The following is a 109,811-nucleotide window of genomic DNA, read 5'->3' on the forward strand; positions in this document are numbered from 1 at the left end:
CGCAACATCGCCCCCACGCAGCATCGCCCCCGCGCAGCATCACCCCCCCGCAGCATCGCCCCTCGCAGCATCGCCCCCTCGCAGCATCGCCCCCCGCAGCATCGCCCCCGCAGCATCGCCCCCGCGCAGCATCACCCCCCCGCAGCATCGCCCTCGCAGCATCACCCCCCCGCAGCATCGCCCCCGCGCAGCATCACCCCCCCGCAGCATCGCCCCTCGCAGCATCGCCCCCGCGCAGCATCGCCCCCACATTAAGCACATCTGGAAATTTGGAATAAACACTGTCGCCTCTTAATACCTTCATCTGTGTGATTCATGTGTTTCCACTCCAGAGTGTGTTTGTTTGTTTGTTTGTTTGTTTGTTTGTGGCTGACCCTTGAAATGCTCCATCAGAATCTTCTGAAATTCCGTAGAGAGCATCTTGGGATGGAGCGCTACCAGCCTGGGACCGTCGAGTGATAACTGGGCCCAAATAATTGGCCCAAAATCTGAGATATGAATGTCACCAACATGTTTTCATCCTTCCCAAAATTGCTTGTTACCAAAGTCTTTTTTCACGTTAATACACCATGAAGAGTTCCACGAGTACTGAGGGAGTCTCGATCATCCAGGTCAGAGTCGTCAAGGTCGGTTTTCTGTGTCAACTGGACGGTTTTTCTTCTCTTGAAGACGTTTTGCCTCCTCTCCAGAATGACCATGCTTTTATTTTGAAGGTCTCTGGGGGAGTTTGCACTACAATAGTGATTTAATAGTGATTTACTGTTCTGCTTGTTTTTTGTGCTGCGTGATGATTCTTTGGTAAAACATCTGTATTTATGTAGAACTCAAATCTAAAAATGATGACAGACAAATCCACCTTTGGGGTGATCAGACATTTATTTGAGATTTTTAGTATAGCACAAAAATGAGAGCGAGGGAGGGGGGGGGGTGTTCAGAGGCAGCAGGGCACCACCTGAGTCCCACGACTCCTCTGTGTGACAGCAGGACACATCTGGGGGATCCTCTCCGACCCCACCCTCAGCTCAGGGATCCCTGCAGGTTCATGCTAGTAGATCACCGCTGAGCTCAGGTGACAAGCTCAGCAACCACTTTACGGGTCGTGACGTTCTGATCCCCGACGTCAGGATTCAACCAGCCCCCGTTTAAAAACAGGATCTTTGAAGGCGGAAGAAAAGATAGTTTGAATATAAGTCGGTCGGCCTGTTCCAATCATTCTTACTTTGGTTGGTGATTAAGGCCAACGATGACGGGAGCCACTACGAGGGCGCCGTGACACAGGTGACATTATTGCACATCCACAGTCAACAGAAGGTCGGACAGTTATTGATAAGGCGTTCGCTGACAGGATAACCAGTCCAACCACCAGCCATACCTTGGCCTCCAGAATTAAAACCAAGCAGAAGTGTGTGTATGTGTGTGTCTAGATAGTGTTTCAGGTCACAGCCTGATATTCTCTTTATATGACAGATATATGATAAGCACAACAAAACCTATGCAATCACAACTATCCGGTCCTTTCCTTTCTTCTCTCCTGGCAGCCTCCAACAAGCAGGACGGTCCTGCAGGAAAGTGTTGGGAGTGTTTCTGCAGGTGCCGACATCTACGTGATGGCGCGACACCTGACCGCGTCCTCACATGACTTTTATAAGGCTGACTAAGGTCACATGACAGTCCCCACTCACAGCCATCAGCTGAGCAGTTCACCAGCTTGGGGTTCCAGGTGGGTGTCGACTGGGACTCCCCTGGGGTTCCCAGCCTCTGAAGCACGCCGGACCAAGCAAATATTGATTACAACGAAGATGAAGGAGGATCGGCCGACTGCCACACTCGGGCGCTCTGCCACTACGGCGCCATGATGACGTCACGCAGGTTCTAGAGGGCGGAGTTCTGCTCTCCTGCTGTGGAGTCCAGTTCTGTCGGGGAACTCTGCGATGGGGGGCAGTGTGTGTGAAGCAGCCCTGCTTCCTCCGACGGGAGCCCGCTGATTGGATGACAGTTTCCTGCTGCGGAGGCGACGTCGTTTGGCTCGTTCCCCGCTCCTCCGCTAACCTCTGCTGCGCCCGGACCTCCGGAGACCTCCTCAGGGGAGTCTGAAGGTGCCTGCTGATTGGACAGGGCTTCAGCGATGATGGCTGCCGTCTGAGCGACCCAGTTCAGCTCTGACCTCATCTCCCCTCCTTCAGGTGGGGCCCCCGGTGAGGCAGCGGGCAGGGGGTCAGTCTGAGCCCTCGGCTGCGAGCTGCTGGCGGGTCCTGTCCCGGGTGGAGGAGCCACGGCAGCGCTGTGGTTGTTGTTGAGGTTGTCTTGCAGGGCGGTCTGGTTCGCCTGGCCCGCTTGCTGGTTCTGCAGGAGCATCTCCTGGATCCTGATTTGTTGCAGGATGGCAGGGAGCTCGTAGTGATGAAAAAAGTAGATCATGGAGTGCTGGATGAAGAGCCAGGAGGTCACCAGGGCCAGGCTGCTGTACTGACCATTGAAGCGGTAGTGGTAGGCATAGAAGGCAAAGTGGTACAAGTAGAAGAACCTGAAACAGAGGGTGGTTCTTTCAGTCCATGGCCACCGAGGCTTCCAGTCCGGACGCCGACGGTAAAATCCCCGTACGGTTCCCGACATGACTCACCTCAACCAGTGGCGTTTGCTGGTGTTGGTGTGGCAGCAGATGGCGTCGTACTGATCGGCGAGCCACACGATGAGGATGATGTAGAAGGCTGTGGTGGTGTCGTTGAAAAACTCCGACATGATGGCCTCCATGCCTGAGAAACAGCAGCCGATGTCAGCAGCGCTCAGGAAAACACGCAAAGGAAACCAGGGGCTGGAAGCCGAGAGACCTTCTAGAACAATGCTCATTACGTCCGTCCAGACACTTAATTAAACACTGAACTGAAGACACGTCAGCGAAGGGAGGTCTTCAATCACACACCTGGCTTATGGTGTGCAGGTGCAAACAGTAATTAAAACAGTAATTAAATACATCAACAACCAGAACTCAATAAATAGAACACTAACATTGGAAGTTGCAAAAGATAAAATTTACAACGAACAAAAACAGGGTTAACACCAACCTCAACCCACAAAGGCTGCTACCACAAAGCATGCTGGGAAATTCCCACACTTATTTTGGTGGGTGGATCACTTTGACTTTGACATTTTGTAAGTAGCTCACGTGCTGAAAACATGAGCTAGTCTGTTCTAGAACAACCTGTTGTGTTTATTTAGAGGATTCTTGCAGTTTCTGCTGTATGTTGCATCACTTCCTGTCTCTCAGGTAGAAACGCTGCTCAGCATTTCCTTTCATGGTATTGCGATGGCAGACTGGCAGCTGAGGCAACTGCACTTTCGGATGTGCGACCACACCAGAATACCACTGTGGTCAGAAAGATCCGCCTCATATTCTGTATGAAAGTGATACGTTTTATTACTCGGTCCAGCTCATTTTAATACTCTTTCTTAAGTTTGAGAGAAAAAAACAAGAGCACAAAATTAGCGGTAACAAACTGACTAGCTTGTTAGCATTGCTGCACGTAGAGCCGCTGTTTGCACGTGTCACCATAATTCAGATGTCATGTGACTGGCTGCCCTGTAGATCCCTCTAGTGACGGGACGGAGACATGCGATCTACCACAGCACCTTGGCGATGGGCCAATCAGGCACCCTGTTCTAGAACCTCAGTGTAGGAGTCTGACGGTGGACAGTCTGAAACCATCCACAGCAGCGTTGCCTAAGCAACGGGGCACAAACCGGCTTTGACTGAGGGGCCAGATGAGTAAAACAGAATTACAGAGTGGACGTTTGGCTGAGCGCCATTTATCTCAGGCACCACATCTGGCCGCCACATCTGGCCGCCACATCTGTCCTTCTGGAACATGGAGGCATTTGTGAAGGTTCACACCTTCAGAATATGAGCTTACCAACAAGGGCGAGGATGACAGTGAGCAGCGGTGCTGCTGGAAAGGCGATGGTCATGTTCATCTCCAACATCTGCAGGAGATCCACTGAGGGAGCAGATGGAGATCAGGTCAACGTACAGCTGATCCAAATGAAGCAAAGCACAATTAAACTCAGCCAAATTTAGGCAAAACCATGCGAAGCTTGACGGTCTACAGATATCCGCTTTAGACCTTCTGGGGGCGTGAGCAACTAGAGAGGCCCCAGATGTTTCCCAAAGTCCAAACGGAGGACGGGAACGTGGCATTTCTGTCTGTGGTCACTGTACAAACCAAAATGCTTTCATCTTCATCACCTCGGGTTTTGAAAATCTGCTTAAAAATTTAAACCAGCCTAAAGTCCAAGACCAGGACAAAGTACCAGCTGGAATGTTCTCTTTTGGTCTTTGGGACCTGAACACAAATGGTTCTGAGCTGTGTTGGTCTGGACTGGTGTTGGGGTGAATACTGACCAATGAAGACGAAGATCTGGTGGTGAGAATATCTGAGGAGCATGGAGACCGAGAGCGTCTGAAAGACAAGACAGCAAAGTGAAAACAGCAGCCGAAGGAACATCTGGAGAACTTTCAGTCAAAGGTTCTTCATGCGAGCATCCGCTTTCAGTACGTACGAATATAACCATGATGACAAAGGCAGCCAGGTACGAGGTTCTGGCCATCCACATGCTGACGAAGCGGTAATGTTCTCCAGAGACCACATTTCTTAGGAAGCCTGGAAAAGACACCAAAAGCAGATAAAAGCTTTTTGATCTGGTCCTCGCTCTGGCTGGTGCCATGACCAGGAACCTCTGATTTTAGCAGCATTTATGCTTGCAATATATTTTTCCAAATCCAAACTGTCACAACTCGACTCCTCTACTGCATTTGAACACCTCCGAGGTTTAAACCCAAACAGGGCCCGAGCCAAACCTTTGTTCTCCTCGTTCTCGGCGAGGGCTTTAACGCTGGACATCAGGATGTCATCGTAGCCCAGAAACTCGTCCAGCAGAAAGCGACTGAAGCTGTCGCCGAAGCACTCATCCTTCACAGGATCTGAATGCACAGAGAGACGCGTCAGAGCGGCACGGACGCGGCGCCGCACACACCGGCGCTCGTCTCACCTAGCGTGACCACCATGACGGGGATGTTGAGCCTCTGACGGGTGCTCTGAGACAAGCGCAGGAAGCCGTACTCCAGGGAATATTCCACGATGTATTCCTCATGAGGCCACACTGTCAACAGCAGATGTGATGTTGGAGAAGATCAGAGCGGCGCATCCGTGTCACACGTTAGACAGTCTCAGTCACGCCTGGAGCTACTGGTGAAGTATTCAGGTTTTATAACAGTTCTGACTCTATGTAGCGGAATACTGCACATTCCAAATGGCTGATTCCAAAAACGTTATTGTGCATAGTGACGGAGCTCAAAACAAAAACACCACCAAGGTGTAAAAAACACATTTAAACCCATGAGGTGTCTATTTTCTTCTGTTTGTTTAAAGCAAAGACAATCACGTCTCATCCACATTGACACATCTACAAAGAAATCTACGTTCCTGGAGAAAATGCACGCGCATGTACACACACACGCCATTCAAACGCCACATACAGCAGGATATCATATCAGCAAAACCACACTAAAGGCGAAAAATTTGGGCTTTTTGAAAACTGACCCTCAACTGTCTATAGAATTGAGAAAATACTGGATTAATTTAGTAAATCTAAATATCTCAGATGTCCAGAAGAGCCTCTCCTGGACGAGAAGAGACCAGGCGGTGAAGACCTCCACAAAAGGGATCATTTTAGCTCAGGCACTGAGCGACCGCCTACCTTTTGTGGTCTGAGTAAAGGAGACGTCCCGGCTGTCATTAACCCCCCCACCTCCTCTCCCCGATCCGCCCTCTCGTCCAACATTTTGTCTGAGCGGCGGCTTTAGGCGAGGCTCAAAGTCCAGCTCAAACTGCAGCAGAGAGACAGAAACAAGATTATTTCTCACTTTCTCCCTCAGAATTCCGGCTCAGCACCGACGCCTCACCTGCACCGAGCTGTTGTCGAACACTTCCAGGGTCAACTCCTCCTCATTCTCCTCTTCATCCCATAATGCAGCCAAGCTAATCCCCGCCCCACTACCTCCTTCTCCCCCTTCCGGCCCCATCTCCTCCCCGAGCTGCGTGGAGTCGTAGTACTGCATGAAGATGGCAGCTCGGCTTGAGTTCTTCTGGATCTCCACCCGCAGGATCCCGTCACGAGGCCACCGCTCTCTCACTACTTCCAGACAGTTTATGGGCGAGCGAGAGAAGGCGATGTGAATGTAGGCCAGGATGAAGAGAACAAAGAGCGCCTGTGGAGACCAGTGGGAACAGAGTCCAGTTCACAGGGCAAATCCACAAAATGGTCACTAAAACATCCAGCAGGTGTCAGAAATGCTGATGGAGAAAGTTTAACACATTTTCCTTTAGATGAGTTCTCACCTTGAGCAGGACAAAGAACTCAAAGACTCTCCTGAAGGAAGGTGGAAAGAGGCGGGCATACGTCACAGCCATCTTGAAGAACAAAGCGTGGAAGAGGCGGTCGCGGACATTGATGAGGGGGTTCTGGTTCATGTTGGGGTTTCGGATCCTGTTGGGGCCCATGTTGTTGTTGACTGGAATGTTGTCATTTGCCTGGTTCTCAGACATGATCTCCAGATTAGCTGGCTCAGACTGCACACACTCACGGCTGATTCTAGGTCAGCATGTCTGTTCAGAGGGCAGGAAAATCTGACCTCAGGTCAGCTGGAGGTGGACCACTGTTAGACAGAATCAGAACCTTCATTAATGACAGTGGCTGATTAAAACCAACAGCCAACATCAGCTTCAACTTAAACAAACAGCTCCGGGAGAAAAAAAATCACCTCAAACAAGCATTTTAATTTGTTTTTAATTACCTGTAATATTTGCAACTAAAAGTTTCCCAAGTAATTCTATCAAAGGGAGATGGAGTTTATCTCAGTTGCTGAATTGGACATTTGGCAGTTGGAGCTACAACATTGGCTCAAACAAACACCTCCTGATCTCATCATGATCCTCGTGTAATTCAGTATAACACACAAAAGCTTCATCCCAGAATACGGATCAAACATGGGAACAGCTGGATCCGCCTGGTCAGACCAGATCTCTGGATCAAAAGTAACAATAGTAGGCTGAATTTTAAAACAACTTTTAGTGAGAGTCCTGAGCTGTTTCCCTGCAGGAGACAGATGTGAGCTGGGGGCACCTGAGCCAACCAGACCGAGGGGGGGGCTGGATTCAGTCTGCAATAGCAGATCACAGGTGAGCCTCAGGACTGGACAATAAAGCGAGGGAAGGTGGCCCTTGGTGCAGATTCCTTTTATTTACAGCACAGCTGCGTATCTCTAACGTGGGGAGCACATGGAACCGGTACTGAAGGTTCGGGGCTCTGTCTGGGATGTTTTGGCAGCCAAAGGGGGACCCGCACAATGACGGTGCACTCATAAATCCGATTAACCCCACTGAAGATTACTTTTTACTATGATTTTTGATAGTCTCGATTAAAAGTAGCAAATGATTGTAGATGCTCTTTGTGTCTACTGCAAATATGAATAATCTCGTCTACTACAGCTACAAAAACTCTTCGTCTCTACAGTGTGAAAATCTTCAGTCTATTACAATCGTGAAAATTCCCCGTGACAACTATGACTGTGAATAGTCCTGGCGTGAACGTCTAAATAAAACAATTGTCTATTATGATCAGTAAATACAAACCATATTGGTGACAGTAGCTAGTGCGAGGCCTATGGCTCCGTACGCAAACATTCTTCAGCTAAAGCGGCTTATATCTTTCCTAATGAAGCCGAAGCTAACTAAGTTTAACCGGCAGCTGTCTTACCTGTCGTTTAGTCCACCGGTGTGTTCATGCTAAAGTCTTGGTATTGTTGTTTTCATCAGACAACAAACATTCATAAACGCTGAGCTAGCTGGTTAGCAGCTTGTCGTCGATAATATTGGAAGATTACACCAAAGGGGGGTAGCAATTAACCTTGGTTAAACTGTTAACTAGCTAAACAGCCATTAGACGGTCTCTGACGACTACAATTAAAACAGAACATTCCGTTTCAATTCTTTAGATAAAATCAAGATAGCAAAGGCTAATGCAAACTTAGAGCAATAAGCTACTGTACAGGGCGGAAGTACAACCAAAGCGGAAATAGGGGTCACGTGCCAACAGGGGTTTGGCCGCCTGTTGTCTGTTGACCATACAGTCGTCCAATTACCGCCGTCTACTGGAACATGTTACTGGAACATGCAAATAATAATTCTAACTCCAACAAGCAGTTCGTACAACTTACATGCCTTACAACTACAAGACGCCCCAGTTTACAAAAATAAGCAGGAAAGACTACATGCAAATATTTCTCTCTATTTCTCTAACTGGTATTTACTCTATAATAATAATAATTATCATTATTAATATTCTTATTATTGTTATTATTAGTAGTAGTAGTAGCAGTAGTAGTAGTAGTAGTAGTAGTAGTAGTAGTAGTTGTATTAACGGGCTTCTGGACTTTTAGACAGGCATATAAAAAGACAGCTGTGATGCTTTCGAGGTCCTGACATAAGTTGGATATGAATGAAATCAAGAAAGGTGTTCAAGACCTGGATGACTGAAAGTCTACACATTTTAGGGGTTTGTTAATATCACTACTTATCTAAGACTTTTTAATGTTCTAAGCCGTGACTTATTTTAAACATTAAAATTTGCAGTTTTCGAGAGTTTTTGTATGTAGTGTTCGGAAAGCTAATACCGGCTAACAAGCTAACACAACAACAGTGGAAGCACAGAACGAGATTCTGTGATCATATAATAAGCACACGTCTCAAATGTTATATGTAGTTACGTTGCACTTTTGAAGCATATATTCATCTTCCCACAAACTTTGAGACATTTTTGAGGTCATTTTTTACTAATATCACAAATTGATATGTTAAAATAGGTGGTTTGTGAACGGGTGTGACGTGAACGATATATAATGGGGTGACTGTATATCATTTAGACTTGAGTTAATATTGTTTTAATTGCAATTAAAGATCTTTGTAATTTTCAGAAACCACTCCATCAATGCACACACTTGCTTATAAAACGTCTCTGTTCACTGTATTCTTAAATCTGTGCAGTATAATAATTGGTGTCTGTAATTTCTTGCTTCTTTTTAAGGTGTCATTTTTGACTCCACTTCTGTGGTTTCATCATGGAACTGGCTTATGTGTGTGAGTGGGAGAAACGCCCAAAGTGTACACACTGCCCATCCATCCCACTTGTCTGTTCCTGGTCCTGCAGGAATTTGGTGGCCTTCACCACAGACCTGAAGAATGATGATGAAGACAAAGGTAAATGGCAGCACGGAGTCACTAATGTCTCCTGTTTCAGGCTGCACTCACACCAGTGCTGGTGTTCCGATACCACGTGCTGTCTCCTCGCCTTTGACACCTCGTTGATGTGTCACATACACGTGGCACAACAGTGTCATTAAAACTGTTTGTGTGCGATTGCAGCAGAGGGGAAATATGGCTCACAGTTTAAAGAGTTGGGTTTTTTTTCTATTTTACTTAAATTTCCAGAACAGGTCACCCTCGCATGCATCAAGTTTTGTCAACTGTGAAAGGCGGGGATTCAAGTGGTTCAAAAGTAACAACCACACTTTGTGTGTTGGGTACGTGACTGTGCTTGTGTGTATGTGAGACCACCTGCACGCCTGGTACCCACACTAGCCAAATAATCAGGACTTTCAGGGGCAAATATGCAAGAGCACAATATGATTGCCTCCTGTGAGTGAGGCTTCAGTCTGTGTGCAGGAAGTAATTTACCTAAAAGTGATCAATCACCAGAAGAATCTACTAACCTGTGTTGCTGAAATACCACGTCTCTCTCTCTGTTTATGTCTCTCTCAGAAATTAGTCACATGATCCACATCATTGACACTGAGCACCCCTGGGATGTTTACTGCATCAGTTCTGGACACACTGAGGTCATTTCCTGTCTAGAGTGGGACCAGTCCGGTAAGCCTTTTCTAGTTCTGCTGTTTGCCTGTTCTGTTGGTTTGCTGTTGTGTACATTTCTGTCATTCACGTGTTTTCTTGGCTTTTTCTCTCTTTGTGCAGGATCACGACTGTTGTCGGCAGACGGCGATGGCCAGATTAAATGTTGGTCCATGTCAGATCACCTGGTGAACAGCTGGGAGAACATCCTGTTGAGTTCTGTGGACGGAGATCCGATTGTAGCTCTGACCTGGTTGCACAACGGCGTGAAGCTCGCTCTGCATGTGGAGATGGTAATGCTGACTGAACATGCGGCGTCTCACCTGAGTTCACTAGCGGAAGGTGTGACGTCAACAGTCCACTTTGTCTCTCTTCTCATCCGCTTTAGTCTGGCTCTACAAATTTCGGGGAGAAGTTTTCTCGGGTAAAATTCTCGCCATCTTTGACTTTGTTCGGTGGTAAACCCATGGAGGGCTGGCTGGCTGTGACGGTGAGCGGTTTGGTCACTGTGTCACTGCTGAAACCAGGCGGCACTCTGCTAACGGCCAGCGAGAGTCTGTGCCGCCTGCGAGGACGTGTGGCCTTAGCTGATATCGCCTTCACGGGAGGAGGGAACATTGTGGTGGCAGCTTCAGATGGAAGCAGCTCATCCCCGGTCCAGTTCTACAAGGTCAGACCCTTGCCTGATCACCGCTGCTGCACTGCTTCCAACACCGGACTCACGTGTCTTGTGTATCCAGGTGGTTGTAAGTGTGGTGAATGAGAAATGTCGCATCGACACAGAACTGTTGCCCTCGCTGTTTCTGCGCTGCACCACTGACCCCCTGAGAAGAGACAAGTACCCCGCTGTGACCCACCTCAAGTTTCTCACCAGAGAGAACTCTGAGCAGGTAACTATGACAACCGAGTAGCTCCAGTAGGGGCAGCTGTAGAGCAATAACATGTAAAATGCAGAACAGTCTGAAAGTTTTACTGAACTGTTAGTAGAACTGTAGAGATCCGCGAGAGGGTTCGAGTAGAAGCAGAACCATAACAGAACCTGTGTGTTGTAGGTCCTCCTGTGTGCGTCCAATCAGAATGGCAGCATTGTGGAGTGCTGGTCTCTAAGAAAGGAAGGGCTTCCTGTCAACAATATCTTCCAGCACCGCTCACCAGTTGGTAAGAGCTTGGACTCGCCGGACTGGGTCAAGCTGTGACACGTTGCTGCCTTTAAGTGTTCCATTACACTTTTGTGCAGTTGGGGAGAAGCAGCCGACCATCCTGAAGTGGAGGATCCTGACAACCACCAGTGATCTGGAACGAGTGTCCGCTGTAGCTCTGCCCAAATTACCCATCTCCATCTCCAACACCGACCTAAAGGTGGCGACAGACACCAAGTTTTGCCCCGGACTTGGTGAGAACCGCTGCAGGGTGGAGGGTCAAACAGCTGGGAGTGTTATGGTCCAGATTAAGGACCGGGCTAACAAACAGCCAGTCTGAGGAACCTTCAGGGGCTCGAGGACCGTGTACATCCCAAAATGCACCGTGATTGAGAAACAGTCTGAGCAACACGCTCAGCTAAATAAACAACACGCGTCTTGACCAAGTTGCACCTCTGTCAGATCGTGCTGCTTTTGAGAATTATGCTGTTTCTCCAGTGCAGTGTCCAGCTGTGTGATTATGATGGGATGTTACAGCAGTGATAGTGCAGTCCTGACACCTTGTTTGGATCAATCCTTGTATTGACAGACTGCAGCTGGTTGACTTGTCAGGCATCAGTCCGATGGTTTCTGAGTTGGGGGTGTGTATGAACAATGTCGTTGCTGCATGTTTTGGTACTGACGGCAGATTTTGACCTGTGTTTTTAGGTCTTGCTCTGGCGTTTAACGATGGGAGCATTCAGATCCTTCACCGCCTCTCCCTGCACACTATGGGGGTCTTTTATGGCTCCTCCACTGCCTCAACAGGTCAGCGACCTGGAGACGAATCTGCCATCAAACGACAAAGAACTGGAAGTCCAGCTGTCCACTTCAAGGCTCTGCAGTTCTCTTGGACCTCGCTGGCTCTGGCTGGAATTGACAACCACGGCAAGGTGACATTTTCGTTTGGAATTTTCTACTCAAAACAACTTCTCCAGCACATGATCGAGGTTGAGCCTTTGCTTCATCTTATTGTGTTGTCTTTAGCTTTACATGTTGCGAGTGTCGCCATCTATGGGCCAGGTGCTGGAAATGAATACCACATTACGCCATCTACTGTTTTTGCTGGAGTACTGCATGGTGACGGGTTACGACTGGTGGGACGTTCTTCTACACGTGCAGCCCACCATGGTCCACAATCTAGTGGAGAAGCTGCACGAGGAATACATGAGGCAGAACCTGGCGTTACAACAGGTCAGCAAGGCATGATGGGAAACGGCAGGCTGATCTCTGTAATGCAGTGAAAGGCCAACATCTTTGCAGTGCCCCTCTTTTGAAAGTAAACTAATTTTCAGCCTCCCTCTCACAGTTCTCAGTTAAATAAACTCTCAGACTTGAGCTTTGCTTGTTGGAAATATCCAAAAGTTCACTATATTTGAAGTAGGCTCATCTTAACTGAGCAACATGAACCAGCATATCGCCTCCTGTTCAGTGCACCCTGATGTACCTACATCCCAGATAATGCTGTTGCCATTATTTATAGTATCCACATTCTGTGAAATATCTTATTTTCTCCCCCCAAAAAACAGGAAATGTGTCACTTTTACTGAAGATTTGCTGTATTTTTACAAATAGTTGGACTTGAACTACACTTCCCATGATGCTTAGCCTTTGCTGTCCCCATTGTTGTGTCTGTCTCAGGTTTTGGCCACACGTATTTTGGCTGTGAAGGCATCCCTCTGCAAACTTTCCACGGCAACAGCGGCTCGCGCCTGTGACTTCTACGCCAAGCTGCTGCTCATCGCCATCAGCTCCACACTAAAGTCTCTGCTGAGACCTCATGTCCTCAACACACCTGACAAGAGTCCAGGTGACCGACTGAGTGAGATCTGTGCTAAGAACACAGACACAGGTGAGATCCTGGGAGGACGTGTCCGATTTGCTCGACGTTATTACGCCAGCTGGGTTTTTGCAGGTTCCCCGTCTGAATCATTCATGGTTGCTTCTTCCCCAGAGATCGATAAGGTGATGATCAATCTAAAGACGGAGGAGTTTGTCTTGGACGGACCCCCGCTTCAGTCCCTGCAGCAGCTTATCCAGTGGGTGGGAGACTTTGTTCTGTACTTGCTGGCCAACCTGCCAAACCAGGCAAGCTCTTCTCACACTTAAGGTCTCCAAAAACCTGAGGGGGTTGAGGAACAACTGGGGGAAACACACGAAGAGGCAGCGACGCCTGACGTGTGAAGGGTTTCAGGATAATGTGACACACCTGTGTTCTCCTGCGCCACAGGGTTCGATGGTCCGGCCCGGGTTCGGCTTCATGAGAGACGGGGCGTCTCTGGGGATGCTGAGGGAGATGCTGGTGATGATCAGGATCTGGGGTCTGCTCAAGCCCGGCTGCCTGCCCACCTTCACCGCCATGTCAGACAACCAGGACAGCATGCAGCTGCTCTTCAGGCTGCTCACCAAGCTGTGGCTCTGCTGTAAGATGCCGCTCCGCACCCTGCTGCTCCCACATGCACACGCACTCACCCTCTGCTCTCGCGCAGCTCGGGAAGATGGACCCCCCCAGGATCCAGACGAGAGTCTGATAGACGAGTGCTGCCTGTTGCCCAGTCAGCTGCTGGTTCCCAGTATGGACTGGCTGCCGGTTAATGACGGCATCATCGGCAAGCTGCAGGGAAAACACCCGCTCAGGCTGCAGTTTGGCAAGGCTTCGTCTTTGTCAGGAGGAGGCGCCACTGCCCCGCTGGAGCTCTTCAACAGGTAATTGGAATTTGCACCCGGAATCAGCTCAGGTGAACCAAACCTATGAGGTGTGTGTGTGTGTGTGTGTGTGTGTAGGAGTCCTGGCTCTCAGAAGATGGATAACCTGCGTTGTGTTCATATGGGGGTGTGTCCCACGGAGGAGAGCAAAGCCTGCACCAGGTGAGTCCACAGGAGCTGCTCAGCTGTGGGCTGTTGGTTTATTACTTCCCGCTTCATTGAGTGTAGGAGTCACATGACTTTGGCAGGTGTTGATGATGTGGTGTGTTCAGGTGCGGCTGCGTGACGATGCTCCGTTCTCCAAACAAAACAAATGCCATGAAACAGTGGGAGCAGCGCTGGATCAAAAACTGTCTGTGTGGAGGACTGTGGAGGCGGATTCCTCCAACAGTCGCCTGAAGGCATCGCCGCAACAGTCGCCTGAAGGCATCGCGCGCAGTCGCCTGAAGGCATCGCCGCAACACTCGCCTGAAGGCATCGCCGTAACAGTCGCCTGAAGGCATCGCCGCAACAGTCACCTGAAGGCATCGCCGCAACAGTCACCTGAAGGCATCGCCGCAACAGTCACCTGAAGGCATCGCCGCAACAGTCACCTGAAGGCATCGCCGCAACAGTCACCTGAAGGCATCGCCGCAACAGTCACCTGAAGGCATCACATTCCAGAGACAGTTTAGACCTGATGCCAGTCCTGAGTGTGGTTCATGTGTGACAATTAAAGTTTTACTGTATTTTTCCTGTATTTCAGTTTGTAATAAAACTATAAACAAGCCATAACTTTGGTGGTTTTTGACAGAACCCATTTGATGCTGATGCTAGGTAACCTCCTGAATCACCACATCCAGCACCGATTGGCAAATCAAGCTACAAACGTCCGTCGGGGCGCGCTCGCTGTCACCAACAGGCGGCGCTTTGACAGTTCGTTATAATCTATAGACTCAGCATCTGGATGCCTTTTGTAGGTACAGGGACATTATCCCATAGATGTCATAAATTTAGGTACAGGGACGTTATCCTATAGATGTCATAAATTTAGGTACAGGGAGGTTATCCTATAGATGCCATACGTGTAGGTACAGGGACGTTATCCTATAGATGTCATAATTTAGGTACAGGGAGGTTATCCTATAGATGCCATACGTGTAGGTGCAGGGAGGTTATCCTATAGATGCCATACGTGTAGGTGCAGGGAGGTTATCCTATAGGAGTCATACATACATTCAGAAGCCTGCTTCTGCGTCAGCGACATTACCGTACTGCAGAGATTATTGGCGCACTGAAAAGGAAAAGCGGCTGATTTGAGAGGGGCGCTGCCGAGACCGCAGTGCGCCCGCGATGTGTCTGGCAGGACGAAGCTTCATCCCGAACTAACGGAACCAGAACACGAAGTAGCAGTGGGCCGCTCCATTCGCTGGACTTTGTTTAGTGGGGACAGGCCCGCTGCTGGAGGAGCCTGAAAACCGGACAGGAATCAGAGCGCGTGCACGACCGTCCGCACGCACCTGCATCCAGCAGATCCACTGCAGGTCTGATTCAGCTTCGCTTTTATGGAGCGGAACCGGAGCCCCTGTGCTCTATAGGTCGGTATAAGGTCGGTGACGTGTTTTTCTCCGCATCATATGGCCATACTGACTTTTAATTTGTGCACGCTTCAGTTGCCATGGTGACAGAGAAAGGCGATCGGGTCGGAACTTTCGAGCTCCATCAGTGTTTTGATGTCCTTCCAACTTTTCGTGGCCGAAATGTTCAGCTTCCTAAATGGAAGATTAAATGTGAAGATTTGAGTTTTGGGGGTGTCGGGGCAACTATTTATCATAAATATGTGCAAATTAATGTAGCTACCTGCGCGTGCGCTTGCATGTGTGCGCGTGCGTGCACAGGAACCAGTCAGGATGATGATGATCAGCTCCTCAAAGATGATGAAGAGCGAACCTTCTGAGCACAGCCTGACTCTGCTGCCATGTTTTTATTTCGTGGAGGTGAGATGATAATAAACCAAGTTTAAATCCACCTAAAATGTGTCAGTGCTTCAGTGTGTGTGTGTGTGTGTGTGTGTGTGTGTGTGTGTGTGTGCGTGTGTGTGCAGCTTCCCATCGTTGCCTCTTCGATGGTATCTCTGTACTTCCTGGAGCTGACGGACCTCCTCCAACCGGCTCAGGTTGGTTTTCGTTGCCACGACAGGGACCTCAGTCTTCCGTATGTGGATGGAGGAGAGGAGCTGATCCCGCTGCTGATGCTGCTGAGCTTAGCGTTCTCTGGACCTGCTGCTGCTGTAACACGCACACACACACGCACACGCACACACACACGCACACACACACACAGAGCTGTAAGAGTGTGTTTGTTTTATGCACCAGATCATGCTGGTTGAAGGTCTCACCTACTGTCTGCGATACAGACTGAAGCTCCGCCCCCCGACAGGAAGTGTCACTGCAGCCAGCGGCTGCGGCTTCAACTCCTTCCTGCGGAGGACGGTGCACTTCGTAGGTGCGAGTTCGCCCAAGAACGCGGGTGCGTGCCAGGCGAGCGCCAGCCTGACTCTCACCCGTCCGTCTGTGCAGGCGTGCACGTGTTCGGCCTGTGTGCGACGGCGCTGGTCACTGACATCATCCAGCTGTCGACGGGTCATCACGCGCCGTTCTTCCTGACGGTCTGTAAACCCAACTACACGCTCGCCGGCGCCTCCTGCGACAGCAACGCTTACATCACAAAGGACATCTGCTCGGGCCACGACCAGCACGCCATCATGGCCGCCAGGTCAGTCGGGCGCCGCCTGGGGCCGCCGACATTCGCCGCTCGCCGTCGAGACTGACTGATGTTTCTGTCCCGACAGGAAGAGCTTCCCTTCCCAGCATGCAACGCTGTCGGCCTTCGCAGCCGTGTTTGTTTCCGTAAGAGCCTCATCTCTCGTGGCTTCGCTCGGCGCCAGCGTGACCGCCGTCTGTCTCCCCTCAGATCTACCTGGACGCCAGCATCTCCGACAGCACCAAACTGCTGAAGCCCGTCCTGGTGTTCGCCTTCGCCATCGCCGCCGTGCTGACGGGCCTGACCCAGATCACGCAGCACCGCAGCCACCCGGCGGACGTGTACGTGGGCTTCCTGATCGGAGCGCTGATCGCCGTCTACCTGGTGAGCTGCACGAGGCGGCGGCGGCGCTCTGACGTGGGCGGAGCCTCACAGATACGGTCTTTTTTCAGGCTCGTCACGCTGTCGCCAACTTCAAGTCCTCAGACGACGTCGTTCTCGCTCCCCCGAGTCCGCTGGTCAAAGAAGACCCGCTGCGGGCGCTAACGGAGCGGGGACACGAGTCCGTGTACCACAAAGGGCCCCCCTCCCCTGCAGGGAGCAGTGAGGAGATAGCAGGGGCCCCGGCACACAGGGACCAGCTGGAGGTTCTGGGGCCGCTCCACAGAGAAGAGGACTCCGTGGAGAGCCTGAAGAGAGCCAGCCTGGACGTGGAGCTGCTGGCTCCCCGCAGCCCAATGGCGAAGGAGACCATGTTGACCTTCAGCAACACGCTGCCGAGGGCCAACGCGGCCGTGGGCGGGGCCGTGGGCGGGGCCGACGCTCCGCCGGGCGAGCTGGCCCGACCCTCCCAGCCGGCCCAGCGGCGCCTGCGAGTGGTGCAGGTTCCTCTGGAACCTTTCGAGCCACAGCAGCTTCTCCCGGACTGGAAGCGGAAGCCGGCGAAGGCGCCGGAGCACAGCGGCGGTTGGGAGTCTGTGGAGACGGATAAGGGGGGGTCACCAACCCCCACGTTCCAACCCTCAGCTCAGTTTCGGGGGGCGCCGTCGAACTGTAACAAAGCTGCCCCTCACGGTGGTGCCAAGGCTGTGGCGACTCCCAGACCCCCCCAGCTGCCTGAAGCGGGGCCCCCCCCCGTGTCTCCAAAGAGCGCCCTCACCCGGGCCAAGTGGCTCCAGATCCGGGAGAAGACGCAGGGGACGGCGGAGCCGCGCCTGGTGCAGGTGGTCGCCGTGGCTAAACTGGAGGGCCGCCTCTCTTCCCAGTCCTCGGGGGAGAACCCGGAGCCCACCCCCTCCCGTTACGAGCTGCGTAAAGGGTGGGGGGACGCCCAGGGCCCGCACCACCCTGCTGCCCCCCCGCAACAATCTGCACTGACCCCAGTTCCCACTGGGATCCCCAGGGAGTCCGTGGGGGCGTGTAGAAGGGGCGGCAGCTCCCTGAAGGGGCCCCACCCCAACTGATGGAGGCGGATTCAGGCAGACCTGAACAAACCTGCAGCACCTGGCCGGGACCAGCCTCACGTCCCAGTCCGTGTCCACTAGGACGGGTCATGTGGGACTGGACTCCATTCAGGGGCCACTGGTTTAACTGGGATGTAAAGGTGAATCACAGGAAGCTCAGCTGTCTGTCTGAGATTAGGCTCCTCCCCCTCCTCATGGTCGCGTCGAACCCATGAACAGTTGCTTCTGGTCTGTTCTGTATTGCAGAGCCATTGAGAGCATACAGTTGCCATGGCGATCCCCCGCATGCTTGTGCGTTGCTTTCATGACTGTTTGCTCGTTGGTGTATTTCAGATTGACACGTTTCGTGATCATTGTTGTGAGATATTTAACGGAATCAAGTCTAAATCTTTTTTAAATTAAAAATATTGATATATAATCAACTTAAATTTTTGTGAAGATGACAAACTTCTCATGTTGTTTTCCTGATGGTTGTTGCATGTCACTGTGTTTGATAGGGTTTTTTTTGGTGCTGTTTGTAACAGGAAATGATTCGCGGATGCTTCCGTCATCAGAACAGACTGGACTATTAACCCCCCCCCCCACACACACACACACACACACCTGTTTTTTTAGGAAGAAAAATCTAAAATGTGTTTCAGTTTGTCTGGTTTGACATTTGACAAATGCTAACTAGCATGCTAACGCAGCAGCAGCTCTGCAAATGTTCGCTCTTCACTGCCGTTTCTGTGGTAACAGTGACGACTGATCTGGAGCCAGCCACACACACACACACTCACACACACACACGCACATAATCTTCTTTAGCCATAAGGTTGCCCTGGAAACACGTACCAGGTGTGCACGTCTGTGTGTGATCTGATTGGTTGACAGACTGTTTGAAAATCTTTATTTGTGTTATATTGAAAAACATGATGTTGGAATGAGTTCATCAAATAAAATATCTGATCCTGATGGTTTTTTACATTGTCCATAATCATAAACGATCACCTAAAGACACGCGCGCACACACACACACCCACACACACTCACACACACACCCACTCACACGCACACCCACACACACGCACACTCACACACACACCCACTCACACGCACACACACTCACACGCACACACACACACATTCACACGCACACTCACACACACACACACCCTGCTGCTGTCGGGACCTCGTCTGCCCGTGAGTTTTAGTGTTTCCTTTCTGGTCCTGGTGGGCGGAGTCTGGTGGTCTGGGGTCACCTGGCCAGTCCCCAGGTTGGCAAAGAGCTGGTGCCACCAGACCGTCTCTCCCCCTCCAGCTGGCAGCACGAACCCTCTTGGCCTTCAGTTATTCATCATTTTATTCGGGTCATAAAACATTTTGTTAAACATTGTTTTCACGTCTCCTCCTGTCAGTCTTATTGATCCGCCTGATTGGCGAAGACGCCGGCCTCCCAGAGCAGAGCGCGCTGGTTCTTATGTCGAGCCACACGCGTGGACTCCACCACCTGAAGACACACACACACACACACACACCACACACACACACAGGCAGAGAGGGGGGTGAGGGGCCGCTCGGTGGACAGAAGCTGAAGCACAACAACTGGGGGTCTGTTGCAGCGCCCCCTGGAGGGGGAACAGGATGTTTACCTCATGGTTGACGTGATCCAGTCGGAGGATTCCGGCGTACTGAAGAGGAAAAAAGGGTTTAGCAGCAGATCGGAAGGAGCTGGAGAACTTTCCTGACTTACTGAAGTCTCCTCCAGCTTCTGCTGGGCCCGTCTCTCCTCAAAGTCCTGCAGCAGCGTGTCGGTTAGACCTCCGACAGGAGGGGGCGCCGGCCGCACCCCGCCGATGCTGGTTACCGTTGGAGGGGAGGAGGTCCAGGGCTGAGCGGTGATCAAGGAGATGGAGGACATGCGCTTGGGGGGACGATGGGACGCGCTGAGAGTCACCTGACCTGAGACCGAACAGGTGAGAAGGTGACGCGACTCAAACCTGCCCGAGGTGTCGTTACCGCTTTATTACTGAATGACAGCGAAGGTGCAGCTGAACTTTGGACCTCAGCGAGTAACTCATTCGCTGTGATTCATGTGACACAGACGCGACACAGGAAACGCAGCAACTGATTGGTTAATCAATCACGGATTGACCGATCATCACTGGTGTGACCCGTGGCCGCAGCCTCGTTAGCAACTCTTAGCTTTGAGCAGCGTTAGCTTGTAGCATCGACGACATTCACTCGTTTCAACTGACGTGAGAATAAATGAAGTTTGCAGGACTTCGGTGTACCTGTTGGCTGTAGAGGACCCTCAGTTATTCTGGGATTCACCAGGGGGGCTGGAGAAAAGACCTGTGGGGGGGAGCTGTCCCTCAGCTCCTGCAGTTCCTCCTCTCGTTTCAGAACCTCCTCGATCTCCTGTTCAATGAAGTTTGGAGCTCCTGCGTTTCTGGACTGCAAACCATTGAGCTCCAGGTGTTCCCTCCAGGAACGAGGTGTGTCCATGGCTTGCATGGGTGGTGAAGAGCTGTGAGAAGCTACAGAACCTGGGTGGAAGCTTCTTGTATCCTGGACCTCAGGGACAGAGCGAGGAGATCCTGAGGTCCTGATGTTAAATTCTGTGTCTTCAGTGTGTAGATGAGGACAGCAGGGTGATGAGACGTCTGTGGTGTCTCCAGATTGAGCTCCTTCTCCTCTTCTCTTGTCTTCAGCATTTAGGTCCACCCTGCTTTCTGGATCTCCTGGATCTAGATCTTGCCGTTTCTGCTCGTTCAGCTCTGGCTTGTCGTGCCCCTGCAGGACTTGGACGCCCTGATGGAGACCTGGAAGGGCTTTGGTGGGGGTTAGTGGCGACTGTAAACGTTTCGTTTTGATCTCAACTATTTCTTCAGTGCTGATCTTCAGCCCTCGAGACCGTCGCAGGTTCTCTTCACGTTCTTGACTTAACCGTATCTCCCTTTCAATCGGCGTCTCATATTTGGCTGTTAAACCGCCGGCGCCCGCGCTCCTCGTGCTGGAGGAGTCGCCTTCGGCCTCCATGGAAAGCCCCTTCAGACCAGAGTCCGGTCCATCCACCACATTGCTCTGCTGGCATCGAGGTTCTTCAGCCCGGACCGAGTTCTCCTGGTTCTCCTTTGGCTGAGGCGGTGGAGACGCGTATGTTGTACAGAAGCTGACAGGGCTCAGGAGGGAGGTTTTCCGGTCCTGCTCGAACTTCAGGAACTGCTGCCGGGCGGCGGTAAAACTGATGGACTCCCTGTCGATGGTGCTGGGTTCAGCAGGACTGAGCTGTTGGGTTCTGGAGGTGACACCAGAACCTTCGAGCGGCCTCAAGCTTCTTTTGGGTGCTTGGTTGCGGATGATCTCTTTCCTCAGATGTTTGTCCTCTTCTTCTTGAAGCGCTTCGACACCAGCGTAGCGATCCACTCGGTACTGAGAGTCTCCATTGCTCTCTGAGAAGAGACTCTGAGGCTTTCTGTAGTTGGCATAGGTCTGTAGTTTGAATCCCTTCTCCATCTTTAGAGTGGCCAACTGAGCGTGGCGCTGTGGCGACACCATCCAGGCTTCGTTAAGCTCTGCCTCGGGGCTCGTTGGATCTTCTACAAAGGAGTAGAAGCCACATTGGGAACCGAGCTGCTGCTGGGGCTGCTGGGGCTGCTGGGGGGGCACTCGTCGCTGGTATTTACTGCATCTTGATAAACTGTGATGTGCCGGGCCTGAAACACCACCTCTGGTGAGCTGGGGTCCTGTTGTGAGGAAGCCACCTCTGAGGATCCACCTGCAGAGAAGCCCAGATGGTCCAGACTGGAGTCGGGACCAGTGGAAAGGGTGCGCAGGTCTGAGGGCTGCAGCACCGGAGACAGAGGTTTCAACACCCACCTCCTCGGGGGGGCGTCCATGACGGCAGAGGGTGCCGACCTGCTGAGGAGGAGGAGAGTTGGTGACGGGTTTAAGAGGTCAACATGACTCCGCTCTCGCAGCAGAACCTACTAACTGAGCAATCAAAGGGCAGTTAAGGTCAGTTAGATGCCAGGAACCAATCAGTGCGGAGCACCTGAGGCCCAAAGGTCCGTTTCCCAGAGTTTATGGCGCCTGTCTTGCTTTACTGTCTCGTCTCAAACTATTTTATGAGGTTTTATTTGTTTGTGGCATCCTTATTTACCAATGTGAAGGAGATGGAGTGAGTTTCACCTCCACCAGCCTTCAAAGATATTTCATTCTTTCACCCGTTGTGACCTTTGACCCCAAGGTCACCATTTTCTCCAGAATCGATCATTGTGTTAGTTTCATTTTTGTGCGTTTTTCAGTATTAGTTGCATTTCAGGTTGGGTCTTTCAAGAGCGTTTTTAAGGCTCATCTGCTGGCTGGAATCCCGGTATCTGTGCGTTGCTGATAAGCCCCGCCCACCACTGTCAAAAGATAACAGTGTTTACCACACGGGCAGCACAGTCAGACGGGCTTCACAAATGAAGTTAACATTGAAATGGCTCCCAGCCGTCGGCAGCTCAGCTCATTTGAACATGTTTATTCTGAAATCAGGCAACTTTCATTAATGTTCAACTCTTCTGACCAACCTAACAGACCATAATTCTGTCAATATAACGGAAACGATCTCACAGAAGTCGTGTTTGCTCATGTTGTTGATCTAAATACTGACTGAAGCTCTATAAATGAAAGGTTGGACTCACCTCAGGTCTGTTCCTGGACCGCAGCAACACCGCTGCTCACACGACAGACTGACGGACGCTCTGACAAAGTTCAACCACTTTTAGGCTCCGCCCACGCGCTGCCGCGGAGACCTTTGAATCAGGAACTTTATCCTCCTGATCTAGCAGGTCCTCAGGCTCCATCGTGACAGTTCGCCCCAGTAGGCCAGTCTACTGCTGGTCTCACGGCCGTTACCAGTAGCACGGCGGACGAGAAACAACAAACACAAACGAGCGTTTGATTTCATATCAGTGGTGATAATCGTCTTTCTAATGTGAAAAGGTCCAGACCAGCTCAGCATCGGTTACCATGACAACCCGGCATCCTCACTGCGTCCACCCGTGTCTGAGACTCCCTTGACTCTTTCTTCTTTAGCTGATTGACAGGAACCAGACAGAAAGTGCAAACAGGAAGTGGCACACACAGCAACAAACACACAAACAAACACACAAACAAGCAGACAGAGAGACAAACGCACAGACTCACACACACTTGAATAGTTTTTTATTGGAGGAACCTTGTGAAAACTGATCATTTGATTTCCTGTCGTTCCGTATTTTGTTGGTCGTCTCTGAATGAAGCTGCATATAGATTCTGTACATTAATGTGGGACCTTCTGAAGGATGTTTGACGCGGAGCTGAAGGAACATCAGTCGACCCCTGATCCCCCGTGTCAGGAGGTCGGGTCCCCGTGTGGCTAATGCTAATGCTAACGTGAGGAAAGAGCCAAAAGGCCTCCTGAGGTAACAGAGGAGAAAGAATTTAAACTTAAACCGGCTGACTGCTGCGGCAGCTTTGCTCTTGTGGAAATGCGAGGACCTCGTTTATTTCTAATCAACCTCTTTAAAACATGTTTAAAACAAACGGTGGGTGTAAATACAGCAATAGAATCTGGTGAAAACAGGATTAAACTGGCCAAACATTGGTCCGGGCAGAGGCGGAGCTGAAGGCATTGCGTGGTTAGAGCTCTTTAGCGCCCCCTGCAGGATCACATGATGCTGCAGCAGATGCACAACCGCTTCTCCTTCTTCAGCTCCGTTGCTCCTGCTCGCGGCTGCTCTGGTTCCGGCGCGGCCTGGGCTGGCGGCTCCGCCTCCACAGGTTTGGGAGGACGTGGCAGCGCCGGAGGGAGCAGAGAGATCTCCTCCTTCCCTTCATCCGAAGGCGTTGTGGCGTCATTGATGAGCACCAGCTCAGCCTTCACCATCTCCTGCAGCCCCAGGACCTTCTTGGTCTCATCTTCATCCTCCACATTCTGGTATCCCATGAACACCATGGTGACAGGATTCTCGTCGCTGGCCTCTGCTGCACTCAGCTGCAGGTCCACGCTGGTCTCCAGCCTGGTGGCCTCCACTGGAACTGGTGGCATCAGCTGAGGAGCTGCCTCTTCCTGGACCTCCACGGTTGGAGGAGAGGCAGCCATGGAGCTGGTGGGGGACATCATGAAGGCCTCGTCAGCTTTGTGGATGAGCTGCTCGACCTCAGAGGAGCTGAGAGGCTGGACGCCATCTTCACCGTTCATCTCATGAACCACTGACAGGAGCAGAAGAGCAGGTGGAACCGCGACATTTCAGCTACTCGACTCGTGCGTTTACGAACGAGAATAATTAAAGTTTCACACACACACACACACACACACACACACACGTTAAACTGACGTCACCTTTCCGTTCATCCTCATAGACTACGACCCCCTGGTGGGAGAGGTCAACAGGAAGTATGGTGTTTGTGGACAGAACCCTCGTTTCCCCGGTAACTCTGTCCCGTTCCACTGTGATCTCCACCGAGTACATCGCTGCAGGAGGGAAGAGTCACAACCCAGGTCAGCAACAGTGGGGGACGGAGGGACGGAGGGACAGAGGGACGGGGGGACGGACGGAGGGACGGACGGACGGGGGGACGGACGGAGGGACGGACGGACGGGGGGACGGAGGGACGGACGGAGGGACAGAGGGACGGGGGGACGGACGGAGGGACGGAGGGACGGGGGGACGGGGGGACGGACGGAGGGAGGACGGACGGAGGGACGGACGGACGGGGGGACGGAGGGACGGACGGAGGGACAGAGGGACGGGGGGACGGACGAGGGACGGACGGAGGGACGGACGGAGGGACAGAGGGACGGACGGGGGGACGGAGGGATGGACGGATGGAGGGACAGAGGGACGGAGGGAGGGATGGAGGGACAGAGGGACGGAGGGACGGACGGACGAACGGAGGGACGGACGGAGGGACAGAGGGACGGACAGAGGGACGGGGGGACGGATGGAGGGACGGACGGAGGGACGGATGGAGGGACGGGGGGACGGACGGAGGGACGGACGGGGGGACGGATGGAGGGACGGACGAACGGAGGGACGGACGGAGGGACGAGGGACGGGGGGACGGATGGAGGGACGGGGGGACGGACGGAGGGACGGACAGAGGGACGGGGGGACGGATGGAGGGACGGGGGGACGGACGGAGGGAGGGACGGATGGAGGGAGGGACGGGGGGACGGATGGAGGGACGGGGGGACGGACGGAGGGACGGATGGAGGGACGGATGGATGGACAGAGGGATGGAGGGACGGACACCAGTACTGAGTTTTGGGAACCAATGAGAAAAAACTGGAATTTGTCCCGAGGGATGGAACTCTCCTGTAACCTAGCAACACTGGGTCACTGGACATGAAAAAGAGGCCGTAGAGTTAATTAGATTTTTTGAGTTCATGACCACAGAAGACGGGAACATGGTGGAATCAATGAAAAATGCTCCAACAACAGCAGCCAATCAGAACCCAGTCTGGACCCGTGAGGCAGAACATGGAGGACCGGACCGAACACCTGTGGACTGTCCCTCACCTCGTTTCAGCTGCTCCACCTCGTTGGGCGTTTTCATCATCAGACTTTTGTTAACGTTGACCTCTGCAAAGCCTCATGGGAAAGAAATGTAGAGACGCATTAAGCACGACATCATCCAAAATGTGCACCTTCTTCCAAATGTACGTGTGCTGTAATTAGACTGGATTAACAATCTAAACTAGTCATAAATAGGGCTTAAACCACCAAGTATAAACCTCTATATCCAAATACACAACAAAATAATACAGGGACATTGTGCTTCAAATACATTCCGACATTTGTGTTTAATTGTCTTACAGCGGTTGAGGACACCCTCTTCTCTACCTGAGGACACTCTTGTGTCTACCTGAGGACACTCTTGTGTCTACCTGAGGACACCCTCTTCTCTACCCGAGGACACCCTCGTGTCTACCTGAGGACACCCTCTTCTCTACCTGAGGACACCCCCGTGTCTACCTGAGGACAGGAGGGAAAGCAGTTTGCTGAAGGGGTGCGAGGTGTCCCTGGACCTCCAGCGCTGCCCCAGAACCTTCCCAGAACCTTCCCAGAACCGTCCTGTCTGCTGGGCAGCAAAGCTTCTTCTCCAGGTTCAGGATCGGACTGTGACACCAGTCGGGGAAGGGTGACTCTCTTGTGAGGGTCATGAGGGCGAAGAGCAGGTAACGTTTGTCAATGGGTGGTAAAAACTGAACTAAGCTCCACCAACAGCAGGTGGACCATGGACAGGTGGACACCGGTGGATAAGGCGTCCTCAACGGAGCGGCTTGGTCAGGGAACCGGAGCGGGTCGAGTCTAACTGTGAGGACCAGTGAGGTCAAAGGCTGATAGAACATCTCCAAAAAGACGCTAAACGTCTCCTCTACGTGCTTGTATGATGTCATGTGATGACGCTCGAACTCACCGGGTAACAGAGGTGTAATCTGATTACAAATGGAGACTCACCTGGAATCGGAGCGTCATCCTCGAAGTCATCACGACCTTTGACCTCTACGGCTGATCACACAGACAAACGGTGAAGCAACAACTTAAAATCAAACAGAGAACAAGTTGTTTACCTGGAAGCGTCCCTGAAGACACCTGCAGGGACAAAAAGACAGGCAGGGACTGAGCCAACAGCAAGCAGGTGTGTGTGTGTGTGTGTGTGTGTGTGTGTGTGTGTGTGTGCGAGTGTGTGTGTGGGTGTGTGTGTGTGTGGTGGGGCGACATACTCCTCCAGCTTCCAGATGGAGCAACTCATTCTCTAGTCTGCAATGCGAACACACACACACACACACACACACACACACACCACACACACACACACACACACACACACACACACACACACACACACACACACACGTATTAACCTACAGTGATGTGAGTGAGTTTTTACTCTCCAGGCTCTTAATCTGACCTGGTAATGGTCTCTTCCAGACTCCTGGTCCTGGCCTGGTCCTGGTCCAGGGCCCCAGAAGAGGCCGCCCCGTCCAGCAGCCACTGCTCCCTCACAGCCTTCATCTGCACAGACACCAGGACCGGCTGTTGATGGAGGGTGATACTGGAGCTTTGTTGCCCCCAGGATGCTTAAAAACCACTTGTTTCTGCCCATCAGCGCTGACCTGAGATCAGCTGACCTTTGAACCCGGGCGGGCGGCCCACGAATCTCTCACCTTCATGTGCTGCAGCGCTCGCCTGTCATCCTCCAGCTGGCGTCTCTTGTTCTCCAGCTCACTCTGCCACTTCCTCTTTTCCTGGAGCATCATGGGAAATGTGAATGAAACACACTGTAGTAGTTAGTTATTACCGTGGTAATAACCGTGACAGTGGTGCAGGGGTGAAACTCACAGAGAGCAGATGCAGCCGGTCCTGTGGACAGACAGTCTCACCCACCCTGGCGGACAGACAGACAGACAGAGAGGGGGGGGGGGGGGGACGTGCTTCTGTCAGGACTGATCGATAGTAAAGAGTGAAAAGACGGGTGTGTAACCGAGTGGGTTCCGTAGGTAAAATGGTCGCTAGTGAACAGAAAACAAGGATCAGCACTCTATCGATGGTCAGGTTTAATGGATTGGTTGGACCACGCCTCACACACAGACGGGATAGGCTCCACCCCCCCCCCCCCCACACACACACACACACACACACACACACGACAGCCAGGAGATGGACGGACGAGGTTGGAATCTGCAGATCTGATTTCCTAATTTAGTGCACCACAGATTTTACTGCAGGTTTATTGATCCGTGTTTCATCCGTGTCCTCGTCACACACTCGTAAGGATGTGTGTGCCTCCGCCCCGTATAGTAGTGCAGGGATGTAACGCCCACATTTACACAGTTAACCAGTGACGTGCCGGCGGTGCAGCGTGTTCCACGGCACGGACACAGGCGTGACTCGGCAGTCTCACAAGGACACATGACGTGCACACAAAGTCAAAGTGCACGTTACATCGTTAATGTAAAGACTAACAAAGAGGGACAAGGAAGAAAGTGGAAATGATACTCACTGCATGATCAGACCTCCGCTGCAACACACACCTACTGGACATCAGACAGAAATGAGCCCTGCCCACCCAGGAGGGGGGGAGGGGGGAGGGGAGGAGGGCGAGAGAGGGGGGAGATGAAAGAGAGGGATGAAAGGGAGAGATGGAAGTGAGTGGGAGAAAGGAGGGTGAAAGGGGGTGGAGTGAAAGGGGGAGAGAGAGGGGGAGAGAGAGGTGGATGGAAGGCAGAGAGCATGTGAGGAGGGGGAGAGAGGGGGGAGATGGAAGAGAGGGGGGAGATGGAAGAGAGGGGGAGAGGGGGGAGAGGGGGAGATGGAAGAGAGGGGGAGAGGGGGGGGGGTGGAAGAGAGGGGGGGGAGGGGGGAGATGGAAGAGAGGGGGAGAGAGGGGGGGTGGAAGAGAGGGGGAGAGAGGGGGGGTGAAGAGAGGGGGAGAGAGGGGGGAGAGAGGGGGGGTGGAAGAGAGGGGGGAGATGGAAGAGAGGGGGGAGAGAGGGGGGAGATGGAAGAGAGGGGGAGAGAGGGGGGGTGGAAGAGAGGGGGGAGATGGAAGAGAGGGGGAGAGGGGGAGATGGAAGAGAGGGGGAGAGAAAGGAGGATGGAAGAGAGGGGGAGAGAGGGGGAGAGAAAGGAGGATGGAAGAGAGGGGGAGAGAGGGGGGAGATGGAAGAGAGGGGGAGAGAGAGGGGGAGAGAGAGATGGATGGAAGGCAGAGATGCATGTGAGGAGGGGGAGAGAGGGGGGAGATGGAAGAGAGGGGGAGAGAGAGGGGGAGATGGAAGAGAGGGGGAGAGAGAGGGGGAGAGGGGGGGTGGAAGAGAGGGGGAGAGGGGGGGTGGAAGAGGGGGGAGAGAGGGGGAGAGAGAGGTGGATGGAAGGCAGAGAGCATGTGAGGAGGGGGAGAGAGGGGGAGATGGAAGAGAGGGGGAGAGAGGGGGGGGGGGGGGAAGAGAGGGGGAGAGGGGGGGGGGTGGAAGAGAGGGGGAGAGAGAGGTGGATGGAAGGCAGAGATGCATGTGAGGAGGGGGAGAGAGGGGGGGTGAAAGGGGGTGGAGTGAAAGGGGGAGAGAGGGGGAGAGAGGGGGGAGATGGAAGAGAGGGGGGAGAGAGGGGGAGAGAGGGGGGGTGGAAGAGGGGGGGTGGAAGAGGGGGGAGAGAGGGGGGGGGGATGGAAGTGAGACATGGAGGGGTGGAACTGAGGGAGGTGAATGTGAGAAAGAGGAAAGAACAGAAAACACAGATGAAAGTCAGAGAAAAGGGAGAAAAGGAGTGAAAGATCAGATAGTGAGAATGAGATGAGTGTGAGTGTGTGTGTGTGTGTGTGTGTGTGGGGAGCGGATCAATGACGTTAACTGAGGCTGCGCAGTGCTGCCCCCTGTTGGAGGAAACTAGACCAAACATTCATGAACGTCACAAACGTAATCCAGAGCTTTTATTTTGAAACAATTACTAAAGTTAGTGTTTAAGAACAGACTTTCTGTGAATGTGCCTGTAAATGCACTAAGGTATCGAATCTTTGGAACTTTTCCTGCAGTTTCACAAACATCAACGAAATAAAAGCCAATATTTGAGGAAGACCAAGGCAAAGGAGGCCTGTGAGAGGTCTGTCGCCAGCACCTCAGCGTGAACATTTACGCCGTCAAACACGACTAAAGGCTCAATATAAATAAAGTTCATTCACCGTACGGAACGCGTACCAAAGGCGATTATTCAAGGCTTCACAATATCACATTCCTTCACGTCTCAGTCAACGCAACAGTTTTCACACAGATTTGGCAAATATGAAAGTCATCCTCTACTGGTCCAGCTGAGGCTCATGGGTAATGTAGTGCAGGAGGGAGTGCTATGACCTGACATCTGAAGGGAACTCTGCTGGGGACCAGGATGGATGCAGCAACATCTACAATGCTGATTATTGTTGGACCGATTGAAACGACCTTCGGGTCAATAAAAACATGGACATAACGCGGCACAGTGAGAAGACCTGGTCCGTGAGACAGGAAGTAGGACCCTGTGGCAGGTGGGAACGGAAGTCACACGAAAATGAGACCCATCAACATTCTGCCGTCCGCACGGGTAGAAGGCAGCGAGCTGCCACGGCTCACGGGCAAAATTCCACCGAGGCGGCGCCATTCAGAATTCAACCTTGCAGGCGGGGAAGGTCTCCTCCTGCATGGCGACGGTGCTGTTGCTGCCCAGCACAGTGATCAGCAACTCCTTCAAACGGCTGTGGGCGTCTTGGTACCAGTCGTGCATGGGCAGCGAATCGAACGTTGGTATGAGAGTCACCTGCAGAAGGTCCAGCAACACCAGCCAATCAGAAAACAGGCGCTCAGAAGCATCGCTCATCTTGATCTCACCGACCTGAACCTCCGGCCAACTGGACTTCCCTTCCAGGAGAGCGTCCAGGATGCTCCGCATGGCCACGGGCTTCACGTCATCGTCTCCACTGATGATGTAATGGAGTGAGCGGAGACATCTGAAGAACTCTGCATCCACAGTGGCAGCAGCACGGCCGGACGGCAGGTAGGCCAGGTCCACATGGATCACAGAACCCCCCGGATCCGTCAGCCTGGAAGCTATGAAACGGTCCAAAAGCATTAGAGCAAGCTCAGATGTCGGGAGTTGCACCGAGCCTCGGGACTCTGCAGGCCTACCTGAGGATGAAGCTCTGGCAGCTGTCCTGGCTGCTGCCGGCGTGCTGGTGCTGGAGGACCCGGTGGGCCCGCCTGCTCTGCTCTTCCCATTGTGGAAGGTGGCGCCGGATGAGTTCAGCTTCGGGGCCGAGCCTGTTGGTCTTTTGTTCTTGGCCGCCGCCGACTTGATGTTCCTGTTCACGCCCTCCGACTCTGCGTCAGCCATGCAAGCTCCAGGCTGAGAAGGTAAAGGGGGGAGATCCTTGATGGGGGCTGGCGGTGGGTCAAAGGCCAGCTGGACGCCGGCGTGGGAGTACGACGGGAGCGGGTGGCGAGAGGGCGAAAGGCTGTCGGAGTCATCAGAGTCCTCCGTGCTCAGGAGAAGGTCAGAGTCTGACCGGGGCTGCTGAGGAGGCGCTGCTGGACGGTCGCCTTCAGAGGAGGGCGTGGAAGAGGGATCCTCGGGACACTGAAGGCTCTCGGGGGTCCTGGGGTGATGGAACTCACAGGGGGACACCAGACAAAGATCCACGTCGTGGGCAGCAGCTGACTCGAGGTGTGACAGCTCAGCCACCCCGTTCGCTTTGGGGTGGGACCCGAGCGGCGAGGCGGGCCCAGAGACATGTCCATTCGAGGTGGACGCGTGCCCCCCCACTGCTGCCGAGTCGCCAGATTCCCCACCTTCTGTTAAATGTGCCGCACCATCAACCTTCTCTGAACTCTCTCTGGTCGAGCCCCCGTTGCTCTTTGGGCCATTGGCAGAAGGTTCTGTGGTCTCACAGGACGGGTCAGGCTCCAGTCTTCCAGTTTGGGGGGGTAACCGCTTCAGGAGAGGGGCCTCCTTCTGATTCTTTGATCCGGCAGGAGCTTTCTTGGGAAGGCTCACGTCTCTCTTCAGGCTGGCAGACTTCCCCAGAGCCTTTCGGACCTCGGTACTGGCCGTGGCCACACCTGAGGCCTTCTTCAGGTCCTTCGTCCCTGCTTTGGTACTTTTGCTGCCGTCTGCTTTCACGTCCTTCTTACCGTCTCTTCTGGGTTCTGGTTTGGTATCCTTCTTCAGTTTGGCAGCAGGAGCTTCTTTCTTTGCTGCTTCTTGTGTTTTGTCTCCACCCTCTGCGACACTCGTCTTTTCCTCCTTTACTTCTTTTAGGAACTCCTTCTTTGGGGCAGTTTTTCTGACAGGTTTGATTAATTTGGATTTGAGGTCAGCGTCCTTTATTCTGGGCTTGTCGCCTCCATCCTTCTTTTCTTTGGGTGCAGCCTCACTCGTTCCTTTGGGCTTCAGTTTCACGTCCTTTTTCTTTAGATCCGCAGGTCCAAGCTCCTCTTTCCTGGAGGAACCACCTGCTCTGATGTCTTTGCCCTTCATCTGAATACTTTCGCTGCTCTCTGTTTTTTTAACTTGCTTCTCATTCTTGGGTTTTTCCAGGTCCTTCAGACACACGACCGGATGTTTCAGAAAACCCAGGTTGTTGATTTTCCGGAGTCCCTCCAGGATTTTGGCCTGCGGTGTGCATCCTGGAAAAAGGACACGGATGATCTTCTCCTGGGGGCTGAAAGGGTGCCAGACCAGCAAGGCACAGATGGAAACGAGGCACGGAAGTGGTGGGTCTGCGACCGGGCCGCTGGTGTTCGGCCACATCTCCATTAAAGTCTCAAGATCTTTGCTCCCACTCAGAGGGTTGAGGACATACAGCTCCAGACGGCCAACCCCCATCTTTTGAAACAAGATCATTGGTTCTATGCCAGCCCCTGCACGTGCACTGAGGGTTTGTGCTTGGATCTCTAGTCTTTGTAAGTGCTGCAGAGTGAGTGCTAATTCATCACAGCTCCGCAGCAGGCTGGGGTTCTCCTTCGGGAACCCGAGTCTGTCCGGAGCGTTGAGGAAAACCACCCCGATCTCAGGCGAGATCAGGTTTCTCATCTGGGCTTCTTCAGCGTGCGACTCAACAGAGAGCTCCTGCTCCACGGTCTTCCTCAGCAGCAGGCTGTTGAGCCCGGGGAGGTTGTCCACGCCGATGTGGGTCAGCAGCACAGAGTCGATTCTGTCCAGGTGTCGGACCAGTTTCCAGAAGCAGGACCGAGGATCAGAGCCGCCATTGACCAAAATGTTGAAACCGTTGACGGAGAAAAAGGCCGAGTCTCCCCTCCCACCGGGGAAGATGTAGCAACAGGGTCGGGACAACTTCAGAAACCCCACCGTGGAGGCGGGTTCCAGGAGGTCGAAGGGCGACTCTGGCTCCAGGGACTCAGAGAGGTACTCTGTAAACTCATGTAGACCCTCCATTTGTGGGAAGCATGGCGGAGGATTGACCTGGAGGTCAACAAAGCCTTGCAGGTTCTTCCTCAGACCAGGATCCTGCCACAGACCGAAGGCCGGACAGCTGAGGGTTAGGCTGGTCTTTGCTGCAGGATGGTCAGAGGCCTTCTCCTGGCAGAGTGGAGGAAACATGCCGATAAAGAACCTTCTGCTGAGAACATCAATGCAAATCACCATTCCTTGGAAAATTCCCCGGGACAACATGGACCGATCGGCTGCCCTGTCGACGGTGGAGGCCGAGAACCCGGGTGGACCGTGCTCATGACCCTGCCTTTGGCTCAATGCCCCCAGCCCCCCTCAGAGTATGGCAGCTGGGGGCAGGAGACCTCCCTGACCGAGGACGTTCCTGAAAATATGTTTGGGTCCACACGAGTGTTGAAGTCCCCGACCCGAAGGTGCAGGGAGCGACCCTAACGGACCCCTCCACCACAGTGAGGTGGAGCTCCACGGAGGGGTGGAACAGACGGTATCTACTGTAAATAAGCTTCTGCTGACTAACAAACCAAATTAGTGAAGGGCTGAAGCTCCGATTTACTTTATATTCTCACCTATTGAAAAGCTACATCATGAGATGTTAAACCACTAAACTGGCTCGACCATTTTGGGGTTCTGGGGAGGGAAAGCGCTCGTATCAGCAGGCTAATGTTGGCTGAGCACCATCTCACCTCTTCCTCGTTGAAGATGTGCAGCAAGTGGTTGAGAGAGAAGCGTCCCGTCTGGAGGACAAGATCTCCGCTGTCCTCCTCAAACTGACCAGCCAGAATCAACAGCTTGTGTCTGGAGGGACTGGAGACCAGCTGCTGGACCTAGGACCAGGAATCAGATGTTAGATGGTTCCGAAAGTGTCGTCCACAGACCATGTTGGTCCATCCCGAGGTCACCTCAGAGCAGACAAAGTCAAGAGCTGGATTCAGCACAACTTGAGTGTCCAGAACGTCTCCATTGTGATGCAGAGTCCGCTGTCCTGTGGGACACAAGAGGACATCATCACCTCCTGTCTAACCCAGCACCCATCGCGGGTCGAGAACATCCGCACGTGAACACTTGCTCATCAGGACGAAAGATTTGACTCTTCGCATAAATGTAGGTGTGCTCAGGTTTGTGGGCGGAGTCTTCTCACCTGGGACGTGTTCTGAGAGGAAGGCCGAGTGTCTGGAGACAAAGAGCTTCAGTTGCTGATCCAGAACGGAAACGTCCAGATCTGCAGCCCAGCACCGCACACCTGCACCGGTAATTAACGCCCATTAAGACATGCACCCACACAACGAGGGCCAAACGGCCAATCAGCACCCAGAATATACAAAATAAAGAAAACTGAATATTTAAAAGAGGAACACAAAGTAGAAACTTGTTACCAGCAACAGGAGTAACGATGACAGAAGAGCAGAGATGAAACAGGATTATAAAAGTAAGGTCACGTGACATTAGGAGGCGCTAACGGACACATAACGGTTACATTAAGGACGTGAAAACAATCTTCCAACTGTTTTGGATCTGCGCTGAACTCGGACACAAGTTGGTCTTTGGATGCGACCGAAATGTTAATCTGACTACGTGTTCTTACGCCATGTGGTCCAGGGTGGCCAGATCACCTGTGGCGGGGATTTCCTGGACCAGTTAAGACCCACTGGGTCAGCGACGGTGCAGTGTTGCCGCCACCTGAAGATTCTCAGCTAAAGCTACAGAACTTGAGGTGTTTTCAGAGTTGTTTTCAGTAGTTTTACTCTTGTATTTTGCGTGGAAACTCAACGGCGTCTCCCGACTCTTACTTAGGATTACAGCGTTATATAGAGGGGATCAGAGGCTGAGCTAAAGCTACATTCTGTTAGCCTTTTTTAACTCTTAGTCGTGGTGGTGGGTTCCAGAGGCAGACCCGTTCAGCTTTATCAGCACCAGTAAAGGAAGCTGAACATCTCTAAAGCTAATGCTAACATTAGAATTGCACACGCGAATAAAACCAAAAGGAGCCAGACAGTAACCTTTAAATGTTGTTCAGTGAGGCCACACAAGGAAATCAGAACAGGAAGTGAGGGTCAGAGCTGCGGGTTCCACGATTCCAACTGGACCACACAGAACCAGACCTGAAGCAGCTGAAGAGAGACTCTAAACGGACCGTCGGGGTGTGTGTGTGTGTGTGTGTGTGTGTGTGTGTGTGTGTGTGTTTCAGCACGCGTGCAGGATTCGTAGAACCAGACCAAAGGTCAGGGTAAGAATTTCTTTCATTTTGTCGCATGGACGTTTGTTCCTGATTGAAGAGAAACATCGTGCTGTGTTAAAGGGTGTAAAAGCAGGAAGATGAGTCAGATGGACACGAGCATCATGTGGGTTTGGAACACGTGATGTTCTGATGTGAGGCTTCATCTGTTGACCCAAACCCAGAATCACAAGCAGGTCCGGGGGATGAAACGTTCAGGAAAATGACCTTCCAAAACCTCAGAAACCTCAGAATAAAGACATTGATGATCAAATGGTCATTGATTTAACACAGATCTGAATGTTGTGGCCGAGAACCAATAAAACAACGTCATGACATGATGGTCAGAACATCTTCGGCAACATTTAATGCTGTCATACAACTTTAAAGTCGTGATATTTCAGAGACACGCCGAACTTGACCAAGAAACATCAAAACCTGAGGCAATCTGCCGGAGTTTCCATCTAAATTCGCCGCGTAGCGGGGCAGAAACGGGAGGAGGAAGCTAACCTCGTTAGCCCGATGGGTTCGAGGCTCGGAGTTTGAAAAAGTTGTCAGTGGCGTGAAGCGGACCCGGAGGAACTCATCGAGCCACATCGATGGTCCCGGAAAAACTCGAACAAACTGAAGAACTTTTCCCGACCCCGTAGCGGCGGTTCCGCTTCTGCTCCCGTTAACTTCCAAACTCACCGGCATCTATCTGCAGCAGCAGCCGCTCCAACAGGTCGACCGACCGCAGCGCCCCGACCACCACCAGTATCGAGTAATCGGTCACAGCGGGTAGAACCGAGCCGTATGTGGCGGAACCGGGACCGCCGCCCAATTCTGTTGCTGGTGTCGCAGCTGCCACCGCCGCCATCGTGGTCAGGACAGTCGGCCGATGACGTCACAGGACATAAACACCGACAAACTCACCAAAGGCGGGAAAACGACTTAACTGGCGTACAAACCGACCAATCAGAAAGAGAGTAGAGCACCACGTGGTTGCTAGTGGGAACAGCTGGTGCGTTCAGGAGCTACCAAAAACCGGGGAAAAGTTTTCAAAGAGCGAATACAAATAACTCAAAAATGATTTGGCGTCAAATATATATATATGTGTGTATACGTTAAATGTGTTCTCTGTATCTAACTCCTCTACATTGGTGAGGTAGCGTAAAACCACATGCTTGACTATAAAGACGATTCTTACTTAAGAAACTCAACCCGAACCTCACAAAGACTCTGAATGGTGCTCAGTGCGGCTCAGCCCTCGAAGAGGCGTGTTGAGACCTCAAGGCCTCCGGATCATTTCACTCTGAATCCAGACAGCGGAGGAGGATGTTGGAGTCTGGATTAAGAACCTTTGAAGAAGCACATCAGGCTGCACTCATGCGTCCAGACTCCCTCCTACAGGTGTCTGGATTCTAGGAGCAGAGGTGTCCTGGCTCTGACGAAAGCCCGAGTTCTAGGCTCCTCGAGACACAACGAGGAGCTGAAGCATGTGCAGAGACAGCTGAGAGGACAGAGAGGACTGTTGGAACCTGCAGAGAGGCCTCCTCTGGCATAGGGCGGTAGAACACCTGCTGGACATAAAGAGACGTGGCCTTTGGTCCAGAGGAGATGTCCTCAGCTTTGACACGTAGCTTACGGTAAAGAGGTGGCAGCCATGGAAACATGTCTGTTGCCTGTTGCTCAGTGCAACCTTCTCCAGGTGTGAAGGCAGCTGGAGCGTTACCGAGAACCAACGTCCTCGTGGCGGCGTGACGGGCCCACGTTCACGGGCTCCACACGCTGATTCTGATCAGGTGACCAGCATCGAGGACGGCTCGCTTGGTAAATATGCGGGTTGTGAAAAAGCTCAAACTCAAGCAAAAGGGCCCGGACTGAAGTCCTGTAAACGGGAATAACTTGGTGTCATGTGGCCCAACTCAAGTGTCCAGTAGGTCTGCACCAATTACACATTATAACCGTGTTATAACAGACGCTGACCTACGAAGCTTTTTAGCCCAACACAAGATGTCATGAATGGGGCAACATGTTCAAAGACATGTAGCATATAGAGAGAGCATGTTCTATTAGTCACCGACTCCCCTCTCTCCCTCCCCCATCTCTCCCTCTCTCCCCCTTCTCTCTCTCTCCCTCCTCTCTTTCCCTCCCTCCCTCTCTCTTCCTCCCCATCTCTCTCTCCCTCCTCTCTTCCCTCCCTCCCTCCCTCTCTCTTCCTCCCCATCTCTCTCTCCCTCCTCTCTTTCCCTCCCTCCCTCTCTCTTCCTCCCCATCTCTCCCTCTCTCCCCCTTCTCTCTCTCCCCCTCTCTTCCTCAACCATCTCCATCTCCTCTCTTTCCCTCCCTCCCTCTCTCTTCCTCCCCCTCTCTCTCTCCCTCCTCTCTTTCCCTCTCCCACCTCCCCCCATCTCTCTCTCTTGGAATAAAAAGGATTTCAACTCCCCTGACGTATGGTGGTCACGTGGCTGCCGGCTCTCGCGACACTTCCGCTTCAAAGAACAAGCGCAAACGAGCTCGTGCAGCGCATCAGCTGGGATCAGAACGGCTTTTTGCCACGTTTCGGATTTAAACTTGTTTGAAATTGGCGTCATGTCCCAAACGGGGGCCCCGTCGTCAAACAGCTGCGGATTCTTTGTGAAGAAAAAGAAACGTTTTTGTAAAATGATCGCTGCAAGTGGGAAAATCTACTGTGGCGAGCACGCGACTATGGTGAGTTTAGGGACACTAAGGTTGTAGGAAAATAAAACATCCGTTTTTAGCCGTTTATAAACTAGAGGCTGCAGTATAAGTGTTACATAGTAACAAAATCATAACACGTTTGGTAAGTTATGTTTTGGTTAGATTCATTCACTCTACGGGCGTTCACACACACACACACACACACACACACACACACAAGCTTTCCAAGAACTCTTATGAGCTAGAATTCAGCTGTGTTTCATGAAACTGTTTGCATGGATGACCTTTGGATCTGACCCACTGTCCAACTTTGAACGGTTTCTTCAGCTTCTCTAGGATCTGTTGGGACATTTGTGAGTCTTCTACAAACTCGGCTGAATTCCTATGCAGAAGGGATCCACGACCTCCTACGTCCTCTTCCTCTGCTCCATTTTCAAAATAACTATAATTAGGAAAAACTCCCCTTTAACAGGAAGAAACCTTGAGCAGGACCAGGCTCATGTAGGGGGACCCTCCTGCTGATGGGGGGGGGTAGAGAGGGAGGAGAAGGGGGAGGACTGGTAGAGGATAGAATAGGTAGGAGAGGAGGAGAGGAGGGAAGGGGAGAGGAGAGGAGACCATGACCCAATGGGGTGACAGAGGCCTGTCAGGTGATCATGGTTCTGGACCCCGGCAGCCTCGGCCTCTAGCAGCACAGCTAAGATGTGACCTAATGATTAGATAATTATTTCTATATTATTCTATATAATTATTATATAACCTAATGATTAGACGACCCCCTAAGGATGATAATCTGTCTGATTCCTGGTTGAAGGAAACCAACTGACTCAAGTAATGACATGAAGCCATTTCTGAAGCCGTCATTTACAACATCTACAATCTGGTGGTTTATTTTGAGTTTTATTGTTTCTACATCATAGATCCAAACATAGAACATAAACAATGATGATACTGTAAAATAAAACTGATGAAGACAGTTGTGGAGGTCAGGATGTAGAGGAGGAGGAGGAGGGCTTTGGGAGCTCTGGAATTGTTGTTTACTTCTTTTTCCAGAACCTCATCTTTTTCCAGAACCATCTACAGAAGCTTTTTTTCTTCTGCTTCTTTGATAACTGAAGCTGCAGAAATGAGAGATTGTGTTTTAGATTTCACTGAACATCATCTGAAATCTTCTGGAAGAGGAACAAAGGCGAAAGCATCTCACCTCAAGTTGGAGGATTGCTTCAGAGAGCCTCTGGAGATCCTCTTTAGTCCTCTCCTGCTCCTCTTGCCTCAAGCGTTGGCTCTCCTGGAACTTGTGCTCCAGCTCTTCGTTCATCTGGACCCATTTTTGAGAAGTCCTCTCCCACCGCTGATGAACATCAGCCAGCATCTTGTTATACGTCTCCTCTTTAGTCAACAGCTGCTGCTTCATTGACTCCTCTTTTTCCATGATCTTCTCATTATATTTGCGTTGCTCTTCATCAAGTAGTTTATTGAACTTTTCTTCTTGTTGAAGGAGCTGCTGCCTTAAGGCCTCTTTCTCTTCATTAGATCTTTGCCTTTCTTCCTCCAGCTTTGTCTCAAACTCCTCCTCAATCACAAGGAGCTTCTGATTCAGGCCTTCCTCCTGCTCCATCAGCTCTCTCCTGTGTGTCTCCTCGTTCTCCTGCTGCTGACTGTGGAGGGTTTCCTCCAGAGAAGCACATTTCAGGTTGCTCTCCTTCAGAGCAGCTTGTGTGCTGTTCAGCTGGGTCAGGGTCTCCACATGGGCCACAGTCCTCATCTGTTGCCTCTTCACTGCCCTGCTGAGCTGCTCCTCCTTCTCTGCCAGGGCTTCTCTGAGCTGCTGGACCTCTTCCCTCCAAGTCTCCATTGATGATTCCAGTGGTTCCTGCTCTGCCTTCAGCTGCTGAGTTCCTCTCTGTGCCATTGATGCGTCTGCTGGTCACCAGTGTGGTACAAGAGTGTTGAGCTCCTCAGGCGTGTGCTGATGAGGTAGAGCTGATGGGTTTGATACAAAGGAGATCAAAGACTAAAAGGCCAACTTAAGATCAAAGAGAAAAATGACAACTTAAGATAAAGTTGGAGGGTTCTGTTCCCTCAGCTGAAGGTTCACTCAATCAATCAATCAATCAATCAATCAATCAATCAACCAATCAATCAATCAATCTTTATTTATATAGCGTCTGTTACTGGGTAGAGAGAGGAGAAGGGGGAGGACAGGTAGAGGAGAGAATATAGAGACCATAGAAATACATTAATTATAATAAACTGCAGGTAGAGTTGAGTGGGTCAGCGGGGTCGGAGGTCAGGAGGTCAGTATTTCTAAAGCTGTCATTTACAACGTCTACATGCATATTAAAGTCTCCAATTCCATCAGAGAAGGGCTGAAAACACACAAACACACACTTTTCTCACTCCCCCCAGTTTTTAGACTTAAAACACTGAAGCCGGTTTTTGCAGTGGGAATTTCTGTGGCGTCACAACACTCTTCCTGTTTTCAGGAGGAAGCAGGAAGTAGGATCGTGTGTCCTCTGGACCCCAAACAGTGAGTCAGCATCAATCATTCGTCTTATTGATCAACTCGCTGTGAATCTATATCAGTTTCATTTGTGTAGAATTGTGATGAGATAATCAGACATTTGTCATTGTTGAAATCATTACTGTATTTGGTGTGTGTGTGTGTGTGTGTGTGTGTGTGTGTGTGTGTGTGTCGTTAGCACAGTAGATGCTGAAAAACTAAGTAAACACTTGAAGAAATGCAACTCCAGGCAGAAACCCACACCGGTCAGTCTGAGCTCTCTGAATTATCACTGATTTGGTGGGAAAGGGGCCATAAATGTTTGAGTTGTGTGTTTGTAGGTTTATTATGTGGAGAACATCAACTCGGGGTCGGCTGACGTGGATGAGGAGGTCCAGCAGGTAAATCATTAACTTCATGCATTAGAAAAGGAGGCAGAGATCAAGACACCCCACCAAAGAACAAAGAAAACGTCCGTGCACAACAGATGTGTGGCTAACAGGTGTGTTTGACCCAGGTGAGTCTGAGTGAACTCAGCTGGTCACAGGTGGAGACGCTGTTGGAGCGCCTGAAGGTTGCGTGCACAGGTGAGGCCACGATGTGTTCCTCCTGAAGTGTTGATCCAGCAGCGAGGTCCAGAGCGGCCCCCTGAGGTGACTCCTGTTGGTTTGCTTCAGGATTACAGTGTGATGTGGAAGAGCAGCTCCTGTCCCACCCGGTCCTGCAGGGTGAACTCCACAATCCCAAGAATGGAGACTCCGCCCACAAACACCTGAAGCAGCAGGTGTTGGTTAAACTTTGAAGTCTTTTTCCATCGAGTGTTAAATGGGAGTCATGTGACCATTTTAGTGATGACTTACTATCTTCCTGATGGGAACCCTGAAGATGTTCCTCCCCAAACATCATGAAACGTCCCTGTTTGTTGGCTCATGTGTGTCCATCAAGCAGATTCTGATCCAGGTCTTCTTACCAGCCGGGTTTGTCCAGTCCTCTATCTTAGGTCACTTGGAGTCTTTGGGGCTTCTGGGACGAGGTCGCTGCTTTGTGGAGTTTGGAGCTGGTCGAGGGAAATTATCCCACTGGATTCATGAAGCACTGAAGACCCCCGAGCACCTGGAGACCCAGGAGGACCTGCAGCTGCTGCTGGTGGAGCGCTGCACAACACGATTCAAGGCAGGAACCCCCAGATCCAGCTGGTGGCCTGAGCTGGTCCTGCTAGATTAACCCGCTCTCTGATCTGTTCTGGTCCAGGTAGACGGGAAGCACCAGGACAGCAGCGCTACATTTGAGCGGCTGCATGTGGACATAGAACATCTGGACTTAAGTAAGAGGCCGCGTGGACCGTCTGGTTCCAGGCTGAGGGTTCTGCTCTGAAGTGACTCTGATGTTCGCAGGCAAGGTTCCTTTGCTGCAGCGCTGTAAACTGCCCCTGGTTGGTGTTGGGAAGCACCTGTGTGGAGCAGCAACAGGTGAGTCCTCATGCTGGCTCCTTACTCGGAGCGAGGGAAACCTTCACCCACAATCCTCTAAAATATGGGGCCTGTGTGTCTGACGTCAGATCTGGCTCTACGCTGTTTGCTGGAACCAGCAGGATGGCGAGACGAGGCTGGAGCGAGCCTCAAACGTCCCACGAACGAACCCACCGGTCCTGCAGCTCCTGGTCCGGTTCTGGGCCTGGCCGTGGCGCTGTGCTGCCACCATCGCTGCGAGTGGCGCCATTACGTTGGGCAGCGGTTCTTTGCTCAGCGAGGACTCGGAGCCGCAGAGTTTTCAGCATTCTGTCGGATGTCCAGTTGGGCCACGTGTGGACTCAGGGGAAGCAAACCGGACGGAACCGGAGAGCACGAGGGACAGGAAGTGACAGGAGAGCACGAAGGACAGGAAGTGACAGGAGAGCACGAAGGACAGGAAGTGACAGAGGAGACGGAATCTGTGAGCCGGTAAACGTCTCACACAGGAAAATCTGTTGACTTATTTATTGATTCAGCCTGGTGACAAGTCAATAATCAGCCCATAAAAGTCCAACTGAGTCAGAGACACATTAAAGAAGGGAAATACCAAAATATCTCAGTTCCTGTTTCCTGTGCAGCTTCCTGTCGGCTGAGGAGCGCCTGCGGATCGGCCGTCTGTGCAAGCGCCTGATCGACAGCGGCAGACTTCACTTCCTGAACGCCAGAGGCTTCGATGGGAAACTCAACTATTATGTCAGCAGCCAGGTGACCCTGGAGAACGTCCTGCTCGTCGCCTCGTCCTCGTCTTCGTCCTCGTCCTCCTCGCCCTTGTGACCAGAGTTCAGCTGCACCCTTTCTGTTGCCTAAATGTTTAAAAATAACGTTCTAAACGTCCAGTTGAGATTAAAGTCTGTGTTCAGGCCTGACTGGTGACTGTAACTTGAGTAAAAACAACAACTGACAAATGTTCAGAATGAAAACACTCTGGCGGTCGCAGATGCTGACAGATGTGAGTTCACGTGCTGATGCTGTCAACAGGTGCCGCTGACACGGCTGTCGCCGTGGCGACGCGGTGCATGTGGAGGATGGCGTGCGATCTCTTCCTGGCCTCCTGGATGTACGTCAGCATGAACTCCCGTCCAAACATCTCCCGGTCATCTTCCTCCTGAGTCTCCGTCTTCTCCGACACCAGCGTCACGTTCAGGGTCAAAGGGTTGTCCCGGAAATTCACAAACCTGCTCCGACATAAAAACAAACTGTTTATTGGTGACACCGAGATGAGACCCGTGTGGACCCGAGGCGGGTCGGCGGGTCAGCCCGTGGGCTGCTGGTGAGGCTCGCTGGCCTCCAGCCAACCTCCAAGCTCATCAGGTGACCTGGTGAACTTCTCACCACCTCCAACATTTCAGGGTCATTGTGACTAGGATCACTGGTTGAACCTCCTCAAAGCCCAATCAAACCTTGAACATCTCAGCTGAGAACCCAGGCCAGTTCCATAGTTCTTCATAAAGCACCCCCCCACCCTCACACGTGTTGCTGTGCTGTCATGATGTTTGGATCTGTGGGGGTGTTTAATGATACGCATCATTCACATCTAATAAAGGTGAATAAACCCAGGCTGGCAGTGGAAGGGACACACCTGAGGTTGGACATGTCCTCCATCAGCTGAGGGATGTCCGTCAGTTTGTTGCTGCTGAGGACCAGAGTGTCCAAACTGGCCATCCTGCTGATGTTCTCTGGAAGGGTCTCCAGTTGGTTCCTCTGCAGCCACAGCGTGTGCAGCTTCTCCATCCTGAGAGGGAACAGAAGAGCGTGATGGGCTGGCGGCAGGCCAGAGCAGGTGGCGGCGCTCCCCTCACACCTGTGGATGTCCTCAGGGAGGTGCTGCAGGTGGTTTCCACCCATGTCCAGCCACTCCAGCATCGGCATCCCAACTACACAGTCTGGCACACGGGTGAAGTTGTTCATGGACAGATCCAGGTGCTGCAGTTTCTTCAGGTTCCTCAGCTGATGATCGGGACACAGAGCAGGTCTCAGGTCAGAGGTCTGGTTCAGGCTTTGATCTGGGAGCTGGTTCGTGTTGTTTCGTCGTGTTTTATTCTGGCTCCACTCATTTTCATGAGTTGAGCGTAGGGTCGTAGGTTCACCTGGTTTGGGAGCTGGTCGAGGTTTCGGTTCATGGCCAGCTCCAGTCTCTCCAGACTCTGACAGCAGCCCAGTTCTTCAGGAACCAGCTGGATCCTGTTGTAGCTCAGCAGCAGCTCTTTGAGCTGAGGCAGCTCCCCTGAAAGCAGAACTAAAGGTCTGACTGCTTCGCCAACATCTGCACAGAGGAGAACACAGTCTGTAACCCAAGCAATGACTGACCAATCTGCCGGGGGATGTTTGAGATCCCATTGCGGGAAAGATCAAGAACCAGGAGGTTCTGAAATCTGGAGATAAATGAAGGAATCGTTTGCAGGCCGGTTCGATGAATCTGCCACTCCTGGACATGTGGAAGCTGGACAAGACAGTCCGGCAAAGACTGTTTGGAGAGCAGAGGAAGGTGAGACGATAGATACCGAGATCCTCTTCCTCCGCTCAGGTCCATCCACCTGGGAAAACGACTTTATGTGAGGACTTCACCTTCCAGTCCTCCTGCTCGATTCGAAGGATGAGACGTCCTTCTTCTGACTGCAGCTTCTCTTTGAGCTTGGCCAGAGTTAGCCGGTCCTCCCAAACACTCGTGTCCAGCCTGAAAGGACAAGATGAAGCTGAGCTGGTTGGACGTGATGTGACAAAGCTCACAAACCCCCGATGGAGGAGAATCCCAAAGACATCTAATTCCACTGCTGGAGGGCTGTCGTCAGGAGCTGAATTGGATTTTCGTTACTGTTTGTGCTCGTGGTCCTTTCTGATGTGTCCCCATGTGACCGATCAATAACGACTCAGTACTGGGTCCAGGGTGGACGCCGCCTCTGCCCTGAAGCCAGCTGAGATATGTCACAGTGTCATCACTGACGACCTCCTACTGTGGTCCAGGAGCTGCACCGGAGGGGGTCGCCGTGGCAACACAGGACCGGAGCAGACGCCCCTGTTTCGCTGCCTTCTGACAGACACATCAAGGTCCACACGTCCCTTTTTATTAGCTTTTATTCCATCAGGGAACCTAATGCCTGAATCTAGCTATCATGAGATAGTTTGCTATAGTTTATAGTTTAATAGTTGGTTAACTGGTGGGTTGTTGCACTTTACACTGACGATAAAAGCTCGTCATCCTCATCTTCGTCTTCTGTTTGAAGCTGTCAGATCAGCTGTGACCGATGGAGAGCGTTTGAGTCTGACCTGCCAGTGACGCCACCCTTGGTCTTTCTCCTCCTCGCCTCTTCTTTTTCCTCCTCCTGGACTTTCCTGATCCTCGTCTCCCACAGGGCTTTTATGGAGTTGACCGTCCCGCACGCTGCCACGCCCACCATGATGACCACTTCCTGGCGTCACAAAAAGTAGGAGGAGCTCTGAGCTGCGGCCTTCGGGTGCATCCTGTCAGGAATGACATCAGAGAGTGATCGTGCCAGTGCACGTGTACGGTGCATGTTACGCTGCTTAGATTGCCAACACAAAGTCTATTTATTCCAGTAATTGAGTTCATCGTGGTAACAGTTTCATCACATCGTGGTCAGAACACAACTCACTGGTTAATGGGGGAGGGGGGGGTAGAGCGAGGCGCTGTGCTGTGACGTGCACGTCAGCACATGGATGTCCTAATAAAGTCACATGGTCCACTAACACACACACACACACACACACACACACACACACACACACACACACACACACACACATGCCCCAGAAGCGCCGGTCTTTGTGTAAGAAACACGACCTTTTTTGGTCACTAACCTTCACAAATCATTTCCTGTCACATGACACAGAAGTGATGTGAACGATCAGAAATCAGATCAATAGTATCCTCACCCCGCGACAGTGCCGCCGTCCTCCATGTCTGTTCATGAAACCCGACCTCAGACGTGTTTGGTAAATTTAGCCTGGGGTCATGTGACCCCTTCAAAGACTCGCCCCAAGGCCTGATGGGAACTGGTGTTCAGATAACAGAATGACATCATCAGGTACCAAAACCATCAGGCTGATTATCGCCACATTTTCAACGAACCCTTTTCTTTAATTCTGTTTTGGAGTTTTTAGTCGTTGGCGTTCGGGAAGCGGTTGATGACGGATGAACAGTTACACACGTAAAGACTTATTTATATTGTTATTTACCAGCAGAAGCAACAGTCTTCAGTCACTCCAACTTTATTCATTTCATAAACTTTTACCCAAATAATACAAAAAACATACTAGAGAAAACTCCGGACAAATAATGAATGTAACGTAACCAGCATCACCAGTCCAAACTGGAGCAGTTCGGATCCCCTCGGACGACAGGGCAGGTCCACTCCGAATCATTAGCAGCTCATTATTGATCCAAAGTAATCATCCATTTAACTAAGAGAAACAAAAATCTAAAAAGTCTAAAACTGTCATCAGGAAGTTTCACAACTTCACCGTGTCAAACGTTTCTGGTTGTGATGGAAACGGTGTGACGAGCCTCCTCCTGGCGTCTTTCTCAAAGGCAACTATGAGGCAAAGAACCACGGCAGACAGGGAACCCAGGGTGTCGGGACAAGGGGCACTTTACAGCGTGACGCAGCATCTTCACCACCCCAGGGGCTGATGGGAAACATCCCTTGGACCTTTTACTTGAGGTCCAGCACCATACAGGCTGGGTTCTCCAGGTACTCCTTCCACAGGTTGGAGAAGCGACACATGGTAGCACCATCAATGATGCGATGGTCCGCCGACCAGCTGACGTTCATGATGTGCGCCCGGACCACCTGACCGCTAGTGTCAAAACGAGGGAGGATCTGTGGAGAGACGGGCTCGTGCTCAGGACAGCAGCGTTTCATTCTGTCCAATCTACACACTTGTACGTTTGCTGATTTCTCCCTGTAAATGTTCAGTAAGCTGTAACTGTTGGAGCCACGTTACAGCCTGGAGCTCCCGCGGCCTGGATCTCAGGCAGCCTGGAGCTCAGGCGGCCTGGAGCTCCCACAGCCTGGAGCTCCCACAGCCTGGAGCTCCCGCGGCCTGGAGCTCCCGCGGCCTGGAGCTCCGCGGCCTGGAGCTCCCGCGGCCTGGAGCTCCCGCGGCCTGGAGCTCCCGCGGCCTGGAAGCTTTGGACCCACCTGGATTTTTCCAAGAGCTCCGATAGCAACTTCAGGAGGAAGAATCACCGGCTTGGCGTATGTTCCTCCGATCTATGAGACACGGACACACACAGTCGTCACCACACATCTGCTAACGTGTCTCAGCTTTATTCCTGCTCTGACTCACAGATCCGATGTTGGACAGCGTGAAGGTTCCTCCACTCAGGTCAGCTGATCCCAGCTGTCCAGCAGCCCCGAGCACCTGCAGACGGTTGAGTTCCTGAGCGATCTGGAGCACACTGAGCACCTGCACATTCTTCACGTTGGGCACCAGGAGACCCTGGGTGGTGTCCATCGCCAGACCAATGTTATGGGATGCCTGAACCAAGTCAGAGAAACAAGCTAAGTTCTACTGCTCCTCTCAAAGGGAACCCAGCCCATAACGCGGGGCCTCGAGTTCAGCTCAGGTTCTGTCACCTTGTACGTGATGTTCTGGCAGGCCTCGTCCACAGATGCATTAAGAATGGGAAAGTGCATCAAACCAAGAGAGGCGGCCTGAGCCAATCAGAGCAGAGCATTAGCATCAGCAGCAACAATCGTCATGACAGTCTACTGGTGTACCTTGATAAAAAATGGCATATAACTCAGCTTGACCCCCCGAAACTCAGCAACGGGTTTCAGATCTTTTCTCAGAGCCACCAGACGGGACAGGTCCACTTCATCACAGTACCCAAAGTGAGGGATCTTCAGAGCTGCTGTCATAGTCTTCACCATGGCCTTGTGGAACCCTGCACACAGGGACACTACATTTACAGCAGCCCACAGAACATCACTGGTGCGGTACCGGTACCGGTAAAAGCTTCTGGGTGAGAGGAGGTTCAGGAGGGACGCTGCCCAAATGACACTTGATCACGGTGTAAAGGGAAGCAAAGCAAAGTTAGAGAGGTTTTAGTCCCCACAAAATCACTAAAATAGGTAAATGGGAAGAGGTTTGGTAGGAGTAAATATATTAAACATGATAATGGATGCCCTCTGTTTATTTTATCATGTTCCAGGTGTAAGAAACATTAAATTAGCCTTGTCCGAGACATAGCTGCAGACTAGAACGTGCTCAGGGTAAAGTTGGTCAGTGTTAGGGCGCCACCTTGTGTTCGTACATGTCTAGTGTTCCCGCTGGGCTTTAGACTCAGCAATTTCTCTTTTAATGTACAAAACCCAAATATTCCTCCTACTGCTAATTTGATGAGTGTGTCGACGTCGTGGTTTGACGCTCATTTCGTGAGCACGCGCTGCGCTCAGGCAGAATTAGAAAATCATCGCACAAACTTCCATGGAGAGGGATTCGTTTCGATGAAAACACATCACAATTCTGCCTGAAAGCTTCATTAGCAGGTCCAGGACACTCGGACGCTGAAATAATCCTAATGTGAAAAAAATGCTGTAGCAAATCTAAAAATGTCAACATGCTAACGTGCTAACTCACGATACACTGATTCCACTGTTTGGTTGAATGATCGTGATTCAATAGATTTAGTCTCTGGAGATATGATGTCAGACCTTTGAGCGGCTCTGTGACATCTTTGCCAGTAAAGACAGGTTTGGGCGATGTGGGCGGAGCCTGGAGCATGGCTGCAGGGCTCACGGCGGTGGCCGGGGGTGGGGGTGGGGTCGGCGCTGGGCTGGGAGCCGGAGGTAAGATGGCTCCTGTCTGCTTTGCCAGGTAGTTGAGGATATCCTCCTTCAGGATGCGTCCGTCCTTCCCCGTCCCAACCACTTCACTCAGCTTAATCTGAAAAGATGTCAAAACCGTGGCCGTGTTACAAAACCTTCAGAGGCTAAACAAACACTTTTAACAGACGGTGCAGGCGAAGAAAGAGTGAGGCTGAAATCACTCCTCCTCACGAAATAGTGCACCAACCACTGATCAACATTCCCCAGTTGAAAGCAGGTTTTGGGTTCATCAGTGGTCGGTCAACAGTCACATGACCTGCTGCCTGTGGGTGAGCGTGTGATTCCTCACATTGTTCTCCATGGCCAGGCGGCGGACAGCAGGTGTGGCCTGCGTCTTTTGGCCTTTGATCTCCTGGTGGGTGTGTTCCTCTCGAGCCATGGCGGGAGTTTCCACCACGTCCTCCTCCTGGATGACCTCTGAATGGCAACAAGAACTGTCAGAGCTGAACCAGAGCTCCAGGTCACAGAGGACAACCACTGGTGGCCTCACCTGAACTGGACTCTGTCTCAATGTCCACGAGCGGTTTGCCCACCAAAGCGGTGGCTTCCACGTCATAGTAGAGTTTTGTGATGACGCCATCATAGCGGCTGGTGATGGTGACCGATGCTTTGTCACTCTGGACTTCACAAATGCTGTCAAACTGCGACACGCGGTCACCCTCCTTTACATACCTGAAACACACACCAGCACCCTTAGTCACTGGAACTGTGCGTGAGTGTGTGTGTGTGTGTGTGTTAGGACATACCACTCCTTCACTGTCACCTCCATGATACCCTCGCCAATGTCCGACAGCTTGAACTGGATGATGGGTCCTCGATTGACTTTGAGGGGAAAAAGAAGATGACGTCATTACCGTGACCTTTTGACCTGTAGGAATGGATACGTAGACAGACAGACAGACACACCCACAGACAGACAGACAGACAGACAGAACCCCATTTTGAGGAACGCTGGTTTACAGCTTCTCATATTATGCTAACATCATGAAAATGAAGCTAGTTCCAGCAATTCTCTCTCAGACTGTTTTGACAGAATAGCAGCGCAGGAGCTCTGATCTGTGCCCTGATACGCGTCTCTGGGACATTAAAGAAAGGAGGACGTGGATTCTGCTCTTCTGGACTCACCAATGGCAGCATGCAATGACCTGCTGTTCAGGATCTTCGGGCTTCGTTTACAGGCGACGCTGAGCGACGGCACCGGTCGGAAACATCTGACATGTTGCATCCGGAAACACTGACAGCGATACTGCTGAGTCACCTGACAGAGGGAGATGGACAACACATCAGCAGACGTGCGGAAAAAACAATCCCTCGATGCGTCTGTACCACCGCGATACTGTCGTGCACTCGGTGTATCCCACAATGCATTGCAAAAGTAGCAGACAACCAGTGCTCCCTCACTGTTGCTTGTCTGGGGTCAGGCCCTGGGATTCTGGAAACAATTTTGATTGTATAAGACGCTATATAAATAAGGATTGATTTGATTTGATTTGACCAAGCAGTACATCCCATCATCCTTTGCGCTCACACAAGAAAATCTGGACATGATGCTCATCATCAATTACCAATTAAGATACATTTTAATGACACTGAATATCAACAAAGAGACGACAAGAAGATGTTTGACCACATTTAAGATTGGTCAAAATCAGGTCCCCTGACCCGACCCAATCCTTTCAGGTTCTGGACTTAACCAGAGAGAGAGGACAGGCGGAGAGAGGGAGACAGATAGAGGAAGAGAAGGCAGACAGAAGAAGACAGAGAGGGGTAGACAGGAAAAGAGAGGGAGAAAGGTGGCTAGAGACATCTGACCTCCCTGACCTGGACCTGGATGCGTGGATATTCTGAGAATAAGAAAAACATGTTACTGTTGTCAAAGTGTCGAAGACTCTCTGGCATTTCCGCTTAAGTACTTTAAATCAAGCTCAAACGGTGGATTTTTGGCTGCTCTCAAGAAACGGACACAGTTTTGCTGTTAGCTTCTTTTGCTAACAGAAGTAAGAGTCTGTCTCTGGACAGAATTAGCGTTACAGTGTGTTAGAGGAGCTCCGCTGCCAGTGACGCGGCACAGCGATACTTTCACGCAGAACCCGACGCCTGCAAGGCTGCTGTAGAATGAAACTCCTTTTCTCACCAGTCGCCTAAACACACTGAAGGAGCTTCTCGTCAGCGCCGCCATCTTTTTTCTGCCGTCGCTTCCGTCTACGTCACAGACACGCGCCCCCCTGAGCAGCCAATCACGTGCGGTCCCTGCTGGGCCGAAGCTCTCACCAAAACTACTCCCGACTAGAGAAATGTAAACGAATTAATCTCACTTCAGCGCTACATTTAAACCCTGTAATTTATCTTAAAGGACTTGTATGCCCGTCTGTGGACAAGGCTGGTACTGCGACCGCAACCAAAACACTGCGACCCGCCCACCCCCAGGTTGCCAGTTAGGTTCCAGCAAGAACTTGTACATTTTGTCCAATTCGAGGAGCCACCTGCATTTGTTCTATGAACAATCATACACAACGTTATTCGACCGTAGTGAATGTTTGAAATGTTCGTCCCTACAATGTTGGGAATCACAACTTTAGCTTTTAGCTCCAGAAATGTCAGACATTTGTGATAAGAAACCTTCGTAGCTGCAGCTCAGTGGTAACTGGCAACCTTGACGCTGAAGCGCTCCTCACTTCCTGATTGGTAGATCAGCGGGGGCGTGGACATGGGGGCGGGGCCACAGAGCAAAACACTAAACATAAACAACCTTATTTCTGACACTTTTTCAATCAGAATATTCTGGCTGGACGACTGTTGTCATGGCCACCAGCAGTTCAAATGAACATCAATCTTTAATGTATGTCTAATTATCAGGGCCATTTTAGGATAATTTGTAAATTTCCCCGTGTGGGACAATGAAGGACCTGAATCTGAATCTAATTTTAAATAAAGTCCTTACATACCGCTCCATTGTTATCTGTGCACAGACTTCAGGAACGATGTCGTGTCACTTAAATCCATCTGCAGCCGGCTGCTTCATTTCTAGGCGTGTGCACGTCGCATAAAGAAAACTTCCATATTATATTCCTGCCTCTTCATTTTGAAGCAGGATCTGGAGCTGAGGGCGATGTTCTTCTGACACCTTCTGAAAACACATGACTGGGGTTTCTTTGGCCTCTGTGTTGACATAAATGGCGACTTTGATTTCAGGGTGACATACTTTGCTATTGACCCTGTAATGGAGTATGAATGAATGAATGAATGAATTTTATGAGGTCACAGCAGTGGGGAATGGCTGTTCTCTCTGGGTTCTGGGATGAGGCTCTGCACCCTTGTGGCCTCTGAACATGACAGACATCCTTCTGTCTCACAGAATGGTGAGTTAACCAGCTTTGTCCCATTCATGTGTTCATTTCACCCCCTGGATTTGAGGATGGGTTTGACCCATGGTGGAATAGCAGCAATGACCAGCAGATGTTTCTGAGGACGCAAACTCCCAAACTGTGGAATGAATCAGGCTCCAAACATGTGAGACTAATAAAATAAACAATAAAATGCTGCCAAACCCGTGGCTCATCCATCAGGATCTTGCTCCAGTAATTAAAAGGCTTCATCTGTGGACCCTAAAAAGACGTGAGACAGTCCGACTACAGAAGCTACGAGCACATTGTTAGTGCAAATGCTGTCGCTCTAGTGACCTAAAGGCTTCACGTATCATCCATCACAGTCGGGTTTGGAGCAGCCACGAAACAGGACAAACACAGATTACACTGTTTTGCACTGTTACTTTGCACTTATGTCCTTCACATGTACTTTGACTTCAATATTTTGTCTTATTTGTGTGTTATGTACAGTAGATATGTGTCTTATATGTATATTTGTGTCTCTATTGCACAGTATGTGTCTACATATTACTACTTCATTCATTGTCTAAAACTACATGTCTATGTTTTAATGTCTCACAACCACAAATCTTACAGTAGACAACTACACCACACACAGACAGACAATGCCAAAACAAACATCTTTATGTAACATTTTGAGCCTAAATTACAGGAGCACTTAAAGCTTTTAAAACAAGATGGGCAGCTGTTTAGGTCAGGAATATTAACCTTTTTAAAAAAAATGACAATAATGAAAAGGAAGGTTATCTTCTTAAAGACTGACTTCATATAAAATATTTGTCTTAGGGTTTACGCCTATTTGTTCATCAGTTTAAACCTGACAGTTTAGACTTTAGAAACAGGTATTGACGAATAAATAAGGTGACAAACGCGTCGTGAACATCGACAAGCATCTATAGAAACATTTCAGTTTATTCCTTTATAATAAAAAAAATACACTGAAAGGATCAGAAAACACCGGAAATTCGCTTTACATCGTTCTAACATCCAATGTAACGATTCGAGTCGAACCTTCAGTCACTAAGACACAGTTGATTTTGTTTCCCTTAGATTAATCCTAAATGTGGAGACGTCAGTCTTGTAATTAAAATTCTGTTTTTTGTTTCTAAGCGCAAAAACAGTGATTTAACTTTGAAGGCAACCGGAAGTCCTTGTAGTTAATCGGTCGCTACCTTGACGTGGTAAAGTTAAGGACGAAGACTTTAAAGTACTACAGTGTAAAATATCTGCTCGGTTCTGTTCGGCGCACCTGGTTCGGTTTGAAGATGGACTCAGCAGCAGTGGACATAGACGGCAGCATCATGGAGGGAGTAAGCGCTTGTATAAAGGAGCAACGATGATAAACGCTGTTGTTCTCCTCTGCTAACATGCTAAGCTAATAAGTGTGCAGCGGCTGAAAGTGAGCCGGCCGGTGTCTCATCTGCCTCCCGCTACTTTCTCCGCACAGGGCGGACAGATTCTGAGAGTATCTGCGGCGCTCAGTTGCATCACAGGGTCCTCGATCAAAATCACCAAAATCCGAGCCGGCAGAAGCTCTCCGGGACTCAGGTGGGTTGCTGGCTAGCAGGCTAACGTTAGCCTATTCATTCAGTTTTAGTCGGCAAACAACAAAGCGCTCAATGTTTGTCAATATTGCCGCGAGCGGACCGTTACCTTTAAAAAGAGGACGGAAACATCGCGATATTTAAGCGCGCTGCTTCCTCCACATATGTGTTTATATATTTACACGGATGTTTTTAGGCTACACGAGTATGAAAATGACCGATAAAGGTAAGAATTTTAAAATCAGTGCTGCGTTATTTAGCTGGTAACATCACACACATCAAAGTGACGATACAGGAGTGTCCAGAAGTTAGAAGGTATTCAGCTCATATCATGGCCAAAAGTTTCCAAAAGTGGGAAAGAACTTGCATATTCTGCCCCCCCACACGTGTATAAATAAGCATGATGTGGTTTCAGACCGCAGCACCTGAGCGGCCTGCAGCTGGTCTCGGATCTGTGTTCTGGTAATCTGCAGGGAGCTGCCATCGGATCCAGTGACATCAGCCTGACCCCAGGAAAGATCCGCTCAGGAAACCACGTGGCCGACACACAGACGGCAGGGTGAGAGCGTGATGGAGAGTTTACTAGCAATGGTTTTATTCTCCAGATCGTTACGTGAGGGGGAAATCGTGGGTCTCTGGCACAACTGGAGCGCCCAAGGATGCAGTCTGGACTTCACACTCACCATATTCCTGTGTGTGTGTGTGTGTGTCAGGAGTGTGTGTTTGCTGCTGCAGGTGGCTCTGCCATGCTCTGTGTTTGCCGACGCCTCATCACAGCTCACGTTGAAGGGAGGAACTAACGCAGAGATGGCCCCTCAGATCGACTACACAGTCAAGGTACTTCTTCGCTATACTGGAAACACACTGGTGCTGCTCGGCAACGGAACCTGCAGCCTTGAGTCTGGAAATGTTTCTTTTAATGAGTGAAATAAACATTTGATGCCCTAAAAGTGTGTGTGTGTGTGTACAGGTGTTTAAACCCATCGTGGAGAGGTTTGGGGTCCACTTTGACTGTGACATCAGAATGAGGTTAGTTTGGTCTTAGCTTTGTTCACATGTTCCAGCTCCGTGTGACGGTGTTCGTGCTTGTTGTCAGGGGTTACTACCCTAAAGGTGGCGGTGAAGTGGTGGTGACGGTGAACCCGGTCAAAGAGCTGCTGCCCGTCCTGATGACGGAGAGAGGAACCATCACTAAAATCTACGGCCGGGCCTTCGTCGCTGGAGTCCTGCCTTTCAAAGTAAAAGCCTAAAAAGTTCCTTCCCATCAGATGCTTCATGATCTGTCATCTTGATCGTGTTGTGTACGAATGTGTACGAAAATCCCAGTTATCCCAGTCGGAACGCTGCCGTGCCTGTGACATTGTCGTCTTTACTGACGTTTGCTGATGTTCAAACCACCGCTCAGGTGCTGATCATTGATCTGTGTTCAGTTAGCTAAAGATATGTCAGCTGCTGCGGTCCGAACCATCAGGAAGGAAATCAAAGAGCTTTACATCAACATCCAGCCGCTGCAGGAGAAAGAGAAGGCCCGCGGCAACGGCAACGGCATCATGTAAGCCCCGCCCCCTCCTGTCCCGGGCCCCGGCGCCGCTGCTGACGGCTGCAGCCTGATCGCTCCGTTTCTCTCTTTTAGAATCATCGCTGAATCTTCGACAGGCTGCGTGTTTGCAGGTTCAGCTCTCGGGAAAAAAGGTGATGGACATGCGCACACACACACACACACACACACACACACACACACACACACACACACACACACACAGAACAGCCTACATGTGCTACTGTAGGCAGGTTAGAGTTATCAAGTGTCACCCCACAACACACAATAGAAATAAACGCACATGGCTACAGAAGGATTAGATAAATGCACTAAATTCTCCCTCGACAAGATTGGAAGCGACGTGACTGCAGTGTCCTTCGCTCTCACCATGACAACAAAATGGCAGACAAAAACCATTTTAATGAACGAGCTCATGATGGACCATCTTCTGTTTTTGGCAGCATCTTCCATCAACACGAGCATTAAAATGTGTTATGATGTAGTTTGGGTTCTGTCTTAAACGGGCAGTAAGTGTAATATTACTACAATAAAGTGGCGTTTAAACAGGCAAAGGTTGCATAAACATGGTGTGTGTGTGTGTTTCAGGTGTGTATGCAGACAAAACGGGTATTGAAGCTGCTGAGATGTTGCTGAGAAACATCAGACACAACGGTTGTGTGGACGAGTTCCTGCAGGACCAGGTGAGACGTCCCCGCTGACCTCGTAGAACTGCGGCAGTACCGCCGCTGCCCACCAGGGCGGCGAGGTCCCGTTACTAACGCACCGGACCTTCTCGTCCTCAGCTCATCATTTTCATGGCGTTGGCAAAAGGACGGTCTCGGATTCGAACTGGGGCGGTGACGCTGCACACGCAGACGGCCATCCACATCGCAGAACAGCTGACTCAGGTGTGTGTGTGTGTGTGTGTGTGTGTCAACGGGCTGAACTGGTGGTGAACTGGTCGGCCGCTCGAGTAACACTTTGTTTCATTTCAGGCCAAGTTCACGATAACAAAGTGTGAGGATGAGCAGAGCAGCAACATTACCTTCATCATCGAGTGTGAAGGATCAGGTGTCACTAACCCTAACCTGTGACCCCCACGCACACACACACACACACACACACACACACACCGTCACGGCCAACCCTCTCTGCTTGTGTCTCTCAGGGTGTTTCTGTTTCTTGAATAAATAAATCCAATTATTCAGCTGTCGACGTCGTCCTTCCAATGTTCCCATATTTCATCACTCTGATCTGTAGCTTCTTCAGCTTTGTGTCCTGTCACATGAACAGACAGGTGAGGTTAGAGGTGGCGGCGTGGGCGTGGTCTGTCCTCACCTGTGTGTGAGGAGGTGAAGGGTGCTAATTCACTTGATTTCTCCTCTTTGTCCACATTAAAAGGTCGTTTTGCCACCAGATGTGATGTTCAGAGACTGGCAGCAGCTTCTGAACTATCTGACACGAGTGTCGTCTGGCAGCATCATCAGAATTAAAACGCCACGGCGGTGTGCACCTGCCACGGAGCTGTAACTAGTGCCGTGACTGATTCAGCTCGATTCCGGTCGATTCATTCCACTCTGTGTAAATCTTGTATATGTGAATTTATCCTATTGAAAATTAGGCCACGCCCCCAGAACTGCCTTCATTTCCTATGACGTAATAGATAATGAACAAACATACTGTTCACATATGAAGAGTTTAGAATCGATCCGGTTGACCTTTTCGGCACTGGCCTGCTGTCGGCGGCGTCTTGTGGAGATCCTGGCGTTTCCGTGATGTCATTGTTGCGTTGTTGCTCGATTGGTCCGCGGTAGCAGGAAGTCCAGCTTAGAGCTGAATGTGGGCTGAAACCCAAGACGGACGTAAACTCACACCTGTGTCCCCTCTGGATGCGGAGGTAACCCAAACCAGGTCACCTGACACCGCCTCCTCTCCGCCTGCCCTCCTCGCCACAGTCAGCTCGCCACTCTGCGGTATGGCAGAGAGCTCGGTCTGGATAATGCCCCAGGATGGGTCTCAGACCCGCCCCACGGGACCGGGACCATCTCCAAACTGTGTGTGGATCTCTCTGATTGCAGGTGAGCTGACATAGGTCCGGGGTGTCGGGTGGGAACGCTGTTGGTTCAGGTCTGGTCTGGATCAGGTCTGGTCTGGATCAGGTGTACAGGTGATGCTCCTGTATGTTCCCGGGCCGGTCCAAGTCAACTGTTGACCACTCATCTGCTGACAAAGGGGAGGGGTGAAGCCCCTGTAAACGGCCAGATGGGTGGGCGGGTGTCCCGAGAGGGTTCTGTGGGGGCTGAAGGCGTTGTCCTCGGGATCGACCAAACCTCCACCTCCTGTTGCAGCACCAAACGTGTGGAACCTTCACCGTGCGTCACACTCTTGACCCCCTTGTTGTTCTGCTGCCAAATGATTCAAACCTCGATCCATCCGTCCACCACACCCGCTGCCCGTAGATGCTCGTACCTGGGGCCCGCTGGGTTCTGCCAGAGTCGGTGGCACTGCTTGACCTCTCCTGATGTTGAAGGGAAATAAGCTTGATGTGTTTTCCACCTCCTGCAGGTTCTCGGCCGACCGCAGCAGCCTCGATCCTCCGTGTTGCTGCTCTTTGTGCTTCTTCAAAAGGGCTTGAGGGGCCTCATTATAATCTCCAGACTACCTCTTATCTTGTCGGGTTAAAGATGGCCTTGCCAAGATCCTGGTACAATGAAAAGCATACAGATCTTTACGTTGGCGAGACCAAAGAGCCGCTGCACAGACGCATGGGCCAACACAGGAGGCCACCTCCTCAGGACAGGAACCAGCTACTGTAAAAGCCCTCACTGAACAGAGGAGGAGGCTACGACACCAGTTGCTGCTTCCAAAGCTGCCCTGGGATCAGGCCCCAGAAAGTTTCACAGTCGTCCACACCCAACCTCACACGCCCTGGTGACCCGGACGATCCACTCCTCTAATAATGACAGCAGTCAGTAAAAATCTGGGATTCCTACTGGTTCATTCTGAAGAAGCTTCCTGGATAAACTGAAATTCCTTCAAATAACTAAAGGAAATCCAGTTGAGTTTCCTCAAGACCAGAATTCTCCTCGACCCGAGAATATTTGTGGATCTAGCCACGTGAAGCCCCTACAGCCCCACCTTGGTAGCAGAGTTCAGTCCTCGCCTCTTCTGGTTGTTATTGTTACCCTCCATTCAAGCTTGGCTTCTGTACCTGAGGCCCAGTTCTGCTCAGGTCCACTCACCACTGCCGCCTTCATATCTGCTCCAGCTCCTCCTTCAGTTGGATCCTGGTTCTTTTGTCCTGATAGTGTCACTAGTCTCTTTTCTTGTCTTCTAACCAGTTATTACACCTGCTGGGACCGGTAGTGGCTCTAATCCTGTCCTGACAGTGCAGGTTTGGGTCAAGCCCCACTCTCTGTTGGTGACTGGTTCTGGGTGACATTTACCTGTCGTTCCAGGTGAGCTGTACTGGAGTTCCACAATCTTCTCTCGGTTCAATCGAACAGTCACTAACTTGAATTTTGACTGGAAACTTGTTTTTCTTCTTGACTCCCCGACTACAACATGACTGACTACAACATGACTGACTACAACATGACTGCCTGACTACACATGACTGCCTGACTACAACATGACTGTCTGGCTACAACATGACTGTCTGACTACAACATGACTGACTGACTACAACATGACTGCCTGACTACAACATGACTGACTACAACATGACTGCCTGACTACAACATGACTGCCTGACTACAACATGATTGCTTGACTACAACATGACTGCCTGACTACAACATGATTGCTTGACTACAACATGACTGTTTGGCTACAACATGACTGCTTGACTACAACATGACTGCCTGACTACAACATGACTGCCTGACTACAGCATGACTGCCTGACTACAACATGACTGACTGACTACAACATGACTGTCTGACTACAACATGACTGCCTGACTACAACATGACTGCCTGACTACAGCATGACTGCCTGACTACAACATGACTGACTGACTACAACATGACTGTCTGGCTACAACATGACTGTCTGACTACAACATGACTGTCTGGCTACAACATGACTGATTACAACATGACTGTCTGACTACAACATGACTGTCTGACTATAATATGACTGCCTGACTACAACATGACTGTCTGACTACAGCATGACTGTCTGACTATAATATGACTGCCTGACTACAACATGACTGTCTGACTACAACATGACTGTCTGACTACAGCATGACTGACTACAACATGACTGTCTGGCTACAACATGACTGCCTGACTACAACATGACTGTCTGGCTACAACATGACTGCCTGACTACAACATGACTGTCTGACTACAGCATGACTGACTACAATATGACTGTCTGACTACAACATGACTGTCTGACTAAAACATGACTGTCTGACTACAGCATGACTGCCTGACTACAGCATGACTGTCTGACTACAACATGACTGCCTGACTACAACATGACTGTCTGACTACAGCATGACTGTCTGACTACAACATGACTGTCTGACTACAACATGACTGCCTGACTACAACATGACTGTCTGACTACAGCATGACTGTCTGACTACAACATGACTGTCTGACTACAACATGACTGTCTGACTACAACATGATTGCCTGACTACAACATGACTGCCTGACTACAACATGACTGTCTGACTACAACATGACTGCTTGAATACAACATGACTGTCTGGCTACAATATGACTGCCTGACTACAACATGACTGTCTGGCTACAACATGACTGTCTGACTATGATATGACTGTCTGGCTACAACATGACTGTCTGGCTACAACATGACTGACTACAACATGACTGTCTGACTATGATATGACTGCCTGACTACAATAAATCTACGTCTGTTTGAAGACTTTATAGTTAGCAGTTATACAGCTTTAATAGCTGCCGTCTTAATCGTATGTCCCAGCGGGCCTGAAGGTGACACAGGCTGTTCCCTCGGTGATTGGTTTGGGGTTGCCATAGTAACGAGTCTTAAGGAGGGATTTGTTCAATCAGAGTTTCAGGTTTAGTGCGTCGGAGTTACCGACGGGCTGCTAATGTGCTAATGTCGGCGTGTATCTGCAACAAAGCTGACAACCAGAAACGGAACCAACTCTGAAGTTCCACCGTGGACGGACACCAGCCGCTGGGCTGATGGGAAAGTCCGGGGAGGGTTTTTTTTTTTACTTCGAGACTTTGTTGTATTGCTAACATGCTAACTGTTAGCAGTTGAAAAAGTTTCTGAAGCTCGTCGCGGGGGGTGGGGGAGGCAGGAATCGGTCAGGTCCATGTCAGTGGAGGGGCTCCGACACCCCCCGGTACTGTCCGCCCTGTTCGGGATGAAGGCCGAGGACTCCGAGCTGCTGGGAAGCGCCGAGCTGATCAGAGGTACCGATGATGTGGCGCCGTTTGTGCCGGGGACGAGTGTCCGCGGGGCGGCCCGCAGCGGCGGCATTAGCCGCATATTCAGCTCCTTCAGCGGGCTTCCAAACCGCTGAAGCTCCGCTGTCAGTTTAAATCCATCAGAAAAACACACCCGACAATAATACTTGAGGGGCAAGTTTAGTAATGAATCCTTTATAACTGATACCATGTTAAATCAACCCTTTATAACTGATTAAGTTGTGGATTAATAAATGCATAACTCATTTAGTTGTTGGATTCAAATTATTATATCCGGCTAAGTAGTTGAATTAAACTTTTATGACTGTTTTAAGATGTTAAATCAAACTTTTTTTAAAATAACTGATTAAGGTTATGAAGAAGTTCTGACAACTTTGACAAGAAACCACCCACAGGTTGAATTTATGATCCATCTGGATTAATTGATGGGGGTTTCATTAATGATTTGGGGGTCTTGTTACCGGTGTTACTGGTGTTACTGGTGTTACTGGTGTTACTGGCTCTCTCAGCTATTGCAGACAGCTTGGACATGACTCTTTTTGGTGGACCCAGCATGAGCGGCTGTTTTCTGTCTGACAGAGCGTCTGTACTTCGCCACCTTACGCAGCAAACCCAAGAGCACCGCCAACACTCACTACTTCTGCACCGATGATGAATTCATCTATGAAAAGTAAGTCCAGCCGCGTGGCGTGATGGAACGAGCGCCGTCACGTAGGACGATTAACGTTTCCGTTGTCTCCAGTTTCTATGCAGACTTTGGGCCTCTGAATCTGGCCATGTTGTACCGATACTGCTGCAAACTCAACAAGAAACTCAAGGTGAGCTCCTGCTAACCTGCTCATGCTGAAATACAACCAGGACAGAGAAATACCCACATTTCAGGTTGCTTCTGCATCAAATGTAGCACTTCTGTTAGATTACAGAGACCTTTCACTCCAGTAAAATATCTGTTTGTTGTTGTTGCCGTGGTGATGGCATTCCTCTGGATGGCAGTTCTCATTCGTCATCCAACTGGGCCGTCTGGATTGTTCACATACTGTCCTAAAGGGCGTAGCAGTCGGGTCAAGAGTTATTGCTTATGGTTTGGGTTTTGATAATTAAAGTTAATTTAAAACACTTTCGTGATCGTTAGTGTGTTTCCTCTCCTGTCCTGAGAGGACGAATCACATGACGAGCATCAACGTGCACGAGCATAATAACTGCAACCAAACTGGGCTCAAACATGCAGAATGAAGGAAGCACCTGTCAATGATGGGATGATTTTAGTCTGACTGTCTGCCTGTCTCTCTGTCTGCCTGTCTCTCTGCCTGCCTGCCTGTCTCTCTGCCTGCCTGTCTCTCTCTGCCTGCCTGTCTCTCTCTGTCTGCCTGTCTCTCTGCCTGCCTGTCTCTCTGCCTGCCTGTCTCTCTGTCTGCCTGTCTCTCTGCCTGCCTGTCTGTCTCTCTGCCTGTCTGCCTGTCTCTGCCTGCCTGCCTGTCTCTCTGCCTGCCTGTCTCTCTGCCTGCCTGTCTCTCTGACTGTCTGCCTGTCTCTCTGCCTGCCTGCCTGTCTCTCTCTGCCTGCCTGTCTCTCTGCCTGCCTGTCTCTCTGCCTGCCTGTCTCTCTGCCTGCCTGTCTGTCTCTCAGTCATTCACTCTGACCAGGAAAAGGATCATTCACTACACCAGCTTTGACCAGAGGAAGAGGTCCAATGCTGCGGTGCTGATTGGAGGCTATGCTGTGAGTCCTCAGTGTTGCTGTTACTTATGGGAAATGTAGTTGTCTTGAGTCGACATTGTTTCGGGCGTCTGTTAAAAGCTGAACTCATCCTGATCCCCTCCATCTGTCTGTTCGTGTGTATTAGACGTCTCCTCTCAAAGGTCTCACTTTTTTCTCTCTCCGTTTTCCTGTCTCAGGTGATCTACTTGAAGAAGAGTCCGGAAGAGGCCTTTAGAGCCCTGACCTCTGGCTCCAATGCCTCCTACCTGCCTTTCAGGTGTGTGAGAGAGTGACTGTGAGAAAAGAGAGGTTACGTAACAGCATCTGCTGCTGAATCCTCTGCAGGCTGTTGGCGGATTTGCTCCACCGCCCAAGTGTCTGCTGAGGCCTCTGCTGATTGGTCGCCATTGTAATCGAAGCCTCTCTATGTTAAGAGGGTATTTAAAGTTGAACTGGAAGTGAGGGTCAGCCGAGGCCTCCAGTGACGTAACAGGTGTCTGAGAAGACGTGCTGGCATGTTCCAGTTGGTCAGAGGATTCTGGGTAAATGAGCCCAGAAGAGTGAAGTAATGACAAGATTAATAAGATTAATGGTGGATGATCACAGCTTGAATGGTTGATTTAGGACGAGGTCGTGTTAGTTTCCATGTGTCTGCCAGCTGTGGGTGTGTGTGAGCGTGAGAATCACCTGTGTCTGTGTCCACAGAGATGCTTCCTTTGGAAATTGCACCTTCAACCTCACAGTGCTGGACTGCCTGCAGGGCATCAGAAAGGTGAGTTGAAGTGGGCGGGGTTTGTGTCGGTGATTGCTGCCAGGTTGTTGGAGGACGGGTGAGGCGTGGACACGCCGATGGAGAAACCTGTGTCCAGTTTTAACTGCAGAATCTTTAACAGAAGGTGTCTCCTGCATCTCTCCTCCTGCCTTAGGCCCTGCAGCACGGCTTCTTCGACTTTGAGACGTTCAGTGTGGACGAGTATGAGCACTATGAGGTGAGACGGGTGGAGGAACGTTGATTTAAGCCTTCAAACCCTGAATTTTCCCGGGAAAACCCAGATTATAGTGATCAGCGCATCAGAAACTTCCCTTTAGAGAAGCAGAAGCATCTCTGGATCCACTAGAGCCGTTTATTTCTTCTGTTGGACTAGTTTTGTGACCATTAAAGTCTAAACCTTAAGTGACAGTTTAAAATAAACATCGTGTGTGTGTGTGTGTGTGTGTGTGTGTGTGTGTGTGTGTGTGTGTGTGTGTGTGTGTGTGTGTGTTTTCACACTTGTGGACACAGCGGGTGGAGAATGGAGATCTCAACTGGATTGTTCCCAGGAAGTTGGTGGCGTTCAGTGGACCCCATCCCAGAAGTAAAGTAGAGAACGGTGAGTGCGACAGACCATAATCGCTCTGACAAAACAGCTGTTCAGGAGTCGCACTGCAACATTCTCACTGTCTCAACAGGCTTTTACTCCCCATCGGTTTTTAAAACGCTCCCTGTTATTTTAAATCACTTACTGTTATTTTTAAGGCAGCCTTTAAGGAACCATCATCTTCATCACCATCTTCATCACCAGGTAGCGACAGAACCGTGTGACGTGTGCCGCTCTGCCCCCCCCCTGCAGGCTACCCTCTGCACGCGCCTGAAGCGTACTTCCCGTACTTCAGGAAGCACAACGTGGCCGCCGTTGTCCGGCTGAACAAGAAGATCTACGACGCGAAGCGCTTCACGGACGCCGGCTTCCGCCACCACGACCTGTTCTTCCTGGACGGCAGCACGCCGAGCGACGGCATCACGCATCGCTTCCTCCACATCTGTGAGAGCACGGAGGGCGCCGTGGCGGTCCACTGCAAAGGTGGGCGGAGCCTCAGCGCGGCTGTCCGGGAGGGGCGGAGACTCAGCGCTAACGAGCCCGGCAGACAATCAGCAGTTGGATTCATGAGATTAATATTATTAGACCTGGTTTTACAGACGAGCTGAACTCTGAATTCTGTCCCCGGTCCAGATGCAGAGCACATCTGTCCACATTTAACAAATCTGTAGGTCTGGAAATTCACCCGTTCACTCTCTTCCAGCTGGTCTGGGCCGGACGGGGACGCTGATTGGCTGTTACCTGATGAAACATTACTGCTTCACAGCGGCCGAGGCCATTTCCTGGATCCGGATCTGTCGACCCGGTTCTGTGATCGGACCGCAGCAGAACTTCCTGCAAGAGTGAGGCGCTGTATTCTGTCTGACCGGCGACACCGCCATCAGCACAACCTCTGACATCATATCTCAACAGGAAGCAGGCGGCCATGTGGTTGCTGGGCAACAGCCAGCGTTCTCAAAAGAGCCAGTTAGAGGAGAGGGCGGTGTCCTACCTTCTCACCAGTATGAATGAACTCACCTTGAACAATGCCACAAACACCCTCCACCACAGCAGCAACCGTGCGACCGAGGTATCACACACACACACACACACACACATGTCCAAGAACACACACACGGAGCCTCTCATGGTGTGTGTGTCCTACAGAATCAGGTGGTGGACTCTGGATCAGGTCTGACTCAGGGAGACAAACTCAGAGCCTTAAAAAGTCGACGCCCACCGCGCTACAGCACGACTGGCGCTGTCAGGTACCAGATCCTGGACACACGTGGCGAGCTGCTGGTGTCGTACGTCAGCGCCGGATCTTTTAAACCGCGTGGTGTGTTTCAGGTCGGAGGAGATGGTGATCCACGGCAGATCGGCCTCACAGCCCCCCAGGTGAGCTGTCCCTCCCAGAGAGTCTAAACCTCACAGAGAGACCCGATCAGGGTCACCACAGGGTCCACACAGGAGAAGCTTCAGCAATAGAAAACCAGTTTAGAGTGTGGACCAGTTTAGACCTTCTAAACAGAGGAAACGGGTAAAGTGGGATCAGAAAGATGACAGACAAGTGTGGGAGGAGAAGAGCTGGAGGTCATGTGACCAATGAGGGCGTACGGCAGATGAACAGAAACGATTCTGGTCTCCAGAGTTCATCAGAACCATCGCAGCTGGATGAGTCTAGAAGGTCTTTCAGAGACCGTCCTTAGGTTGTTCTGGGCCTGGTGGAGATTCGTTTCACCCGCTCCATCTTTGGGCCTGTGAGGACGAACATGTTCTTCAGAAGGTTCCTTCAGCTGATCAGCACCTCACAACAGACGGTCGTGGTCGCAGCGTGATGACACCGTGTTGATGTTGCGTTGCGTGTTTAGGTTGTCCACCGGTCCAGGACAGAGCTCGTCCTCCCGCCTCGTGCCTTCCAAATTCCCAACGTCCTCCGTCTCCGCCGCAGCCAAGAGGATCGGAAGAAGTCCGTCTTCATCTGCATCTAAACTGCGGAGGTCAGTGAAGCCGCTCGCTGTCACAACACTTCATCGCCATTTTGCGCTCACCTCAAAGGTCACATGACCTCAAATAATGTAGATAGTGAAACATGCAAAGAGCCCTGCTGACGGCTCCTGAGGGCCGTCCTGCTGTGATGTGTTGGTTAAATCTGGTGTGAGGGTGGAGCCGCGTGGCCCCTGATGCGGAGCCGCGTGGCCCCTGATGCGGAGCCGCGTGGCCCCTGGTGCGGAGCCGCGTGCCCCTGATGCGGAGCCGGGGCAGCTACAGGTGTGTGAAGCCAGGTGTAACCCTGACTGAACTGTGTTTATTCCCAGCTCGCGATTGGCCAGTTCTCTCAGTGATCTGTATTCTTCAAACATGGAGGAGGACAAAAACATTCCATACCCTCTTCCTCCCCCAACCTGCCCCTCTCCCCCCACCCTGGTCACGCTCCCTCCTTGTCGTTATGGTAACGGACCTCGCGGTGTGCAGCGTGAGGTCAGCAGCAACGGCCATATGTATGGAGGCTCTGCAGCGCCCCCTGCAGGGGGCAGCTCCAGCTCTGTCCATAGCAGCAAACAGGAGCCTCAGGACTTCGTTTCCTACAGGGGCCAATGGCCCTCCTGCGCTCCGAAGGGCTCGCCGGGACTCTACCTGAGCCGCTCCATTCCTGTAAGTCCTCAGCCCCTCCATTCTCTGCTCATCGGTCCTCCTCTCAGTTTGGAGCACTTAGCTTAGCTTAGCATAAGTCACACATCAGGTGTTTGTCAGGTTAACTCTGTGGGCTGAGTCACATGAACGAGGCTTGTCCCTCCCCTGTCTGAGCGCTGTTACTATGGCAACAAACATGATGGATCCTAAAGGTGTCTGTACTGATGAAAGAAATCTGCCACTCACAATCTGGGTTCTTTTGTGTTTTACAGTCTCTTCAGTCAGATTATCAACACTTCTAGAACGGCACATTCGACCTGAGCACGAATTACCCACAATCCCTGCTGAGGCTGGCTGTACATATGATGTAAATATGATGTCACCCGTCAATATTTTTACTCTTTTTAGTTTTAAAATTAGGGAGTAAAAGTTAAGCTGATGAACATTCTGCACCATCAGTTTCCTCCTTCCAGACTGACATTGTGATTGGTCAGAAGTCATTTTGTCTTTAAATGCTACATATCGAAGGGACAAACTCAGGGTTGTCTGTCTGTCTGTCTGTCTGTCTGTCTGTCTGTCTGTCTGTCTGTCTGTCTGTCGGAGGGAGGTTTTAAGGTGAATAATTCAGTATTCATGTAACATGTGTATGAATGAACTTTTCTGGTTGAACATTATGATGATTTTATTTGCCCAGAAGTTCCAATGATGAAGTATTTATTGATGTACACGTGCAGATGTTTTCTTGTGGTATTAAACCTATTAATGAATTCATATTTGAACCACAATTGAAAGTGTCAGTGGAATTATTCATGTTTTCAACATTTTTTATTAATAATAAAACCCGCTTGACTGGAGGTCGGAGACATGGGACTGGCTGCTGGCGCCGTGTTCCCGTGTCGCCGCCACACGTTTGTTGTTTATTTTACTCACAGTTGGGTGAATCCTAAATTTTTATAAGATTAAGAAAAAAGTGCCTTCTGCATGTTGCACTTCGGTCTACACTTAATAATTGAAAATAAAATCCTCCTGTAACAAAACTTTGTCACACAAAACACACTTGGAGACACACATCTGTCATTTAAATCAATCAAAAGGAATCATTACTATCACCAAAAGATAAAGCAGCAGAAGCAGAAGTTGGCTAGAGAATTAGATATTAAATGCTGTAACTCACCGAAAGGCCTCCAGGGGGCGCTTCGCCCCACAAGTGCAGCACCATCCGAGTCCTCCAGGGGGCGCTGCGGTGCACAGCGAGATCTCCTCAGACTGTCTGATGAGACGGAGTAAAACGGACACAAAGACGCGTCAGTCATCAAATGCAGCAGATCTCCATGTTTGACCGCGGAGTGCTTCAATTAATTTCAGGTCAGATCTGTGTGTGTCTGTCTGTGTGTGTGTGTGTGTGTGTGTGCGTCTGACAAAGATTGGTTCTAGGTGACACAGGTAATTGGGTTCACGTCAGAATTGTGGAATGAAGCTTATTAAAATGAAGCGGATCCCTCTGATTAATCAGGGCTTCAGGTTAGCATGGAGGGGGCGGGGCATAGCGGAGGATATAAATATCTGCATTCTTCTGCAGCATGGACACGAGAGGAATGAGTTCAGGTACCATCTCAGTGCTAAACTAACACGTTTAGCACTGAGCAACACTGAACAAATGTGTATATCTGTCATTCTGTTCTCTTTACCTGTCATTTAACAATGAATACACAAAAATGGGGATTTTAAACGGGGATTAGTCATGATTGATCACAGACCCCTGTTGGAACTAAAGTTTGCTGGTGTTGGAGGTTCATCAATTGTTTGTTTTCTGATCCAAATCCTGGATTTTGGCCACAGCTTTGCTGCTGATGTCATCATGTTGCGTTCGTGGCCTTCACGTGGACGTGTTCCCTAAGCGGCCCCTGCTGAAGCTGGGCGAGCGGCAGCAACTGGTGTGTCGGGTTCAGGACTGTCTCGGGGTGCTCAGTGTGTCCTGGTCGTTCCTGGAGGACCGCCCCCTCACCGCCACTACCACGACCAATGAGTCGCACTCTGTGCTGACCTTTGACCCGGTGATGATTGAACACGAAGGGGCACTATTGTGTCGGGTAAACTGTGGGGGGGAAGGGAGGCAGGTCAAGACCTCGGTACATGTATACTGTGAGTACACACACACACACACACACACACACACACACACACACACACACACACACACACACATCTACCACCTATTTAGGATATAAGCTCTCTGATTGGTCATATCTGTTTCAGCCTTCCCATCAGCCCCTGTGATCAGTGGAGGTGACCACCTGACGTTGGGGGAGGAGTCCACGCTCTCCTGCCAGGTGTCTGGTGTGTACCCTGCAGAGCTGATCACCCTTACCCTGATTAAAGGGGACGCTGTCCTGCAAAGCACTACGGGAGAACCTGGAACCAGCCTGGTCCAATCCAGATACCTGCTGCAACCAGAGAAAGGTGACACCGGGGCCCAGATCACCTGCAGGGCCACGCTGGACCTGCAGGACCTGCTGTTTGAGGAGAGGATCAAAGAGAGCAGCGTCACTCTCAATGTTCTCTGTGAGTTCTCAACTTTGTAACTAGTCTTGGAAAGAGGAGCTCATTCTGGAGTCTGCGGTCCAGAAAGAGCTCTCCCGTGTCCCTGGATCCGGTCCTGGATCAGCCTTAAACTGTCTGAGCTGCTTGTCACCCTGAGTTTTCTTCTGCTGCTGCCCTCCAGATGCTCCTATTGTCATGGTAACGTCGCACTCTGTGGTGGTGACGACTGGTGCTCCTCTCAACCTAACGTGTCTGGCAGAAGGAAACCCAAAGCCGACGATTAGCTGGAGCTTAAGGCGAGAGTCGGGTCGGTCCGAGGGGCGGAGCCAGAACGGTCAGCTGGTTCTCCTGTCGGTGAGTCCGGCTGATGCTGGATTCTATGTTTGCGAGGCTACAAACACGAAGGGAAGTCAGAGTGCAGATGTGGAGCTCCTGGTTCATGGTGAGAGGGAAAAGTGGCCATTTGGTTCCGGTGGCCCCTCACTGAGCCTTCACCTGTTGCACCTGTCTGTCCCTCCACAGCTCCGCCCACCAACATCTCCCTGACGGTGAGCCCAGGTGAGGAGGTGTTGGAGGGTCAGAACGTGACCTTCACCTGCCGCTCAGACGGAGTTCCTCCCGCGACGCTGGTGCTGAAGAAGGAGGGGGTGGAGCTCGAGAGGACAGATCCTGCATCTGACCCTGAGCTGACCTTCAGCCTCTCCGCCCTGATGGACGACTCCGCCCAGTACCAGTGTGAAGCCTCCAACCAATATGGGTCCCAAGTGGTCACTCGCTCTATCAGTGTCAGAGGTACCGGTTTGGTCCTGTTCTTTATCTTCATTGTGATGACGATGCTGATTGGGATGTTCTCCTTCAGCTCATCCTCTGCAGGTCGAGCTTTCTCCCACGGCTCCAGTTGTAGAACAAGGTTCTGGTTTAGTTCTGACCTGTAGATCTTCAGGATGTCTGCAACGTCCCATCTGGACCTGGAGGTGGCTAGAACACAGCCACAACCAGGAGCAAGACCAGGAGCAAGACCCAAAGTGGTCAGTACTCCAGACGTCACATGCTCAGGACGGCGAGTCAGTGCTCCACCTGCAGAACATGGACTTCCTGGATCAGGGTGAATACAGCTGTGAGGCCAGGTGTGACAACGTGGTCCGGTACAAAACCACCCACATCCAGGTTTTATGTGAGTCCAAACAACCGCTTCGTGACATCAAACACACACATACACACATTTAACTGGTCCTGACTGAACAAAACTCGACAATTAGTGGATTAATCTTCTTTCAGCCATGTTGAGATAATTTAGGGGGGAATAAAATGTTGTTCTTCTATTTGTCCAGGTGGGCGGTACCTTTATAGTGGTACCTTTACAGTAGTATATTTACTGTGGAACCTTTACAGTAGTACCTTTACAGTGGTACCTCTACAGTAATATCTTTACAGTGACACCTTTACAGTAATATCTTTACAGTGACACCTTTACAGTAATATCTTTACAGTGGTACCTTTACAGTGACACCTTTACAGTAATATCTTTACAGTGGTACCTTTACAGTGACACTTTTACAGTGGTACCTTTACAGTGACACCTTTACAGTGACACCTTTACAGTAATATCTTTACAGTGACACCTTTACAGTGACACCTTTACAGTAATATCTTTACAGTGACACCTTTACAGTGACACCTTTACACAGTGGAACCTTTACAGTAGTACCTTTACAGTGGTACCTTTACAGTGACACCTTTACAGTAATATCTTTACAGTAGTACCTTTACAGTGACACCTTTACAGTGACACCTTTACACAGTGGAACCTTTACAGTACTACCTTTACATTGGTACCTTTGCAGGGTACCTTTCATTAGCTGGGCTCTCTTTTATCCTTTCAGCGGTCCTGCCTGATCCACTTCTGGAGGATCCTGGTCCTGTCCTTCTGGATTCAGAGGCTGTCTTTCACTGCGACGTCACCAATGTCTTTTCAGTTAATCTGATCAGGATCCAGTGGAAGATTGGGAACACCGTGATGAAGACCGAGACGTTCAAGTTTTTTGGTTTCTCACAGAACATCTCATCCGTACTTTACCTAGAAATCAAGGACGATCATCGGTTTTTGTCCTGTAAAGTGGAGCTGCTGACGAAGGAGGGCAGCGTGTGGAGCTCCAAGATGGCTGGCGTCCTGCTGGAGGTCCACTGTAAGTGACCTCCTGCTGAGAGAAGACGTGCTGAACATGGAGCGGGATAAACCGTTTAATTTTGGGGCTTTAATCTTTATTATATTTGCTCTATCTTATCCTAACCTGCATTATTGATTGGTGTCAAACTGCTTCTGTCCTCAGATTTTATTGAACTCGGCTCCAATCTCAGTGTCGTGCTGTTAAAACCACCCTTGTGTGCGTCTCAGATCCTCCACGGAGAACCTCCCTGTCAGTGAGACCAGAGGAGGAGGTGCTGGAGGGGCAGAACATGACCTTCACCTGCCGCTCAGATGGAGTTCCTCCCACCACCCTGGTGCTGAAGAAGGAGGGGGTGGAGCTTTACAGGAAAGGCCCTGCACCTGAGCTGACCTTCAGCCTCTGCTCCGCCCTGATGGACGACTCCGCCCAGTACCAGTGTGAAGCCTCCAACCAATATGGGTCCCAAGTGGTCACTCGCACCGTCAGCATCAGGGGTACTGCTTTATCCGGATTTTCTGAGCTGGTTTAGTTCCTGTCCCACAAAACTGCCTCGCAGCTACTTCGTCCTGATCGCTTATTGAGCCTTTAAGAGCAGAACTTTGTACTGTTGTCATGAGACGGACAGACCTGCGCTAGTTGTGTGTTTCTCTTATCTGTCTCCTTCCCATGATGCTTAGCTGTTGACCGACCACTGAACATCAACACTCCCACCCAACCAAAGACCAGAAACAGGCTGTTTTCCTGAGTTTCAACCCTTTTCTTCTTCTCCCAAAGTAGCAGCTTTTTCTCCGGCTGGTCACAAGAAGAACGGCATCGTCACGTTGTCCTGATCTCTTCCTCTCTTCTCCTGGCCCAGCTCCTCCCAGGGACACCACGGTCCTCATCCTACCCTCTGCGGTTGTTCCTGAGGGAGAGAACGTCACCATCTGCTGCCACACCATCAGCTTCCCTCTACCCACCATGGTCCTGAAGAAGCTGGCCAACGGCATAGAGCAGCACTCCTCCACCGGGACCTTCGTCCTGGTCAACGTGAAGGCCAGGGACTCGGGCCTGTACCAGGTCAACGTGACCAACAGCCTGGGCCACCAGGTGCGAGTGTTCAGCCTCAGCGTGACAGGTCAGCCTCTGCCGTGGGGTGTGTTCTGCCAGGAGAAGCTCCGCGTGTACTGAAGTGTGTGTGGTTTCAGAGAGGAGCACTCTGGGCGCCGTCACCATCACGCTGGTGTGTGTGGCTGCTGCCTTGGTGGCCGCTGCTCTGCTGCTCAGCTACATCAGGAGGTCCAAGAAGAAAGGCTTCTACCAGCTGCCCCGGTCCTCTTCAGCCTGAGCCAGGACCAGAGCCAGCCACACACACACATATTCTCACACAACCTCACACACACACACACACAACCACACTGGATGTTGCTTTGCTGTTGTACCATGTGACTTTATATCCAGTTGTGTGACGTGTGTTGCCATGGTGATAATTGTTTGTTTCCTCATTCTAATGGGCTCCTCCATCAGCTTGAACGTGGTCACATGACCACGACCATGTGTTCACGGCTGTAGTCCCAGCACCCACCTAACTGACAGCCAGGGCGTCCTGTCACATGACCTGTGGGCGCACTGTCACATGACCTGTGGGCGCACTGTCACATGACCTGTGGGCGCACAGGTGTCCCAGCACTCCCAACACTCTTCACCACCCCTCGTTTGGCCTCTTCATCTTTGCAATCAGCCCATTCTTACGCAGCGATGTTGCACCGTGCCTTGGTCACAGAGATCAGGAGCCTTTCTAGAAGACCTGAACGGGTCATTGTGTCGTATATATGTAATATGTAATATGTAATAAAGATTTTGTTGTTCGTGTCTGTGGGAACATTTTTATTTCTAGACCATTGACTGGCTGGTTACCATGGCGATTCAAGCCTCGTCTTGATGGTCTTTGCAGTCCTCACAGCTCCTGCTTTGATTTTAATGCCTTGGTGCCCGTTGTCATGGCAACCTCAAGACCTGAGCGCAGAGGCGCGAGGAGCAGGACTTGTTTTTGCTGCTGGGCCGAAAGTCCTCACTGATAAATGTGTTTTTGCTGTTTTTGCTGTGGAGGCTCCTGACCTCTGACCTGCTCCCTCAGCCTTCTGCTGCTTCTCGTCATTTTAATTCGGCATCTGCTGGAATTTCCTGTTTTGACGAGGTTCCGAGGATGAACCATCCTGAGGTCCTGCAGAGGCTTCAGCAGCTGAAATCAGCAGTTATCCCGGTGCCCCCCCCCCCCGCTCTCCTCCATGGCCTTCACTCCCATCTTGCTCTCCTCTCCTCTCTTTCGTTATCTTCCCCTTTCTCTCTTCTCTCTTCGTCCAACAAATTGAAGAGTCGAATCACGTGACCAGCCGTTTCCCGGCTCTCTGGCGCCCCCTGCTGCCACAGAACAGCTCGTTTCTTTGGAGAAACAAACGGATCCCTTGAGGTGATCTGCAGCCAGCGGGTCCGGATTAAACTGGTAGACGTAGAGGAATGTGGGTTCAGACCAACAGGAAGTGTGTGTTGACTCGATCCACAGCTTGCAGCACAGAAACCTCCCACCTGCCCAGCCTCAAAAGTAAACCGGCCCATCAGATCCGGTCCATCACCTGCTGGGGCCTGAGGGAAGCGTCGCAGCATGGGTGAAGAACACCTCCAGGGTTCCCTGCATCGCTCTCTCCTCCAACAATATTTACTGTGCATATATGTCGCTACCAACCATCCGATTTCCATATCTAGTGTTTACAACCTTTGGTTCCTCCCAGGTTCCACCAGATAATTTCGCTGTCACTCCTCCTTCAGTCCATTCTGGATTCCATCACCGTTTAGTTCACAGGAGATTCTGCTGCTTCTCCCTCTTCCCTTTCATCATCATCATCATCATCTTTCTGATCATGACCTCAAAGAACAGCAACAAAACAGGAAGTACATTAATACTTAATAATCAGAATTAGCACTGAGCTAAACTGGTGATCTGGGAAATTGATTTTACTGGTTCTGATCAGATTTATTTGAGTCTTACCTTAATTTGACCGGAAGATAGCCTCATTTAATAACAATGCTATGTTTTTTGGTTGATACAATTAAATATTTTTGGGCGATTTTTGACCTAACGATTGCCTCTCTGACATTTGTGTGTTTTACTTGTATTTTTCTTTAATTGCAGGTGGAAATGGCTTCCAAACAGAGTGCCAAACTGAAGAAAAGAAGCCACCGTTATTTATTGTAGGTTCATTTACTGTTTAACGAGACATGAGGATGGTGCTCGCCACGGTTGATGAAATCTTTTAAGTGCTTGTACAAACACTCCTGCGGGTGTTTGTGTCCCAACTGGCGTTCGAGTGGCTGCAACTTTTATTGTGAAATTCAGCGGAAGTTGACAGTAGCGCTGTTTCCTGAGTGTGTGTGTAACTGTGTATGAGTGTGTGAGTGTGTGTTGGGGTGTGAACATGTTACCTTTATCCATTAAAGATGACGAGTATAAACCCGCAAAGTTCAATTTGCTGTTGAAGCTCTCGGGATGGTTCAGGTACTTATATGTACTCCTGCTAACTGCTAACATCGGCTAATTTAGCCGGCTGCTTCCAGCGACCCCTGCTAGCTTGGTGCTAACCGGTTAGCCCGACGGTGCCTGGAACAAAAGCGTGTTTTATCCTGGTGTCATTAATACTCCGATGTCTTGTGTGTGTGTGTCGTGTGTGAAAATGACTGCTCGGCCGTCGTGGCCGTGTTTTGTGGACTGTGAACGTGTGTTGACGGTGTTTCTTCTGCCGGTGTCACTTTCAGGTCGATCCTGGCAGATAAAACCTCCCGAAATCTGTTCTTCTTCCTCTGCCTGAATCTGTCCTTCGCTTTCGTGGAGCTCACCTACGGCATCTGGAGTAACAGGTAAGCTGCTAGCCCCGTTAGCATTGCGTGCTGCCTTGTGTTTGTTTTCTGCCTGTGCCACGTATGTCTTAGCACGGGCGCCGTGCGTGTGCGCGTCTCTGCCGCACTTCCTGCAGGGTTCATTCCCATCAGAATAAACATTGACCGGGATGCTCCATAATGATGTGTGTCTACGAGGAGTGTCACCTTTTGACGAGTCTGGTTGCCTCCAGACCTCCCTGCTCACCGTGGTGATCCTGAGCTCCCTGACGAACCTCCTAGAATGGGTCTGGTGGTTCTGCTGGAGTAAAGTTCTGATGCCATGGGCCACGAGCTCTGCACGGCACCAGATGTCAGATTTCTGTTATGAACTCACAGCTTGTAACCATGGTGACTGAAACACAGCTAATGTTGCCTTTACAACCGCGGCTCTGAAAACTGGTGCCGACTGGAAGTGATTAAGATCATTGGGTGACAGAACCGCACACCTACCTGGCAGACAGGTCAAAGGTCGGCGTCTCTGGTTGATGTGCTGCTGTGTGTCTCCAGTTTAGGTCTGATATCAGACTCGTTCCACATGTTCTTCGACTGCACGGCTCTGCTGGCAGGCCTGGCAGCGTCGGTTATCTCCAGGTGGAGGTCCAACGACAGCTTTTCCTACGGGTCAGTCCTGCTCGCCGCCCTCATCTGGGCTCGGCTCGTTTTGTCTGATCTGGGTTCTGTTGTTCCTCCTGTTTCAGTTACGTGAGAGCGGAGGTTCTGGCAGGTTTTGTCAATGGACTGTTCCTCATTTTCACAGCTTTCTTCATCATGTCTGAAGGAATTGAGGTAATTCTCTCACACACACACACACACACACACCACACACACACACACACAACACACACACACACCACACACACACACACACACACACACACACACTCAGCAAACACAGAGTCCGTCTCCATGAATCTGTCTGTGTGCCAGAGAGCCGTGGAGCCTCCTGATGTTCATCACGAGCGCCTGCTTCCCGTCTCTGTGGCCGGTCTGATCGTCAACCTGGTCGGGATCTTTGTTTTCCAGCATGGAGGACATGGACATTCCCACGGAGACGAAGGTGAGCGTCCTGCCCGTCTCAACTCTGTACACGAGCAGAGCTTCCGTTCACCCACAGTCTGTCCGTCCCTCAGGTCACGGCCACAGCCACTCCCTGTTCAACGGTCTGAGCCACAGTCACGGGGGCCACGACCATCACAAGCATGACCACGGCCACGGGGGCCACAGCCACGAGGGCCACAGCCACGGGGGCCACGGCCACGGGGGCCACGGCCACGGGGGCCACGGCCACGGCCACGAGGGCCACGGCCACGGGGGCCACGAGGAGCACAATGAATGTCCGAGTGAGTTGCAGAAGAAAGTTTCATGAGCTGATTGTTGCTTCATTAGAGTGACCATGAACCCTGGTCCTGCTACAGGTGACCTGCACCCTCAGAGGAGCGGCTCCAGTAAACAGATCCTACAGGGTGAGCTGCCTGCCTGTCTGCCTGCCTGCCTGTCTGTCTGCCTGCCTGCCTGCCTGTCTGCCTGCCTGTCTGCCTGCCTGTCTGCCTGTCTGCCTGCCTGCCTGTCTGCCTGCCTGCCTGCCAGTTCACCACCAGGGGGCGCTCACCCCCCACGTTTGAAGAGCTGCAGCTCAGTGACCCGCACAGCTGTAACGTGTGTGTGTGTGTGTGTGTGTGTGTGTGTGTGTGTGTGTGTGTGTGTGTGTGTGTGTGTGTGTGTGTTGCAGGAGTGCTGCTGCACATCATGGCCGACACGCTGGGCAGTGTTGGTGTGATCATCTCGGCGCTGCTGATGCAGAAATACGACCTGATGATCGCTGATCCCATCTGCTCCATTCTGATCGCGCTGCTCATCGCCGTCAGGTGAGCCTCCATTAGCCTCCATTAGCCTCCATTAGCCGCTCGTTCCTCTGGTGCCAGGAGTCCAGCCGGAGTCCAGCGGTTCCCAGAAGCCTCGGCAGGAAATGCAGCTGATGCGGTCCGATGGGCCGAGTCAGCAAAATGAGCTGTGGTCAGAAGCAGAACCACAGGAACCGCTGGTTTCAGGTTGCACGTTCTGGAAGAATCAACATCTGTGCTGACCACATCTGCATATTCAGAAGGTTCTCAGCCAGGGCTGTAGGTTTCTCTCCTCCGTCCACACACTCAACCATCTGGAGAAGAGCACAAGAACATTCCTGCTGCTCTGGAGGCTCCCAGGAGCTCAGGGTCGTCCCAGGAGCTCAGGGTCGTCCCAGGAGCTCAGGGTCCTCCCGGGAGCTCAGGGTCCTCCCGGGAGCTCAGGGTCGTCCCGGGAGCTCAGGGTCGTCCCGGGAGCTCAGGGTCCTGCCGGGAGCTCAGGGTCCTGCCGGGAGCTCAGGGTCCTCCCGGGAGCTCAGGGTCGTCCCGGGAGCTCAGGGTCGTCCCGGGAGCTCAGGGTCGTCCCGGGAGCTCAGGGTCCTCCCAGGAGCTCAGGGTCCTCCCAGGAGCTCAGGGTCCTGCCAGGAGCTCAGGGTCCTCCCAGGAGCTCAGGGTCCTCCCAGGAGCTCAGGGTCTTCCCAGGAGCTCAGGGTCCTCCCAGGAGCTCAGGGTCCTCCCAGGAGCTCAGGGTCCTCCATCACTGGAGCCGTTAGGACTCTTTCCATTGAGTCCTGACGAGAACCTGCTGCTCCCAGATCAGCTCCCAAATCTCTGACTGGTTTCACCTTCAGGACTCTAAATGCTTCTGTCAGCGTTTCATTTTTGTTTGATGCATCTGACACTCGACTCCGAGTGGGTGGTATTTCGGTTCTTCTGCCAGGTCACTGAGAGCTCTTCTGTCCCCTCCAGCGTGGTTCCATTACTGAAAGACTCCATCGGCATCCTGATGCAGAGGACGCCTCCGTCCCTGGACCACGCGCTGCCCGACTGTTACCAGAGGGTGAGTACCAAGAGTGATCCCATCATTCAGGAGACAGGCCCAGGTCTGTGTCTCCTGAACCTCCATCGGTCCCTGAAGACCTGCTGATGGAGCCCAGTTCCAGCACCTCCAACCCAGAACTTCTGTTCTCACCTGTCTGTTGCACCAAATCTCAGAAATCTGTTCTGGAGCCAAGCGTTCCTTCGTGTTCCTCACCGGAGAACCGTTGACCTGAAGGTTCCCTCAACGTTTGAGGGAGCTAAAGCTGCGTGAGGGAACCTTTCATTGCCTCTGTGTCGTGTTGTGTTCAGGTGCAGCAGCTGCAGGGCGTTTACAACCTGCAGGAGCCTCATTTCTGGACTCTGTGCAGCGACGTTTACATCGGAACACTGAAGCTGCTGGTCGCTCCTGATGCCGACACCCGCTGGATCCTCAGCCAGACCCACAACATCTTCACACAGGTAGGTGGAGGCTCTGGCCCCGCCCACGTCACCGTACCTGTGATGGAGATGAGCGGGGGTCAAACCCAACCTGTTGTGTGCAGGCTGGAGTCCGTCAGCTGTACGTTCAGATGGAAACGGCCGCTATGTAGAAGCTCCGACCCGCTGACAGTATGTGGACCAAACAGTCTGTTGGTCAGTGAACTGACCCCCCCCACCCCCCCAGTGGGGGACGAGGGGTACAAACTTGTATGTGAAACCCCCACTTCAATATCCACCACTTTCTAGACTGGAGAAAAGCATCCTGGGTAAGTGCCTTCATCATTAAACAGAGACAATCTGAAGCTCCGCCCCTTCGCCTGACGTCACCACTGGAAACAGACTGGCCGGCTGCTAACTGAAGGATGACATCAGTCTGTCTTAATGTGCCAAATCATGTGACCAAACAAATCTGGTGGTGTTTTTTTCCCCCCAAATGTAATAAATGTTTCATTATACGGATTAGTGATCTTTATTGATGACATCACACTGGACATATTCTCCTGGATCGACACACGCGACGCTGCAGACGCACGTCACGACCAGTAGGTGGAGCCATCGAGCACGTGCAGGTTTTTCATGACGTCGGCTTCAGCGCTCAGTTGCAGCATGTCCACTTCGAGAGGGTGGAGTTGACCGGTGATGACCAGTGAGTGGAGCGGACCTCCGAGGTCACATGACACCAGCTGCTGCAGCGTGGCCACGCGCACGACCTGGTCATCGGCGCCGAGCCGGGCCAGGCCCACGCACAGCGTGTCCTCCGTCAGACCTGCAGAAGAAAGGCGGGTCTGAGAGCGCACGTGTGCTCACCTGTGCAGGAGCTGCCAACCACCAGTCAGTTAGCGTTAGCATCGTTAGCTGCAGCTAGCGTGAAATCCTCGGGTGGAGCACAGCTAACAGGTGATCCGTGGTCACGCCCCCGCAGCAGGTGGAGCTTCAGACGACACTCACCCAGCGTCTCCCCCTCCGCCCTCCTCCTCTGGACGATCTGCACCAGCTGATCTGCAGCCTGAGCCACGGTCATGAAGCGAGGAGGCTCGTAGATCTTCTTCCCCCTGGAGAAGATGGAGGGATCGATCGATTGATCTCATCTAACTGCAGCAGAAAGAGCTCAAAGGTTCCAACCTCATCATGTTCTCCTCGCTCTGCTCCTTCACTTTGATGTCTGTCAATAAAAGCAGAGCCTTTAGCCAACAACGGCGTCGTGTTGTGTCTGCTAGCATCAGCAGTGTGTGTGTGTGTGTGTGTCTCACCCAGCAGACAGAGTGTGTGCTGTCCAGCTTCTCTGTTCTTACAGATTCTATCATAGAAACTCTCTGGTCTCCACGTGTCTGTCCAAAACACCAGAGACACCGTCTCCCCGAACCTATAAAGCTGACACACACACACACACACAGACAGCACACAGACACACACACACACACACACACACACACACACACACACACACACACACACACACACACACACACATTAATATACAACCTCCCAGTGGAGAAGCTGTCAGCATCAAATGATATTCCGAGTTTCCAGCAGCAGTTCCAGCTGAACTTTACATGTTCTGTTCATCTAAACCAGTTCCCTGACGGAGTTTCTTGCAAACACTGTGTGAGTGTTTCTTCTGTTGCCATGGATACAAAGAAAGACACTTGCAAGGACACTTAAGAGTGCTGTTCTAGCAGCAGATGTGACCCAGATGTGCACCTGCAGGCCACAGCAGCCGACTGCGTTCATGATGGAGGCGTTGTGGATGACTTTGTACGGTATCCCAGCATTCACTGCTCTCAGGACCAGGTCACTGTGGGTCGTAGCGCTGCAACAAGAAGCCGTCAGTCAGACACAGACTTACTGGCCCGACAAAGGTTCTGAGCCAAACGACTGGACTCACCCAAACGGGTCACCCACGACCAGGAAGGCCACATCGGTCACATGAGCGTCCTTCAAGATCTGGTCCGCCTGCTGTTCCACCAGGTCTCTGTCGGCCACGATCAGCTCCCGCCCATAAAACTCCTCCTGAGGACAAACACATGCGGATCCCTTTGGTCAGATCCCCCCACAAACGTCTGGGACTCAGCTTTCAAGTCCGTTTAGTCCATTTGAGGCTCCATTGGCCACCCACGCTGCCCCGGGGCTGCACAAGAACGTTCCTGGTTCAGGGACGGATGTTTTACTCTCTCTCTCACATCAGCCATTAATACGGAGAAAACCAACACAGGAAGGTGTGGAAGTGTGGTTCCCCGCCTGTTTCTGCAGGACAGCAGAGGTCCAGTAGAGCTTCAGGATTCTCCATGTGGCACCTGCAGCCCACAGACGTGTCTCAGGTCTGTCTCCTGTACACCAGGAGAGCTGGAGGGGTCCGTAGGAGGGCCAGGACCTAGCAGCAGCACCAGGAGAAGCACCTCCAGAGTCCCTCATGGGTTCACACTGAGCACATGTGACAGCGTCTGGAGATCCTGAGGAGAACAGGACTCCAACAAGACTGCTACAGGGGGTCGGTGATGGTCTGGGCCGGTGCTGGAACGGCTCTCAGGGATCCCTCAGATCCACTGTTACGTCTGTAAAGTTGGTTCCTGGATCAGACGCTCAGCAGCCTGTTCCTCAGACCTGAATCCGACCCACTGGCAGATTCTGTGCATCAGAGGCTGCTTGGGAGCAGACCCAGTTCTGGGAGCAGACCCAGTTCTGGGAGCAGACCCAGTTCTGGAGCCATGGTTGGCCTCATCAGGACCAGGTCTACATGTTGTCAGGAGTCCAAACACTACTGAGGAGTCATCTTCAGGAGCTCCTGTGGTCTCAGCTGTCCTCTTTGGGTCCAAGTGGTCCTTTCTTCAGCGGTACATATTTAACAGAACCTGCATTAAACTTGTTCGTTCATAGATTTAGCCCAGACGTTACTATTAAATAACATTTGATTGAACAGCTACACGTGGTGGTCTAACAGAAAGGTGGGAGGCATCACTGCCTCTTGGAGCCAGTTTAGCTCGACCAAAAGGGCTTTAAAGGTCCAGTTAACGTCCCAGAGTAGACAGGTGAGTGACCCAACAACCTTCTGCTGTCAGTATCATCTCTCCTTGTCCACAGTGTCCCTCACCAGGAAGCCAGAGAGCTGCCCGTGTCACTTCCGGTTTCTGATTTTGACTGAGATACACCGCCTACCGCCCCCTTCTGGTCCGGAGGGTTGCGTTCAGAGTGGCTGCCAAAGCCTCTATGTGGTCCTCCCAGGTCCGACTGTAGTCCGGGGCTACAGTCCGGTTACCGTGGTTACATGAACGTGCTCTCATTATGCTGCATCTTTAAAGCAGGTAGTTCCATGCGGACCGGAAGAGCGTCATCCTCCGCTACACTTCATAGCTGCACATTCGTGTCTTCCGACTTTCACATTAAACATGTTCCGCATTGTTCTAAGTTCTCCATTAGTTCTAGTGAGATCCACCTCCGAGAGGACGGATCAACACTTGGCTAGTTTCAGTGGTTCCGACTCACCAGAGCCTCCTTCCCCCCCGTCAGGACGGAGGTGTAGGCCTCCAGGTAGACCCGGGAGCAGCTCTTCACGGCCCGCAGGCCCTTCACCGTGATGTCGGTGGCATCGCCCAGACCCAAACCGATCAGATAAAACATCCTGTCCTCTTCATCACGCACTCTCCCACACGTGCACTCCTCCACACGCGCACTCTCACACGCTCTCCCGCAGCGGAATGCGGCATGCTGCAAACCGTTTACGTTTTACGACACTGACGTCCGCGATACGGCAGGTCGCAATTCGACCAACAGCTTTTGTGTTGAGCGCACACGCAACCACGCGCGTGCACACGCGCACACGCACACTGAGGATGAAGTCACTTCCAACTCCCCCGTTTTTCTGGGAACAGATCAGAACTTTCTGTTATTGGTTCTTCTTTCGGTTTGTTAACCGTTTTAACATTAATGAGAACTCTTCAGAAACCCAGCGCGCGCGCGCACACGCACACACTAAAGTCAGTGAGGGTAAAAACAGACCGATAAACTACAAACATCAGCATGTTTATGGAGAAACAAATTAGAATTTTGAGAAGATGTGATCTTAAATATTTTCTGTCTTTTATTTATTTCAAAAGATAAAAAGGTAAAGAAGCTCAGCAGGAAGGAGAACTGGAAGATCAGTTTTTATTATAGATCATTGAGGATCACGCGTTGCACGCTTAATCTGGTTGACAGGTCATATTATGCACTGTGATGGATCCCAACAACACACTGGGATCTGATTCATGAAGATCACAGATCACAGATGACCTGAAGAAGATCTCAGATGACCTGAAGAAGATCTCAGATCACCTGAAGATCACAGATCACCTGAAGATCACAGATCACCTAAAGAAGATCACACATAACTGAAGATCACAGATCACCTAAAGAAGATCACACATAACTTGAAGATCACAGATCACCTGAAGAAGATCACACATAACCTGAAGATCACAGATCACCTGAAGATCACAGTCATCTTGATCAGATTTGCACATTTTAATCCAGACCAACACAATAAAGACAGATCACATGACTGACGGGGACTTTGGATCGATGCTCACATGCTGGAGGATGTGGAAGCTAAAGTCTGTGGTGGTTGCCATGGCGACAGCAGTGGCGTGTGAAGCACTGAAGTTGTGAATGGTTTTGGTGGGAAAATGTCCTCTTTTCCTCTTTTATCTCTCTTCTCAGGCTGTTTCTCTCTCATTCACTCCTTTTTGTGATAAACAAGCCCCCCCTTAACTGGGCACCACTAATGACTGGGACGTGGGTCCCCCGGGGGGGGCGGCGGGTCCCCCGGGGGGGCGGTGGGCGGGGTCAGGGGGTGCCGAGCAGGGCTGTTGTGCTGGTTGGGGTTTGTGTGGCGCCAGTCATCCACAGACGGAGCTCCGTCTCTGTTAACTCTTTCACAACCTGATCCGGATCCTGATCTGGAGTCCAGGTTCTGCTGCTGGTTCTGGTTCTGATCTGGGTCAAGGCTCAGTTGGAACAAGTGCTCTCTTTATTTTTGATTTACAAGTAATTGATCCAATTTGAGATGACCACAAACAGAACATGTGTTGCCATCAGGGGGCGCTGTTGGGGTTTTAGGGTAGAAGATCAGAGAGGCAGAACCCGGGTCTAACGAGGAGCCTGGAAGTGGGTTCCTGCCTGAGTGATTGGATCATTTCCTGCACAGTGTGTTATACAACCCGGAGTGTGTGTGTGTGTGTGTGTGTGGGGGGGGGGGGGCACAATCGCAGGACAAAAGCCGCCATCTTCAGCACTGCAGCTCTGCATGTTTAATGAGACCCTGCAAAACCACAGCCTCCCATTCCCAAACAGAACCCCCAGTCAGAACTATCAATTAGAACCCTCAGTCAGAACCATCAATTAGAACCCTCAGTCAAAACCCACAAGCAGAACCTCCCTGCAGCAACATGAGTATCCAACACAAACTCCACACCCTTCAGTACTACAACAATGTGAACTGTATGAACAAGTTCTGCAATACAACACACACACACACACACACACACACACACACACACACACCATAATTATGGGCTGCAGATATTCTGCCAGTTGGTTCTGCTGGCTAGAATAAGGTGCCGTCCCCCATTTGGTCCCCCTGATTCCCTTCAGTTGTCGTCATGGTGACGCTCAGTTATGCAGCTCTGAGGAACAAGGCCTTTGTTCCCCCCACCCCCTCATGGGAATACTCTGGGGTGTACTGGGACTGTTGGGAGATCAGTGAATAAATCAGGACTCATACTGGGATCAGGCGAATATCTTTGCTGGTTATACTGGAAATACACACAGGCTGAATCCGAGTGTATTCCAGTAACACTGGTGGGAGCTAAACAGGAAGTGAGGTCACAGCACATAGCTGAGGGATGGTCAGCTGACCTGAACCTGACGCACATTTAAACATCATCTGAACTCCGATGACAAAGAGCGCACACACACACACACACACACACACACACACACACCTACACACACACAAGCAGGAGGGAGGGCACAATTAACTCCACCCACATGGGTAAAGGTCAGAGGTCAGCGACACAGCTGGAGTGAAGTGTGTATGTGAGTGTCTTTCTGTGCATGCATGTGTGTGTGAGGGGACGTGTGCGCACACATGCGCGCACGTGTGTGCGTGCGGGAGCGCGTTGGTTTCTGATGAATTCTCAATAATATTAAAACTGTTTGAAAGTAAAACCAATAGCAGAACATTCTGATCTGTTCCCAGAAGAACGAGGAGTTGGAGGTGACTTCATCCTCCCTCCTCATCCTCAGTGAGTGAGTGTGTGTGTGTGTGTGTGTGTGTGTGTGTGTGTGTGTGTGTGTGTGTGTGTTCTCTCCGCTGCTCTGTGGGCTCTTTCTCCTCCGGGCTCTGGGCTGCTGAAGGTACTCTCCTCCTCTCCTCCTCCTCTCCTCTCTTCCTCTCCTCCTCTTTCCTCTCCTCCTCTTTTCCTCTCCTCCTCCTCTCTCTTCCTTTCTTTTTCTCCTCCTCTCTCCTCCTCCTCACTTTTCTCCGCTAAATTCTCGGGAGTCTCCGCTCCTCCGATTTCCTCCTGATTTGAATCGTTCTGATGTTTTTGATGATTCGGTTTTCGGGATTTTGTCAGAGCGGTCGAGTTAGTGGGACCCTTTCAACTTTTCGATCTTGAATGACGTCATGCCGTTCGATCGGGAGGTTGATAAATCGGGATTAACGCACGTGCGGACGGACTATAGAGACGTGAGGGAGGATCGGATTGAGAGTGAGTGAAGATCCAGAGACAGGAACATTCCTGTCTTTGGTTCAGCTGTGTCTCCGGTACTTTACTGACCGGAGCCCCACTGAGGCGGTTGGAATTTAATCCGCTTTTAGTCACGAGATCAAACAAAGTTTAAGAATATGGCGGCATTTTTTAATATATATATGAAGCTGCGGGTCACACAGGTTCCTGTAGGTCCTACGGACCAGACACGTAAACGCTGACAGGCATCTGTAGAACCCCTTTAGTAAATGTGGTTTTCAGGTCGGATTGTGTGATTTTTCCGTGTGAGGAGGCTGATTTTGTGTCTTCTGCAGGACCATGACCCTCCCCCCTCGGACTCCTCTGGAACGACTTGACATGACGGTCTGAGGCGCCCCCTGCTGGCCATGGCTGAGCTCAGCTACTCTGACCTCATCTCCAAACACTACAACTACACTGGAAAGTTCAGGAAGACGCAGCAGGACTCGGGTCTGAAGGCCGACTCGGTGGTCTTCATAATCGTGTGCTGCTTCATCATACTGGAGAACATTCTAGTTTTGACCACAATCTGGAGGACCAAGAAGTTCCACAAGCCCATGTACTACTTCATCGGGAACCTGGCGTTGTCCGACCTTCTGGCCGGGGTCGTCTATACAGCCAACATCCTGCTGTCCGGCGCCAACACCTACAAGCTGACGCCCACGCAGTGGTTCTTCAGGGAGGGGAGCATGTTCGTGGCGCTGGCGGCGTCCGTCTTCAGCCTGCTCGCTATCGCCATTGAGCGCCACCTGACGATGCTGAAGATGAAGCTGCACAACAATGGCAACACCTGCCGCGTCTTCCTGCTCATCAGCGCGTGTGTGGATGGTCGCGGCCGTGCTCGGCGGGCTGCCGGTGATGGGCTGGAACTGCATCCAGATCATGACGCAATGCTCCACCGTTCTGCCGCTCTACCACAAGACCTACATCCTCTTCTGCACCACTGTCTTCAGCATCATCCTCATGGCCATCGTGGTGCTCTACGCTCGCATCTACGCGCTCGTGCGCACCCGCAGCCGCAAGCTAGTTTTCCGTAAAGTGTCTAACGGTCGGGGGAACTCGGGCGCCAACGTGAAGAGCTCGGAGAAGTCCATGGCGTTGTTGAAGACGGTCTTCATCGTGTTGAGCTGTTTCATCGCCTGCTGGGCGCCGCTCTTCGTCCTGCTGCTCCTGGACACCGCCTGCCAGACCCTGAGCTGTCCAATCCTCTACAAGGCCGAGTGGTTCCTGGCGCTCGCTGTCCTCAACTCCGCCATGAACCCTCTCATCTACACGCTGACCAGCAACGAGATGCGTCGAGCGTTCCTGAAGACGCTGCTCTGCTGCACCAGCTGCCTTCGCTCGAAAGTCAAGTTCTCCAGTCCCATCATGGGGGCCGAGTTCAGCCGCAGCAAGTCCGATAACTCCTCGCACCCGAACAGGGAGGACGGAGAACAATCGCCGAGGGGAACGAGGACAGCGTCCTCAGGGACCATCACCCTCTGCTCCTAAAGGTGTTCCCGGTGTCACCACAGACCAAACCGAACCTTCAGCTGACCTGGACTCACTGCACACGTTTAAAATGATCTCTGGAAGCAGTAAAATTAGACTGACAGCTGCACTCACCCGGAATTCACCTGCAGGACCTCCAGTCCCGACGTACTGGTGCCCCAGGTCCCGGAGCTGGTTTGTCACAGAACACGTTGGTGAAGATGTTAGTTTTGGACTGACCTTCTGAGACTGATAGAAAATGTAGCACTTACATGCAAGCAACCATCAAATGTTTAAAAAAAGCTAAATCAGTCAAGCTTTCTTCTCTCCGCTTCCTTTGTGAAAAGGTTACGTGTTTTAACACACCCAGAAGATCCAGGAACCAGCAGCAGAGGTTCTGGATCTTCAGGGAACAGGGAACCTTTTACACCCAGCAGTGAGCAGCAAAAACTCACAAAACACTACTAATCACTCACGGATGGAGATGGATGGAGTAAGAAGACCTTAGAAGCTTCCACACACGTCTACCAACTCCAAATTAAAGAGTTCTTTTCTGATCTTCCTGTAACTGCTCGGCAGCCAACGCGTGACCTCTGACCTCACCTGTGCGCTGATGCTTGGCACTCCTACTTCCTGTCTGTGTTTCTGTGCTAGGGTCATTAGTGTAGTGGAGCTCATTTATGTGTGAGACGTTTGTCAGGATAACAGTTGATTTAAGTTCATGTTTCAGAGGCTCGTTTCTGCCAAAAACAGAATAGATGAAAACAGTCTGAGCTCAGCTTAACGACGGATTTCTGTGGATTTGAAGTAGAAAGGATGCCTCAGCAGGGAGAGATCGAGCCGTGTCGTCATAGTTACCAGACCATTTCCAGCAAGTAGTGATTCAATGATTAATTCCTGTGCTGGTGGTCAGTTTGTCTGTCTGCACGTTGTTGCTCTCTTACTGTTCAATAAAGGAAAATAGAAAGAACATTTGAGTTTTTATTCAATAAAATCAATTTGTTGGGAGAAACAGTGCTGTTAAACACGGCCGAACGGGGGATTTGTAGATAATTTCTATCGAGCAGAACTGACTCCACTTTACTGAGCCAGAGTGAGAGGGTGATGCTGCCCCCTGTGGTGATATTGGAACACTACAGCAACATCAACGCGGGATTTAGACAAACGTCATGTTCTTCTTTCCAGCCCCTCCTGGACTCTGGTGCTTTGATCATCTGTACTTGGATTCTGTGTGTCTTTGTGTGACCCGTCTCACCATGAGGGACTTTAAATCTGCTCTGACAGACAAGAAGTGACTTCCATTATCCCAGTTGGAAAACCTGGCTGCCCAGTAACGTTCCTCTCGCCAGCCCAGTGGGGTCAGTGGGACCCTTGAACCGGAGCCTTTTCCCTCCCAGTAAGGTCCCAGTTCAGGGCAGGAAGTGGAGACAGGCTGGAATCTTTTACTTTTTTTATACGAGCAGGTTTAGAAACAGCGATTCCAAAAGTTTCAGTGAGCAGTTGATGAGCTCAACATTATTGTTTTACTTTGGTTACCGAGGGCTTGAATCCAAAAACACTGCAGTCATCTAGAGCCCAGAAGCACAAGTGTGCATCCTGAGCAACACGCAGGAAAAAATAAGTTATAGTCAAAAAAAGAAAAAGCCGAAGGCACAAAAGAGCTTTCAGGTGCTGTTAACCAACTACAAGGTGAATCTTTTCCAGCGTAGACTCCAGTCTGGAGAGCCGCTCCTGGGCCTCGCAGAAGTTCTGCTGCACCACCTGACGGTCCACCATGGCCTTCCTTAAGTCCTTGGCCAACAGCAGCATCTGCAGAGGGAGGAGAAACTCCCAGAGATTCCACTGCAGTAAAGTTGATCAAATGGTTCCATAGTGGATTGGAGTGGATCCTACCTGCCGCCCCTGAGCTGGTTTCGTGTTCTGGACGAGCTCCTGCTTCAAGTCCATCAGCTGGGTATTGAGTGACTGGATGTAGGCCTCCCTCTGCTGGTCATAGAACGCCGGCCACCCCTGGTTCTCCTCAAGAACCGGGTGCAAATGAAGATTGAGAAGGTTCAGTTACTCAGAAGGGAATATCAGGCCTCCACAGATATAGTCCTGCTGGGTCATTTGGTCCATTTATAACTGCCTGGACGTGTTCAGGCGCCCAGCAGAACAACAGAGACTCACCTGTCTCCGCTGGTCCTGTAACAAATCCAGCTGTGGTCCATTCTGAGGAGGAGACATGACAGCCCATCAAGGCCCAGTCAGAGAGCTTTATTGTGAAGGCCAGGACAGGCTCTCACTCACCTCCAGCTCGATCTGCTGGGCTGGAAGGGCGAGTTGTCCTCTCAGCCCATTGTTCCTCCTCCTGAGGTTGACGTTCTCCTGCCTGAGTCTCTCCAGCTCTGCCAGAACCTCTGAGTTGCCGGATTTGCTAATCCACGTGGTGAAGAAGTTCTTTATAGCTGTTTTAAAGGTCATGGCTTCTTTACTGGTGTCACTGTGGGGGGAGGACAGTTCACAGGGTTTCCCTTTAATCACCTCAACAGAAATGAATCTACATCTTCCAGTAGTCAGTGTTTTAGTGTTTTAGATCCCTTCTTCCCTTAGTGGTGAAGACTTCATGAGCTTCTTCACTGATAAAGTTCTAGCTATCAGAGAGAAAGCTAACCAGGCCATCCCAACAACTGGACCATCACCAGATGTGCTGACTGTGGGAACATACAGGTTCTCCAATGAGCCCTTAAACTCCTTCAGGCACATATATCTTTCTGAGGCATCTTCGCCAATTCAGAAATCCCAGTCCACCATGTGTCTTTTAGATCCCATCCCAACACACCTGTTGAAGGATGTTCTACCACTGATAGGCAGTTCTATCCTGGACCAGATCAATGGTTCTTTAGTGACAGGTTATGGACCCCGGTCCTACAAGGTGGCAGTGATTAAGCCGTTGCTTAAAAACCATCACTGGATCCTGACGTATTAGCAAATTATAGGCCGATATCCAACCTTCCTTTTATCTCTAACGTTCTTGAGAAGGTTCTTCTTAAGGTTACTAATGATCTTCTCATAGCTTCAGATCATGGACTGTTCTCTATGCTGGTTCTGCCGGACCTCAGTGCTGCTTTTGATCCAGTTGATCACAGCATCCTGTTACAGAGACTGGAACATGTGATTGGGATTAAAGGGACAGCACTAGACTGGTTTAGATCATATTTATCTGAGATACCAGTTTGCTCATGTCCATGGTGTTCCCTCCTCATACAGTAGGGTTAGCCATGGAGTTCCTCAAGGTTCTGTACTTGGACCAATCCTCTTCACCTTGTACATGCTTCCCTTAGGGAACATTATTCGGCACCATGGGATAAATTTTCATTGTTATGCTGATGACACTCGGCTTTATTTATCCATGAAACCAGAGGAGACAGAAGTTAGTGAAGCTCCAGACCTGTCTTAAAGACATAAAGTCCTGGATGTTTTCAAATTTCCTCCTCATTAACCGAGGAAAAACTGAGGTCATGGTGTTTGGTCCTGAACCTCTCAGGGATAGATTAGATCACATGATCACTCTAGATGGTATCACCCTAGCATCTTGTCTCTCCTTTGCATCTAGTAAGTTAAAGGACAGATTTCGGTCAAAACACATTAAAATAGTCTCTGGAAGTGCCTTTTTTCACCTGATAAACATCACAATGAGCAGGAAACTACTGACGCAGCATGATCCTGAAAAGTTAGTCCAGCATTTTTTACTTCCTCTCCTCTCCTCTCCTCTCCTCTCCTCTCCTCTCCTCTCCTCTCCTCTCCTCTCCCCTCCCCTCCCCTCCCCTCCCCTCCCCTCCCCTCCCCTCCCCTCCTCTCCTCTCCTCTCCTCTCCTCTCCTCTCCTCTCCTCTCTCTCCTCTCCTCTCCCCCCCCCCCCCCCCCCCCCATCAGCAGGAGGGTCCCCCTACATGAGCCTGGTCCTGCTCAAGGTTTCTTCCTGTTAAAGGGGAGTTTTTCCTGCCATTGTTGCTTGTCTGGGGTTAGGCCCTGGGATTCTGGAAAGTGCCTTGAAACAATTTTGATTGTTTCAAGGCCTTGAAACAATTTTGATTTAGATAGATAGATAGATAGATAGATAATAGATAGATAGATAGATATAGATAGATAGATAGATAGATAGATAGATAGATAGATAGATAGATAGATAGATAGATAGATAGATAGATAGTCCAGCATCTTTGTAACCATGGTCAGTTTAGTAACATTTGATGTTAAACTTTGGCCTATTTAAATAAAACCAGCAGTGAATTATTATTGCACTTGTATTCTCTCTCTCTCTCACTCACACACACACACACACACACACACACACACACACACACACACACACACACACACACACACACACACACACACACACACACACATGTTTGTTGTCAAAGTTTGACCTGTTGAATTGTGTATTTCTCTGTAGTTGCCGACTGGCTGAAGTGAACTGACATCAGGGCAGCAGGTCGAACACAGGTTATATATGTGGCTTCCCTTTGATCCTTTGATCATTGGAAGATCACAAAAGGATCAATGCCTACTTTTTCCCTTTTATCTGAATCAAAGAATGATTCCCCCCACGTTGTGCGTGTGTGTGTGGGGGGGTATCTCTGTGTGTAATTACCTCTTGGCGCCACCAGGGGAAAGATTACGTCTTTGAGCATGTCCTGACATTTACTTAATGTTGTGTTGCCATGGTAACGCACCACAACTAAAGCGTTTGCTGTTGTCTTGCTGCTAAAATGCTACTCATCGCGTTGACCAATCTAGTGTCCAACATTGGTGTGAAACTCAGAGCTCAGGGAACTCCAGAAGATCCAGGAATCAGGTCGAGATCAAAAGAGGTTTTAACATCAAAGAGTTGTTTTTTCTGATTAAATAAAGGATGTGAATGAATGTAGTAACCTGCAGATTATGCTTCAGTGCATCCAGCAGGGGGCGCTTGGATCTGCACGGGTTTGATCTGAAAGTTCAAAGAATGTCGGTCTGTGTTTCTGGTTTCCTGTCGCACCAGGAAACTACGACTTTTTACAGAACACAGCGGTTGGGCAGCACCAAACAATAAATCCGCGTCCAGGCTGAGTAGACCCAGAATTTTCACATCAGAACTGGGCGGGACAAGAAAGGGGAAAGTTCTAGACAACTATTGAGCCGAACGCCAACGTTCCTCAACATATTTCTATTGTTCATCAGAAACTCACGTCAGTACTAAAACCAGCTGAATACTCGAGTTTTGATTCTATTGAATTTGGAATCAATCAGTTGCGTCTAAGATCGTCTGGACGGTTCCGACTGGAGGTAAAGATCTGAACAAAGTGCAGAACATTTGGAGCTGTCAGGGAGAACAACAACATTACTTACTTTTACCTTTCAACCAAGTGAGAAGGGATAAAAAGTCCCTGTGGGTTCAGGAGGAGCCCCCATCCTGTCACGTCCTACACCTGTGAATCAGGAGGCTTTCGGGTCGTTCCCAGTAACAGGTGGAAACGTTCCCTCAAAAGTAGAGTCGGCTCAACTCTGCTTTTGCATTAATGTGGTGGATGGAGGCAGAGCCCAGAGCTCCGAGTGAGGACATCTGACATCTGCTCCACCACCACAGACACCTTCTTCCATGGTCCAAACACAAATGAACTCATTAAAAGTATCATTTTTACCCCGACAACATAAATGTAAACTGATTTATTCCATCATTCTGCTGTAAATCAGCTGATTAATGTCCTAATTTTCTGTTTCACTCTGGAAAAAACATCAATAAAATCCATCCAAACAAAAAGAGCACGTTTATTCTCATCAGCTGGTCCAGACGTTTTCATCATCAACCAAATCGATCATGCTGATTGATAACAATGAGCCCAGATAATTCTGGGATGTTCCTTAAGAAGTCACATGATCCGATGGCATCACAAACAGAGAACATGTGATGTTGACGTTGATCAGATGGTGAGCTGATCAATAAAGAACAGGCTTAAACAAGTCAAACAAAACAACAATTGTAACGTAATGATCAATGGAGAAACTGATCAAATGCTGTGAAGGTCAGTAGCTGTGACGTCTCTCTGCAGCAGACGTGTTTCTTCCTGCAGACGAAAGTTGGAAGCAGATTAGAAAAAAGGAACTGGATCAAAGGTTCAAGCAGTTCTAAGAACCGTTGCTTCAGGTGCACAAGGTGAGCTCACAGGTGAAGAGATGCAGCACAGCACAGGTGAGCAGCAGAGGAACCAGCAGAGGCACAGCAGCACTGCCCACGTTGGACGGTGAGGTGGTGGTGGCGCTGCGGCTTTGACACTGTTGTCCTGAAGAGTCTGACGTGTCTTTACACTTCTGACTGTGAAGAAAAGCAACAACATGTTAACGGAGCCAAGACACCAGCAGTGGCAGCCATCAACAGCCATCAACAGCCATCAACAGTCAGCAACAGCCATCAACAGCCATCAACAGCCATCAACAGCCATCTACAGTCATCAACAGCCATCAACAGCCATCAACAGCCATCTACAGTCATCAACAGCCATCAACAGCCATCAACAGTCATCAACAGCCATCAACAGTCATCAACAGCCATCAACAGCCATCAACAGCCATCAACAGCCATCAACAGTCATCAACAGCCATCTACAGCCATCAACAGCCATCAACAGTCATCTACAGTCATCAACAGCCATCAACAGCCATCAACAGTCATCAACAGTCATCTACAGTCATCAACAGCCATCAACAGCCATCAACAGTCATCAACAGCCAACAATCATCAACAGTCATCAACAGCCAACAATCATCAACAGTCTTCAACAGGCAGGCAGACAGACAGACAGGCAGACAGACAGACAGACAGACAGACAGACAGACAGACAGACAGGCAGGCAGACAGGCAGACAGACAGACAGACAGACAGACAGACAGACAGACAGACAGACAGACAGACAGACAGACAGACAGGCAGACTCACAGCTGTTTCTGCAGGAACTGCTGACTGGACTCGCAGGCTTTGTTCTGACTCTGAGCTGCCATCATCTGACTCTCTGCCGCCACCTTCAGGCTGAGGCAGGAGTCCGTCTGGTGGAGGAGCTGGGTCACGTTCTCCTGCAGAGCCTCCACAGTTTCTGAAGACAGGACAAGAAAGCAGAAAACGCCACCGGTCAGCTGTGGCTGCTGTGGGAGGTGAGCACACACAGACCCCAGAGCAGATGAAGGTGAAAAATAAAAACGTTGGGCTGATTTGGCTCCATACAGCGAGACCTGCACACTCGGACCACTCTCCGTGGGTGAGGCTGTGTCTCGGGGACCTGAGCCAAGACGACTTCCTGCTGAGAACAGCGGAGGGAAGTGGCAGATTCCTGAGATTGTGTGAACAAGCGGCTGCTGATAACCTTCAGCTCCTGTTTGATGAGGCCCTGGTGAATGTTGCAGAATCGCTCCCGCTCAGATGGTGAATCAGGAAAAATGTTTTGCTCCAGTATCTCAAAGTTTGATTGACAGTCTAAATCGGTTCTGAATGCTTCTCTGCCTTCAAAGCATCATTTTCTGGCAGAGACCTCACAGAACCTGGTCTAGAGTTCTGATAACAGACCATTTCCTTATATGAGCACAGAGACCAGATCCAAAATCCAAACCTGCTGTTCCCTGGACACACCCTTAACAACAACAGTTCCCGTGGCAACTGTAGAACACAACAGAACACAGTAAACCCAGCAGAGGACACTACCGGACCTGAGTGCTGGCTCACCTCTGCTCCTGGTTGGATGATCCCCTGATCTCATTTAAGGTTTTGTCCTTCTTTAGTTGGATCAATTTTTAATTTGGGATAAAACTTTCTGGGACCTTCTTTGCGGAATTCACTGACTCTCAAGTTGTCATGGCAACAGAGGGGAAAATCTTGCTAAGAATAGCACTGTGGTGGCATGTGGAGAACGTCTCCTTTCATGGCTGCGCTGGAGTTTTTCCTACCTTCTTTCAGGCGGAGCTTCACTGTGAGGTTGGCCTCCGCCTGACGGGACTCCTCCAGCATTTCCAGCAGAACAGTGATGTTCCTGTTCAGGAGGCCCTGAAACAAGCAGATGGAGAAAGTTACAAACCCTGTTGGCGTGGAGGCGTGGCGGTCAGCAGCGTTGCTTCACAAGAACAAGGTCCAGTTTCCACCAGCATTAAAAGCAAACAGGTCAGGTTAATCAACAGTGGTGGCGGCTCAGATTGACCCCCCCCCCATCTGACCTCAAAAGAAAGTGACAAACACTTCAGCTCACATAAAACCTGTAAATATCACAGCTGCTTCAGAACTTTCACGGTCCAGAGCAGAACTACCAAATTCTTGTCTTCAAATGTGTTCCCAGCATGCAGCAGGCTGAGGTGGATTAACCACAGGTGCTTTGATCTCTGAGCAATGTAAAATTGATCACATGATCAACAGCCCTAACCCGAACATCTGCAGATGATTTGGGGTTTTGGTTGAGATTCATTTATTCTGAAAGGTCAGACCAGGAAGTGAGGACACAAACACACACTTGGGAGGAGGGGAACACAAGTCAACAGGCAGGTTTTCCGACCAGTGACTCAGGACACAAAAAGTTTAAACAAGGAGCAGTTTAAGATGGAAAATTCACATCCCAAAGGGTAACAGCTCATGAAGAGCAAGGGGCGGGGCGAGGGGCGGAGTGGGGCGTGAGGTGGGCGGGGCCGGATACTGTAAAGGGCATGTTAGGACACTGGCGCTTGGGGGGAAGGGGCGGGGCTTAGAGACTGTGTGGCAGTTGCCTGAACACTCTCAGTTTTTGTTTGGAGGAAATGAAAGTGAAGATGAACGCTGAGCTCTAAGGATCAAAATGTTCAAATGTGAGACAACCAGCTGGTTTTTAATAAACAAACCTTACAGTTCAGCTGTGAGGAACATTCAAACTCATCACCATCCTCATCCTCGTCCTCATCATTACATGTTACATGAATCCTTTAATACCACTTTGGACCTCTAGAGTTGGTCCTTCGTGTTAGCATTTATGCTAACAGCGGAAAAAACAACATGACCACATGTCATTTGTTTTTCACCCACTTTGTGGTGAGGGATGTGTTACCCCTGTGGCTTTAGATAATGTTACACGTGAAGCTTCAGGACTCAGCTGTAGCCATTGTGGTCTATGCAGTGACAAAGAAGAGGTTCTCACCTGTTCCTGCTGACACTCCTCCAGCGTGCTGTTGGTGGCGCTGAGGCGTTCCAGTAGCAGCGAAATCTCAGTCCTCTGCTTGTCCCGCTGCTGTCTCTCTGCCTTCAGTAGGTCCTCCAGCGCCACCTTGTTCTTGTTCCACACCACTTTGGCTGCCTCCATTTTCTCAGTGACTTCCAGCAGCTCCGCCCGACACGCGGTTGAACCTTTCCAGTCCGGAGAGGTGGCCCATACAACAATCACAACAAGTGAGATGATGGACCATAGTGCCAGCAGCACCAGGACGGCGTTCTTCACCTTCTGCGATGAGCTTTTGACGACAGGAGCCATGTAGACCATCTCCCTCTGAGTTTGTCAGGTGGAAGTGAGCTGTACTTTCCCTTCAGTCACAGCAGGAACAGGGGGAGGGCCTACTCACGGGGTACCAGCCCCCCAGCTCAGAGCACCACACCCCAACACATCCACACCCACCTCTCCTCCCGCTCCTTTTCCCTTTTCCCTTTTCTGTTTCTGTTTTCTGTCTGTGTGTGTGTGTGTGTGTGTGTGTGTGTGTGTGTGTGTGTGATAGAGATGTAATTGGTTCACAGCTGCATTTTTCAGTAGCCAGTTCCTTTGACAGCTGTGTCACCCTGCGGACGTTAACCTGCTTTAACCCTTAGGCCACACCCCCTTAGACCACTCCCCTTCATGCCACACACAGTTAAGCAACAGAAAACGGTCCCATGGGACTCTCTCTCCCTCTCCCTTTCTCTCTGAGTGCATGCTGGCAGTTTGCTGGAGAGCGTGCTGAGTTTGCCGAGAGTTTGTGAGTTTTTTCCCGACTAACCTCCCCTTCTTGGCGGTGTGTCTGCACTATCATCTGGGTGGTTGTTGTCGGGTGGTTTGGTGGAGGAGTGGAGTGGTGTTTCGTGAAAGAGGAGCGACTGGTGGCTGAGTTGGTGGCGAGGGGGGGTGACTCTGAATGGCACGTACCTGCAGGTGCCCCCGCTTGCTGCTCCCTCTACTCGGGTCACCGTCTCAGGTGTTCCCCCGTTTATTACTAATGAGGCTCTGGAGCAGGAACTGCAGCGTTTTGGTAAGATGGCGAGTGGTCTGAGGACCGTGGGTCTGAGGACCGTGGGTCTGAGGACCGTGGGTCTGGGCTGCAGGAGTGACAAACTGAAGCATGTGCTCTCGCTCAGGAGGCAGTGCTTCATGTTCCTCACCTGTCGATTTGAACTACCTCGATTTGGTTGTCCACAGAAACCAGTCGTATTGTGTCCCGGACAGGTCAATTATGGACAACCTATTTTTAATGAGAGACTTGTTTGACCTTTGTAAACTGTACAACATTTATGCCGGGTGATTTCCTCAGACCAGGAGAAGGCCTTCGACAGGGTCGATCACGGTTTTTGGGACGTTTTTTTGTCTCTCTTGTCTCTGCTATACAGGGATGCTTGTTTGGTGAAGGTTAGTGGTGGGCTGAGCTGTCCAGTGAATGTCCAACGGGGAACAAGACAGGGATGTCCTATTTGTGGACAGTTACATTCATTGGCCATTGAGCCTCTTCTAAGCGACTTAAGCTAGGCTGTCGGGACTTTTGTTACCTGGTCTTCCTCAGCGTCCCAGTTGGTGGTGTCGGCTTATGCTGATGACATTAATGACTCCCTCTGAAATGTGCAAATAAATGTAAATAATACATGTAAAGGTATTTTTCAATCTTTCTCTCCCTCCCCCCATCTCTCTCCCTCCCTCTCTCTCTCCCTCCTCTCTCTCTCCCTCTCTCTCTCTCCCTCTCTCTCTCCCTCCCTCTCTCTCTCCATCCCCCTCTCTCCCTCTCTCTCTCCCTCTCTCTCTCTCTCTCTCTCTCCTCTCTCTCTCTCCCCCCCTCTCTCTCCCTCTCTCTCTCTCTCTCATGTTTTACTGCGACTTCCTGCATCAGTTGATGATGAAGTTGGCGGTTGTGTGCATGATGCTGCGGTTGCTCAGTGGTGAGTTCACAGTCTCCAGTTTATTCCATTATCGCATCATTTGTTGTAGTATTTTGGCTGACTGAAGAAACCTCAATTTTATTCTGAAAATATCACATGACTCAATTTACAAACAACAGCTGCTTCTCCTTAATTAACTGATTTATGGTCAAATGAGCATTGAAATTACATTTGACACTTTACATTTTAATTTGAAAGGTTAATCTTCTGCAGACAAATGAAGTCTTTTCATTTGGAATTTTCCCTTGATGAAGTCTGTATCATATCTGACTTCCTGTAGGACTGGGGGCAGAGGAACAGGCCTCCACTGTGAAGGTGAGAGTTGGGGGGGACGTCACCCTGCAGTGCCCCCTGCTGCTCACTGCCGGCAAGACCCTGAGCTGGTACAGGATGCTGTCAGGACAGGGTCCTGAGCTGGTCCTGTCCACCAAGTCCCGCTCGGATCTGAAGTTTGGACCTAGTTTTGGTCCGGAAAGAGTCCGGATGACGGCTGACGGCTCTCTCGTGCTGCAGGCGGCCCAGCGGAGCGACTCTGGCGTTTATTTCTGCAGCGTGGCCCCGAAACATGAGCAGGAGAAGAAGAGTCGGCTAACAGTCGGCTAACAGTCGGCTAACAGTCGGCTAACAGTCAGTCTACTGTCGATCACTACAGGACGAAACTGTAAATGTGATGATGTGAACGGCTTCAGCCGGAGAACCAATAACTGACAACAGAATAATAAAGTGTGTTTAAAGGAGTGTTTTTGTTATTACCATGTTATTAGTGTGGGATTGTTCTGCAGCTGCACAAGTGCTGTTTCTCACTTTTAGGTCGTTCGTGTTTTTGTTTGTTGGATTTGTCCAACGTGGGAAACGGTTGTAACGTCTGTGTGGACCAGCGCTTCCTGTTTGCGTGAGCTGACAGAAGACAGTTGTCCTTCTGTTTCCTGTCGTATCATCCAGCCTCTGAGGTGCGTTGGGATTAAAGCTTCCGCAGGTCTGGTAGGTCTGCAACATTCTCCAGTCAGCAGCTGCTCCCGAAGACCTCTGAAGACCTCTGAAGACCTCTGAAGACCTCTGAACTGATCCTGGAACCCTTCTGGAGATGATCCCACCTCTGGTCTTCATCTACCTGCTGCAGTAAGGCTCCAGATGATGGAGGTGACGATGATGCTGATGAAGATCATGACCGTGTCTCCATGTTGTAGCGCCTGCTGCTGTGTTTGGGCTCCACCGTCTTCTGCCCCCCCCTCGGTGGTCTTCAGCAGAGGAACTCTGCTGCTGGTGGGTGAAGCTGAACATCTCCACCATCAGAGGGGGACTCCAGATGCTGGTCTGTGTCTTTTCTCTCTGAGCATACGGACATTTCCCGGCCCTTCCTGTGATGCACCTGTGCACACATGGACGACTGGTTGAAGGACAGTTGTGGTTATTGGTGCCTGTTGTCACGTGCAGGTTCTGCTGCATCGGTCCACATCCAGCTGTTCTCATCTGTCCTGCTGGAGCAGAGCCCAGAGGTTCCCCAGGTTCTGGTCTGCATCATCACGGGGCTGAAGTCAGCTCATCAGGACGTCCTGTGGTGGGTCAATGACACCTTGCTGAAACCATCAGACACCAGGGCCATGTGGGCCCTCTCAGAGACGGGCCCTTACTCTGCCACAGCAGTCTGGCAGCTCCCAGCAGCCCAGTGGAGCCCCACAGCCACATACTGGTGTGGCACCGTCCAAGGGGACCAGGTGATCCGTCAAAAAGGCTGCTGGACACACGGTGAGTCCGATAATGAGTGACTGTCCCACTGAAACCAGTCTGTCTGTCCTCTCTGTCCCACTATAACCACTCAGTCTGTCCTCTCTGTCCCACTATAACCACTCTGTCTGTCCCTCTGTCCCACTATAACCACTCTGTCTGTCCTCTCTGTCCCACTATAACCAGCCTGTTTGTTCTCTCTGTCCCACTATAACCAGTCTGTTTGTCCTCTCTGTCCCACTATAACCAGCCTGTTTGTCCTCTCTGTCCCACTATAACCACTCTGTTTGTCCTCTCTGTCCCACTATAACCACTCTGTCTGTCCTCTCTGTCCCACTATAACCAGCCTGTTTGTCCTCTGTGTCCCACTATAACCACTCTGTCTGTCCTCTCTGTCCCACTATAACCAGCCTGTTTGTCCTCTCTGTCCCACTATAACCACTCAGTCTGTCCTCTCTGTCCCACTATAACCAGCCTGTCTGTCCTCTCTGTCCCACTATAACCACTCTGTCTGTCCTCTCTGTCCCACTATAACCAGCCTGTCTGTCCTCTCTGTCCCACTATAACCACTCTGTCTGTCCTCTCTGTCCCAGTGTAACCACTCTGTTTGTCCTCTGTCCCACTATAACCACTCTGTCTGTCCTCTCTGTCCCACTATAACCACTCTGTCTGTCCTCTCTGTCCCACTATAACCAGCCTGTCTGTCCTCTCTGTCCCACTATAACCAGCCTGTTTGTCCTCTCTGTCCCACTATAACCACTCTGTTTGTCCTCTGTCCCATGTTGTAAAATATCGCGAATTGCCTTTTATGCTATAGCTATTTTTATGAAAGTAGAGTAGTTTCATGGATAATGTGAGAAGGATCAGCTGGGGTAAACTGGGAAACTTTATGTGAGCTTGTTTGTGAAGAGAACAGAATAACAATGTGTGCTATCTGTTTGGGTTAGGGCTCTCAAGGCTGTGCACCTGTGCGCAGGCTGAGGGCCGCTTCGATATGGCCAAAATATGTGCAATGTGACTGAGCTGATGTAAACTATGTAACCATGGAAACGCCTTTTACTGTGTCTTGTGCTGAGTTTAATAAAAGAACCAACTTGGGTGGGGGGGGACTCTCTCCGGGACAGCGCGATCAGCAGACGTGTCTGGGATGGAGCGGAGCCCCCCTGTACAGGGCTGAAAAGCAACGTTGGCTTCTGGTCTCAGTTTGTGGTGAACTTGGTTGGTGCGCCTGTCTGAGTACACTTCTGAAGATTTCGACGTCAATTTGGTGACCGCGACGTGATCTGCTCCAGAGGAGAGTAGGACGGGCGCGCACGTCGAAGGCCCAGATCGACCGGTCCTTGGCATCATCCTGAAAAGGCCTGACTAAAGAGGTGAGCACTGCCTGTTAAATCGAAAGTGCTGAATGATGTCAAGTGAACCGTGTTGATCGTTGAATTTTAAAAATAAACGAGTAAAGAGAGGCGTTTGGCCGTTTTGACCGAGAAGTAACCACAGATTGGTCCTGGTTACGGACAGATTGGTCCGGATTTGGTTCTGGACAGCTTGGTCTGGATTTGGAGGACGTTGGTCCTGGTTTTTGGACAGATTGGTCCGAGTTTGTAGACGTTTCTCTTGGTTCTGGAGGAGCGGTCTGAATTATGGCTGAGGAACAGAACACTGGGGGCGAGGGGCCCCGCGACAGTTGGCTGGATAAACTGTTTAAACGACATTTGGCCAAAACAACTGCTGGTGAAAGAGAGGAGGTGATAAGAAGACAAAAAATGTTTCGGGACAGGTACGGAGACAGATTCTTAGGGCTAGACGATGGCAAAAAAAGTTTACAGACACTGTTGGGGATTGTCACTGGAAATAAACAGGAGAGGGATAAATGTGACGCGGAGTTGACGAGTGCGAGTGTGTGGGACAAGCGTAACTTAAAAGAGAGAATGAGAGTCGCAGATGAAATGAAATGCATGGCACAACATCTACGTGATGCTTGTCTGGCTGCACGGGCGGCTGCGGTTGATGAGATGGAGGATCAAGATCAGCAGAGTATGAGCGCAGGGAAAGAGGAAAAGAATGTACCAAGCGCACTGGAGGCAGGTGCAGTTGGAGGCAGCAGGGCGCCAGAGGTAGAAAAGGCAATGTCTAAGCTGACAGTGGGAGAGTTAGAACAGCCGGCGACTTTGTCTTCAGTTAACCCATTCGTACCGTGCCCGACGCAGGAGGGCGGACAGGGCGATGGATGGTTGGCTGTGCAGCGGAGCATGATAGAGGAACAAAAAAGCCAGAAGAGCGTATCGGATGATACGAACCGTCGGATAGTGAGAATTGAGAACATGTTGGTGAAGGCCCGGGACGAGGGTGGAGCTAAGGCACGGAAGAAAGGCAGGCGTAGACGTAAGGATGAGGAAGAGAGTGAGGATGAGGAAGAAGGCACTGGAGGCGGAGTGGAGGCATGTGACGGGCTGATGCTCAACTGGGAGCCGCCTCCACAGCAGGTGGCCCCAACACATGTGGGGAAACCCCCACAGGGCGGGGCCACGAGTCAATCAGAATCTCCAGCCCCTCCACCCAGGGAGGTGGACCTGTAACCAGGTCACGAGTGGAGGAAGCTGTGGGAGGACAGTACCCCCTGGTGGCCAGTCAAGGCGGAGCGGCACCGTGGATAGCAGCCTTCAAGGCACTGACAATGGGCGTGCCCTTAGCACTGGGGGATGTCCGCATGGTTGTAGCTGCATGTGTTGGATTAGAAAAGCTGGCCGGGGTGGAGCAGCTGGCAGGCACCTCAGTACGGGGGGGAAACAGAGCACCAGACACTACACCATTTGCAGACCACATCGGCGCTTTCTGTGATGCACTGAGATTACACTTCCCAATTAGCGTGGCGGCTATCGAAGATTTTTCCCATCGCTGGAAGGATGATGGTTCTGTGAGTCCAGAGACTTGGCTACACGAGGCTCGCCAGAAATGGGTACAGATGACGGGGGAGCCCCCAGTTGATAATACTCCCGCGATGGTGATGCTTAAAGATAAACTATTGAATAATGTTCCACCACCAGTAAAAGAAAAACTTTTAGATAATCCTTTAATGGCTAGATCACCATGGTCCCAGTGGTCACAGTGTCTGGTCACCCTGCTACAGAAACACTGGGAGAAAATACACCAACAAGCACAATCACAACAAGTAGCAGCTAACACTTTGGTACACATTCAGCTAGAACAGGCTAAACAAACAAGCAAAAAGAACTCAGGAGGAGCTCAGGCCTCGCCAATGGCGGCCTTGACACATCAGGCCACACCCTCAATTAATCAATGGGGACAGAACCGTGGGGGACGATGGGGTGTGCGGAGGGGCCCACGCCCGGGTGACAGGTGTGGCAACTGCGGTAGGTTCGGACACTGGGCGAGGGACTGCAGGGCTCGGAGAGGTCCCGGAAGAGGGGTCCAAGAGACTCAAACGGGGGCGAGCCCAGATGGGGCCTGCCTCAAGGACGAGGAATGTACCCGTAGAGGGGCCCAGCTGGCACTGGAGGGAACCTGGCCGAGCCCCTCCTTCCTCTGATGGTGGATGGTGTTGAAAAACTGTTTCTAGTGGACATGGGTGCAACATGGTCTGCACTGCAACATGGAACTGATCCACCATTGTCATCGGAGGAGGTGCCAGTAAGGAGAGTGGAAGGCCGACGCCTGTACATGCAACGAACTGCCCCATTGGATGTTCGAATAGGGGCACAATCTTTCAGCCACACATTTCTCTATGGTCCTGATTGTCCTGTTAACCTTCTGGGGCGAGACATTTTCACACTTTTGGGCTGCAACATTGACATTGGCTCAAGCGGGGGACTGTCATCACCTTCCGCAATGGCGAATCCTTCCACTGCTCCGACAAGGCTGCACACACTCAGACTCTTCTGTGGCTGGGCACAGAAAACCCCGGGGACCTCCTCACTGCTGACATTTATTGGGGACTTCTTACGGGACCTGTCGACAACCCGCTCATGGCTGCGTTTCGCACGTGGGGGCCCCCTCATCAGGGAGTTTTGGGCCTGTTCGCCACCTCCAGACCCCCCACATGTGACGCTTTTTTATGATAAAGATAATGACCTGACATATCAAGAATGGTTCAACTCTAGTCTGGATGGGCAGCATTGGGTGGTGTCTGTATCTGGCATCGTCCTGGGACCGCAGGGTGTGGCCGCACCAGTGCATCTTACACCAGAACAACTCCAACATTACAAGATGGGCCCTGATTCAGCACCACACATCACACTAGCCGTAGCGATGGGAGGACAGGCTAAGGCCTTGGGACCTATGGTTGCTGAAGCCAATACAATCAAAGATTGGGTGTCACTGGAACTCAGAGATTTGTGGACCTCCACGAGCCATCCTAAATTAAGATTTATTAAAATTAGCTGTGAGATAGCTGTGGTCCTCCAACGACATCATGGGGCGGAAGATTCTAATGACCGAGAGGCAGAGGTTGCCCTTACGGATCTGCCTCCCCACATGTGGGTCAATCATCAGGCAGATGTGGGTCTCGTTCAGACAGCCTCAGTCACCTTTCAAATTGACATGACAGATCCAGTGTTTATCCCACAATATCCTATAAAAACAGAAGCACAGCCTGGCACTGAGGACACTGTGAATGGCTTATTAGCCGCAGGTGTCATTTACCCGACCTCCTCACCTTGGAACACTCCAATCCTACCCGTTCTAAAGGCAGATGGGCAATCCTATAGGATGGCACACGACCTTAGGGCCATCAATGCCCTCGTCAAAGAATCACCCCAACCAGTCCCCAATCCAGCCACCACATTGGGACCACTTACACCAGAACACCAGTGGTTCACGGTCATCGATCTGGCTAACGCATTTTTCTGCCTCCCTTTGCACCCTAAATTGCAACCCATTTTTGCATTCACATACAGGGGGCAACAATATACATGCACACGCATGCCACAGGGGTTTTCTTTAACTCCTGGGATCTTTAACACCATACTCAGGGACATTTTGAAGCAATCTCCAAAACTTCCACCAGACACTGTACGGATTCAGTACGTGGATGATCTGTTAATAGCATCCACCTCTAGAGCGGCATGCACATCAGCCACACTCAATCTTCTCCACTACCTGAGCCAGGCAGGGTTCTTGATCAAAAAATCAAAACTCCAGTTAGTAAGGAGAAGGGTCACTTTCCTGGGAAACTTGATATCAGGGCGAGGCAGAGAGCTGACTTCCATACAGAGACAAACCATTCTCCACCACAAATATGGTCCAGGACATGATGGCCTTCCTGGGCCTCATCAACTTCTCCAGACATTTTCTTCCTGACTATGCGGGCCACACCGCACCACTACGGGCTTTGATGAAGGAACAGGGTGCGGGGAATCTCCAGTCACACTTAGAGTGGACACCGGAAGCTCAGGTTGCTTTTGATGACATTAGACAATTATTGGCCAATGCAGCAGCGTTAAATAAACCAAACTATGCCGCACCATTTTTCTTGGATGTAGCTGATCAACAAACTATGGCAGCAGCCTGCCTTTACAGCTACAACAGGGGGAAGGATGGTACTAGGTTTACAGCATCATTCTGGACCCAGTTGAGCAGAAGCACCACCATGTACAAGGTACGCAGCAGCACTAGCAAAATTGGTACAGAAGATCGACAAGGTGGTTCAAAAACACTCATTGATTATTAACACAGTCATGCATGTCAGCTTTTGTGGCATCCTCAGCATTCAACATCACTCCTGGAAGAGAAAAGACAGCGGTAGACACCCTAACACAACCACACATAACGTTTCAAAACTCTAAGATAAATATGGCAAAGTGCATGTCAGACGGTGAAGAACAACATGACTGCATCCAAGAAACACACCAAGTGGCGAAAGCACGGCCGGACACCAAAGTAACTCCGATCGAAGGTGCCATAGATTTGTACATAGATGGAAGCTGTCACAAAACGGATGAGGGATTAAGAGCAGGGTTTGCAGTTGTGATGAGAGAAGGTGAGAGATTTATCAAGGTGGTCTCAGGGAAGGTTGAGCCAGCATCAGCACAGGGAGCGGAATTGGTGGCGTTGCAAAAGGCACTGGCAGCGGCGCCAGGCAAACCTGTAAATATTTATACTGATTCTGCTTTTGGTTATTTTGTTGTACATAGAGATTTGGGTTCATGGAAGAGAAATGGATGGCGAACAGTAACAGGGGTCCCACTCAGAAACGAGGAAATTGTCAAGCAAATAGATGAAAATTTGTGGATCCCCTCTGAGTTGGCAGTAATTAAAGTGCCAGCACACAGGAGTGATGGGACCATTCACTTCAGGGGAAATGCTGTTGCAGATAAAGCTGCAAAAGAGGCAGCAGGACTGGATCTGCTGGGGATGTACATAATGAGGATAGTGGAGACTGAACAAATGGAGGACTTAAGACCCCGTACACTCGAAGAGTGGGGGCACGCACAAGCGCAAGCAGAATGGAGAGAACAACAGCAATTGGAGGAGCACGGGGCCACAGTGGAGGAGATTGGGACAGAGGAGAAAGGACAATGTTCTCTGTGGAAAGGCCCCAAGGGGCAGCTGGTGGTTCCGAACAGATTCCTGGCCCAAATGTGTGAAGAGGCCCATGGTCCAGTGCATGTGGGGGTGGATGCCATGAAAAGACTTTGTGTAAATATGTGGCACCCCGATCTGCACAAAATGATTGAACAAAGTAGAATGAAGTGTGACATTTGTAACCAATTTAATCCAAGATCTACTTTTAGGACTGAGAAGGGGGTGTTCCCAGTGAGGGCCCCAGGAGCAGAGATATAAGGATTTACTGATATGGGAGACCGGGCAATGGGCAAGCGCTATTTATTGGTCATAGTAGATGCCTGCTCTGGATGGCCCGAAGTGTATCCTACTGGTAAGGAGGATGCAGCAGCAGTAAAGAAAGCATTGGTGAACCATTTTATACCAACACACGGGTTCCCTAGAACAATCTGGTCCGACAACGGATCTCATTTTAAGAACAAACACCTGAGAGAAGTAGAGATTGCAATGGGAATTAAGCACAAATTTGGCACGGTTTACCACCCTCAATCACAAGGGAAGGTGGAACGAATGAACTCTAACATAAAGACCAAATTGGCTAAAATCATGAAGGAAACGGGACTAAACTGGGTGGAGGCGCTTCCATTGGCCCTCATGACTATTAGACACACTGTAAACAGAGCCACCGGGTTTACACCGTTCGAACTCCGCCATGGAAGGCCCTTCCCAAGGCCAGGACACCCTATGACTGAGGGAGGAGAGGTCCACCCCAAGGTAATGTTTAAAATACTTAACTACATGTGTTCAAGCTTTTCTCTCCAGATCCCACCAGAACCGAAGGAGAAACCCGACCTCATAGGGGAGGAGTACCTGTTATTGAAGGTCCTTAAGAGGAAGTGGCAGGAACCGAGGTGGACGGGCCCACATCGAGTCACAGCGCGCACCGACACAACGGTCCGGTTTGAAGGAAAGGGAGACACCTGGTACCACCTCTCGCAGTGTGCCAAGGTACCGAAAACAGCAGACGGGAAAGGGAGCAGCAGGGGTCCGCGACGTCAGAAACCCCCAACGCGTAACAGGTGAAGTGCTAGTAACCTCTCCCTGCAACGGCAACGATGGATGCGAAGGTGCAGAAATCCTCGATGGAAGAACATCTGGACCCAGGACAACGCTCAGTGGGACGAATGCCGGAGTGGAGACGATCATTGAATGGTTTATTGATAATATGCATGTCTGTTGTAATCTTTGCATCTATATTGATTTATGTGGATGTTTATAGAAGTGAAATGCTAACTCAGAAGAGAAGATCCTTAAGAGAAGGGAACTATCCACGAGCCAAGCGAGACACACCACAAGAGTGCCCCGCATCGATCACATTGGAATACACGATGGGGGCCCCTACCTCTTTTCAATTTGACTTATGTGACATTATTGACTGTACACTCCAATAAACTGTACACAATTGGCTACAATTTACCCACCAATTAGCGACAAATCCACTGTAGGACCTTTCAAACCACGGAGGGGTGCACCAAACAGGTATGTGTGCTTTAATTTCACAGGAAGATCGCGGGAATATGGGGAGATTGCGGAGGATTGGTGCAATCAGACAATTAAGGGTGATGCCTCTCAGATAGGGTCGTTAGCTAGAGCAGGACTATTTTGGTACTGTGGGCGTGGGTCACATACCAAGATGCAGGCAGGAGCAAACGGAAGGTGTGTGATGGTGAGGCTGGCGACCCCGGTGAGACTGATTGGTAACAGGATGAGTATGAATAGTCCCACAACATCATCAGCTTTAACAGCCCGACGCCGACGACACATCCAAAGGAAGAGGAGCTCAGCTAGGTTCGACCTGTCTGGAGGATCTCCTACGTATATAGATGCAATAGGAATCCCTAGGGGAGTTCCGGAGGAGTATAAATTCGCTAATCAAGTGGCGTCTGGGTTTGAGAATCTTCCAATTATTGCAGCACTCTTCCCGATTACACCGAATAAGAATGTAGACCGGGTAAATTATGTGCACTATAATGTTCAAAGATTGGCAAATCTGACCAGGTATGCGGTAGAAGGACTGTCAGCAACCTCTATGGTAGCAATGCAGAATAGAATGGCCTTAGACATGCTGCTGGCTGAGAAGGGGGGTGTGTGTTATATGTTTGGAGAAATGTGTTGCACCTTTATTCCCAAGAATACGGCTCCGGACGGCTCCGTAACTAAAGCCCTAGAAGGACTGAGGTCCCTCTCTTATGAATTGGCAGAAAACTCAGGTGTGGATCATGGACTTGGCTCTTGGATGTTCCAGATGTTTGGCAGATGGAAAGTGTTGATTTTTTCGATGCTTACTTCTTTAGCCGCTTTTACAAATGCCGTTATGATGTGTGGCTGCTGTTGTATCCCATGTATCCGAACTTTGTGTATACTCATGATTACTGTTGCTATAGAAAAGGGAACCAACGATCCCAAGATGATAATGCCTCTCCGGTCGGCCCCTAAGGAAGAGGTGGTGGGGAACCGGAGGTGAGATGGAAGGATGTGATCTCTACTTAGAGATCAACAGGGGGAATGTTGTAAAATATCGCGAATTGCCTTTTATGCTATAGCTATTTTAATGAAAGTAGAGTAGTTTCATGGATAATGTGAGAAGGGTCAACTGGGGTAAACTGGGAAACTTTATGTGAGCTTGTTTGTGAAGAGAACAGAATAACAATGTGTGCTATCTGTTTGGGTTAGGGCTCTCAAGGCTGTGCACCTGTTGAGGGCCGCTTCGATATGGCCAAAATATGTGCAACGTGACTGAGCTGATGTAAACTATGTAACCATGGAAACGCCTTTTACTGTGTCTTGTGCTGAGTTTAATAAAAGAACCAACTTTGGTGGGGGGGGGGACTCTCTCTGGGACAGCGTGATCAGCAGACGTGTCTGGGACGGAGCGGAGCCCCCCTGTACAGGGCTGAGAAGCAACGTTGGCTTCTGGTCTCAATTTGTGGTGAACTTGGTTTGTGCGCCTGTCTGAGTACACTTCTGAAGATTTCGACGTCACCCAGTATCACCAGCCTGTCTGTCCTCTCTGTCCCACTATAACCAGCCTGTTTGTCCTCTCTGTCCCACTATAACCAGCCTGTCTGTCCTCTCTGTCCCACTATAACCAGCCTGTCTGTCCTCTCTGTCCCACATAACCAGCCTGTCTGTCCTCTCTGTCCCACTATAACCAGCCTGTCTGTCCTCTCTGTCCCACTATAACCAGCCTGTCTGTCCTCTCTGTCCCACTATAACCAGCCTGTTTGTCCTCTCTGTCCCACTATAACCAGCCTGTTTGTCCTCTCTGTCCCACTATAACCAGCCTGTCTGTCCTCTCTGTCCCACTATAACCAGCCTGTCTGTCCTCTCTGTCCCAGTATCACCAGCCTGTCTGTCCTCTCTGTCCCACTATAACCAGCCTGTTGTCCTCTCTGTCCCTGTATAACCAGCCTGTTTGTCCTCTCTGTCCCACTATAACCAGCCTGTGTCCTCTCTGTCCCACTATAACCAGCCTGTTTGTCCTCTCTGTCCCCGTATAACCAGCCTGTTTGTCCTCTCTGTCCCAGTATAACCAGTCTGTCTGTCCTCTCTGTCCCACTATAACCAGCCGTCTGTCCCTCTGTCCCAGTATCTCCAGCCTGTCTGTCCTCTCTGTTCCCACTATAACCAGCCTGTTTGTCCTCTCTTTCCCTGTATAACCAGCCTGTTTGTCCTCTCTGTCCCAGTATAACCAGCCTGTTTGTCCTCTCTGTCCCAGTATACCAGTCTGTCTGTCCTCTCTGTCCCACTATAAACAGCCTGTCTGTCCTCTCTGTCCCACTATAACCAGCCTGTTTGTCCTCTCTGTCCCTGTATAACCAGCCTGTCTGTCCTCTCTGT

At 50.8% G+C, this 109,811-nt stretch overlaps 17 protein-coding genes, 1 long non-coding RNA gene and 1 gene segment (V, D, J or C); 9 read left to right on the forward strand and 10 right to left on the reverse strand.

Annotated features, from left to right (window-relative positions):
* Positions 1 to 857: 857 nt before the first annotated feature.
* tmem259 (transmembrane protein 259) lies at positions 858 to 8,130 on the reverse strand. Its single transcript, XM_057038479.1, has 11 exons — positions 7,810 to 8,130; positions 6,393 to 6,709; positions 5,957 to 6,262; positions 5,752 to 5,881; positions 5,044 to 5,154; positions 4,853 to 4,975; positions 4,555 to 4,655; positions 4,397 to 4,454; positions 3,909 to 3,992; positions 2,621 to 2,753; positions 858 to 2,524 (listed from the first exon to the last, which is right to left on the reverse strand). Exons 2-11 carry the CDS (start codon positions 6,597 to 6,599, stop codon positions 1,873 to 1,875), a joined length of 1,905 nt encoding a protein of 634 aa, XP_056894459.1. The 5' UTR covers positions 6,600 to 6,709; positions 7,810 to 8,130; the 3' UTR covers positions 858 to 1,872.
* Positions 8,131 to 8,472: 342 nt separating this feature from the next.
* Positions 8,473 to 14,614, forward strand: med16 (mediator complex subunit 16). 2 transcript variants are annotated; one of them, XM_057037536.1, is made up of 17 exons: positions 8,473 to 8,607; positions 9,136 to 9,308; positions 9,870 to 9,977; positions 10,080 to 10,249; positions 10,345 to 10,626; positions 10,697 to 10,846; positions 11,009 to 11,114; positions 11,194 to 11,349; positions 11,804 to 12,027; positions 12,122 to 12,328; positions 12,776 to 12,986; positions 13,089 to 13,222; positions 13,365 to 13,557; positions 13,624 to 13,840; positions 13,919 to 14,002; positions 14,113 to 14,260; positions 14,359 to 14,614. In XM_057037536.1, the coding sequence occupies exons 2-16, from the start codon at positions 9,170 to 9,172 to the stop codon at positions 14,237 to 14,239; spliced, it is 2,508 nt and encodes an 835-aa protein (XP_056893516.1). In that variant the 5' UTR covers positions 8,473 to 8,607; positions 9,136 to 9,169; the 3' UTR covers positions 14,240 to 14,260; positions 14,359 to 14,614. The 2 variants fall into 2 exon arrangements, with proteins under 2 accessions (XP_056893516.1, XP_056893514.1); XM_057037534.1 differs by having other exon boundaries at positions 14,113 to 14,614.
* A 388-nt stretch (positions 14,615 to 15,002) lies between these two features.
* On the forward strand, positions 15,003 to 18,999 carry plppr3b (phospholipid phosphatase related 3b). 4 transcript variants are annotated; one of them, XM_057037538.1, is made up of 8 exons: positions 15,005 to 15,417; positions 15,718 to 15,816; positions 15,924 to 16,109; positions 16,195 to 16,324; positions 16,399 to 16,594; positions 16,671 to 16,728; positions 16,793 to 16,966; positions 17,035 to 18,999. In XM_057037538.1, the coding sequence occupies exons 2-8, from the start codon at positions 15,730 to 15,732 to the stop codon at positions 18,043 to 18,045; spliced, it is 1,842 nt and encodes a 613-aa protein (XP_056893518.1). In that variant the 5' UTR covers positions 15,005 to 15,417; positions 15,718 to 15,729; the 3' UTR covers positions 18,046 to 18,999. The 4 variants fall into 4 exon arrangements, with proteins under 4 accessions (XP_056893521.1, XP_056893519.1, XP_056893520.1 ...); XM_057037541.1 differs by lacking the exon at positions 15,924 to 16,109 and having other exon boundaries at positions 15,003 to 15,428; XM_057037539.1 differs by lacking the exon at positions 15,924 to 16,109 and having other exon boundaries at positions 15,003 to 15,417; positions 15,698 to 15,816.
* On the reverse strand, positions 18,918 to 22,872 carry misp (mitotic spindle positioning). The gene is given in 6 exon segments (XM_057037537.1): positions 18,918 to 19,534; positions 19,677 to 19,715; positions 19,778 to 19,986; positions 20,319 to 21,662; positions 21,665 to 21,948; positions 22,716 to 22,872. Coding segments are annotated over 5 exon segments (1,944 nt in total). The 5' UTR covers positions 21,927 to 21,948; positions 22,716 to 22,872; the 3' UTR covers positions 18,918 to 19,444.
* A 351-nt stretch (positions 22,873 to 23,223) lies between these two features.
* palm1a (paralemmin 1a) lies at positions 23,224 to 28,168 on the reverse strand. Of its 2 annotated transcripts, none has more exons than XM_057037543.1 (10): positions 28,066 to 28,168; positions 27,405 to 27,450; positions 27,230 to 27,310; positions 26,974 to 27,077; positions 26,786 to 26,822; positions 26,633 to 26,654; positions 26,520 to 26,570; positions 25,578 to 25,640; positions 24,398 to 24,529; positions 23,224 to 24,267 (listed from the first exon to the last, which is right to left on the reverse strand). In XM_057037543.1, the coding sequence occupies exons 1-10, from the start codon at positions 28,068 to 28,070 to the stop codon at positions 23,723 to 23,725; spliced, it is 1,086 nt and encodes a 361-aa protein (XP_056893523.1). In that variant the 5' UTR covers positions 28,071 to 28,168; the 3' UTR covers positions 23,224 to 23,722. The 2 variants fall into 2 exon arrangements, with proteins under 2 accessions (XP_056893523.1, XP_056893522.1); XM_057037542.1 differs by having other exon boundaries at positions 25,578 to 25,649.
* Positions 28,169 to 29,478: 1,310 nt separating this feature from the next.
* map1sa (microtubule-associated protein 1Sa) lies at positions 29,479 to 36,091 on the reverse strand. The gene is made up of 7 exons (XM_057037533.1): positions 35,902 to 36,091; positions 34,138 to 34,239; positions 33,899 to 33,981; positions 33,683 to 33,823; positions 30,719 to 33,128; positions 30,426 to 30,640; positions 29,479 to 30,350 (listed from the first exon to the last, which is right to left on the reverse strand). Exons 1-7 carry the CDS (start codon positions 36,068 to 36,070, stop codon positions 30,195 to 30,197), a joined length of 3,276 nt encoding a protein of 1,091 aa, XP_056893513.1. The 5' UTR covers positions 36,071 to 36,091; the 3' UTR covers positions 29,479 to 30,194.
* A 1,569-nt stretch (positions 36,092 to 37,660) lies between these two features.
* trmt13 (tRNA methyltransferase 13 homolog) lies at positions 37,661 to 42,755 on the forward strand. 2 transcript variants are annotated; one of them, XM_057038389.1, is made up of 11 exons: positions 37,661 to 37,905; positions 40,362 to 40,405; positions 40,578 to 40,644; positions 40,720 to 40,779; positions 40,896 to 40,965; positions 41,056 to 41,162; positions 41,366 to 41,551; positions 41,630 to 41,702; positions 41,773 to 41,847; positions 41,937 to 42,318; positions 42,468 to 42,755. In XM_057038389.1, the coding sequence occupies exons 1-11, from the start codon at positions 37,786 to 37,788 to the stop codon at positions 42,661 to 42,663; spliced, it is 1,380 nt and encodes a 459-aa protein (XP_056894369.1). In that variant the 5' UTR covers positions 37,661 to 37,785; the 3' UTR covers positions 42,664 to 42,755. The 2 variants fall into 2 exon arrangements, with proteins under 2 accessions (XP_056894369.1, XP_056894370.1); XM_057038390.1 differs by lacking the exon at positions 37,661 to 37,905 and adding an exon at positions 39,707 to 39,852 and having other exon boundaries at positions 40,583 to 40,644.
* LOC130528719 (trichohyalin-like) lies at positions 38,757 to 39,787 on the reverse strand. Its single transcript, XM_057038394.1, has 2 exons — positions 39,080 to 39,787; positions 38,757 to 38,993 (listed from the first exon to the last, which is right to left on the reverse strand). Exons 1-2 carry the CDS (start codon positions 39,785 to 39,787, stop codon positions 38,913 to 38,915), a joined length of 789 nt encoding a protein of 262 aa, XP_056894374.1. The 3' UTR covers positions 38,757 to 38,912.
* lrrc39 (leucine rich repeat containing 39) lies at positions 42,340 to 45,886 on the reverse strand. 3 transcript variants are annotated; one of them, XM_057038393.1, is made up of 8 exons: positions 45,706 to 45,869; positions 45,154 to 45,348; positions 44,455 to 44,563; positions 44,197 to 44,353; positions 43,977 to 44,113; positions 43,691 to 43,836; positions 43,469 to 43,621; positions 42,340 to 43,064 (listed from the first exon to the last, which is right to left on the reverse strand). In XM_057038393.1, exons 2-8 carry the CDS (start codon positions 45,282 to 45,284, stop codon positions 42,845 to 42,847), a joined length of 1,053 nt encoding a protein of 350 aa, XP_056894373.1. In that variant the 5' UTR covers positions 45,285 to 45,348; positions 45,706 to 45,869; the 3' UTR covers positions 42,340 to 42,844. The 3 variants fall into 3 exon arrangements, with proteins under 3 accessions (XP_056894373.1, XP_056894372.1, XP_056894371.1); XM_057038392.1 differs by having other exon boundaries at positions 43,469 to 43,836; positions 45,781 to 45,886; XM_057038391.1 differs by having other exon boundaries at positions 43,469 to 43,836.
* Positions 45,887 to 46,100: 214 nt separating this feature from the next.
* On the reverse strand, positions 46,101 to 51,090 carry dbt (dihydrolipoamide branched chain transacylase E2). 2 transcript variants are annotated; one of them, XM_057038387.1, is made up of 11 exons: positions 50,875 to 51,090; positions 49,866 to 49,998; positions 49,487 to 49,562; positions 49,231 to 49,412; positions 49,030 to 49,157; positions 48,567 to 48,798; positions 47,631 to 47,797; positions 47,487 to 47,564; positions 47,197 to 47,388; positions 47,049 to 47,120; positions 46,101 to 46,727 (listed from the first exon to the last, which is right to left on the reverse strand). In XM_057038387.1, exons 1-11 carry the CDS (start codon positions 50,917 to 50,919, stop codon positions 46,560 to 46,562), a joined length of 1,473 nt encoding a protein of 490 aa, XP_056894367.1. In that variant the 5' UTR covers positions 50,920 to 51,090; the 3' UTR covers positions 46,101 to 46,559. The 2 variants fall into 2 exon arrangements, with proteins under 2 accessions (XP_056894367.1, XP_056894368.1); XM_057038388.1 differs by lacking the exon at positions 50,875 to 51,090 and adding an exon at positions 50,553 to 50,574.
* Positions 51,091 to 53,271: 2,181 nt separating this feature from the next.
* On the forward strand, positions 53,272 to 56,417 carry rtca (RNA 3'-terminal phosphate cyclase). Its single transcript, XM_057037816.1, has 11 exons — positions 53,272 to 53,436; positions 53,574 to 53,674; positions 54,086 to 54,229; positions 54,384 to 54,507; positions 54,641 to 54,699; positions 54,767 to 54,908; positions 55,101 to 55,222; positions 55,304 to 55,362; positions 55,817 to 55,911; positions 56,014 to 56,118; positions 56,206 to 56,417. The coding sequence occupies exons 1-11, from the start codon at positions 53,392 to 53,394 to the stop codon at positions 56,302 to 56,304; spliced, it is 1,095 nt and encodes a 364-aa protein (XP_056893796.1). The 5' UTR covers positions 53,272 to 53,391; the 3' UTR covers positions 56,305 to 56,417.
* A 3,826-nt stretch (positions 56,418 to 60,243) lies between these two features.
* Positions 60,244 to 67,102, forward strand: cdc14ab (cell division cycle 14Ab). Of its 3 annotated transcripts, none has more exons than XM_057037810.1 (16): positions 60,244 to 60,633; positions 61,228 to 61,318; positions 61,391 to 61,466; positions 62,275 to 62,367; positions 62,544 to 62,623; positions 63,052 to 63,118; positions 63,273 to 63,335; positions 63,629 to 63,716; positions 63,957 to 64,187; positions 64,408 to 64,546; positions 64,617 to 64,773; positions 64,851 to 64,951; positions 65,034 to 65,081; positions 65,555 to 65,683; positions 66,002 to 66,338; positions 66,590 to 67,102. In XM_057037810.1, exons 1-16 carry the CDS (start codon positions 60,534 to 60,536, stop codon positions 66,617 to 66,619), a joined length of 1,830 nt encoding a protein of 609 aa, XP_056893790.1. In that variant the 5' UTR covers positions 60,244 to 60,533; the 3' UTR covers positions 66,620 to 67,102. The 3 variants fall into 3 exon arrangements, with proteins under 3 accessions (XP_056893790.1, XP_056893791.1, XP_056893792.1); XM_057037811.1 differs by having other exon boundaries at positions 66,159 to 66,338; XM_057037812.1 differs by lacking the exon at positions 66,002 to 66,338 and having other exon boundaries at positions 60,245 to 60,633.
* A 429-nt stretch (positions 67,103 to 67,531) lies between these two features.
* vcam1b (vascular cell adhesion molecule 1b) lies at positions 67,532 to 74,142 on the forward strand. The gene is made up of 10 exons (XM_057037809.1): positions 67,532 to 67,682; positions 68,157 to 68,459; positions 68,574 to 68,879; positions 69,040 to 69,300; positions 69,381 to 69,650; positions 69,718 to 70,032; positions 70,742 to 71,044; positions 71,254 to 71,520; positions 71,883 to 72,143; positions 72,214 to 74,142. Exons 1-10 carry the CDS (start codon positions 67,634 to 67,636, stop codon positions 72,351 to 72,353), a joined length of 2,475 nt encoding a protein of 824 aa, XP_056893789.1. The 5' UTR covers positions 67,532 to 67,633; the 3' UTR covers positions 72,354 to 74,142.
* On the forward strand, positions 73,735 to 78,759 carry slc30a7 (solute carrier family 30 member 7). Of its 3 annotated transcripts, none has more exons than XM_057037813.1 (13): positions 73,735 to 73,950; positions 74,196 to 74,254; positions 74,816 to 74,917; positions 75,446 to 75,559; positions 75,637 to 75,724; positions 75,866 to 75,995; positions 76,069 to 76,278; positions 76,354 to 76,401; positions 76,668 to 76,803; positions 77,749 to 77,839; positions 78,130 to 78,279; positions 78,363 to 78,429; positions 78,547 to 78,759. In XM_057037813.1, the coding sequence occupies exons 1-12, from the start codon at positions 73,735 to 73,737 to the stop codon at positions 78,408 to 78,410; spliced, it is 1,392 nt and encodes a 463-aa protein (XP_056893793.1). In that variant the 3' UTR covers positions 78,411 to 78,429; positions 78,547 to 78,759. The 3 variants fall into 3 exon arrangements, with proteins under 3 accessions (XP_056893793.1, XP_056893794.1, XP_056893795.1); XM_057037814.1 differs by having other exon boundaries at positions 76,069 to 76,154; positions 76,221 to 76,278; positions 78,363 to 78,759; XM_057037815.1 differs by lacking the exons at positions 73,735 to 73,950; positions 74,196 to 74,254 and adding an exon at positions 74,399 to 74,558 and having other exon boundaries at positions 78,363 to 78,759.
* On the reverse strand, positions 78,746 to 82,043 carry dph5 (diphthamide biosynthesis 5). The gene is made up of 7 exons (XM_057037818.1): positions 81,781 to 82,043; positions 80,186 to 80,310; positions 80,002 to 80,110; positions 79,551 to 79,671; positions 79,423 to 79,462; positions 79,249 to 79,352; positions 78,746 to 79,066 (listed from the first exon to the last, which is right to left on the reverse strand). Exons 1-7 carry the CDS (start codon positions 81,913 to 81,915, stop codon positions 78,834 to 78,836), a joined length of 867 nt encoding a protein of 288 aa, XP_056893798.1. The 5' UTR covers positions 81,916 to 82,043; the 3' UTR covers positions 78,746 to 78,833.
* Positions 82,044 to 84,699: 2,656 nt separating this feature from the next.
* On the forward strand, positions 84,700 to 87,504 carry s1pr1 (sphingosine-1-phosphate receptor 1). Its single transcript, XM_057038849.1, is given in 3 exon segments — positions 84,700 to 85,046; positions 85,361 to 85,882; positions 85,884 to 87,504. Coding segments are annotated over 2 exon segments (1,122 nt in total). The 5' UTR covers positions 84,700 to 85,046; positions 85,361 to 85,432; the 3' UTR covers positions 86,556 to 87,504.
* On the reverse strand, positions 87,247 to 89,074 carry LOC130528978 (uncharacterized). Its single transcript, XR_008951467.1, has 2 exons — positions 88,428 to 89,074; positions 87,247 to 88,343 (listed from the first exon to the last, which is right to left on the reverse strand). It is a non-coding gene; the product is annotated as an uncharacterized LOC130528978 (long non-coding RNA).
* A 3,228-nt stretch (positions 89,075 to 92,302) lies between these two features.
* On the reverse strand, positions 92,303 to 96,119 carry si:ch211-1a19.3 (uncharacterized). Its single transcript, XM_057038501.1, has 5 exons — positions 95,698 to 96,119; positions 94,490 to 94,586; positions 93,492 to 93,645; positions 92,722 to 92,870; positions 92,303 to 92,622 (listed from the first exon to the last, which is right to left on the reverse strand). Coding segments are annotated over exons 1-5 (741 nt in total). The 5' UTR covers positions 96,037 to 96,119; the 3' UTR covers positions 92,303 to 92,620.
* Positions 96,120 to 96,401: 282 nt separating this feature from the next.
* LOC130528796 (T cell receptor alpha variable 13-1-like) lies at positions 96,402 to 98,405 on the forward strand. The segment is given in 3 exon segments: positions 96,402 to 96,502; positions 97,619 to 97,667; positions 97,948 to 98,405. Coding segments are annotated over 2 exon segments (369 nt in total).
* The last annotated feature ends 11,406 nt before the right edge of the window (positions 98,406 to 109,811 follow it).

This window comes from Takifugu flavidus, chromosome 7 (assembly GCF_003711565.1).
Source record: "Takifugu flavidus isolate HTHZ2018 chromosome 7, ASM371156v2, whole genome shotgun sequence".
Classification (NCBI taxonomy): Eukaryota; Metazoa; Chordata; class Actinopteri; order Tetraodontiformes; family Tetraodontidae; genus Takifugu; species Takifugu flavidus.

Coding starts and splice junctions, on each gene's coding strand:
- lrrc39 (XM_057038392.1), bottom strand. CDS start 45,284: ATGGTGGGCGTGGCAGCGTGCGGGACGGTCAACTCCATAAAAGCCCTG. Junction 44,354..44,454: donor TCGAGCAGGAGGACTGGAAG/GTGAAGTCCTCA, acceptor CTCTCCAAACAG/TCTTTGCCGGACTGTCTTGT. Junction 43,837..43,976: donor TCGACCAGCTCCCAAACCAG/GTGAACCTACGA, acceptor CCCGATCATCAG/CTGAGGAACCTGAAGAAACT.
- cdc14ab (XM_057037810.1), top strand. CDS start 60,534: ATGTCAGTGGAGGGGCTCCGACACCCCCCGGTACTGTCCGCCCTGTTC. Junction 61,319..61,390: donor GATGAATTCATCTATGAAAA/GTAAGTCCAGCC, acceptor CGTTGTCTCCAG/TTTCTATGCAGACTTTGGGC. Junction 66,339..66,589: donor ACCTGAGCCGCTCCATTCCT/GTAAGTCCTCAG, acceptor TGTGTTTTACAG/TCTCTTCAGTCAGATTATCA.
- med16 (XM_057037534.1), top strand. CDS start 9,170: ATGGAACTGGCTTATGTGTGTGAGTGGGAGAAACGCCCAAAGTGTACA. Junction 12,329..12,775: donor AGAACCTGGCGTTACAACAG/GTCAGCAAGGCA, acceptor TGTCTGTCTCAG/GTTTTGGCCACACGTATTTT. Junction 13,558..13,623: donor CACCAAGCTGTGGCTCTGCT/GTAAGATGCCGC, acceptor GCTCTCGCGCAG/CTCGGGAAGATGGACCCCCC.
- tmem259 (XM_057038479.1), bottom strand. CDS start 6,599: ATGTCTGAGAACCAGGCAAATGACAACATTCCAGTCAACAACAACATG. Junction 5,882..5,956: donor TCGACAACAGCTCGGTGCAG/GTGAGGCGTCGG, acceptor TCTCTGCTGCAG/TTTGAGCTGGACTTTGAGCC. Junction 5,155..5,751: donor CTTTACTCAGACCACAAAAG/GTAGGCGGTCGC, acceptor TGCTGTTGACAG/TGTGGCCTCATGAGGAATAC.
- palm1a (XM_057037542.1), bottom strand. Junction 26,571..26,632: donor GTCTTCAGGGACGCTTCCAG/GTAAACAACTTG, acceptor CTGTGTGATCAG/CCGTAGAGGTCAAAGGTCGT. Junction 25,650..26,519: donor GGATGACGCTCCGATTCCAG/GTGAGTCTCCAT, acceptor CTTTCCCATGAG/GCTTTGCAGAGGTCAACGTT.
- slc30a7 (XM_057037813.1), top strand. CDS start 73,735: ATGTCGCTACCAACCATCCGATTTCCATATCTAGTGTTTACAACCTTT. Junction 76,804..77,748: donor GCGCTGCTCATCGCCGTCAG/GTGAGCCTCCAT, acceptor TGTCCCCTCCAG/CGTGGTTCCATTACTGAAAG. Junction 78,280..78,362: donor CCCACAACATCTTCACACAG/GTAGGTGGAGGC, acceptor TGTTGTGTGCAG/GCTGGAGTCCGTCAGCTGTA.
- map1sa (XM_057037533.1), bottom strand. CDS start 36,070: ATGGCGGCGGTGGCAGCTGCGACACCAGCAACAGAATTGGGCGGCGGT. Junction 33,982..34,137: donor CCTCTCAGAACACGTCCCAG/GTGAGAAGACTC, acceptor TGTGTCCCACAG/GACAGCGGACTCTGCATCAC. Junction 30,641..30,718: donor TGCCAGAGCTTCATCCTCAG/GTAGGCCTGCAG, acceptor ACCGTTTCATAG/CTTCCAGGCTGACGGATCCG.
- trmt13 (XM_057038389.1), top strand. CDS start 37,786: ATGTCCCAAACGGGGGCCCCGTCGTCAAACAGCTGCGGATTCTTTGTG. Junction 41,163..41,365: donor ACAAACACCTGAAGCAGCAG/GTGTTGGTTAAA, acceptor GGGTTTGTCCAG/TCCTCTATCTTAGGTCACTT. Junction 41,848..41,936: donor CCTGTGTGGAGCAGCAACAG/GTGAGTCCTCAT, acceptor GTCTGACGTCAG/ATCTGGCTCTACGCTGTTTG.
- rtca (XM_057037816.1), top strand. CDS start 53,392: ATGGACTCAGCAGCAGTGGACATAGACGGCAGCATCATGGAGGGA. Junction 54,508..54,640: donor AGATCGACTACACAGTCAAG/GTACTTCTTCGC, acceptor GTGTGTGTACAG/GTGTTTAAACCCATCGTGGA. Junction 54,909..55,100: donor CTGGAGTCCTGCCTTTCAAA/GTAAAAGCCTAA, acceptor ATCTGTGTTCAG/TTAGCTAAAGATATGTCAGC.
- LOC130528719 (XM_057038394.1), bottom strand. CDS start 39,787: ATGGCACAGAGAGGAACTCAGCAGCTGAAGGCAGAGCAGGAACCACTG. Junction 38,994..39,079: donor AAGCAATCCTCCAACTTGAG/GTGAGATGCTTT, acceptor TCATTTCTGCAG/CTTCAGTTATCAAAGAAGCA.
- si:ch211-1a19.3 (XM_057038501.1), bottom strand. CDS start 96,036: ATGGTCTACATGGCTCCTGTCGTCAAAAGCTCATCGCAGAAGGTGAAG. Junction 94,587..95,697: donor AGGAGTGTCAGCAGGAACAG/GTGAGAACCTCT, acceptor TGCTTGTTTCAG/GGCCTCCTGAACAGGAACAT. Junction 92,871..93,491: donor CAGTTCCTGCAGAAACAGCT/GTGAGTCTGCCT, acceptor TTTTCTTCACAG/TCAGAAGTGTAAAGACACGT.
- dbt (XM_057038387.1), bottom strand. CDS start 50,919: ATGGCGGCGCTGACGAGAAGCTCCTTCAGTGTGTTTAGGCGACTG. Junction 49,413..49,486: donor GAGGTGACAGTGAAGGAGTG/GTATGTCCTAAC, acceptor TGTGTGTTTCAG/GTATGTAAAGGAGGGTGACC. Junction 47,121..47,196: donor CGCTGTCCAACATCGGATCT/GTGAGTCAGAGC, acceptor CGTGTCTCATAG/ATCGGAGGAACATACGCCAA.
- dph5 (XM_057037818.1), bottom strand. CDS start 81,915: ATGTTTTATCTGATCGGTTTGGGTCTGGGCGATGCCACCGACATCACG. Junction 79,672..80,001: donor TCGGCTGCTGTGGCCTGCAG/GTGCACATCTGG, acceptor TGTGTGTGTCAG/CTTTATAGGTTCGGGGAGAC. Junction 79,353..79,422: donor AGCGAGGAGAACATGATGAG/GTTGGAACCTTT, acceptor CATCTTCTCCAG/GGGGAAGAAGATCTACGAGC.
- plppr3b (XM_057037538.1), top strand. CDS start 15,730: ATGATGATGATCAGCTCCTCAAAGATGATGAAGAGCGAACCTTCTGAG. Junction 16,595..16,670: donor CACGCCATCATGGCCGCCAG/GTCAGTCGGGCG, acceptor CTGTCCCGACAG/GAAGAGCTTCCCTTCCCAGC. Junction 16,967..17,034: donor CGCTGATCGCCGTCTACCTG/GTGAGCTGCACG, acceptor GTCTTTTTTCAG/GCTCGTCACGCTGTCGCCAA.
- vcam1b (XM_057037809.1), top strand. CDS start 67,634: ATGCAGCAGATCTCCATGTTTGACCGCGGAGTGCTTCAATTAATTTCA. Junction 69,301..69,380: donor TGTGGAGCTCCTGGTTCATG/GTGAGAGGGAAA, acceptor GTCCCTCCACAG/CTCCGCCCACCAACATCTCC. Junction 70,033..70,741: donor CACCCACATCCAGGTTTTAT/GTGAGTCCAAAC, acceptor TTATCCTTTCAG/CGGTCCTGCCTGATCCACTT.